At 40.8% G+C, this 144179-nt stretch overlaps 1 protein-coding gene across 1 annotated transcript; it reads right to left on the minus strand.

Moving 5' to 3' along the window:
• Positions 1 to 11296: 11296 nt before the first annotated feature.
• LOC142143128 (kyphoscoliosis peptidase-like) lies at positions 11297 to 102324 on the minus strand. The gene is made up of 11 exons (XM_075200841.1): positions 102279 to 102324; positions 37312 to 37365; positions 37078 to 37143; positions 34184 to 34237; positions 28046 to 28128; positions 26713 to 26821; positions 24697 to 24814; positions 16680 to 16868; positions 13853 to 14043; positions 12500 to 12879; positions 11297 to 11815 (listed from the first exon to the last, which is right to left on the minus strand). Exons 1-11 carry the CDS (start codon positions 102322 to 102324, stop codon positions 11297 to 11299), a joined length of 1809 nt encoding a protein of 602 aa, XP_075056942.1.
• Positions 102325 to 144179: the final 41855 nt, after the last annotated feature.

A 144179-nucleotide genomic window follows, 5' to 3' on the forward strand; every position in this document is an offset into this window, starting at 1 on the left:
TTACTGATAAAAAAAAAATATTCGTGCTCATGTGCAGAAAGCATCTGAGATACCTCCCTGGCATAATATGTGGAGATGTTTTGGCCCAGCCTTTGATCATATAAGTATTTTACAATAGACACAGAAAAGTATGGATACAACAAAATGGAGCTCAGTGGCCATTTTGATAGGCCTGTCACATTTGTTCAAGATGGTAGAGCTGTAGGCAATACATAAGAATAAAAATGATACGATTAAGATTGAAAAACCAACAGAGTTGCAATCCCATTAGATTCAATGTACCCAAAAGGGTTAAATGATTATAGAGAGCTCAATATGTTCTAGCTAGAAATAAATAAAAAAATAAAAATTGAAAAAAATAGAAAAAAATTAATAAGACATAATTTTATAACTCATGTTAACCAATATATGATGAAGGGTTGTATATATCTGTTTGAGAAATGTATTTGTTACTAGCAAATGCATCTGTGGTCTAGGGGAAAAAACAAGTATTAAAAATAAATTACTGCTAACATATTATGACAGCTTAATTTTATATATTTGAAAAATGTATTAGTTATAAACAAATGAACCTGTGGCTGGGGTGGCTAGTGAACTACATAGAGAACTGAAGGTTGTGAACTGGAATCCTGAACGATGGGAACTCACAAAAAAGAAGCAAGATTATTATTTTTTTGTGGAATTTTTATGTATATATTTTATGATTTATATTAAAGATTGAATTTTTAAACGTGGAAAATATAATTAGAATAATGAAATATTTTTTATCACAAATTCCACCACAAATCAAAATAAAAGTGTTTATTATGAATGAAAAGTTAATGATTATGTTTAATTGTATGATTCTGTAAAGAGTTAATTATGCTATCATTTGCTGATTGGGCAGAGTCCATTTAAAAGGAATTTCAAATCCTTGTGAAATTATATCTGAGGAAACCACACTGCAAATATAAGGACCATCATAACACTCTGGCACAAAAACAACTGGAAGTAGTCTGCAAATATCTAAACTGTGGAATTGACTAATCAGATTCTGAAGTTGCGAACAAAGACTAATGTGTGTGAGTACAAGAAACTGCAAAACCGGTTTCAAAGTGTGGTGAGAGATTGGAGGAGTGCTGCAGCTGGCGGGGAACCTAACCGCCATCATAGCCTGACAGTTCCCACCATCAATTTCTTCCCCGGGAAGCAAAATTCTTGATCCTGGGTACCAGAGGCAGTGCCGTAACTAGACATTTTAGTGCCCTGGGCGAGACAGGGCACCGGCGCCTCCCATCTAAGTGGGAGTATCAATAGTCGAGTGGGCGTGGTCAACCTACTGTGGGGGCATGGCTAGCGCTTTACAAGTTCTAAACCGCACTGAAACCCCAACCTCCCCATTCTTCACGGTCTGGCTTTGTAAGGATCTTTATGTAATAAGCCTCCATAGGATCAAAGTACTTTAAATGCAGCTGTCACATGCTAGCTGTATAAAAAATGAATTGTTTTTTTTAAATAAAACTCACTGAAACAAATTAAAACATAATTGTAACGGTACCATCTGTATCACACTGCCCCTTCATCCCACTGTGCCCTCCATCACAGTTTCTCCTTTATCACATCGTGCCATGGAGCCATCTTTATCACATTGTGCCCCCTTATCACCATCACACGAAATTATTATATATATATATATATATATATATATATATATATATATACACACACACATACAATATAAAGAGCCTCCTAGTGTCCGCCATACAATACAGAGAGCATTCCTGTGACCTCCATACTATACAGAGAGCATTCCTGTGACCTCCATACTATATGGAGAGCATTCCTGTGACCACCATACTATACAGAGAGCATTCCTGTAACGCCATGCTATACAGAGAGCATTCCTGTGACCTCCATACTATACAGAGAGCATTCCTATGACCTCCATACTATATGGAGAGCATTCCTATGACCGCCATACTATACGGAGAGCATTCCTGTGACCACCATACTATACAGAGAGCATTCCTGTAACGCCATGCTATACAGAGAGCATTCCTGTGACCGCCATACTATACAGAGAGCATTCCTGTAACGCCATGCTATACAGAGAGCATTCCTGTGACCTCCATACTATACAGAGAGCATTCCCGTGACCGCCATACCATACAGAGAGCATTCCTGTGACCTCCATACTATACAGAAAGCATTCCTGTGACCACCATACTATATGGAGAGCATTCCTATGACCGCCATACTATACGGAGAGCATTTCTGTGACCTCCATACCATACAGAGAGCATTCCTGTGACCACCATACTATACAGAGAGCATTCCTGTGACCACCATACTATACAGAGAGCATTCCTGTAACGCCATACTATACAGAGAGCATTCCTGTGACCGCCATACCATACAGAGAGCATTCCTGTGACCTCCATACTATACAGAGAGCATTCCCGTGACCGCCATACCATACAGAGAGCATTTCTGTGACCTCCATACTATACAGAGAGCATTCCTGTGACCTCCATACTATACAGAGAGCATTCCTGTGACCGCCATACCATACAGAGAGCATTCCTGTGACCACCATACTATACAGAGAGCATTCCTATGACCACCATACTATACAGAGAGCATTCCTATGACCACCATACTATACAGAGAGCATTCCTGTGACCTCCATACCATACAGAGAGCATTCCTGTGACCGCCATACTATACAGAGAGCATTCCTGTGATGGAGAGGGTGCAGAGGTTACAGCTGTATTTCGGGGGTCCAGGAGTCAGAATTGACAGGTGTCAGGGATCAGAAGGAAGGGAAACATATCTGGATAGAAACAGAGGGAACTGATATGCAGGGCAAGGAAAGGTCAATGATGGGGGCTCTGTACTGTACCAAGAGTTGGGAGGGGCACTGGAGTCATAGTTATCAGCAGCAGAGGTGAGAGTGTTGGTGGAACGCAGGGCTGTCAGGAGGAGTTGGGGATGCTGGGAGGGGCAGTCCTGGAAGCAGAGAGCTGCTAACACACAGCATGTGATATAACAGACCAGTGCTTAGGGAGAGAACAACTAATGGAGCCGACAGATCCCCCTCCCCCTCACTTACTTAAGGTCTGTTCTCAGCTCCCCGCAGTGTTGGCTCTTCTGCACTGACAGCATGGTGACATCATCAATGATGCTGCAGTGACAGGGAGCCGGCGTTTTTTTTTCATAGTCCTTTCATGGACCAGCCACCACACTAGCCCCTCCCCCCTCTCGCGGCACCGCCCCCCCAGACTCACGGGGGGGGGCGGGTGCCGCAAGTTGGGGGAGGGGCCACCTTTTTTTTTTTTTTTTTTACTATGTAACACAGAGGGGAAGGTAGCGGGTGGCTGCTGCGCCCCCTCGGGCTTGCACCCGGGGTGACGGCACTGCCCGCACCACCCTAGTTACGGCTCTGACCAGAGGTGAAATAATTCCCATACAAAGTGCAGACATAAGAGTGACTGTATTATTCTCCATATTTGCTTGTGTGTTTACTATCGTTTGGAGGCAGATGATGTACAGCTTAATATATTATTTATTTATGTTATCCCAGGTCACAGAATTGTGGCACAATCCTTAACCTTGCTGCCTCACAGCGCTGGGGTCATGAGTTTGTTTCCAACCAGGCCCATGTTTTGGTTTTAAAACCATCTTTTTGTTTTGGTTTGACCAAAAATCCTCGCATGTTTTGGTTTTGGTTTCAGTTTTGAGCTGTTGTTTTCCATACATTACAATTTATAGCAATAACTTTCATTTACAGTCCTTTATAGTCTATTCTCTAATGATCTCTTCACAACTGTCAAAACTTTCACCATCTAGGAACTGAATTACTTTTTCTTCAACCTCCGATACAGCTGAGGAATTGCTGTTCAGGAGAAATGGAATTGAGAAGGAATTTGGTAGCATGGACACATGACCTCAGATAAATCGCTAAATCCTGCTGCATTGATGGCGGAAATTGGATGCACACCAATGCTAACATAGGTCTTAAGGCTTTAGTAATCCATTGTGCAAAAGGATGCTGGTTGTCATACTTTGCACCACTTTCAAACACTTGTTTTACAGACTATTGTGTAAAACTATGCTTACTCTTCTTGGTTCACTTCTGTATTGATGTATCACCCCCAGCAGCAGCAGCTGTAGGATGCAAGGATGTCTCTTCTGAATCATGGATTGCATTAGGGGAGTCAGTTTGAATTGGAAAATTGAATGCTTGACTACATACTAATAATGAGGAGGTTGATGATGAAGGTGTTGACGGTGAGGATTGCATGAGGTGTCTATCCATTCAGCTGCTAGCTGAAGCTGGGCTGCTTGGTACTTTTCCACTTTTTGAAAAAGGAGTTCATTGAACTGTAAACTGTAAATGACATAAAAGGAAGGAGATGTCTAGATGATCAACGTCCCTACCTCTACTTATTTTGACATCACAAAGACTACAGATGCCTTGACAAATGTAGTCTGGGTTGGGATAAAGATATTTCCAAACATTAGAGGTGCTTTTTTTTGTCTTATACCCTGGCATGGCAGTGCAATTATCATGGGCGTGAGGTGGTGCCACTGGTGGCCACCTTACTTCAACAGAATTAACATCATCCTCCTCATATCCATGTTCAAGTACAACACATTCAATTTCATATCCACAATTATCCCCCTCATCCTCTTGCACATTTGCAAGTTCCAAAGCAGCATCTTTAGATTCTCTGTCTAAATCATCATTAATAATAATCCTCATATTTCCAAATGGCTGAGAAATTTGGGAAGGAGACTGCTCTATAATTACAGTGTCAGAATCTGAAACATCAGAGTCACATATAGCACTCATGGATACCCTTAGACTCTCTTTAGGATTCTGTGAGTGCCCAAGTTGTTCTTCAGCCTCACTGAGCATCACTGTTAGGTATTTTCATTGATTTGGATAAATCACCACATTCATCAGAATCTTACATCAAGATGAGCTGATGTTGACAAACCTTGCTTGGATTTTGAGTATTCGTTCTTACAATTTGTTCCGCATGACCTCTTTTACTAGTAGACATAAAAAGTACTGACAAATAGTGATAGGTCAACTGCGCTCCCTATGTGAGAGTTAAGGTTGCTTTCGGTCAGGGAAAGTGGTGGGGAGAGGATTTATTTCTTCCCAATTAGTAACAAGTAAATAAGACTTTCCCTAGGTGCAGATATTAGAGAGATATGTTGTGAGAATATGCAATATGTTTGAATTATGTATTCTTAAAATATAAACATTTATTGGTGTATCATCTCTTAGATGTTCAGGTTTAAAATCAGCATATATATATTACACAATTCTGGCCAGAAATATCTGTATATACATGAAGGACAAACATGCATTCATATGTCACATAGCATATATCAAGCAGAGTTGTGAGTCACTGGTAGGTATATCACACAGTGCTATGAGTCACTGGTATACTTCACTAATAAGTTAAACTGTGTTTACCACTGGAAGAGGTCCTCTTATTCTTAGGGACTGATAGATGGTTACTGATGTCCTGTAAATAAAGTGATAATTATCTCAAAAGAAAAGTTCCTCAGGGGAAAATGTAAATTGGCAGTATGCAGTCATATTCCTGAAAGAATAAGGTAGGTCACTTACAATTTGTAGCAGAATTTTCTCCTATATATAGTCCTTCTGCCGATCTTCTTCTTACCTCCCCTATAGTGTTCGAGGGCGATGTGTGCAGCTGTTTGATTGCCACTAGTTGACTGTGTATCTCTCTGCATGCTGAAACCACCTGGCTGGTTTAATTTTTTGGACACTATTATCTCCCTTGAAGAATCTATTTCATTTGGATTATCTATATATCACGGAACACGGAGGTGATTGTTTGTTTGTACTACATCACCTATGTACTAACATCATGTTGATATCGGAGGACATATCAGACCGGTCTGTATACATCTATTACTCCACTGTTGATTTGTCCCTGCATACATTATAGATTAGTCCTAAGAGGATTTGGCAGTAGGATATTAATTATCATCCACGGACATTTGTACCTGCTATATTTAAATCGCTCGGTCATCTGACAAATTTATCTTTGCATTACATCTTGTGTTAGTGCCTATGTCAGTGTTATTTATTGTGACGAATTTAATACATTTTTAAATTTATTATTAAAATGTTATTTGTGGTCAATTGCACTCTGCCGTAGTTTTACATTATTATTATTGTCTACGGTTGTGCTGAATTATTCTCTTGGTCTTTTACTTGTTTCTATAGAGAGTAGCAATTCTCCCATTTTTTTCTAGCTGCATTATGTGTATTTGTGATTAATTAGCACAGCGCAGGAATACCTCCCTTTTTCCTTTTGTTACTTAAACATATTGGAAGCCAAGTATTTGATTTACTTTCACTTTTACACTATGTTTATTGTAAAAATAAAGGTAAATGTCACAATAAATCTTGCAATCATGAGTCACTAACTCTTTGAAACCAAAAGAACCTCATTCAACCTGGAACAAAATCTCATGAACAGAGTGAAACAAACATAAAAGTTTTGCCTGGTATTCCCCTGATGATCTGATTGTTTATCCAGTATGAACTTCTGTTTCCAAATAACAACTGACACGTTTCAACAAATAGTCTTTTTCATGGCTGTCTGGTGTATACTTTGTATACTTGCTGGCCAAGTTTTTACACTATATATTTTCGACTTATAGAACTACAATCTATGCTCCCAAGCTAAGGGATATTTATGTATAAAAACAGGCAATGGGTTTGATTTGGGGCATGTGCAGAGTAAAATGTGAGTGTATGTAGAATTGTCTTTCTTTTTTGATGTATGTCATCTTGATGTAAGTCTCTGATGTATGTGGTGATTTATCCAAATCAATGAAAATATCTAACAGTGAGGCTCAGTGAGACTGAAGAACAACTTGGACACTCACAGAATCCTGAGGAGAGTCTAAGGGTATCCATAAGTGCTATATGTAAGTGTAATGTTTCAGATTTTGACACTGAAATTATAGAGCAGCCTCCTGCCCAAATTTCTCAGCCTTTTGGAAATATGAGGATTATTATTAATGATGATTTAGACAGAGAATCTGAGGATACTGCTTTGGAACTTGCAAATGTGCAAGAGGATGAGGGGGATAATTGTGGATATGAAATTGAATGTGTTGTACTTGAACATGGATATGAGGAGGATGATGTTAATTCTGTTGAAGTAAGGCAGCCACCAGTGGCACCACCTCACGCCCATGATAATTGCACTGTCATGCCAGGGTAAAAAAAAAATTGGATTTAATATATAAAGGTACAGGACATTGGAAATAATAAAAGCAAAACCATAAAATAAAATAACAGTTAAAAATTAAAGAATAAAGAAATAAAAATGCAGAAATATAACATTTACATAGCTCATGTGACAATTTTTCATAATATGAAGGGGGGTTATAAACATGTTCTCCTGTGTGGTCTCTCAGATGGGCAGTGTATATGTCAATATGGAGAGGATATCCCCCTGTGTGGGAATAGTAACGTGTTCAGAAAATAGTCCAAAATCTTTATCCTACCATATCTTTCCTCTGGCATATCACAGAGACATAATTCTTTATTCAATAGACAGATCATAACTTCCTGCACAATTGCATATCAAATATGATTGTATTGCGATATTAGTTGGTCTCATGCCAGAAGATACAGTGGGTGAAATAAGTATTGAACACATCGACATTTTTCTCAGTAAATATATATTTAATGTGGCTATTATAATGAAATTTACACCAAATGTCAGCAACAACCCTTGCAATCCACACATGCAATGAAATCAAACCATAGATGTCCATAAATTAAGTTTTGTAAAATTACACAGGGAAAAAGTATTGAACAAGCTTCCTGAAATGTATTTAATACTTTGTACAAAAGCCTTTGTTGGTAATGACAGCTTCAGGACGCCTCCTGTATGGAGAAACTAGTCGCATGCATTGTTCAGCTGTGATTCTGCCCCATTCTTCAACACAAATAGTCTTCAAATCTAGAAGGTTCCGTGGGCTTCTTCTATGAACTCTGATCATTAGTTCTTTCCATAGATTTTTAATTGGATTCAAGTCAGGCGATTAGCTGGGCCATTCTAGCAGCTTTATTTTCTTTCTCTGAAACCAATTGAGAGTGTCCTTAGCTGTGTGTTTGGGATCATTTTCTTGCCGAAATATCCACCCTTGTTTCATCTTCAGCATCCTGGTAGATGGCAGCAGATTTTTATCAAGAATGTCTCGGTACATTTTTCCATTCATCCTTCCTTCAATTACATGCAGCATGCCAGTACCGTGTGCAGAAAAACAGCCCCACGCCATGATGTTCCCAACTCTTAACTTCACTGTTGGTATGGTGTTTTTGGGGTGATGTGCAGTGCCATTTTTCCCTTAAACATGGGGTGTATTATGGCATCCAAAGAGTTCAATTTTGCTCTCATCTGACCACACTATATTCACCCAGTATTTCACAGGAGTCTTGCGTGGTGGTTGAGTGCATTACTTATTGTTTTCTTTGAAACAATTGTACCTGCTAATTCCAGATCTTTCTGAAGCTCTCCACAAGCGATCCTTGGTTCTTGGAAAACTCTTCTGAGAATTGTTTTCACTCCTCTGTCAGAAATCTTGCACAGTGTACCTGGTCGTGGCCGGTCTATGGTGAAATAATGTTCTTTCCACTTCTGGATTATGGTACCAACAGTGCTCACTGAAACATTCAGCAGTTTAGAGATTCTTGGGTAACCAATGCCATCAGTATATTTTGCAACAATAAGGTAGCAAAGGTCTTGAGAGAGGTCTTTGCTTTTACCCATCATGAGATGTTTCTTGTGTGACACCTTCGCAATGAGGCACCTTTTTATAGGCCATCAGTTGTGGCTGAACCAGCTGGCAGGATTGCTTTCTAATTACTGATAGATTTCATCTGATGTCTTGGCTTTCCATGCCTTTTTGCATCTCCCTTTATTCATGTGTTCAATACTTAAATTATGGACATCTATGGTTTGATCTCTTTGCATGTGTGGATTGTAAGGGTTGTTGCTGACATTTGGTGTAAATTTCATTACAATAGCCACATTAAATATATATTTACTGAGAAAAATGTTGATGTGCTCAATACTTATTTTGCCCGCTGTACATGAATATGGCAGTTCTCTGTACCATGGTTAGTTATAATTTGTCCACCTTATACATTTTCTGTCTCTGACTTTAAATTGCCACAAAGATTTCTCAAAACATGAAATATGAAATTGATTGTAATGAAGTTTTATATTTCTTAAATAAATGCATGAGGATAACAGCTACTTCTTTGAAGTTGTCTAGGATGTCCTTGTCTATCCAGCATATGGAATTCACTTAGTCACATCCTTTTGTTAGTTGCCAAACCTTTCCCTGCCAACATCCTCAGATTTTACAAACAAACTTGAATCTATAGTTATCACCTGGGACCCTGTGACTTGGGGTCAGCCTACTGAGGTGTGAAAATCCTTTCTTTCTACATCACACTTGCCCTGCTGTTCTTGTCTGCTGTAAGAAAAGAGGTCAGTTGAGTCAAGTTAACCTCTGACTATAATGCCGATGACAAATCATATTTTATTTTGATGCTGTCATTACAGTTATGTCATTGGTTAACAGTGGTCAAAGTGGGTTGGTATACAGTGATATGTCATACTGCCACTTCTCCTAATGCTTTCATTGTAAAACTATCAAATTCCATTCAATTAAAATTTTCCATACCACCACTTTTAATTTTCCGGATCGTCATTTTCAAATTTCCACTTAGACCACTGGGGTTAACCATATTAACTACAGTATTTTTGTTATGCTACTTTGTATTGCAAAGGGTCCTATTAACCATTGTATTCATAAATTTTGATTTTGTAAACTGGGCACTGCACTTATTCATTCTATTGAGAAGAATGACTTTGCCAGTGTCTCTAATAAAGTATAATAAACCAGACATTTAAAATAACATTTTAATATCTTGTACATCATTTATAATTTATTTAAAACTTTAATAAAAACAAACTCCTTATTAAGGTATATTGAGGTTCCTATCAGATTGAAAATGGTAAACAGCGTTTATATCTCCTTTTAAATGGAGTGTGTAGTTGGTCATTCCCAGGTTATAGACACACATCCAAGATGTTTCAATGATGGAAAAAATCCAGCTGGAAGAAACCAACGCGTTTCAGTTCCGTCGCATCTTTATCAAGGTAACTAGAGAAGATTTTGATGATTTAGCAGTGACATTTCACAATAAGGATTATTTTGGACCTTTTTTCTTTGGATGTTTTAGACTTATTTATTGCTTTATTTATTTTTTCATTCTCTGGTTTGTTTTACTTTATTATAGACACTGGCGCCGTCATTCTTTTCTCTATCTTGGTTAGTTTATACGTATTGAGTCCGGTGGGAGTGACAATGAAGTAGAGTGGGCTGCAATTGTCTTTTGGAGCGCTCTTGGTTTAGTTGTTTGATTGAGATACACTTACTCATTCTGTTTTTTTAAAATACAAAACAGAAGGATTGAGGGTATCACTTTTTACAAATGTATTTATCCAAACCATTATTTACTCTCATTGTTTAGTTTACTGTGATTCCATTTGGCTTGTTCACTGATATTTGTATATGATTTGTTCAGTGTATTTTAGTCCATTAAGCTCCTTTCATTTTCCTTGTTTCCTTCCTTTAACTTTCTTTCTTTTCTATTAACCCTTTGTATTTTTTAAACAAATAATAACACTGGATACAATTTTGTGTTTAAAAATATTTATTGTAACATTACCCTGAAAAGATAAATTGTAAATATAAGGTTGAAGCTTGAAGGTAAATTATTATTTGGCACTCAATCCAAAAAAAGGAAAAAACAATAGGGGAACGTTTGTAGATAACAGGAATAACAAATGACTGTTAAGACTATCCAAATAGTACAAACATGTAATAGTAAAATTTGAAACAGTGCTATAGAATATATTCTTTTTTTTAGCTTTATTCATATTTTATATTTCAAATCTTTATATAGTGCCATTGAGGATTAGTTGGTTTTGTTTTTCTCTGTGATTTTTTGTCTTTCCTTTTCTCTTGAAATATTGGTTTGGTTTTCAGTCAGTAATTGGCTTTGTCTATATCAGTCTATATACAATTTCCTAGTTTGTGTTCCAGCATGGAACACCTGCCAGCAATGAAAATGATTGTGATTAACCTCAAATAAAGGTCATATGCGTGTGTGTATATTTATATTTACATATATACATATATTTAGATCACAAGTAATGTTAAAACTTAACATCTAATTCTCCTCTATTTTATAATTTAAAATATAGTGCCAAGTGTTTGGTTCATTTATGTATTTGATCATGAGAGAGAGACTTTTTCTATCAACTGTGCTGCATGTTCCTTCCCAGTAGCCATTGTCAGCAAGAGTCAGTGGGGTGTAACTTTGCCCATCAACACACACTCCAATCACACCAGGGATATGTAGCCTGAAGGAAACATTGCTGTTCTTAGGTAGAACACCCTCCAGAGGCTGCACCAGGTCATAGTGTTTGGCCCAGTTGGAGTATGTTAATGGAAATACGGGCCACCTGACACTGGTGTTAGTACTAATAATGAGATAGTTACATAAATAGGTATATTCCTTACTATTTCCAGACTTAATAAAAACTTGTAAAACATAGGTTCCTGATTGTGGAAGTTGGACCTTTATTTCCACTTTGTCTTTGCTTTGTGCTTTGAAGATATGTCTGCGCTCCATCTCTTTTGTCATCTGTATTTCATCAGAGTGTAAGGTACAGTAAAGGTTGATGTCCTGCTTCAGTGCGAAACTGATAGAACAGCACCCGTCATCTGTATAAATAACAGGGTCATGGTGTGAGGGATGACTGAGACCAACCTTTTCTGTCTCTGCAGTTGGCCCAACAGGATTATGAAGGCTAGATGGAAAAGGGGGCCATTTTATGTTAGGATTAGAACATATTATTAAATAATTACAGATGTAGCCATTGTCATTTGCAAATATCAAAAGAACATAAGACCCAGCACGTGGGAGGCGAATGTTAAACTCTACCTTGTGCTTTTGCACACTCTGTATTACATGATTGGGAATAATCTGTGAGTCACCAGATTTCAAGTTGACAATAATATCTAGCATCCTATCTGTTCTAAAGCTAATAGTGCAGCAGCCATCCTCTGTATGAATAACTGGATCTGTGTGTGAAGGTTGCAGAAGCCCAGCTTTTTCTGTCTTCAGGGTTGGGCCAACTGGGTTGCAAAGGATAGATGGGAAAGGCAGCCATTTTACCTTAGGATTTGAGCATATTATTAAATAGTTACAGACATATTCATTGGGTTCTTCAAATATCAAAAGAACATAAGATCCAGCACGAGGGAGACGTACATTAAACAGTACCTTGTGCTTTTGCACACTTTGTAGTACATGGTTAGGCATGACTTCTATATCATCAGATATCAAGTTAACAATAATATTTACCACCCTGTCTGTTTTGAAGCTAATAGTGCAGCATCCATCATCTGTATGAATAACTGGATCTGGGTGTGAGGGATTTAGTAATCCAGCTTTCTGTGATAACCAACTTGGACCAACAGGGTTATTAAGGCATTTGGGTATCTTCATGCTAGTATCAACAAAACTGCAATTAACTCTATAATCCATAATAAGGTCATATTTTCCTTCAGATTCCTTCCTACGGGCATATATCTGTAGGACATGCTGCCCAGTCTGTTGAGGGTAAACATCAAGCATCATTCCATTGTCCAATAACCTTAGCACACCTGATGTGTCTTTTTCATCGAGATGAAAGGTGAATAGCAAGTTTTGGCAGCTTTCAATGACAATAGAGGCTTTTCCTTTCACTACAAATTTTAGAAAAGTGTTAGGTTATTAAAAATAATTAGACAAATAAGGTAACAGTTTATGAAATATTAAAAAATAGAAACAAAACATTACTTTCTACAGTAAGAGATCATAATACAGGATGAAGCTCATATTAGGCAATCATATCAAGGAAGATACCACACAAAATGGGTTTTCACTCCGAACCCAGCCTACAAAAATAGTTTTCCCTGGGACAGAAATCAAGCGGTTGTCCCTATCCTTGTATCCAATCAGGTTTAATGTACACTCATGTTGCCAACAGTTTCATCCCAGGTGAGTATTGCGCTGCTCGTATCGGACAGGGGTATGAACCATCAGACACAGGTAGCAACTAAATTAACCAACCTGGGCCAGAGAACTTGTCCTGTCTGAATATACAGGAAGTAGATGCAGATAGCAAAATAACCAAACATACTACCTTAGCTCTGGATCTGATGAAGGTAAAATATTTAGAGTCACAAGTTGAGGTCAGAATTGAAGAGAGCAAAATGGCAGAGGTCATAAGGCAAGGTCAACGGTTGGGCTGACTCCCCCCCCGCAAGAAACACAATGCCAGCACTTTACTGTGGTAAAGGTGAGGAGGCATCTCATGCGCACAATGTGGATCGGAGACAGGTAAGTTATATTGTAACAGTGAGGGGTCCCTACTTCTACTTTGACTTCTACTCAATGCGAAGTCTATTCTAGAAGAAAACACCTATTTTGGATGATTAAATATTTAGGTAGGTTCAACTTACAACTGATATTTATCTTCCTTAATGTATCCCAAGGTGACAGATCAGTGAACCAAACTATACCCTGGTGGTAGATCAATGCACCAAATTAGCAGCTGGGAGAGTTTCAATATTCTATAAAATTAAGATGTCAGTCGTTTAACATACAAATATAATCACCCACATCAGAGCAACAGGAGAGGGATACAGAGACTTCAAAAATGTTTTCATTTGTTACCTGTTTCAATAACAGCTGTTTCTGGCTGGTAGGAAACCATGCCTAGGGTGTAAAAGTCGCTTCTGACATACACACTCATTTCAAATTGCTGCTGAGATATACATGTTTCCAGTAATTGACATTCTGACTTTTCAGGAAAGTGATCCATTATGAAGAGAGCTGGGTGAGTGAGGAAGTAAAACTCACTGTACCTAGAAGAGACAAGAAGAAAACACTACTGAGCGCTAAATAAGGGTAACTTTAAATTAGAGAAAAACATTCACTAGTAGTCTAAACCACTATGTCTAACTGCACATCCACCTTCATTGTACAGAAATAGACACATCTTAATAGCACTACACAGATGCTGTATTAAATTCCAATCCTTCCTTATCATGCTCATTGCTATGCTCAAGGGTGGCCATGAATGAATCAGAGAGTGCTTCAGAGGCTGGTCAAATGACTTTCTTTCAAATAAGACCACCATTATCCCTGTGTCCTGGAGAACAGACAAGTGAAAACATCTAATAAAAGTAATCTTTAGTTTTTATCTAAGCAGAAAACATGGCTGCATAAGATCTTGAAACGCACATTATGCAGAACACCAACACTTTCTGAGCTATTGTACATCAGCCACAGGAACTCAGAATTTAAGTATACCTTCTGCCAGTATGTGTAGACAGTGTAAATGTTGAGTTCTTGTAACAATAAAGTGGATACTCCTTAAAATATTTACAACATCATATTACCCAAACCCATAACCATACTCCTGCAATCATGGTCAAAAGTTTTGAGAATGACACAAGTATTGCTTTTCACAAAGTTTGCTGCTTCCGTGTTTTTAGACCTTTTTGTCAGATGTTGCTATGGTATACTGAAGTAAAATTACAAACATTTCATAAGTGTCAAAGGCTTTTATTGAAAATTACATTAAGTTTATGCAAAGAGTCAATATTTGCAGTGTTGACCATTCTTATTGAAGAACACTGCAATTTGCCCTGGCATGCTGTCAAACAACTTCTGGGCCACATACTGACTGATGGCTGCCCATTCTTGCCTAATCAATGTTTGGAGTTCGTCAGAATTTGTGGGTTTTTGTTTGACACCAACCTCTTGAGGATAGACCACAAGTTCTCAATGGGATTAAGCTCTGGGGAGTTTCCTGGCCATGGAACCAAAATGTTGATGTTTTCATCCCTGAGCCGCTGAGTTATCACTTTTGCCTTATGGCAAGGTGCTCCATCATGCTGGAAAAGGCATTGCTCGTCACTAAACTGTTCTTGGATGGTTGGGAGAAGTTCCTCTTGGAGGATGTTTTGGTACCATTCTTTATTCATGGCTGTGTTCTTAGGCAAATTTGTGAGTGAGTCCACTCCCTTGGCTGAGAATCAACCCCACACATGAATGATCTCAGGATGTTTTACTGTTGGCATGACACATGACCAATGGTAGCGCTCACTTTTCCTTCTCCGGAGAAGCATTTTTCCAGATGCCCCAAACAATCTGAAAGGGGATTCATCAGAGAAAATGACTTTACCCCAGTCCTCAGCAGTCCAATCCCTGTACATTTTGCAGAATATCAGTCTGTCCCTGATGTTTTTCCTGGAGAGAAGTGGCTTCTTTGCTGGCCTTAACACCAGGCCATCCTCCAAAAGTCTTCACCTCACTGTGCGTGCAGATGCAGTCACACCTGCCTGTTGCCATTCCTGAGCAAGCTCTGCACTGGTGGTGACCCGATTCCGCAGCTGAAACATCTTTCACAACTATTGAACCTCTCTCCTTGAAGTTCTTGCTGATCCGATAAATGGTTGATTTAGGTGCAATCTTACTAGCAACAATATCCTTGCCTGTGAAGCCCCTTTTGCGCAAAGCAATGATGACTGCACGTGTTTCCTTGCAAGTAACCATGGCTAAGAGAGGAAGAACAATGATTTCAAGCACCACCCTCCTTTTAAAGCTTCCAGTCTGTTATTCTAACTCAATCAGCATGACAGAGTGATCTCCAGCATTGTCCTTGTCAACACACTCACCTGTGGTTACGAGAGAATCACTGACCTGATATCAGCTGATCCTTTTTGCGGCTGGGCTGAAATGCAGTGGAAATGTTGTTTTTGGGATAAAGTTCATTGTCATGGCAAAGAGGAACTTTGAAATTAATTGCAATTCCTCTGATCACTCGTCATAACATTCTGGAGTATATGCAAATTGCCATCATAAAAACTGAGGCAGCAGACTTTGTGAAAAGTAATATTTGTGTCATTCTCAATACTTTTGGCCATGACTAGGGATTTAAAGCGGTGATGGCAAAGTCGCAGTTTTCTGGCAAACTGCATAAATCGACATTTCATACATTTACCCCCAGGTCTGTTTAAAAAAGATTAAAACTCTCCCAGTCTATCCCACACACGGCCTTTTGCCTTACAAATTATTCCACCACCAATGTTTTTTCTGAAGAACTTACATTCTTATTCAGGAAGATTTCAGTTCTTCCTTTATCTAACCTAATCTCTCACAATTTACTATAATCAGAGTTATCAGAAATCAAATGATCTCCTCTGTTTCAATTATGTAACGTTCTATTGTACAATATCTACATATGTCATTTTGAAATGTTTTTCATCTTCAGCATTGTGGATTCATTTTCCATATTAAATCATACTTAATAGGTTTGATTCTCTGAGTTCTTACAAAATTACATCTTTTATATGTAATAATAACAATTAAAGAAAAGCATTAGATATAATTACCTATCATGATCATTTGAAGATTACCGATTCAGATCTATTTGTCTTGAGAAATGATGCTGTATATATTATTACCTATATTATGTAAAACATGCATTACTCACTGGAAGGTGAACGTGGTTACATTGTCATCACTTTGTCCAGCTCCCCATGTGCTGTCCAACAAGTGCCAGCTTCCCTCCAGATACACCATATTCCAGGCATGGTTTACTCCCCCTGTTATCTTCTGTCCTACTTTGTATCCTGCACCTTTGGAGTGGCCACTGACCTCCTTACATTGAACTCCGGCAAAACTATTTAAGAAAAAAATATCTCTCAAACAAATGTACAGTATATAGCTGGCAATCTGAAATTCTTATGATATAATCTACCAACAATTACAGTTTACATTTTTATTATTTATATATTGTTTTATAACAACTTACCTGACATCAGTAGCATATCTATAATGGATGCAGGGTGGGCAGTACACACAGACATATTGGCGAGGGCGGTTCCGCGCCTGTCTGTGACTCATGGATCTGCACTGCACCCATGAGGTGGGCTGTCATCACCTTTTATGTTCGTCCAGTAAAGACAGCCCACCTCATGGGTGCAGTGCCATGAGTCACAGACAGACACAGAGTTGCCGTAACTAATGGGTCCATAAAATAGGTCGTCATAAATCAATATATATATAATACAAATAGAAATTCACTTCCCTCCATCAGTTGTTTGTTTAACACACTAAAATTAACATATTCAAGGCTGCAGCAACAGTTGGAGCTTCCCTCTGACCCAGTAAGTACAAAGAAGGTCTTTCCTTATCACAAACATTATATTAAACATCTATTTTAGAGGCCACTGGCTAAAGTACTGTCTGCTTTTATTTTTATATAACTTGCAATATTACCACCATACTCAACTGGATTGCTCAATAAAATTTATACAAACCTAATAATTATGCTGACACAGAGAGAAATTAATCTGTCATTGAAATAGAATACTGCCTATTATTTCCTCTTCTGAAAGCTCCATCTAGGGGTCATAGTTGAAAACAGTTCCTATGCTCATCTCTCTTACTACTTGTAACTACCCCCTCTGGTGGACACCAGAAATAACTATTATTCTGTTACATAGAGCTCACCATGTACTCTGATTTCAAACTCTTTGCACTTCTGTTTGACATAAAGCCATCCTCTTTGACCAAACTGGAATCTACATTATTATAAAAATATTTAGTAGAACCTCATTACTCATCAAGAAAAGAGAAGTGCCTCCAAAACCAAAAAGGGTTTCTCACAGGAGATATCTAATACCTCACACACCAAGAAACCCAAAAGGCACATCTCTTCCCTCCACCTTTTCCTGAAACACCTCCAGAATCTTCTATAGAACTCAACGACTCACTAGCTACCAAAATAAACTTACAACCTTAGATGACCGTACTAAAAACTCATTCACCACCAAACTTCAAAAGTTGTCTGGGGCCCTCAGAAGTGATATTACTGAACTAGCAAGAAGAACAACAGCTGTGAAAAACAAAATGGGTTCCAACTCAAATTCCCAAATGAAGCAACACAAGAAATTGAATATCCGCAAAGGAACGTTACATTTTTAAGAGCCAAAATGCAGGGAATGAAAAAACAACCCTAGAATTTGGAACTCCAGATCAGGGACCAAAGTTTATCCAAGTAACCTTAAGTTATACCTTATTAGTCTATTTCAATTCATTGCTTCCAGCTTAATAGACCAACATTTTAAGATTAAACGGGCACATAGGACAGTTCGCCCAAATCCTATAGACTCAGAGCCTACTGAAGGCTGTATTGAGTGGCTTTCCTGAGCAGGGTGCCTGGTGCTCCCATTCCGCATAGCCCGACTAATCTGTTGGCATTCACTTCCACAAATGGGTTGCACCGACAACCATTCTCGGTTGCTGTAGAATCGGCAGTTCAAACAAACGGTAATTAGTTCAAACAAACAGTAATTAGTCCAGAAAGACATGCGTCTTCCACAGAGTAAAGAACCGTAACTGAAGACAGAAGTTGTATTGAACGTGTACTTGAAGCCAACTGGATATTATAAAGTTTCACTTTGCACTCCCAAACACTGAACCTAGCTGGTCTGTTACTTCTGTAATCTGACCAATACACTCTACCCCCTCTATAGGGTCAACAGCAGTGATCACTCCTCAATTTATTTGAGGTGCATTGATCACTATCCCTCCCTCTCTTTCCTAAACACTTGCCTTAACTCTCTTTCAACCCTGCTGAGTACTCTTTTCTAGAGACACACAGTTCTAGGCCTATCTATTGACCCGATCACCTCAACTGATTGTTCGAGTATTCCCTCCATGAATCAACCAATATCGTTCAAATTAAAATTGATTACTACCAAAGGCCTTAGCACCCCCAAAACAGGTCCCTCTAACACAAATCATTTAAGAAACAATCTACCCAATAAAAAATGGAGTGGCCATCATGAACCGTAAAATAGTGCCCTTCCAGGTGCCCAGGTGGGAAACATGATACCAGATTATCACATTAGGTGATGTCTAGTTCCTAACTCTGGTCAAGTAGGTTTCTTTACTATATTTTTTGCAGAATTCCATAAGTCACAAAAGATCATTTTTCCTGTGGGAGGTGATTTTAAGGCTATTCTTTCAGCTGACCTAGACAGATTGGACCCTAGGCATATGGCTGGGACTGTTTTATTTGACTCGTGGAGGGCAGCTAACCCAACATTAAAAGATTACACATTTTTTTGTATCCCCACATATCCGATTCATGATTATAACTTAACATGATTTTAGGGCATCATTTGACCTTGTGTATAACACAAGAATTTACTCATCACGGAGACTAAATTAAACTTTGCTAAATATCCCTAAATGTAAAGAACATATATGTTTCCAAATACAAAAATACTTTGACTTAAAGTTAACTCTGGATACTCCTCTCTCCACTGTATGTGAAGGCCCCAAATCAGTAATCGCAGGTGCAGCTATCAAAAGTCAAAGCTAGACTCTTTACTTTCTTGGTTACAACACTTTGAGCAGACACCTAAATATAATCACGGAACATATTTATAAACAAATTTTGAAACAAAGAGGAGAAATTCAATCAATCTTTGCAGAAAAAAACTAAAAAAACCCCTGATGGCTCAATAAGACTTTTTACAAAAAAGTAATAGCCGCACTGGCCATCATGGCCATTAGGAGCAAAAATGGAAATTGGAGCCATGACCAAGGAGTAATAAATCAATCTGTTTACCAATTTTATGACTCACCTTATAATATCCATAAAGATAGATCACCTCCTGACCTACAAACTGTTCTGCTATTCAGTAATATTTAGATGGATGCAAATTCCAAATTAAAAAAATTATACACTCGTAAAACTTAACACAGATATAAGAGAAGAGGAGATTATTGTTATCGTAGATTTGTAATGAGCCACAGTGCTCTGCAGTGCCATACAGTAGGGAAAACAGGACATACATAAAACAAGGATATGCAAGGTAGACAATGTAAATGCAGACATGAAAACAAAGGATAGGAAGGGTCTTGCTCATGAGAGAGCTTACATTCTAATTACTATCAAATAATTCTAATACAATCAAATACCAGAAGTCGGTGGAGGTGGAGTTGGCCTCCTCCTCTCCTCCATCTGTACTTTTCGTGTCATTCCACCTGAACCCTCCCTCTCCTTCTCCTCTTTTGAAGCTCACTCCATCCGCCTCTTCTACCCCATCCATCTCCGCGTCACTGTCATCTACCGCCCCCCTGGCCCCACCTCCCTCTTCCTTGACAACTTTGCTAGCTGGCTTCCTCACTACCTCTCCTCCGATCTCCCCTCGATCATTCTCGGTGACTTTAACATCCCCATCGACAACCCCACCTACCCTGCTTCCAGCAAACTGCTCACCCTCTCTTCCTCCCTTGGTCTCACCCAATGGACCTCCTCCTCTACCCACTGCCTTGGTCACTCCCTTGATCTTGTCTTCTCCTACCTATGTAATCTCTCCGACTTCTCCATCTCTCCCTTTCCTCTATCTGACCACCATCTCCTCTCCTTCTCTCTCTCCTCTTCTCCTGCTCCCCTCCCCCTGCCCAAACCTACTCTGTCCATACGCAACCTCAACGCTCTTGACCCTGCCTCTCTGTCCACCTCTCTCGATACCCTCCTTTCTCCCCTTTCCTCCCAGGCCTGCCCCAACCAGGCGGTCTCCCTCTACAATCACACCCTCACCTCCGCTCTGGACGCGGTCGCCCCTGCCCACTCCGTCCACCCCCGCTGCTCCAAACCCCAACCCTGGCACTCCAAATTTACCCGCTTCCTCCAAAAATGCTCTCGTTCCGCCGAACGTCACTGGAGAAAATCCCACTCCCTGGCTGACTTCCTCCACTTAAATTCATCCTTTCATCCTACAGCTCTGCCCTCTCACTCGCTAAACAATCATTCTTTAAATCCCTCATCTCTTCCCAGTCCTCTAACCCCCGCCGCCTCTTTGCCACCTTCAGCACTCTCCTGGCCCCCTTCCCCCCCTCCCTCCTCCCTGACTGCCTCTGATTTCGCCTCCTTCTTCTCCTCTAAAATCGAGGCCATCCGACTTGAAATCTCCTCCGCCACTCTCTCTTCCCCTCCACTCCTTCCGTCCAACCACCGGCGAGGAAGTCCACTCTCTCATTTCATCCTCCCCCCCCACTACCTGTCCCCTGGATCCCATCCCCTCCCACCTTCTTCGCTCCCTTTCCCCCACCACCTGCTCCCACCTCGCTCACTTCTTTAACCTCTCCCTCTCCACTGACATCTTCCCCTCCTCCTTCAAACATGCTCTCGTATCCCTCATTCTTAAGAAACCTAATCTCGACCCCACTTCTCTCTCGAACTATCGCCCCATATCTCTTCTCCCTTTTGCCTCCAAAATTCTCGAGAGGCTCGTCTGCAGCCGTCTCACCTCCTACCTTTCTGAATACTCCCTCCTTGATCCTCTCCAGTCTGCTTTCCGCCCCCTCCACTCCACTGAAACTGCCCTGGCTAAAGTCACCAATGACCTCCTCTCTGCAAAAGCCAGGGGCCACTTCTCCCTTCTTATCCTCCTTGACCTCTATGCAGCCTTTGACACTGTTGACCACCCCCTCCTCCTTCACACCCTCCAGTCTTTCGGCCTCTCCGGCCCAGTCCTGTCCTGGTTCACCTCTTACCTTACTCACCGTTCCTTCTCTGTCACCACCTCTGGGTCTCTCTCCCCCCCATCCACCCTTCCAGTCGGGGTCCCTCAGGGCTCTGTTCTGGGACCCTTACTCTTCTCTCTATACACCTCCTCCCTGGATGAACTCATCAGCTCCTTCGGCTTCAGCTACCACCTTTACGCTGACGACACTCAACTATACCTCTCCTCTCCTGAGCTCTCTCCCTCCCTCCTCTCTAGGGTGTCCGCCTGCCTCTCTGCCATCTCCTCCTGGATGTCCTCTCGATTCCTCAAACTTAACCTTGCCAAAACTGAGCTCATAGTTTTTCCTCCCTCTCATACCCCATCCCCTTCTGACCTCTCCATCACTGTCGACAACACCTCTATCTCCCCTGTCCCCCAACTTCGCTGCCTTGGTGTCATCCTCGACTCCTCTCTCTCCTTTGGCCCCCACATCCTCTCTCTTGCTAAATCCTGCCGCTTCCAGCTCCGCAACATCGCTCGCATCCGGCCCTTCCTCTCCCAAGATGCCACCAAATGCCTTATCCACTCTCTGATCATCTCCCGCCTGGACTACTGCAACCTCCTCCTCACTGGCCTCCCCCACTCTCATCTCGATCCCCTTCGATCCATCCTTAACGCTGCAGCTAGGCTTATTTTCCTCTCTCGCCGCTCCTCTTTTGTCTCCCCCCTCTACCTAGCCCTTCACTGGCTCCCATTCCCCTTCAGAATCCTCTTTAAGCTCCTCACGCTCACCTACAAGGCCCTCGCCAACTCCACTGCGCCCTACATCTCCACCCTCCTCTCTATTCATGCTCCATCCCGCCCATTCCGTTCTGCCTCTGACCGTCGCCTCTCTTCCCCCCTTATAACCTCCTCCCACGCGCGTATCCAAGACTTCGCCCACGCTGCCCCCCTCCACTGGAACAAGCTCCCTCCCTCCATCAGAACTTCCCCATATCTGTCCAGTTTCAAACGGGCCCTAAAAACCCACCTTTTTCTTAAAGCCTTTCTGTCTCCCACTTAACTTCCTACCTTATCTTCTGCCTCTGTCCCCCTACTCTCCCTCTCTCCCCTGCGTTTCTCTGTCTGTCCACCCATCCCCTTAGATTGTACGCTCCTCTAAGCAGGGCCATCTCTCCTCCTGTTTCCACCACTTCTAACTCTGCTCTCCAGCTACTTAGCCCTCCTCCTTGAGGGTCCTCCAACCCACGTCCACTCTCGCTCCCTCCTCCCCCCTGGGGGTCTCCCTGTCTTCCGCGCCCTCCTTCTTGGGCCCCGTCGTTTGCGGATCCTCCCTCCCCCTTCCCCGCCCTCTCTAGCTGTGCATTGAGCTTACTGAGTTGCTGTGTTTACTGTACTGTGCTGTCTCCCATTGTATTGTAATTTTGTTTGTCTCTGTACGGCGCTGCGGATGCCTTGTGGCGCCTTATAAATAAATATTAATAATAATTAATAAAAAGTCCTCCAAGGCCCTGGCCATGATCGCTTCACAATGTCTTACTACAAAACCTTTGCCCATACAGTATTAAATTTCACACTTGGCCACGACTTTCAACTATATTTGAGAGGAGAGAAACTCCAACCTGACTGCACCTGATTCCACTTTATTGTAACACTCAAGCTTAACAAAGACCCAACCAAATGTGCCAGCTATATGCCTATTTCCCTGCTGAGCACAGACATCAAGTTTTTTGCAAAGGTTTTGGCAAACAGGCTCAATATGTACCTACCTTATTTGATTGACCCAGATCAAGTTGGTTTGTTCGCACTAGACAGGGCCTTAATAATACCAGGGGAACTATAAACATTATTTGCTATAGTAACAAATTAAAACCCCCTTAGTTGTTCTGGCTCTTGACTCTATCTTATATGCCTTTGAATTCAATTTTCCTTCTATTTTTATTTTGTATAGTTGCAGATTACAGGTTCAAGTTGTCTGATCCCTTGGACAATATTTTTACATGACTTTTTAGTGTAATTAACTTATGTTACATACCATGTTCATAACTTCTGATTTGTGTTGAAATGTTTCCTATCCTCTGTCTACTACCTGCTGTGATAAATGAGGAGTTTAAAAAAATAGAAATCTCAGGACTATCATCCCAAGAAATTCTGGACAGTTGACAGGTATGTATGGCAGCCACCCAACAGTATATATAATATCACACAGTATTAGTTGATAGATCCCATTTTACTGTTGGAATCACGCATATGCCTTTCCCTAATTCAGATCTCTAATATGGTGAATATAATAGTGTTTAATTCTTTAGTTTAATCCTAATACTGGTTGCAGGACTACAGTGCACAGTCATGACGGTTAGCAAGATGGTGAGCATACTGTAGGACATTCAGCATGTTACTAAAGAAAAGCAGATGGCCAAAATACTGGGTGCGTCTATGCTAAATAGTGTAATGTTAGTGTGAAAGTACACATCAAAGTTTAACGTTTAATTAACATTAACTTATAAACCTGTATTGTAAATTTATAGTACTGTCAAAAAACCCAATCATACCGAATAAGCGAAGTGGCGCCATGCTGTTACAAATACACAGGAACCAGCGCAGGCTTAACAAATGTGTGCTTCTCTTCATCTTACTTTAGTGACATGTCATCCCATACACTTTGCTGTATATTTAATATATATGTACATTATACAATCCGCCACAGAGAAGAGGTTCTGCTGTCCTGTGCATTATGATGACTATAATGGTGTTGATATGAATGAATCTCATGGAGTGTATGAGAGATGGATATGATATAAAGGATATGATTTTAAAACACATTAGCAGCGCTCAATTATCTGTTAATCCTGTGCATTCGGTAAGAAGGTCCACCCACTAGTACCACATGACTCATTTTGAAAAAAGTTCTATGACGGAATACATAAGTGAAGGCAACACACTTCTAATTCTGATGGGAATGTCTCAAGCTATTTATGTTACCTGCACATACGCTGAAAGAATGAGGCATATCCACCACAGACTCCCTTTCTTGTACGGAGAATGACATCTGGGTCAGTAGATCTCAGAGCTTTATTTGTATATCCGTGAATATCGTACTCTGCATACAAATAAATATCCTAGAATTAAATCATGATCCTGGTGGCTATACATACGCATTTACTCTTTATGTACACAAATATATATAAAAATGTTCCAGTTATCTGTTACAATTGAAGATATCTGATATTATTTGGGTTCCATGTGGGATATATTTTTATTATAGACACCAATGTCACCTCATGTAGATTACTGCAGTGTTTACTGCATGAGACAATTCAGGTAATTTGCAATGACAAGCAATGCAGAAATGAGCCTCATTCTTTCATCATAAATATACTATTCCGGGATGGAAAAGTAGGGACAAAGTAGAGAAATAACATCAACGACATACAAAATGGACAACAATGGATACTGCACTGAGCTATGTTTCTCCTGCTCATCATCAATGATCCCCACTTACATTTATGGAGCTGCCCCATGAGATTATACACAATTTGAAATATATTCTGTTACGTTCATATTGTATTTTTAGACTTAGTAGCCCTTTAGTTCTGTAAAATAATAAGGAAATTCATGTCGTTCTTGCTATTGCTTTGTTTTTATCATACTTCATTTGTTCCAGTTTGGTTTTATTATTATGTTGTTATTATAATATATAAAATCATGTTATTAATTGAATAATACACCACTATATTTATTAACAATGTCATTACTCTAGTATTTATTATTATCCGTTGTGTTCGTGAAAAAGCAGTATATAAAAGCACTTGCTTGCCCTGACAGTGCCACTAGGCCTCTATACACAGCTAGGGCTGTTCCTTATCATATAAGCAAACTGGGCACATACCTGGGGTAACACTGTTCATGTGGCAGCATAGACATAGCTTTAGTAATTTTCTCCTTTTTTTTTTACCTACTAGGGCTTTACCAGACAGGTTTCTTAGTAGAAATAAAGGATACAGTGGCATGAGAAAGTAGAGTGTATTCACTTGCATTATAAATATAGCCCTGTATAAAACCCTGTCTTAAGTGAATTTCATACTTACCAACCCCATAACATAATTTAGGAACACTTTGCTGTTAGACAGTTAAATCAGTTGTTTGCTGAACACTTTATATAGACAGAGAACATCTACGAGAAGCAGCCAATGTGCATCGCAAAACTTCTTGATCAATGTGCACATCTGTACTTCCACACACATAGAAGGTTAACCTAAGTGTGCGGAGAGGCAGAGATATCTCCATAGGCTCACTGTGGAAAAGTCATACCAAGACCGACCTCCGACCTCATTCAATAAAGTAAATATTTCCATTTGAGAAAAATGCTGCTTGGTTTAGCCTCATTTTTTACTTAAACTAATCATGAGAGTGACTAGACATCAGGACAGTTCCCATTCTAGCGGCATGTATATAAAGCAGACCCTATTTTGGTGGTAAATATACAAAGCAGACACCATTCTACAAGTGTACAAAGCAAACTATGTCCTGGTGACAAATTGAAAAGTATACATAGCGTGGCTAAGGTCCTATGGACTCCATTATATAGGTAAGCTAGCGCCATCTTGAGATGGCCTTAGTGTATTGAGCTTTGCTTTTCACTGCTTGTAAAATTGGATGACATTGCAGTCCCCATAGAATTCTATGGGGACTGCAGTGACCAATATTGAATAGGTTAAAGCAGGAGAAATCTCTGCTTGATAAATTAAAAGAAGAGCTGTGATGGCTATTCTCTGTTTTTTCCATATTTTTGGGTCATCGCAAGCTTAGTAAATAGACCAGTAAGTGTTTTCAAATACTTAAATACATGTTCTGTGTCATATTAATAATCCAATGTTTCAGCCTATAAAGCCTCCATCAGTGTTCAGCTGAAATGTTGTAAATCAAATATAGCTCACTAGTTTTAATAAAAACGATTTTTTTCTACCTTGTCATTCCACAATATTATAATAGACCTACCTATGTGATAGCATATCCATATCCAGATAACTCTTGTTTTCTCCAAGTCAGTGTTAGCATCATGTATAAGTTCCTTCACTAACTGTTCTAGTGTCCCTTTGGTCTCATGCTGTTACGGAGCATAAAAAGAAGTAAAATCACACAGATAATATGGGCAGCACGGTGGCTAAGTGGTTATCACTTCTACCTCACAGCGCTGGGGTCATGAGTTCAATTCCCGACCATGGCCTTATCTGTGTGGAGTTTGTATGTTCTCCCCGTGTTTACATGGGTTTCCTCCAGGTGCTCCGGTTTCCTCCCACACTCCAAAAGACATACTAGTAGGTTAATTGGCTGCTATAAAAACTTGACCTTAGTCTCTCTCTGTCTGTGTGTGTGTATATTAGGGAATTTAGACTGTAAGCTCCAATGGGGCAGGGACTGATGTGAGTGAGTTCTCTGTACAGCACTGGTGAATCAGTGGTGCTTTATAAATAAATGGTGATGATGATTTTTTACCTTTCATGATTTCAACTTTTTGTGTTTACAGGACAATTGAATGTATTTTTCAGCTTATGTACACCCCCGACCTCAAAATGTCAGTCTTTTACAAAGGCAGGGCCCTTTGCATTATCTATTATGTGTCCATGGCTCTCTCCCAATCCTTTCTCTTACCTTTTCCGTGTTATTTGTTTTTTCCTCTCCCCGTCCTCTCTAGTTTTCTCTTTTCTCACCCCTCCTTTCTCTCTCACCCTGGTTCTGTCCCCTCTTCCTCCTCACCATCCTTTTCTGATTCTCTCTCTGGCTCTCTCTGGATCTTCTGTCCAGCCCTCTTTGGTGCTCTCTCCCCCCCTACTCTCTGGTTCTCTCTCCTCTGCCTACACTGCTGCTTCCCACTTCCTCAAGTTCTCTTTCCTCTATCCCTCCCCCTTGAGCAGCTCTTTTACCTTAATGACTCTTCTCTTCTGAAAATCAGAACCGCGGCTTCCCTTCAAACATTGTGTAGGAATGACAGATTGATGCTTAAAGAGAAAGACATGGCTCTGCATTTCTTTTTATTATAGTAGGTCCGTGGTGTTACCAAAATCAAAGGCGGAACTAGCGAGCTGTGGGCCCCGGTGCAGGGAAGAGGAGAGGAGGGAACCGGGTCCCCCAAACCTCTGCATCTGCCATGCAGCCGGCCCCATTATCTCTATGGGGCACGGTGCATCGCACATGCTACACGAATGGTAGTTCCGCCACTGACCAAAATACCAGAGGTGCATCCCCCAAAAGCTGGCCCTGCTCCTAGTATAATTAGCTAAGAGTGATTTCTCATCACCACAATTCTAGACTAAGGATGGTCACTTTGTACCTTTGAAGCAAAATCATCCAATTTCTCAAACTTCTTTAGGTTGATCGTTAGAGATTTCATATTAGATCTGTCCCAGGGATAATCTATGCATTAAGAAGATATAGTAATTTAATTACTGAAAACATCATGATAAAATCAAGCAATAATATTTATCATGTATAAGTAGTAAACTTCATGTTACAGGTGTGTGCAATTTGAAAACTGGATATACGTTTGCCAGTGCCAGACTAAGGGCTAAATTTAGTTGAAAATAATCATGAGTCTATTCTTACTGCTGGACTGGTTTTAGTACATCTCACAGTTTACTTAAGACTGATTCAATAAAATACATGCATCAGTTTTACCCCAACAAATGTCAGAATCAATCTTTCAATCAGGGAAGAGAAATAGTATTGTAATCGAAAGTATTGGAAGAGAGAAGGAAATTCACAATTTACCACCTATTCTGTAGTGTTAAATATAATGTTTAAAAAACAAGTGGGAATTTATAAAAGTGAAATATACAGAGTAAGAAGTATCCAGCATGTGGAATCTGTACTATACGCAGGTTTTCTGTGCGAAGGGTCGGGGTGCCTTTGCTAAAAAAGGGTCACTGTGCAAAAGGGGGATTTCCATTGGCCAGTATATTTCACAGGTTTAGGATGCGGCTGCATTATACATTAGGAAGTACAGGGTGTGAATGTGATTGAAGATTAGTAAACTAATCTTTTTTAAAAAAATTCTTACAGATATTTAATATAAACAGTCTGGTGAGAGTTTTCCTTAAGTTATTCTTACTTTTATTTTAGCTTCTTCATTAAATTCTAGTCCAGAATTTTAAGGTGTAAATGTATCATGCTCCAATTCTGCAGGTTGACGATATTCAGTGAGTTTGACTGCTAAGTTTAAAATCGCAAAGCCTTTAAGGTCAAAACGCGCCCAATATCGGCGAGTTGCAGAAATTGGAGCATAGTACATGTACCCCTTAGACTTTAACTTGCTCTGAATATTAGAGTATCTGATGTTGTTTTTGTTGCATTACTGTCCAAGTTTTAATACTTGGCTTTACACACTAACTTGAAAGTGATAATGATGATGAAGTTATTTTATCTTAATAATTAATATAGTGCATTTTTCCTAATTAATTATTTTTATTTATTTAACACATTTTTGTACTAAAAAGAGAAACACTGCAGATATTGTGTAACATACTGGTTTAAAATGATCTAATGAATATATTATAGAGAACTGGGTTTTCTAGATTTCGTGTTATATAGTGTGAACCTTAAGGAATGTCGCCTAATATATTCTATCAGAACAAAAATGGTCTGTATACAATTTTCCAATATATTATAAAAATCACTCTAAAAGTACCATGTGAAAAGACCACAAGAAAAACTTGGGGTGGTCCCCAGGCGCCTGGGGACCACCCCAAGTTTTTCTTGTGGTCTTTTCACAGTTCAACCAGGGAGGAGGGGTCCCCCCCGTTTACATTGTCCCCATTTTGGCAGCCATCACCGATATCAACTGGTGTTTGCGCAGATATATAATATTTTTCTATACGACTACCCTAAAAGTACCAAGCTACCTCAGAGAAATAATAATCAAGGCCAGTGGCTGGCTCCCATTGCTAATGAGAATTAGGTGATTACAATAATGCACATACAAATAAGGAAGTGTGCTCTTACAGAATTTTGCAGCAGTTTTGAATTTTTGCTTCTTTGTCCCCTGTAAGACATTTTTATTGCTCTCATTGTGATCTGAAACTGAGATAACATTGTCAGGTTAATTATAACTCATATATTCATGCACCAATCTAGGCAGTCACTTCACATGATTCTGTATGTGATTTAGTTCTTTTATCATCTCTTATATGATCTTGAAGTCCAAGTTTATTTTTTTACTTTTATATTCTTGTACACCTTTTTCTGTGTCAATCTCCACTCTATGGCTCTCTATGGATCCATGCTGCACATTCATTACACATAAAATGAATACACTAATTCAACCCTTTAAAATTCTCACTAATATGCAAGTAGGCCATTACAGTAAGGATACAACATTTTTTTTCATAATAAATACTTTGCAAAGGACCCAAAAGAAATGTGTCCTCATTTGATGCAAATAGGCCCTGATTATTTGGGGTAGTAGACTTATGGGTAATGTCAGCACTTTGAGCTACTGCCTTAGAGAGTGGGATTTTAGAATATGACTCATGCGAGTGCTGAAACAAGAATTTCTAACTTTCCGAGCAAGTGTGAGACACAACATCACAGAAACCCATATTAAAATATGGCGGAGGGCCCAGTGAAACCCATCCACTGTCCCGATGCCCCTCCTCTGATCTTTCAAGTAGGTAATGGGGCCAGTACATGGACAGTGGGGTCCCTTTTCAGTGTTTTTATGTATTTTCTTATTTGCAGCAGTTCAGACATAAAATTGTGTTTATTTATTAACTGAAAATGAGTTTCCTTGTGGTTTTAACATACTATTTAGAAGTTGTATATAAGTATAATCTCCCTTTATAAGTTAGAGAATTTTGCACTTATATTTTGTATGGTAAACTCATGCTCTGGATGTGGGAATTTTTTTACATTGGCAGCAAATCTATTTAGGAGCTATCTATGAGGTATTAAGCTCTGAGGGCACTGTTTTTTTATCCACCAAACCGATGTCTCTGTATCTTATTAGGCAGCTCAGACAGGATGTCACAAGGAGGTCGGGCTCTAACATTGCCATTAATAGTGATGGTGGTAGTGAAGTCAGGCATGGGAGATATGGAACCAAATCACTAGGACTGTCGTCACCTGGAGCTGCTTCCTGTCATCACAGTGAGGGTCATGCAAATTTACAAAATCAGTGTTGTTAGCTTAAAGGAAAGTGCACTTCAGTGGAGACAAGTACAACATACTTACTTGCATATTTCTTGCCCATACAAAACAGGTAATATAATATAATTGTGCCATTATTGACAATAAAAAATAAAAGAAAGCTCATCTTTCAAAAGGTACTCTCTCATTATGCTGATTCTCCCATGATGGAGGGTTTGGTGGAAACTAATTTAAAGTGCAGTCTGAACATCAAGGCTATACTGCCTCTAGTAACTGAGCAGAGTGGGTTTAATAGCTACTCTGCATATACCCTACAAGGCCTCTTATTTTGCTAGTTAGAGCCCTGTACTGGTCTCTGCTTGTATCCTGCACTGCGCGCGGCACTAGCTGTGGATATGTGCCTTATGCATTTGATCTGCGAAAAGACTGGTGTAATAATTGGTGTAAGCACTGCGTTGTGACATAAGCCTAATCAGTATGGGAGCAATGCCGTTCAATATGGGGACAATGCTTTATGGTGTTTTTTGGCAGGGATCTTTTGATGAGCATTTAAAACAAATGGTCTGAAGATTATATATACATTCCTAGGATTAATGATTAAGTTAAAAATTGGCATTATGAGATAATAAATGTGACGAGAAAAAGGCACCAAAACAGGGGAGCGGGAGTCAGAGTCTGTGAGGAGAAATCTGAAAGAGAATAGGAAAGTGACAGAGGAGCTGAGAGATGGAGACACCAAGTGTCACGGTTTGGTACACTGGATTCTTGGATCTGCCCAATCTTTGCCCTACTTCCAGCAGGGCGCAGAGTCTAACGGACGGATGGTATTCGCCAGTGATCACCGCAAGGTGATTAGGACTTAGCGGTGTCCGTCTGCAGGTCGCGGTCCCCACCAGGAGTGTCAGGCGAGATCGTAGGGGAGTAGATAGTACGATGTTAAATAGAGGCACAATGAAAGTGGGTGGAATGTAAGCTCTTTAGTCAAGTAGCAGGGTGAAGACAGATACAGAATGAACAATACAACTAGCGGGTAAATGGAGGCTAATGTAGCTTTAGCAATACAGCCTGTAGTGTCGTGGCACAAAAGATAGAAGCAGCGTGAACAGTCCAGCCAGCAGGGTCACAGGACCAAGTGTAGCTTGAGCGATACAGCCTGTAATATAATGACACAATGAAGATAGTTGCAGCACAAACAGTCCAGCTAGCAGAGTAACGGAGACAAGTGCAGCTTAGGCGTTTGGGCCCGTAGTGTAGCAGCACAGTGAAGACAGGTGCAGCGGGAACATTCCAGCTAAAAAGGTAACAGAGACAGGTGCAGCTTGAGCAGTATAGCCCGTAGTACAGCAACACAGCGGAGACAGGTGCAGTGTGAACGGTCCAGCCAGCAAGGTAACAGAGACAAGTGCAGCTTGAGCAGTATAGCCCGTAGTACAGCAACACAACGGAGACAGGTGCAGCGTCAATGGCCCAGCCAGCAAGGTAACGAGGACAAGGAAGCGCTGAGGATCCAAGTAAACATATAGAAGACAGACAGAGTCTAATCAGGCAGGTAACTTGATGAACAGGCACTGAGGAGAAGGGCGAAGTGCTTTTTCAAGTTTGTAGCCAGAACAGAGAACCAATGGGAAACATACAGAGGACACAAAGGCTTAGGGTCTGTGCATGCACAGAGCCAAAGCCAGGACGCCAGCAGCTGAAGTATACTTCAATGGGGAACAGGTGAGCGTCTTGGTCCTCGGTTGTGGAAGCCGAATGAGCGCCGTGTGACACCAAGTCTGTAGAATTAGTATTTCCTTAATCACAACATTTAGACTGGGTTCTTCATTTTGTTTGTTTAAGCTTTAGGTCTCACTATCGGAACTGTATACTTTCCCGAAGCCCCTTGGTGGCAGCAAGGAAGGAATGTGTAAAGTTCAACAGAATACTAGAGCTTCTAGTACCACAAAATGTAAGCCTCTCAAACTGATATGTTGCTCTACAGTCTATTACTGTTACAGTTCTCAGGAGTTTTCTACCAGTGTTAGCGCTGGCCTTCCTAAGGCGCGGAGTCTAAAGAACCCCCTTGTCTTCACCAGGAACCGCCGCAAGGCGGGATGGATTTTGCTGCCGGAGGTCCGCAGGTCACGGCCCTTAGGTTAGCCCACTGACACGTGATAGGTGACAGATGGTTGGTAAGAGATCCGGCAGAATAAAGGAGAATAGACTCTGTAGAGGTAGTGTAGTACAGCATAGAGGAGCAGGATCGGTTAGCTGAAGAAACACAGCAATTACATAAGAATCCAAGCCTTATACAGTGGAACTCCATGTCGGATACACTGTGGACACACCACACTCAGGGGAGTCGCAGGGTCGGATACAAAGGTGAACAGGCAGCAGCGTAGTCAATAAGGATTGCAGAGTCAGATACACAGTTGCACAGGCAGCAGAGTAGTCAATAAGGATAGCCGAGTCAGATACACAGGTGAACAGGCAGCAGCATAATCAATAAGGATAGCCGGGTCAGATACACAGTTGCACAGGCAGCATAGGTTAAACAAGCCAAGGCCATACACAGGGAAACACCTGAAACAGCACAGCACAACAGCACAACTTGTTGCTCTAAATAGGCTGCAGTGTCCAGGTGAGCTTTATATAGTTTGCAGATAGTATATGCCGACTCCCAGCCACGGTCATATGACCGCCCAAACTAGGAAGTGATGAGCTGTACACAGAGGCAGGGAAATCAGCAGCACAGGAGCAAGTAAGTTTGTGACAATTACCAGACCTACAATTGCTGTCTCGTGGCACCATTGAAGAATTCAGAGCTTTGAGGTAACCTGGAGATCATGTTCCCTGCACCTAAAGACTCTCATTAGAAAACATTTTAAAAATATTACATAGTGACTGAAGTCCACTTTCTTCTACATTCCACCACTTCCAGCAGAATTCCATCTAACACCCTGAGAACTGTAGCAGACACCTACACCATTTCATTGCAACATCTGAAGCCCCAGGCAAGGATAGAGGGCCAAGGGTTTGGATGTGCTAGACTTATTATTTACCAACATGACCGACAGGGTTATATACCAAAACCTAGTGATAGTACATCTGCTCATATGGCCATTGTGAGGCTAAAATTACATTAATGTTTATCCCATTAGTGTGCAAAATGGAAATTCAATTCATATATAACACATACCTCTGCATTGGTGATTGTGTACTACTGCGGTTAGTAAATTACCTTGTAAGTATCTAAGTTACAGGAAACTGAAAGTTATTATTTAAAAGACATAATAATTGTAATAATATAAGGGGGGCCGTAAAGAGTCACTAGCGCCTGTTTGCTCACCATCATCTCGGTTACGCTTCCCCTGGTTGCTTTCCTCATCATCAGTCTGAAAGCCTTGAAAAAACAGATATACAGGAACATGTGAGAAGAAGAGCACATCGTGCTGTGGTTTGCCCACACCACATTGGGTGTGGTTGATTCATCAAACCCAGTTGAAGGGCTGAGACAGAAAAGTTGCACCAATGCCGGCTACATTGGTCTGTCAGAGTCAATAATGAAAAGTGCAGTCCTTGATTACCATCCCCCCACATACACTGTGTACCCCACAGTATGCTTAGTGTCCCCATAGTATAAGTACGACACACAGTGCCCCATAGCACCCTGCAGTTTCAAAGTGCCCCCATAGTACCACACAGTACACACATAGAACCCCACAGTATGCACAGTGCCCCATAGTACACTACAGTTATACACGGTTCCCACATGATCCTGGCTCCATATCAGTATCAGCAGTACAACACGTGGGAGGAGACATCTCTCACCATCCTACTTCCAACTGCAGTGGATGCATTGCTTTTGGGTTTAGGCCAAGTATACATAGTGCTGCGAAGAACTGAGTGAGCAGTATACAGCTTTACCTATGACACTCCATCCCAGGGCAGGACCAGACACCCAGGGGTACACTTCGCACTGCACAGGTCTGCTCCAATGCTGGAAATTGACAGGACTGGGAGGTCTAGGGGGATGGCAAGCCCAGGACTGACCCATCTTCCTCTCCCCCCACCTGTCTCCCTTGTAAGTTCCTTTCCCACTAGAACAACCTATATACCCTACCATTACAAACACTAGGGTTAATTTCATCAGAAGCCAATTAATCTACCATGATTTTGAAGTGTTGGAGAAACCCATGCAAACTTGGTGGGAACCCTTTGCAAATATAAATAAGGTTTATTGCTGTTTTCTTATTTTAACCTGAATATTGCAACAAAGTAAATTCCTCAGATATACCCCCACCTTTTTCAACATACTGCTAATGCATCAATGTCATTTTATCACAACTTTTTTTTGCCTGCTCTGACTCTCATTGGAGTATTGGGGAATGTAGTTTAAGGTATAATGTAAAAGGAATATCTGGGAATAAAGGAAACTTAGAAAAAAAACTGTTGTCCATTCCAAAAGTAAGCCCTACGGAGAACAAATGCAACAACATTTCTAATTAAGATAAATTTGGCTAATCAAGTTACCCTTCATTGAAACAAGGAGTTCACGTCATGAGAGGTACAATGGGTTTAGAGGAGCCTCCTTTGAAGCATTGATCCTTGACCGTTTTTTCACAGATAAAAGTAGCATTAGATTACAATTGGTGAGGTAACCAATGGGCCACTTAAAGGGGCAGATTCAAGTCCCTAAATATCCGTGCAAGATGCGTCTGGAATGGCCGCAATACACCTCGCATGGATATTTTTTGACAGAAGTAACACTGATTTTTACATGCGCCCCAAAGAGGTGTGAGCAACACTCAGGGGTAAATGTATCATACTCTGATTTGTACAAGGCGCCGGAAATGTGTTGTTGACAGCTAAAATTTAAAGCGGCGCTGCCTTGTAAAGGGAAACTTCTTGGGTACATTGCGGACAACTGAATCTGCCCAAAAGGTTACTGTACATAGTCACTTTGTAAGTAGAATGCCTGCTCTGTTTGTCATTGAAGGATTGGGGAATCATGGAAAATAGTTTCCATTCCGAGGATTTTAAATTATTTTAATTTGTTGTTATTTTTTTCCCTTTGGCTACTGATTTTTTTTTATTTGAAATGGCTGCTAGTCACCATCGAAAAATTACATTACAGTATTGGGAAGGTTCAAAAGGCAGTTGCTGAAGAACCCCAACAAGAATTTTCCTTCAATTACACTGAAAACAGTTCCGACCAGGGGCAGGCTGGGCTGGGGGGCAGGGTGGCATTTGCCCCCCCCGGGCCAGTCCCATAGTGGGCTACCTTGGGCTGGGTCACTAGGCCACCTGGATCTTTTTCCTTTAAAATGTTCCTAATAAGCTGCTGAGTTGAGTCTTGCCCCCTGGGCTAAAATTTGCCAGCCCTCCCCTGGTTCCAACTCTTCTTCTATAGCAAAAATAACCAGTAATTTCAGGTACAGTAAACAGCAAACAGAACTAAAAGAGGACAATCAATAATTTTGATCCTTTATAAATAGGTCCTTTAGTTTGCTACTGATATAAAACCTGCCTAATGTTTAAACGGTTATAGCAATCTTTCCAGCTAAACCTTTTTATCTGGTCTGAATCCTTTAAACTAAGTATTACAAAATGGCAAATGGGAAAAACTTGGACTGTTCTGGAGAAATAAGATTATACAGTTGACTTAAGATTATTATGTTTTAAATGGTAGCATATATTTTATATTATTGCTTCCCAAAAATAACCATATTACTCACAAATTTATTTTTCAAGATATAAATTGATAAACAAAAATGGTTATATTAATGCCATTGTTGTGTGGAAATAAAATAAGAAACAATAAGAAACATTAGATACAATCAATGAAAAAAGGTAATTCACTACATAGTATCACATAAATATACTGGACAACAAGACCAACAAACAAACACAAGCTGGAGGCACAATTGAAAATACCTAAAAAAAATCAATAGATGATAAATGATCAAGTAAGTATCACTGACACTAACAGATGATAACTGCGATGCTATGGTAATATTGAGTCAGATTTTCCTTATTTGTCCTTATGTAAATATTGATCATCTTTCTAATATGAACACTTGCTGTACTGTATTTTTTTAAATCATGTTATACATGGGATTGTGGCCTTCTATCACCAGCTTGCATATAATAAATGTTTGAATCTTAAATTTCCACCAATAAAGTTTAGTGAGTCATTTAATACTACATTGTCATTTTATTTCAGATGATTTTTTTTCATACCTTTGTTCCTGAATGATAATTTAATGCTTTTGTCTTTGACATTGTTCTCTGCACCATCTCTGTGATCTGATAGAGGAATTACATTACAGAGACATTACATTATTACATTAGTATCATTACAGCTGTCATCATACTAGTAATGATCTTATTCTCACTTCACGCGGAGCATGTCTATGTACATATTACTCTACCAGTCTAGCTTCACAGTGACAGTTACTATTTCTATTCACTCACCAGCGCCCTGATTACTTCCCTCTAGATCTTTTGCCTCTTTTTCATCTTTAAGGCCTGAAAATACATTACACAAGGCAGAGATGGTTGATTTTGGTTGATCATCCAATTTTGGATAGTATTAACAATATTAAGTAATAATAGATGTTTTTACAATTAGAAACAAACTAACATAGCAAGATGCACATATACAGTATATGGTTCTAATCAGAAGAATGCAGTTGGCCCTACAGAAAAATTTAGGAATATCAGGTAATATTAGGCACTTAGAAATAAACTGTTGTTCATTCCAAAGCTAAACCCTATGGAAAAAAATGCAGCGACAATGGATTTTCAAAATGTAGAAAAATATATGAGGGTGAGATAACAGTCAAGAGTGGATTGGCTCTTTATGTAAGTACTTGTATCTCCACCGGCAAGGAGAAATTAGTTATTTTGGTTAAAGCTTAAACAGCTACACCTGGGCTGAGAATGGTACTTATTAAGGGCCTGGGTCAGATTAAATTGTTGTCAGGTTAGGTTACAGTTTTAGCTTTAAATTTGGCTAATCAAGTTACCCTTCATAAGAAAGAGGAAACTCTTCCCATTAAAACAAAGAGTTTACATCATGAGAGGTACGAGGGGCTTAGAGGAGCCTCATTTGAAGCATTGATCTTTGACTGTTTTTTTCACTGGTAAAAATAGCATTAGATCAGAATTGGTGAGGTAACAATGGGCCGCTCAAGGGGATACTGTACAACGTCACTGTGCAAGAAGAATGCTCAGGTATGATCACATGTATTATTTTCTCATTGCTTTAGCCCTTGCATCTCACACTTCATAACCCTTATCTAAGCATTGTCTTATTCAGTAAGCATAGCTCACTGTAATGTCCCAATGACATTGTTTCTGGTTATCATACTGGACTTAATAACTGAAGAAAAATGTGTCATGTGGCCGAACATTTATACACATGAAGTAAGAAGAGAGTTGTTCTTGCCCCAGTAATTGGTACCATTGTCCTCTCTCCATCAGCCAATGACAACAGAATATAGTTCCTATTTGTATATACTTTCTTCACAGTTATCCTCCAGTGCAGGTCTGTATCCATTCCTAGAGTATATTAGGGGTAGCTATTTACTACACAAAAGTTGAAAGAAATCAAATTGTGCAACTAATAGATTTCAGCACCTCAACAAAACAGTTCAGGGTTCTTATAGAGCAACTGCCAAGTTCTAATACACAAATTAAGTGCAAAAAGCAATATAGAGTAGAGGACTGTAGTACTCACACAGGTAGTAGGCACACAGGTAGAAAGGCAGGAGCGGAAAACAAAAAAATCCAAGTAATATCTTCTGCCATAGCTTCAGATGGTGATGTAGTGCCATGATATATGTAAGCAGAATGAAGTAACTTCCTGGTTTAATATTGTATTAGCTACAAGAACTTTAAACTGTGATGCAAACTTATACCTGCAGATAAAAATTCTAGATATGATAATCTAATACACCATATAAACACTATACTAAAGGAGCCACTTGGGTGTTAATGTATGACCTTTGGTCAAGCTAATTACTTCCTACTAGACTTTATTACATTTTACAATGGAATGAATAATAATCTTAACACATGATAAAGCTTTCATTTACCGCCACACTGCTTACTTTTTTAGCAATGGAAGCAAAATAGTTTAACTATTTTGATTGGATATGATATAACAAATGAACAACAAATATTGTTTCATTCCCTGCAATTCATAACATTATATTTTGTTACTTTCACACTCATATTTCTTTACTCTGTATTTGGAATCATCTTTGATTTTAGCTTACATTTACATTTAAAAAAGTATAGCACACTTTTCAATAGCTTGGAATCACATTTAAAGAGCATAGCAGACCCCTCCTGTTAAGTGTATTCATTTATATACTCCAAGTATTTTGCAATTTGCAAAAGCTGGAACATCTCCACAAATTCATTGAAATATAGTGCAAGATGTTCTTACAAAGTTCACTCTACCACTTGTCAAGCTGACTTGCAACAATTATTTCACAATACAAACCCCTACAATTTACTCATGTAGCCCTGTTCCTCCGGGTACTACCCTGAATCTAGAGGGGAGGGGGGTGTTATACCTCACAAATAGACTCACCTCAACTTTTCCTGGTTTTCTTCTCGACACAATGACTGCATCCAAATCAGTTTTGCTCTTCAAGTTTTAGGCCAATGCAGTGTCCACCAGAGGTTGATTCGGGAAACTCCTATCTGACTGCCTAAAAACCACTTACAGGAACACACACACACTCACAGGTAAAGGACATAAGCCAATTGGCATGTTTATTAATATACAATACGAGAGTATGCTATGATGTATACCAACCTACCAAACAGGTGGCCATAAAACACTGTGGCCTAGTGGTTAGCACTTCTGCCTTACAGCACTGGGGTCATGAGTTCAATTCCCAACCATGGCCTTATCTGTGTGGAGTTTGTATGTTCTCCCTGTGTTTGCGTGGGTTTCCTCCGGGTGCTCCGGTTTCCTCCCACACTCCAAAAACATACTGCTAGGTTAATTGGCTGCTATCAAAAATTGACCCTAGTCTCTCCCTCTCTGTCTGTCTGTGTCTGTGTGTGAGTGTGTGTCTATATTAGGGAATTTAGACTGCAAGCTCCAATGGGGCAGGGACTGATGTGAATGAGTTCTCTGTACAGCGCTGCGGAATTAGTGGCGCTATATAAATAAATGATGATGATGATGATGATGATGATTCTGAGCAGATACCCTTAGACTCTCCTCAGGACTCTATGAGTGCCCAAGTTGTTGACAATGATGATGATGATGATTTAGACTTAGAAACCTAGGATGCTGCTCTGGAACTTGAAAATGTGCAAGAGGATGAGGGAGATAATTGTGGATTTGAAAGTTTATGTGTTGTACTTGAACAAGATAATGAGGATGATGATTGTGTTGAAGTAAGGCTGCTACCAGTGGTACCACCCCATGCCCATGATAATCGTATTGTCATGCCAGGGCATAAGACCAAAAAAAGAGCCTCTTGTGTTTGGACATAATTTTATCCCAACCTAGACAAGATTTGTCAAGGCATCTGTAGCCTTTGTGATGCCAAATAAGTATATGTAAGTAGATGTAGGGACATTGATCATCTAAGCACCTCCTCCCTTTTACATAATTTGCAAGGAGTTCAATCACGTCATTTTTCAAAAGATGGAAAACTGTATAGTAGCAATCAGTCCAGCCTCAGCTGAATGGATAGACACCTCATGCAATCCTCACCGTCAACAGCTTCATCATCCCCTTCCTCATTATTAGTATGTAATCCAGCATCCAATTTTCAAATTCAAACTGACTTCCCTAATACAATCCATGATTCCCAATAGGCATCCTTGTGCTCTTCAGCTACTGCTGCTGTGGGTGATACATCTATACAGAAGGGAACCAAGAAGAGTAAGCATCGTTTTACACAACTGTCTGAGAAGCAAGCGTTTGAAAAAGATACCAAGTATGACAGACAGCATCCTGTTGCAAAGTGGATCACTAAAGCCATAACAGCTATGTTAGCATTGGATATGTGTCCAACTTCTGCCATCAATGCATCAGGTTTTAGCCGTTTAGTTGAGGTCATGTGTCCATGCTACCAAATCCCATCTCAATTCATTTCTCCCAAACAGCAAATTCCTCAGCTGTACCTGGAGGTTAAAGACAAAGTTATTCAGTCTCTAGTAAATGTCATTGTACCGACTATCCATTTAACTACGGTTATGAGGACAAGCGGTACTGGTCAAATACCGATAGTGAACTTATAGTTGCCCAGGCTACTTGTTATTTGGTTTATTTCATATTTTGACATACTCTATACTTTTCAGTATCAATAATATGAGAGAGATGAAATGTTGATAGGAAAATATAAGTAAGATAATATATTGTAATGTATGAATGTATATTTTACCCCTCCTAGTCAAAAGATTTAATTCTTGGGGATATATTTACTAAACTGTGGGTTTGAAAAAGTGGAGATGTTGCCTATAGCAACCAATCAGATTCTAGCTTTTATTTATTTATTGCATTCTACAAAATGATAGCTAGAATCTGATTGGTTGCTATAGGCAACGTCTCCTCTTTTTCAAACCCGCCGTTTAGTAAATCTAGCCCTTGGTCTTCTGTCCATTCAGTAGGTGGCGCAGGAAGATCATTTATTTACTATTGTTTATTGCCACCATATTATGCAGAGCTGTACAGAGAATTAGTGTAAATCACAATAGTCCCTGCCACATTGGAGCGTACAGTCTACATTCCCTAACACACACACTAGTTTCCATAAACAACATATCGTTGAAGCCCCCTTTCCACTGCACCATCGCCCTCCAATATTAAAACTTAAAGACTGTAAATAAAATAAAGACTCGTAAATAAATTGGCAAATAGGTCACAGTCTATCAAAGTAAATTGATGACGGAGAAAGCAAACTGCGAGACAGCTACAACGACTGAATACTGAACCAAATGAGTGGATGGCAAAATGGCACTGAATCCACTAACCAAGGATAAAATCCCTTGCTTAATGGTCGGCACTAAATCTGGCATCAGAGTGACTACAGTAGAACCCCCACTAGGCTCACATTGACCTGCCACACAAAACAGGTCAAGGGGTCCCACACACAAAAGAATCAAGAGCCATCTTTGCCTCAAAGGGGGCAGTGATCTGCAGCCAATCATTGAGAGCACTGTATGTATTGGTCATTGATCACAGTGCATTCCCACCAGCCTGTGCCTGCTTTGTGTCAGGGAACAACAACCGGTAAATCACGACACCCACATGTACAACTAAACAACTTGCAAGATCCCCAAGGTCGGAGGAAGGCATTTTGCACAGACTAAATGAGGCAGAACCACAACCAAATAAGTTTTATATGTTTAACCAGGACACTCCCCCACCAGATACCATTGGGTGTCAGGAGCCTACAGAAAAAACTTAACCCTTGCAGGCAAGTGTTTTATGCACATGAGCACAAACTAATGTGTCTAAGTGCATTTGGATCTAGTGTCTCTCTTGACATTATAGTCAGCAACTAATTAACCTACCTGTATGTTTTTGAGGTGTGAGAGGAAACTAAAGAACTCTGAGGAAATACAGGGAGAACATACAAACTCCACACAGATAGGGCCCTGGTTAGAAACAAACTCATGACCCCAGTGCTGTGAGGCAGCAATGCTAACCATTGTGCCACAGAGCTGTATTTATACTCAGTGACCTGGGACAGGATAAATAAATCATATATTAAACTGTACAGTTTCTATCCAGACAAACTTTATTGAATTGTGACACTATTTTAGCAACAATGGGTTTCATTTAGAGTTGGGCGTTAATTCTTGTGGCATGAATATATGCATTTCTTTATTGCACATTCAACAAATATGTGTCCTTATCTGGACTTGTGTGTATTATATACTTGCATCCCCTTACATCTGGAGAAGAGGAACAGTGGACAGCAATTGTAAGTTGATTATAGTAAGGGCAGTTAATGTAAGTGTAGCACACCTCCTGACCTCCTGGAGATGTTAGACGTGTACACATCCCCAAAAGCACTTCTTAGAAGACTTTTTTTGTGTGTACTGGAGAGCTGACGCAAAGAAACATTATGATATATCTATTAGAGATGAGCCGTTCGGACTCGGAGAAATCCGACAGACCCAAGATTTGGGGTTCCGATAGATACGAAACACGACTCGATTCTTCACAACAAAATTGGGTCTGAAAATGAAGCAAAACATAATTTGAAGGAAAATATCGAACTAAAACGCTTGTAATACAGGAAATGCGTCATTGCAGTGGTGGAACTACTATTGGTGCAGCCGGTGCGGTGCACTGGGGGCCATGGACATAATGGGGCCCACTGCATGGGGAACTAGCGAACTGTGGGCCTCAGTTCCCTCCTCCCCAATTCCCTGCAGCGGGGCCCACAGCTCGCTAGTTCCGCCTCTGCATCATTGCACCTCCCTTTAATATCCCAAGCTGGAACGCATACCGCCAGAGTGTGCATTTGATAGTGAAGGTGCGTTGTTGAACCTCCTTGGTACATGCCTTAGCTACTCATGGGGAATACACACATGCTAGACAGGTGTCCCAATGGCTCACCTAGGAATCGCTTTGTTTGGTTATAGTGAACACCTATTTGTGTACTTCCAGTTTAATGGTTCCAGTGTGGAATGCATAGTGTTTGGCGTGCCTCATAGAGAATACAAGGGAGCCACTGCCTCATATAATTTGCAATGAAATGCAGACTATCACCTTTTCATAAATCAGGAGCTACAGCTGAAGACAGTCTTAAATGACACAAGAAGTCAGGTAACTACATATGGTTTTATTTTGTTTCTTTTTATAAGAAAAAATGTCTGAGTACAAAATAAACAAAATGAATACAAAGCTACATAGAACACATGAAAGGCATATGAAAAAATATATCATCTGACATAATACCTTAGAGTATGTAGTTAGACAATGACCATATCAGAACATTTGCAAAATGTGTTATTTTAATATCTGTCTTTTCTGTTGTCCTATGTCATTGTCTTGACAAAGGTCCAAATGTAGGACCAAAATGACGACTAAAATCTGAGATTTGGAATTGAATTAAAAGAAAATGAAAGCAGAAATGGTGATTGAATGTTTTAGTAAACTGTCATGTATTTTTGCGGTTACTCTGTCACTAATTTTAGCCAGCCAGCTCGCTGCAGACTATGGGCAAAATTAGTGAAAATTTGGACAGTTGTAAAGAGATCATTAGAAAATAGACTGAAAATGACTGTAAATGAATGTTAATGCTAAAAATAGCAATATAGGAGCAAGCCAGCTCAAATCACATCATTTTTCACAATTATTTATTCAATCTAGATCCAAAACTAAAACCTATAATGTTTTTGAGCCAAAACCTGTAACAAAACTAAAATATGTGGTCTGTGCTTATCTTTAATATCTATTCACATTACCTATTTGTCATTTGCATTAGGACTACTGCAGGTGATAAGGTAAGGTTGTCATTTAATTTTTAAAGAGATAAACAATGAATGTGGAAACATTTGTGTTTAAATACATGCGACATTCACCTTTATTAATAACTGTCAAGTTACTATTCTCTCTTGTGTATATGACACTTCATTACATTATAATATTCAGTATAAAGATGGTAATGCGACTTTAGCGTTTACTAACACTTTCAAGCCCCAGACATATGTAAACACAATTGTTCATCTGACTACACCTGCTGCAAATACTACTGTTTTTGAGTTGTTTGCATCATAAGATACATGTAACTTAAAGGTAAATATGTAAGTACTAGAGATGCTCAGGCTCGGTTTCCAGAGAACCGAACACACCCGAACTTAGCAGATCTGTGTATTCTCCTCAGGATATGTCATTTCTGATAAAGCCACCAATATTGTGAAAGCATTACAGCTGGGTGAATTCCATCACATTCACTGGTTTGCTCACACAATAAACTTGGTGGTGCACGGCTTTTTAAAAAATGACAGGGACGTGCAGGAGATGCTGTCTGTGGCCAATAAAATATCTGGACATTTCCGGCATTCGCAAATAGCATGTAGGAGATTGCAACAGTTACAAGAGCAATTTAATTTGCCCTGCCACCAACTGAAGCAAGAGGTGGTGACAAGGTGGAATTCCACCCTGTATATGCTTCTGCGGATGGAGTAACAGCGAAAAGCCATCCACGCTTACTCCACAAGCTATGACATTGGGAAAGGAGGGGGGATGTATTTTACTCAAGCGCAGTGGAGATTACTTTCCGTGTTGTGCGCGGTTTCTGAAACCATTCGAAGTAGTCACCTGTGAAGTGAGTTCAGACACTGCTAGCTTGAGTCAAGTGATTAGACTTTTGGAAAAGCAGCTTGAGAAACTGAACGAGGAGATTAAACAAAGCAATTACGCTAAGTATGTCGGACTTGTAGATCAAGTACTTTATTCGCTTCGCCAGGATCCAAGAGTTATCAAAATCTTGAAATCGGATCACTAAATTTTGGTGACTGTGCTTGATCCTCGGTTTAACAGCTATGTCTTCTCTTTGTTTCCCACTGACTCAGATCTGAAGAGATGCAAGGAACTCCTGGTGAGCAAGATGACAGCTCAAGTGTTACGTGACAGGACGGCGACTCCTTCTTCAGTTTCTCACTCAACTGTTGATAGGAAAAAAATTAGCTTTCCCAATAGACCCAGGGATGATGCAGATGACTCAGTACAACATTTTGACATCTGGTCTGGTCTAAAATAATTGACGAAAAAACGTAATACCTTTGCCGTAACTCCACCTGATCCTACTATCAACATCCAAAGGATGGTGGAGGATTATTTTCACGACACCATAGAAATAGACACATCAGACTATCCCTCTACATACTGGGAGGAAAAAAAGGGAAATTGGAGACTCATGTACCAACTCGTTGTGCACTGCCTAAGCTGCCCACCCTCCAGTGTGTACTCGAAAAGAGTTTTCAGCACAGTCGGGAACCTCGTCAGTGATCTGCGTAGGAGCCTACTTTCTCAAAATGTGAAAAAGATGATGTTCATAAAAATGAACTTCAGTTTCCATGAGGAAGACCTTTCCCGCCAATTACATGAAAATACTGAGACTTCTGTAATGGTGGATTCCAGCGGTGATGAATTAATAATGTGTGAGGATGATGTACAAACTGATGAGGGTGAGGATGAGGCTGAGGATGATGACAACAACATCTTTCCACAGTAGAGTTCATTAACAGCACTGTTACCTTGGGTGCCTTAAGCCCATTGTTAGCTTGTTTTATGGGGGTCCAAACAAACCAAGCACATTAGCCTCAAAAGTGGCGCTCCTTGCCGCTGAAGTGCTTGGTTTGCTATGGTGTGCATGTCCTTTTTAAGATCTAACATAAGGGAGGGCCCAAGGACAATTCCATCTTGCACCATTTTTCCTTTCAGCTACCGCTGTGTGCCAATGTTACCTACATGTGTTATATATAAAATCTTAGACACCCATTGATGATGCAGATAACTCAGCACAACATTTTGACATCAGGGGTTAAATGTATCAAGCTGAGAGTTTTCCGGCGGGTTTGAAAAACCAATCAGATTCTAGCTACCATTTATTTAGTGCATTCTACAAAATGACAGCTAGAATCTGATTGGTTGCTACAGGCGACATCCCCACTTTTCAAACCCGCCGGAAAACTCTCAGCTTGATACATTTACCCCCTGGTCTTGTCTACTGTAAAATAATTGACCAGAATTAGTGACACCTCTGTGTAACTCCACCTTATCCTACTATCAACTATCAACATCCAAAGAATGGTTGAGGATTATTTAAAAAATTTTTGAATGGTATAAAGACAACAGTTTTATTAACAAAGAACAACGTTTCTTGCATAAGTAATGTAAACATGGTGTCTAAATAGACGTGTATATGTATTACCTTCCATATTGCTGCTGCTTCATCAGTATTGCACAAAGTGTTTCTAATCCGCACTTTACATCAAAGGTACCTAACTATATTATAATTTTCTGTGAATTGGGGCTGATTCGCAGCTCAGTGATGAACTTGCTTTTTGCTGTGAATTACAATGGCTCTTTTTAGTGCATTGGCTGGCACTCTGGATTAGTCTGGGTCTAATAAAAGCAGGCAACCCAAGGGGGGGGGGGGGGGGGGCAATGCTCGTGACCATATATTAGCTGTAGAAATACCACAGTTATCCAAGGAACGGGAGGAGCGTTCAAATGAATCATAACTGATTTCATGATTCAAGGACAATTCCATCTTGCACCACTTTTCTTTACTGATACTGCTGGGTGGCAATGTGTCCTAGATGTGCTATGAACTGCCGTGTGTTTAAGTCATTGCTCTGTCGCTAAGCATCCAGCCAGGTTGCTGCAGTCTTTGTTTGAAAGTGTAAGAAAATAATATTGTGACCTGTGAGGTGGTCAAAATTGACTGCAAATTACATGAAATTAGTGTTATTGAGGTCAATAATAATGTAGGGGAAAAAAGCAAAATTATGTGATTTTAGCAAAAAAAATAAAGATTTTAGAACAAAATAGGGATCCAAAACCAAAACCAAAACACGAAGTTAATCCAGATCCAAAACCAAAACCAGAACCAGAACATGGGGGTCAATGAACATCTCTAATAAGTACACTTTATTTGCAACAAAAAAATGACACCTAATGATTTGTGCTCAATCGTAAATGATATCAACTCTGAAAGAAGACCATTTTTTTACAGTGCTACAAATTCAGTGTTGTAACAATTATTTTGTAACACAATATCTAAATGATAGAATAATAATCCGGAGAAAATAACTGCAGCATCTTTTATGCCTGGTGACAATTTTCAAATAATTTCCACGGCAAAAATGCTGTTTTCAGTTTAATAAGTGAAACTATGTTTTATGCAACTAAGAAAACAGACAACCCCTTGTCCTCAAGTTTAATCAAATTAACCTAACATATTAACATCCCTATGCCCCCCCTTCAGCATTGTGTCCTGGGAGGTCGCCTATCTCGCACACCCCTAGTTATGGCTCTGCTAAGAGTGGGTAAGCTGTGAAGTCAGTATAACAAATTGAGTTAAAGCCCTCTGCCAGTGCTATTGCTGAGCTGTTTACAAAAACAAATATGTATTAGCGATCGAGTCTGTTCACAATCCACCAAAACAGCCAGCGGGGAGTGAAAGGAATCTCTTATTTAAGGTATAACTTCACCCAAAACTGAGACAGAAACAAAACAGAAAACCCTGCAGCCGGCACAAATGTAAAAGGTATTGCAAGTCAGACCAGAAGGTATATTTAATAAACTGCGGGTTTGAAAAAGTGGAGATGTTGCCTATAGCAACCAATCAGTTTCTGGTTATCATTTATTTAGTACATTCTACAAAATGACAGCTAGAATCTGATTGGTTGCTATAGGCAACATCTCCACTTTTTCAAACCCACAGTTTAGTAAATATACCCCAAGGAGTTTAGGATCAGAAACAAAAATAGGTACAATTTTACAAGGATCAGGTTGCAAGAATAAACCACCACTGGATAGGTGTAGCTTTAAATTAATAATAGTCATGTCACATTTCCATTCTTGCAATGCACTATGCCATTTTCAGGTAATATACTGCATAGTTTTGACAAGTTTTCAATTCTCAATTTCTTTTTTAAATGCAGTACCGTATTCAACCAGCAGATGTCATTGCTGGATTTCCCATGGATACTCTACAAAAATCATATAAAAAATTAATTAATTCATAAACTTCAATTTCCGGTAAAAAAAAAAACTAACTTGATAAAATGATAATAAATTAATAAAATGGACGGTTTTCCCCCCAATTCTTCTGTTTATTTATATTAAAAAAGTTCCTTAAATTTGTCTTGTGTGTTTTTTTTTAAAACAAACAAATAATGAAAATGTTGTCGAAGTCAGCAAATTGGATAAAGTCATTTCAATTAATATCAAGCAAACTTGATTGTCTTAGTCTGAAATTATGCGTAGAGCACGCTACGGCGTGGAAGGGTGTATCCAGCTGCAACATGTGGCAATAACAGTTTTTACACTTTTGTATACATTCGCACAAACACACACATTTGTAAATAGTAAACATTAATCGTAGTCGCAACACATAGTTATTTATGTCGAAATATAGTAGTGTTTATGTGTAATATCATAAGTTATATGCAAATTAGTGATACATATGGTTCCGGTTAAAGGAAATGTGTCATGTCTGATATCATATTAATCCCCTTTACATCAGCAGCTGTTCGGTGCATTCGGCGAAGAGATCGCACATTGCATACTCTAGTTATTGATGTTAAGGAATAAACCTTTAATATGATGCTGACTATAAAATGCTAACAGACTAGTTGTAACTGGAGTCTTGGCGGGAAGAAAGGAGCACATCCCCTGGAGAGATGACCTCCACCTTTGGATTCTTTAGTTTGAACTAGTCTATGATCTGCAACCCCCTGGACCTTCCTGAAGCCTGGACCAATAGAAGCAAGCCATATCATCTGCATTGTTTTACTGTATTTCTGTTTGCATATAAGCAGTAGCTTTCATCTAGTGTTCAGTCACATTGACCACAGACTTCAGACCTGAATGACTGTTCACTGGATCCAGAGCGCCTGCGATAAGTAACGGCTGTACTTATTATCATTTCGCTTGAATTGTTCTGCTACTTTTTGAAAATAAATATTTGTGCGTTGGAAACACAAATCGAGAGTCGACAATCGTTATTGGATAGCGTCAAAACGTGCATAACAATGTGTATTCATGTTCATTTGTACCAAAATGAAGGGAAATTTTGACTAAAAAAATAATATATAATATGCATTTGTCCTGTACTGGAGAATATCTCACAGACATGTTTAAACATAAGAAGGTTTGTGATGAGGGTAGCAGGGCTAAAGTAATTATGACATCATCCCCTGTTACTGTAGTAAACGAGGTACAGTTTGTGTGGGGGAGAAACGTTTTCTTTCCACACACACTATTATGGGCTCAAAGTCATTGTGCCATTATCAAATTATCAGATACAGCCACAATATTGCCATAAATCATTACATTTTGCAGACAATAAAGTAGCGTGGGTTCACCATGATTTCACTATTACCAGCACTAGGCTTTGCCTGCTGGTGGCACTATAGCTGGGAATCCAGCCGCATGGGGTTCCCCTGCCATAATGACAACCAACCCCAGAACTGTCAGCACCAGCCTGCATTCCCTAGGGAGATGTGGCTCTCCAAACCCCACCTAGGGGTACTCACCCCTGTGCTGAAAACACTATGGCCATTCCCACACCCCTGGGCAGTGTGTGGGGGGTAATATTAATAGTATAATGCATCAAAGTATTTTGTCTCTGTGCACTACAGGTCCAAGCATGACCAGGCCGCCATTAAGTGTCTGGTCATGTAGGGGCGTGTAGTACTATAAGCACAAGCAAACCCATGGCTGGAAGTCCATGCTTGGACCTGTAGTGTCCCAAAGAAACATATAAATAAAAGACAGACAACAGTGTAAACATGATTTTTAATGCCATAAATACACCCCTACACACCCATTGACCATGTTTATTGGTCACCTACATCGAGGGTCTGTCATCTGTAATACATTGCGTGATTCAAATAAAACCAAAATCCTGGTAGATGATGCAAAACAGCTCCTAAGAGCTCCACAGCAAAGCATCAATGGACCTATTTATAAAACGCAGGCAATACAAATGCCTAGCGCACTCATAGGCACGTGAGCCGTGTAGGCAGTATCGGAACACAGTCTTCCGCAGTCAGATGCAGTGGTACGCCACGCCAGCTTTTACAATGCGCAAATGGCTTTACTGCCGATTTCATCTATTACCGTACCTTGAGATCCAGACCTTGATGAATTCGGGAGTGCGCAATGTCAAATTGCATGCATATAATACTGAACTCGGGTTGCGCTCAGAATCAAGTCCTGGCTGCCATTAAATGCTTGACATGATGATGCTTTCTGAACTAAAAGTGTCTTCCAGAGTATGCTGGTGCTTGAAGATCATGCACTGGCAGACTGGGTCTGTTGTAACATGTAGTTTCACAAAACTATTTAATAAAAAATAAATATAAGCTTTAAAACTATTGTATTTAAAATAAAGAGCATGTCTGCCTTATTACCCTTGTCATAATACCGTTGTTGGACCCATAACAGAGATTTAGCAAGTTCCTTTTATATTTTATTTGATTTAGTTGGCCATTGAGAGATAACATTTTAATGTAGGTACATTTTTTGGGAAACCATTGGTGTTGAGCAGTAAAGATTGAAATTTGTTTTTCTAGGTTCGTTCAGCCCTTTTCTGAGTGACAGCTAGGTTAATAAACACTATATGGAGAGTAGCTGTATGAGCTTCCCATAAAATAGCCTGCAAGATTATCAGGGATGTATTGTTTGTTTTATAATCATCAATCACTTGAGTAATTTCAGGAATGTGCTCCAGTTTAAGTAAAAGCTTGTCATTGAGATGCCAGCTAGAGTGATCAGAGAAGAGGTGGGGAAAGGACAATTTCAGTTTCACCGCTGCATGATCAGTCCAGGACACGTGGAAAATCTGCATGGTTAATTGGATAACAAGAAAATAGTCAATACAAGAGCGGAGGTTGTGTGGGGCCAAATAATGAGTATAGGCTTTGGCTTTTGGATAAGACATACGCCAAGCACCATAAAGATTATGCAGCTGCAGTTGCATTAGTTTAACTGTGTAAGAAATGAGCCTAATAGTAAGCCTGCTGCACATTAGGGGCATATACAGAGGTGAGGGTGATAGGCGTCTGCTAAATTAGTAAATCTACCATGGTTCACCATTGCAAAAATATAACATTTGAAAAAGATTAAAAAATTCTCCCTCTCTCAGTGCCCTCATCGTATAAAACAGGAAGAAAGTTTGCAAGTCTACCCGAGGGTCACTAAATAGCTAACCGAGCTCCAAGTAAGAAATACTATTAAAAAGCCTGTAAAGAACAAGTCATTTCGAAAAACATATAAACAAATATCATAGTGACTGTCTAAAGTGTCTCAAACTTACACTGTACAGTTACAGATCATTGGTAGGTCCTGGAGAAGAATACAAGCGTAGTTGATCATTCCTTTCATCACTCTGCAGCTGGAGCTTGAGGTCTTGGCTGAGTCGAAGAGGCAAATTGAATCACCGCTGGAATTTCTTGGATTATTTCAAAGCATTTAAAGAGGTCAAAGCCTTGCTCCAGGGATTTAATGGAATGGCTACTTCCATCTTTTGTTACAATTAATTGAAAGGGGAAGCTCTATTTATATTTAATGGAGTGGTTTCTCAAGGCCTTCATTACATTTATCATGTTTGGCCGTCTCTTGAGTGTAGTTGGAACGAAGTCTTGGTAAAGTTGGAAGTGTGAGCCAACATAAGCCATACCTGGCCAAGGCCATTATTTTTTTCCTTCATTTTAAACTAATGGAAGCAGATGATAAGCTACGAGGCTGATCGAAGTCTGGTTATGAACAGTGTGCCCTGTGTGCCCTTTCTAATTGTAGCATATCTTTAGGCAGATCAGGTAGCATTTGGAGAAAAAGCCTGTCCAGATATTCGGGTAGGGTATCACTCATGACAGTATCTGGAACATTTTTAATGCAGATATTATTTTGTCTATTGCGATTATCAAGGTCTTCCAGATGATTTTTGAAGGATTAAAATTCAGACCGTAGATCTGTGAGATCCTTGTCGGTGGTATTTTGATGATGGCGAATTTCAACCAGTTCTTTTTTCATGGCGTCTGTACGTGAGTCTAGTGCTGTGAGTTCAGATCTGAATTCAGATGCAGTTCAGAGGCATGTTATGAGCTGTATGTGGGGAGACCATGGAGCGGTGAGTGATCGTTGAGTGATCGTTGCTGTGGACCAGTACACCTGATCAGGTAATTAGTAGCTTAGTTGAAGGCTGTGAGGGAGCTGAGCATATCCCCTTAGTGTCGCTTGAGTGAGGGCTGATGACAGAGCACCAAGCAGAAACTCTGCTGGCTCAACCAACAGTGATAGCGTTGAGGCCGCGATCCCTCGAGGCGGGGGGCAGTTCCCAAGCAGGGTCGGAGGGCAGAACTTCTGTTAGCGGGGGAAAGGGAGCAGCGTAGTCGATTGCAGGGTAGCCAGATGCAAGCCCCAAGAACTCTGGATGAGCACTTGTAGTAGTGTGACGTCCTCAGGCAGTAGGAGGACAGGCTGCAATCCTCCACCAACAGTCCAAACTAGGGCAGCGGCGGGGAAAAGAGTCTGAAGATCGTAATTAGGTAGGCCAGCAGTTGGGGGTAAATTAGTCGGGTAGGAACTGCAATGGAGCAGGATTGCTGCAGAATTAGTGGCGCTATATAAATAAATGATAATGATGATGGCGATTGATCAGAGCAAGTGCAGAGTTTACAATAGAGACTCCTTACACCGATAGTGTCCAGGTCATGCACCCTTCTGTATTTCTAACAACAAAGAGTGACTGGATATCTGAACCTGATAGCATATTATTATACTCTACCTAGGTTATCTATGTTGTGTGCTACTACCATAATCTTATTCGTTACTTCAAGTTGATTGTTTTCTGTGAACATCGCCCCACGCTCCCTCCCAAAACTCAGATGTACGTCCTTTTTATTTGTTCAAATTGTTATTTCAAATTTCTTAAAAACAAATAAAAAGTTTTTTTTTTGTTTTTGTTTTTTAAATAAAACAAAAGCACCTTCATAGCACAAAAGCCCTATATACTGGCACCTCATGACTATTGGTAAAAAAATATAGTCCTTTTGTACTGGAAAAGATATTCTGCTGTCACAAACTAACCGGACTATAGCCCTATAAATGATCCCTCTCCACAACATGAACATGATTTTAATATCTTGTTTCATAGGCAGCAATCACATTTTGTCATACAAGGAGAATAAGTGTGCCTTGCCAGCATTTTGCTAGAAACGGCCTGTTCCACCCAGCTTTTCCCATCAGAAGATGCTAAATTTTGCACCAAACTCAAACGGCTAAAGGTACAAAGGTGGCTTTTTTGGGCATACGCCAGCCTCTCGCATGCTCAGAAAATGACCAAGAATATCCACCAATGTCCCCTCTGCTTACCCCTCCACATGTTTTACATGGCACTGCTTAAATACTTAAGTACCGTAGTTAAAGGGAGTACAGTTGCTATGGGTCACTCTTATTAGACGTAGCTGCACTCTCTGCAACCATGGTTCTTCTGTCTTTTGCTACCCCTTCCCCCCCACCAACAAGCAGGATATTTCTCTGTGCCTGTGATCTGAAGAGCAATCTAGACAAGCAAGGGGACAGTGGCGCACGCAGGGGGGGTTTCTGGTTCTCCAGAAACCCCTCCCCTCCGCGAACCAACGGTACTGTACAGCAGCCGCGGCGCTGTCAATGAAGCGTCCGCGGCAGTGCTGTATTGTAGTATAATACAGCACTGCCGCGGATGTTGCTTGACAGCGCCGCGGCTGCTGTAGAATTCATACTCACCGAAATGGAGCTGCTTCTGGGGGGGGGGGGCAGAAACCGACCCTTCTAAATCCTGCGTTCGCCCCTGGGAGATATGTAGAATACTTCTGGACATGTGACATATTCAGCTTTACAGATGATCTGCTAATAGTGCTGTGTATGTTATCCTCTGCATTTTAATTGTCCTTCATTTTCTGCTATAGCCAACTAAAAGATTTCTCACAATCATCTGTCTAGAAACATTTGCTCTATTCAGCTCCCATTGGTAAAAAATGTTGAAAGCAGGCATTCATCAGAACAGCTGAGGCATTGATGACATATCTGCACCATGTACCAACACTGAAACAATGCATCCACATTCATATTGCTATTGTGTAGGCAACATGTATCTCAGCATTTATTTATATATGTGTGAATGGTGAAAGCCTGGAAGGTAGGATGTGCATGCATTAAATCAGGTTCACCGTTTGAGCGGCTTCATTAGGAAATTCCTTGTAAGTTACATAGCCTGAGTAATTTGAATTCTGATGTTTGCTTTAGGACATTATCAAAACTATTATAATGTTTCTTCTTGGGGTTCTTTGCAAGTGGGAACGGAAATTCCTGTAATATTAGATAACACTCCTAGCTCAGAGTACTTCTCATATGATGGGGCCTCAGTAAAAGGTCTTTATATTTATATTTTAGATGACAAGATCCCAGAATCTTGCTGAAATAAATAGAGCACTGTGGTTAGCATTGTGGCATGGTGGCACAATAGTTAGCAATGCTCTCAGACCTGGGATCATGAGTTCGAGTAAGACAAGGTTGCAATATCTGTGTGAAGTTTGTATGTTCTCTCTGTATTTGTGTTGGTTTTACCCATATGCTCTGGTTTCCTCCCACAGCCCAAAAACATACTGATAGGTTAAATGGCTTCTGACAAAATGGACCCTAGCCTATGTGTATATGTGTTAGACAATTAGTATGTAATCTCCAATGAGACAGGGACTGATGTGAACGACTACACAGTGCTTTACAGTGCTGTATAATATAATTGGTGCAATGTAAATAAACAATAATAATAATAACGGCTGAGGAATATTATATGTACAAAATGGTTTTGTGGTGCTGGTTTGTGTGTGTGTAGTGTGTGTCAGAAGCACTGGGAAATTGGCAAATGAAAGGTATTTGTGCCCCAGGCTGTCTGTCTTATATGCTTTTAAACCTCAGGGAGATTGCTGGTGTTTGGGAAAAGCTTCCAAAAGAGTATGTACAAAAACTGGTAAGGGTCCCTGGGGTGTAAATGGAGAGAAAAGGGTGGGCTCCATTTACAAGACCCAGTCTGAGTCTTTTGTTCTGCTAGTCTGCCAGCAGACTGATTAGTGGCTACACCTGTGAGGTGTTTTAGATCAGTCTAAGTCTCTTAGATCTGGGGAGAAGGTTGGATGCCTCCTGAGAAACATTGCAAATGGTGACCAATTAGCTCTATAATATGTATTTGTGTGGGGGACACAAGGTCCTTCACAGGAGATAGGGTATTCCTGTGTGTAAAGCTAGTGCCAGACAGGCCAGGTGCTTATTTTGACGTTTTCTTTGATTTATCTGTTTAATAAAACTGGTTGAGACCACCTGTACCAAAACCTTGGATTTGTGTGGCTTCTCTGTTGCTGTACATTACCATCTACACCAAGAGATGGCACCTGTTCCCCTAACCCAGATACAAGTGGTAGAGGTAACAAATTACTTTTTTATTAACTTATTCTAGTGATTTTAACTCTTAATTTCTGTTCTTATCATCATCATCTTTATATAGCGCCACAGAATCTGCAGCGGCCCGCAATCAACAAAAAATAAACTGAAAAATATACAGAAAAGTAAGGGACAATAGAGACAATAGAATTAGTAAAAATCATTGCAAGAGACTATATTGAAAGCAACTACATAAGAAGACACAACTAGAATATTATGAAACATTACAAAGAGGATGAGAGGATTTGTAAGAGTTAACACTTGTGAGAGGTAACACTAAAAGGATTAGGGTAGAAAATGGAGACAATAGAGGTGAAGAGAAATGGGCAGGTGGAGCATGAGTAGCGGATTGTCTTAGGATGGGGCCAAGTACGCAGGTGTAAAAAGGTGAGTTTTGAGGGAGCGTTTGAAACATTCGATGATGGGAGCAATCTGATTGGCTGGGGCAGGGAATTTCAAATGTGGGGAACAGCATAGACAAATTCCTAAAGCAAGGAGTGTGAGGTGGTGACAGATAATAAGGAGAGATGAAGGTCATTGACAGAATGTATTGGGACGACTGGGGGAGTATTTCTTGACAGGTTGGAGTTGTAGGAAGGGGAGACATTAAAGAGTGCTCTGTGAGTGAGGGTAAGCAGCTTGAATTTTACTCTGGAGGGAATTTGAAACCAATGGAGGGTTTTACAGAGAAGCAAATTGAAAAAGAATCTGTTAAGAAATATAGTGATCACTGCTGCATGCCAGATCAGATGCCAGCAACCTTTCTCTGTCAGGCAACAGCGGATTTTTACCCTGATGAACCAAGTATATGGTGATCACCACCACATGCCAGATCTGATACCAGTTTCCATTCCCTGTCAGATGACAGTGGATTGTGCTCTCATGTGTTTGATGATTTGATGATCACATCTACAACCGGCATCCTTTCCCTGTCAATCAGCGGTAGAGTGTGTCCTGTTGTGTTTGGTTATGTGTTTAGTGTTCTCCACGGCATGTATGACCTGTTACCAGCATTTCTCTTTATTCAGTGGCCATGTATGTACTAAGTCTCATGTATGTGCAGGATGTCAGCTGCTACTCTCTGGACTAGCTGCCTAACAACAAGAGCAGCATCCTCTCCTCCCATGCAGTCAGCGCCTCATTGATTCAGCTGCTTGCTATGTAAATAGCAACCAGCATCTCTTCAGGTGTCACTCTGCCGGCGTCAGCTGGGCAATTAATTGCTCCACTCATGCAGCTAATCATTCTGCAATATGTCATTGGTTCTGCTGACTTTATAAACCCCTTCCTGTTACCATACCAATGCCGGTGATAGTGCCTACACACCTAGTGTACCTTGTATCTTGAACTGTTCTGTTCTCATTGTTTGACCCAGATTGTTTAAAGGATTCTCTGTATTCTCCTGCACTTGACTTGTTAAACTGATCTGCATATATATCTCTACCTGCCCTGACCACTGGCTTGTTTAAAGGAGCTGTTGTATTCTCCAGCTCCTGACCTTGGCTTTTTAAATGGATTTGCATATATATATATCTACCTGTCCTGACCCCTGGCTTGTTAAGGGAACTGCTGTCCTCTACTGCTCCTGACATTGGCTTGTCTATTACTCTGCATTAACACTCATCAGTCTGATTCTCAGTTTACTCTGCTGTTACCATCTAGGTTGCTCACTACCTCCTAACATGTTCGGTTCACTCCACTGGGCAGTAATGAGATCAACAACTACAACTACCCGAGCTTAAGTCCTGAGGGCAACTGAGTACTGTGGAATTTTCTTATCTTCCTCCAGTTCTGGTTAAATACTGTGCAACGTATATAGTTCCTCGGAAAGGGGGTGTAACGAAGCGAGTGTGATAACACCGTAACCTTCCCGTTTCTTGTTTCTCACATAATGTGGATTATAGTCAGTACTTTTTATAGCTCTTGCTTTTGTTGCCCAGCTAAACAGACTACAACTGCATTGTCTAATTACATGTGAATAAGGGGACATTGTAGCTCATTGTAAATATGTAAATTGTGTATTGTATATTGATGATATTGCAGTGAGGTTGTTATTCATTGTTTTTAAAGTGGAGGCAAGTGGGCTATGGGTAAAGATCAGGTGCTGTCCAGGAGACAGTTCAGGGGGCTGGAGCTGCATTCATCCCCCCCTCCTTCCTCTACAGGAAGCATGGAACAGCTGGGGACAAAGTAGTGTAAGGGGTTAATTTTAGGAGGAGCTGACTGTGACCCTATCTTTGAAAGTGGGGAAAGCCAATTAGTATCCATTGTTCTCCACAGGACTAGTCCAGACATTTTGTCTGCGTTCCAGCAGGAGGCTCCTTTGGAAGCACAGCTCCTCTCCACTCCCACCTCCAACCCCCTGATCCAGGACCTACAATGTTTAAAGATAGAGAGACCCAGGTTTTTGCCGAAGGAGGGGAAACACTGTGAAAATTTGATCCTAGATATAAGGAGCCACTCCAGGGTGAGAGGTGGTGTTCATTCTGGGATTTCATTCATGGAAAGTGCAAGTTCTGGTTTTTGAGTTGTCGTACTCTACCAGTGTGTACATATGCAGCTGAGAGAGATCTATGGGTCATCAAGTCTAGACAGCCAGGTGACTGTAACCCCGTATGCTAGTGGGGTAAGGGACAGATGATGTGGTAAACCTGCCTGGCATTTATTTACTGTGTATACATAATAATCTAGTGATTGCTTTTATTACAATAAATGTATTGTTTTACTTTCTAACTGCATTTGCCTGAGTGACTATACGAATCCTAGAAGGTACTGGGTAGACTTCCCTGGCATAGTGAGACATCCGTGGGTGGCCAGCCAGCGTGAAGTGGGTAGCAATGGGCCAGATAAACACGGTATCTTCACAGGGGGCTACTTAATGTGAACAACTCGCAAAGTGATTCTAGCAGTTGAAGATCACATGTCATATTGACCTTAACAGGAAATTGGGAGAGGAAGATTAGCTCTGATACAGAATTCAGCACAGATTTCAGGGGAAAAGACATTTGTGAGGTAAGCCAGAGAGGAGAAGATTGGAATAATCAAGATGGGAGATGACATGAGCATGAATGATAAAACATTTTATGACTGTTCTTTTGTTTTAGCTGAAGCTGATAAAAGGTAATTCTTGTGTTATGCCTTGTGCTGTTGGTGTTCCACATTCTGTCATTCCATTATGTGAGTGTTGGTAAATAAGCTAAATAAATTATAATGAAATCCTAAATGGTGACATAACATGAGAGACAGATTTACTTTACATGATTTCCAGTGCTCTGAAGGACGAGTACTAAGCCAATTCCAACTTCCAGGAGTTTTAAAGAATTTTCTTAACAGGCTCTACAATAACAATCTTGTAAATTATAAAATATATAACATCAATTAGAAATTTAAGAGCTTTAAACAGAACTGTCTATAACAATGATATGATTGACTGAATGATTTCAGTCTAATTTTTCTGGTGACACAGTCATTTAAATAACCATATTCTTAGTTGATTACAGAGCAGTCCTTGTATAATATGGACACATACAGCTGAAACAGCTTTACTGATAAGGGAAAGGTTGCACTATATTGCCTCCCTATAACAAGTTAACATCAGACAAACACACGTTAATAAGGGGAGTGGAATAGCTTGCTATTACCAATGTTAATAACTCACAATCGCCACCTAGACTAGGAGTCAACTCCTTCTAGGTTCCGTTGCAGAACTGATGGTGTGAGTGGTAAGGTGAGTCACACATAAAGAAACAGATGCCTACAAAAGTTTGAAGTTGAACTGTGGGCACAACTATGTGGCATAATACAAATTGGGGGTACTAGGGTGTTGCATAATAGTAACTATAGACACTACTGTTGGCATAATTTGAATTGGCAACACTACTGTGGCATACTATGTAATGGTGGGCCCTAGTGTGTGGCATAATATGAATTGGGGCACTACTGTGTGGCATAATATGAATTTGGAGTACTACCGTGTGGCATAATTTGAACGTTTATTTGTTGGTCCCATTACTAATAATAAATATATAAATATATATATATATATATATATATATATATATATATAGTGAGAAAGATGGATATTTGTCCCACCTCTCCTGCATAGGGACAGGAGAGATCCTAAAGAGTCTGTAGGAAAAGGCTGCTGAAAGGGATACACACATGTACAGTAGTGCACCTAGGTTAAAGGTACACAGGTGAAAGACATACGTGTGACAAAGTATATTGTGTGATTTAACTTACATGGTGGAAGCAGTGTGTGTGTGTGTGGAAAAAATAAAACCAAGCTGCAGCGCCACCTACTGGGCGGAGTTATACACTGACCTACTGAATTCTTAGTGTGTGTGGAAAAAAAAATTCATAAAGGGCTGAAATTTGGTATACTAAGATGTTTTTAATTTGTTAATTTAATTTGTTAATTGTTAAAAGTGTTTATAAAGATTTAAAAAATATATATATATATATTTCTTGAAGGAGAAGTGACAGTTGGGAGTGGTTGGTGGTTGCCGGGGGTGACAGTGGGGAGTGGTTGGTGGTTGCCGGGGGTGACAGAGTGAGAGGAGTGTGATACTCAGGACCGCTGAGAGAGATCCCTGTGTCTGGATAGACATCTGGATAGATGTGGCGATGAAAATGAAGGATGAGGTGATGGAGAAGAATGATGAGGTGGTGACATGTGGACAAAACCACGTTAAAAAAGGGCGCTTACGTCGGGAAGTAACGCTCTTCCCCTGAGGAGGCCTGGGCTATGGTCCAAATGCATGACAAGAACCTTTTTAACACCTTAAGTAGCTTGATTTGACTAGAATGCATGAGTATCATGCATGGGTTAACTTGTATATTATATTTGAATACTTTTGAGTTGTTTAGTATACTGAAATTAGCTCAATTGAACTTCAGCTAAACACACCAGTATGATCACACAAGTTTAGGGAAACTATTGTTTACTCTCAGTGAGCAGGGCTTCAGTGAAGAGTAGCAACAGATTTCTATCTTTAAACTAACTGGCTTAGCTACTCGCAAGTTATTTATATTTACCTACTTCTGTCTGCCCTCTAGTGGAAACACAAATATATTAACCAACTCATATAAACTGCTTAAACAATTAGGAAAATACTTTTATATGAGATATATGAGCACAAAAAATAAACTGTCATGGTTAGGTTACACATGGATACCATTAGAATGTATGTGGAGCTACTACAGTATACATTTTAAAGATGACTACCCATTTATTTCACAAGTGTGTCAATGCCTATTAAACATGTGTTTTTTTTACTGGATGTCCACATGTAAGCGTGTTTGCTGTGGGCCACAATGCACTGTAACCAATCAGAGTATTAGAGCAGTCAGTTAGCATTTACCTTCTAGATGTTTTAAGGAACACAAATGAGGATGGACTCTGTAAACATCACTTGTATCTTCCCTACCTTCTCAGGTCATCATTTGAACCTCTATATGAACCTCATTTTTTAGTTCCTCTATATGATAAAACTCACAGACTTGGCCATTGAGATCACAGCACTCTATTAGTGCAAATAGCTGTCATCTGTATACCTTTGTTGTTCCATTTATTACTTTAATTATGTACCATTCCTCTTATAACCGATAATAACTCTTGTATAACCTGTGATCACCAGCCGTAATACTAAGCAGCTTTTGCATCCATAAATCACACAACGTTATAACAATTTTAGTAACATTACTGAAATAACACGTTAAGTCTAATCTGGAACGTCTTAAGATAGAAACATAGAATTTGATAGCAGAAAAGAATATCATCATCATCTATTTATAAAGCGCCGCTAATTCCGCAGCACTCTACAGAGAACTCACTTACATCGGCCCCTGCCCCATAAGAGCTTACAGTCTAAACTCCTTAACACACACACAGACCGCATGAGACTTAGAAGTTGGTGAATTGAGCAAGTGTTCCGTTTGTTTCAAAAGAAAAAGTCCCAGTCTATTCACTCTTTATTTGATGTCAGTTATAACCGTATAAATAGTGCTTTCAATTTGTTTTTGTGCTTAGTGATGTCAAAACTACATTATTCATTACAAATACTTATGCAGTAAGCATATTAACCAACACCCTACTAAATTTCTAAATTATTTTGGCACCCAATAAAATAATGCCTAGCGATGAGCAATACAATATATAATAATACTTTCTGCCACCCTTAGATACTTTTTCCATATCGCTAATTGCCATTATATCCTTCATTGTTCTAAACCGGAATGAATAAAATATAGAACTGGAAATAATTCAGCCCTATTTCAGCCCATGTTTAAATATTTATAACAAAGTGAATAATGAATTATTAATGAAATATACAATGATAAAACCAATGGAGTGCACAGTGCAGACCTGGGTCTGAGCCTTTGTGGTTTTTCCACAAATCCAAGCCCATGTGCAAAATGTAGTTGTTTTTCTGTTTCTGGTGTTAAATCTATTTCCAAATCTCAGTTAATTCATAGTATAATATTTATATGTATTGCAAAAAATGTTTATTAACAAAGACTTTTTATAGAAAAGTATAAAATCACAGATAATCTAACAGATTTACATTATAAATATCCTATTCTTACTTTCAAAATTTATTTTTAAGTAATTTTTTTCGTTTGAACTAGAAATTAAATTTAAGGTCAATTCATGAAAATAACCCTATATCACAAATAATTTAACAAACTGAACCTGAGGAGATTCCCTCTTTTCAATCTATTAATGCCTACAATCAGTCCTTAATGTCCAACCGCGTTCCTTAATACCCAACCCTTATCCATAAACCCAAGCACTATCTCAATACATAGGAGATCAAATAAATGTAGCCTAAACAAACTTGGTGACCAAATGGACAGTTCCTGGATGTATGTAGTTATGCCAATACATTCAAATAACCAACATTTCAGGTTAGTGTAAAGATACTCAGCTCATCTAGTGGAATTTTACATTTTTCTGGATTTTTGTTTACCTTTGTGGTTAGATTTACACAGTATCTCCTTCTAGACAAGCAGGGGTGCTGAGAAGGGAGGGGTTACAAATCACCAGGACCCAGGCCTGTCTGGAGGCCCTGGCCGGCCTGTGTATTGGGCCGAGTCACCAACATGTTGTGGTCATCTCCCCTTCACCGGCATTGGAAGGGGCCCCAAGAAGTTGCTGTACTGAGGCACGAAATTCTTCTTGGTGTCCCTCTATAAAAGTACATTTGTTATGCCTCCCAGCAGAGATCCTAACTAATAACTACAGAACTGGGTTGAGAATTTAACAGGGGTTCTAAGAGAGGGGCACCTACCAATGTACTAGTTTGTCTTCAGGAGGCTTTGCCAAAGGTTGAAGGGCCGCAATGCCGGAGTATGCGCATGCGCAGTGAAACTCCTTTTAGGTTTCATTGTTCATTCACAGCTCCCCCATACCCCGATGCTTATTCCGATCCCTGCTCTGTTCAGAGTGGCGATTCAGATGGTAAGGTTGCAAGCATCCGCGTTGAAAAAATAATTTTGCGCCGGTGAGCTGGCGGGATGCCCCGGTAACATCTGCACCCTCCTACTGCTCGTACTGGGCTTGCCATATTCTGCCGGCCCTGAGTGGGAGTTTCCATTTACACATAATCCAGAATGGACATTTATATACATCTATAACAGGAGATATCTATTTTGTAATGGACATTTGTAAATGCAACCTAGGGTTCTAATAAGATAACCATGAGCTGTCAATTTGTCATTGTACACAGTAATTAATCAAGTCACATTGGGACTGTCTGTATTGCATGTGGCACTTTCGTGCTATTTAAACTTCAAAGAATGTCGGCTGTAAACATTGCAAGCTATATTGGGAGGACAAAAGCGCTATAAACCAACACAAAAAGAGCTTATGCCTTCAAAAAAATCAAATTTCAACCACTAGAACAACAGATCCTTATCCTGAAATAGATTCACATGAACCGACCTACAAAGGTACAATTAAATTCCAATATACTGACCTCAACAAGGTAAGCCCCCTCCTCTCTTTACTCTCCCCTGCCCTTCCCTCTCTTCCCTTCACAGAAACATACACCCAACAAGGTCAAGAAGATCCTCACTAAAATTCAAAGAAGTTTCAAGAGGACCACCAGCCTAAATGACTCATCCTACAGAAAACTGCAAGCACCTAACACCGAGACTTGAAAACATCCACCAACATCTAGAGAAAGTCCAAATCAAGACGTACAGCACAAGAACATCCAGGACATACAGCCGCCATCTTTCAGAACATCAAGGCAATAGACAATAGCAACACATTATCTAAGGTAAGCAGGTGTGCATCCAGGTAAGCCCACACCCTTACCCCCTGCTCTCTCTGCTACAAGCACAATACACCCACACCTCCATAAGCACTACACCACGTAAACCTCCAACCAATCTGAGCTCACAGGACCAGGAACACCTGAACCCTCCGTCAGGCAGCGAACAACCACTACAGTCTTTCCACTCACAAGCATAGAAAAACCCTCTCTCCCATAGAAATGAGCTGCCCTGCCAAAGTGCAGCTAGTAGGCGCAATATGCATCCCATTACAAGTATAAGAAGAGACCCAAGTATGTTTGCATGGGAAAACACTGTATGCCCCTCTGCACAGCAAGAAACACCCCTAACAATGTGTCCTCTCCACCCCATTTCATTTCAATTATCTGTACATAACAACATGATTTTAGCAAATTCCACTGTTTTGCTCCTCTAACCTCTGTTTCTTTGTGCAACCTGTAGTGTGGGACCATTGCACTGATCTTGCACTGCACTTGGCTATAATGTACATTGAACATGACCTCCACTATTTATACAGATATTGTTTACACTTATTAACATTACTTCTGTGTTTTAAAAGTATTACTATAATTTTTGTTTCATAAAGTAATTTGTTTTCTCCTTTTGTAGTTTGCAAACTAACTATAAAGATACTGTATGTCATTTATATATCTTTGTGATGAACTCATAGGCATGCTTCAGTCTACAGGTTCTGTAAGCTCTCATGTGCTTTATCTTTGTCCTTAGAGACATGGAGTACTGCAAATGTTTACACAACTGACTCCTTTCACTTAGATATAGAATACAAAGTTAATGGCAGATCTCTGAGATGCTGCACTTACTGAGGATCACACTTTATCCCTTATAAATCCACCAATTCAGTCTTAGAAAATGTCAGACTGGTAGAAACCGGGGTTGTTGGAATGAACAACTGGATATTCTCGGCTGTGTAGATTCATTTATTACTCTTGTCATGTCCCCGTGCCAGCTCTGCTAAGGAGATATAAAAGAAAGAACTGACTACAGGGTTCCTTATAATAAACAGCCTTTTGCTCATCTTCCCCTTTTAAGGGCAGTCATTAGTCGCAGAAAGACACAACAGCTCAGAGGCTGGAGAGGCACTGGAGATTGGAAGCAGGTGGGGGTGTTTCTGCTGACAGGAAACTGATAGATCTTGACCTATGCTTCTGCCATCTGGAATGAAGATATCAGGTCATGCGTTCTGCTGTGAGAGAACAGTAACTGAGCCTGGAGGAAAGTCACACTTTCTGGTCTGTCATCTGTGCGGGGGCAGGAAGAGATGAGGGTTGTGTATGTGGATCACTAAGGTGTTAATCCTCATGTCAGCAACATGAGACCACATGGATGGGAACCGTTTACCTGACCTCAGCAGTTGGACTCAGAAGAGAAAAGCTCTGATGATGAGTCTCTGAGAGATGATCTGATTAATTAGGTTTTCTACTGCTAAAAAATCAACCCAAAGACCTCCCGATCGAGCTCAAACTGCAATGGCCTTAAGGTTAACTTGCAATTCAGTTTTATGGGGTCTCTGCTAGTTTTGTTAAGAATCTCTCAGAATTTTGCCAGTGTCTGGACAGAGTATATCTGAACTGTGGAGAGTCACCAACTGGACGTGGAATAGGGACATCTTTCAACCATAATCCATTTTAGCTGCATTTCCAATAAGATGTGAAAGGGGCAAAAAAAATCACCATGGTTACTGCTATTGGCTGATATAAGAATATAATGAACAGAGCTGTTCCACAACTTAACACCTATAACATAAGTCAAGGCAAACGATCTGTCTTTCATATTACGCTTTTTTCTGATTCAGAGGTGCATCATGATCAGAAATATTTTGACGCATTTCTAGAATATTTTATATACAGCACCTGTCTAACATACAATTTACAACACAATTTATCACTTTAACACTTTTTCTTCAACAAAGATAGCTTATATATGAATATTATTACATTATATACTGTATATACTGTACATACATCCATGGTGTTATAAAATTAAATGAAAATTCATTTTCATAAAAATAAGGATTTATGAATAAAATCTAAGATGTGTAGGCTTGCACACTTAAAAGGCAAATGTGAACATTGCACTTTGTGTGTGACCTTTTGCGATCCTGATGAAGCAGTATTACAAATTGCAAAACTAATTAGGTTGGATAGATTCATTTCACTTTCAAACTGACTTTCACCATACTAGTGAAATGAATGCAGGTGTTAGCAGTACTGATCAACGATGATCCTCTCCAACTGGTTCTAGCTGGCAAATTACTGGGTAAACATGTTGATAATACCGGCTACATAAGAGTCTGTTTAGTATGTTAGTGAGACTATTGCTCTTATAATTTATGAAAATAAACTGTTTTTAACTTATTGCACTATTTATGATTTACAGTCTTCTAATTTTATTATTATATATATATAAAATCCCAGAGAGTTTGCAGGGCAGCCTGTAGACAGGGTTAAATGACCACTTAGGGGTATATTTTCTAAACTGCGGGTTTGAAAAAGTGGAGATGTTGCCTATAGCAACCAATCAAAGTCTAGATGTCATTTTGTAGAATGAATTAAATAAATGAAAGGTAGAATCTGATTGGTTGCTATAGGCAACAACTCCACTTTTTCAAACCAGCAGTTTAGTAAATATTCCCCTTAGTCGTGTGTGTGTGTGTGTGTGTGTGTGTGTGTGTGTGTGTGTGTGTGTGTGTCTAAAAGGATTGTGGGATCTGGTGGGCGGGGTTTCTCATGCTGGACAATAATCAGGGACTGTGGGCTGAAATAGTGTGTCAGGAAGCCATGAATTATTTATGTTTGTGATGTGCTGTTCTATGCTGCAAATAAAACAACTACTGCTTAAGAAGCCTGAAGAATGGAGTCTTTATTTGGTTATTTCCACCTTATACAGTGCTTTTTTTGTAAGAAAAAAGGTGCCGGAACTCACATCACGTAGTCAATCACTGTACACACACCCACATACTTCACTTGTCGCTGCCCGCAGTAAGCACTCAGTGCGTGACCACGCGACCAATCACAAGCTGAGCAGCGCCACAAGCCGAGCAGTGCCATCACAACCAGCTTAAACGATGTACGCATGCATCGGACTCGACACACAAGCAACCCGCATGCACCGTTTTAATGATTTTGCTGCCGACCTCCTACGCCCGACAGGGCAATTCAAGTTCACGTGGACCAAACATCAAATGTTCAAAAGTTACTTTTAAAACTTGGAAAACCTGTTGAAAAAAGGTGCCGGAACTCAGTTCCGGGAGTTCTGTGACAAAAAAAGCACTGACCATATATATATATATATATATATATATATTTTTTATATATATATATATATATATATATATATATATATATATGATACATTTACTTTACTTTGGGAATGTTGTGCTGTCCAATTGGAATTATTTCCTTTATGTCTTTTCTAACTTGTTTTTAAATGTTGCTAATATTACCAACTGCCTTATCTGAATATTTGAAATATTAGGAAAAATATAAGGGTGGATTTCATCTTTATATCTTTAGTCAGAGAATATATATATATATATATATATATATATATAGATGCAATGAATAAGTTGGTGTACCTCTACATACAATTTCTTTCACCATGTAAGAGAAAACCTTTTCACCATATACTTCTACATAAGACATACATTAATATAGTTAGAAAAGAACTCCACAGAAGTGTAACAAAAAATCATATTATCCATTCAATGATAATAAAATGTTAATAATAATTATAATAATAATAATAATGATAATAACATTTACAATTTGCTATTTTTGATTATTAACCTTTCTGCTGTATTTTGTTGGAGTAATAGGCATTTAATCCACAAATGATGCTAATATATGCATAACATCCTGAAAATAATATATGCGTAAATAAGCTAGTTATTATATTTGGTAAGTTCTGATGTTATAACTTCAGTCTTCATTGGGGAAACTTGTGTAGTATATGGAATAATGCACTCCATGCTGTAATTCAGCGCTTCGCTTTGCATGCGTTGGCTCCCACGCAATCTGCCCCCACCTCCAGATCCGTAGTACCCGCACCCCCTCAGTAATGGCTGTAGTTCTGCTATTGCCCCCACCACCACCCTGATCCCCCATTCCTATTCTCTACAACTACAATTTACAAATTGGCAAGTAGTCTAGGGTATAACTACTGTATAGTATATGAGGTCTGAAATAGGGATTGAAGTAGAAAACTCACAAGATGCATAGATTTACAGTTGTCATTTGAAATAAGTTATTTTTTTTTTTTTTTTATTTTTTATTTTTTTTTAGTGGTAGTTGTCTTTCAAACTAATTTCAACTGTATTTCGTTTCTTCTTCCTACTGCCTGTACTGAAATAAGGATCCTGTCAGTATTGGAAGCCTTTACCCCCCTGTGTGGTTTACAATGTTCTGTAGTGTCATATCATAGGTGAAAAACCATTAACAGATCATGAAATGCAGTCAAATATTTATTGAAACTTTGTCAAAATTATCAGCCAGCTTTAACCTGATATACGATTGGGCACCCATTTTAAAGTCATTACATTTCTTAAAAGTGTCAGTCTGGGATTTTTAGTTTTGTAATATAAAATAAAATAAACATTTTTTACTGTGACACAAAGGAAAGTACCAATGCTAACGTCCTGTACTGACATTTGCACTATTCATGACTGATCACAAGGACAAAAAAATGACATGTTAGATAAAAAATGGGGAAAGATCTTATAATAAAACAATAGTTTAATCAGCATAGAGACCATATGGTTTCCAGTTGGTGAAGCATTTCATCCGTACTTTTGTACATAGGATATAGAACAGGAAGGCAAAAAAAGATAATTATCCTTTAATTGTGTAAAATATAAAGCAAGAACTACATATTGGGCCTGGTTCATTAAGGAAAATAAAGCAAAAAAATTTGTAACTTTGAACCTTAACAAAACCATGTTTCAATGCAAGGGGTGCAAATTAGTTTATTATTTTGCATACAAGTTAAATGGTGGCTGTTTTTTCATGTAGCAAACAAATACTTGATTTATTTTTACACTGACATTAAAAGTTGATCTAGGACATGCCTTACCCCAACTATAAATCTGTCCTCACAATTTAAATTTACTTCCCCTGCAATACAACATGGATTTGCCAAGGTTCAAATATACTCATTTTTTTTGCTTTACTTTCCGTAATGAATCAGACCCATTGTGTTCACCTTATGTATCTGTCATTTGCAATTTAAACAGTCTGCACCAATGTGTGTGATATTTCTATTTAAATTCAAAAAACGGGTCAATTTTAGAAAAAATTGGGTCATGGCCAGACAGCATGGTGACGTCCATTACTTAACGCTGGTCCAGCAGCTAAATGTAATTTCACAAGCCTCATTGACAGCCTTATTACACAGCTTGACTGAAAGCCACTTGGACATACCACATTGCCAGCTACATTATACAGAGTGCATTACACAAACTACCCATTGCATAGACACCCATGTTTTATTATATTTTATTATATTTAGTTCATACTTGCCAACTCTCGGAAACAAGTTTCCGGGAGAGGGGGCGTGACTGGAGGGCGGGAGGGGGCGGGACGAGGCCAAACTTGTCATTTTGGTCCCGCCCCCCACGAAAACTTAATTTACGTTGCGGGGGCGGGGCCAAAATGACCCGATTGGCCTCCTCCCGCCCCCTCCCGCCCTCCAAAATGGCGTCAATCACCGAGAATCGCTTCAAATGACGCGATTCTCGGTGAAATCCAGGATGCGGGAGAAATGCCAACGAGCCCGGGAGCCCGAGAGACTGAACCGAATTTCTGGAGTCTCCCGGACATTCCGGGAGAGTTGGCAAGTATGATTTAGTTATCGATGCAGTTGGAGAGGAGGTGCATTGCTAAATTAAAACACTGCTGCAGCTCATACCTGGACATTTCCCTCAGTGTCTTACAAAGTCTGCCTTCCTGTATTTATTGAACCAGAGCTGACTGCATATGCCTGGACAGCAGCTTCCTGGCTCAGCTATGGCTCACTAATACACTGTCTGATACCGTACCTAGCATAATGTGCTGAGTGATGCCTGATGCCAAGTATAGAAATGAAGAGCTGGTGCCAAGTATAATATGCATAGCTATATCCAGTGCCAAGTCTAAAATGCACAGCCATATCTTGTAGCAAGTATAGTTACTTACTGACCTTTGTTTCTCTCTCCCGTCAGCTTCCTCCACCTGGGACTCAGTGCAGGCAGTGATGAATAGTAAAAACTAAACCAACAAGAGCTCCAAAAAACAAATGCAGCCTACTCTACCTCTAAGTCATACCAACAAAACCTAAAAATACAATAATACAGCAAAAGATAAGGAGAGTGCCAGGGCTAATGTCTTTAAAACATAAAAATAACAATACCAAAGATAAAGTCCAGGACAAAGTAAATCTGAAAAATTCCTTCTTATCTGGATTTGTGATTGTATATTATACAGTTACTTCTTTGATAATCTTTCCAATGTAGTTGTGTATAAACCAGTTCTCAAAGAAATAAAACAATTAGAAAAATAATTCAAAAACATATCACATACAAGTGCAACACATGTTTAATCGTGAAAAAAGTGATAACACTACTGTGTCTGCTAACTCATGCAGTGATGAGTAAATCAACATAGAATGCTACTTACACTTTTATACCACTTTGGATGCAACCTCAAAGGCAAACAAAATATGTGCAATAGTATAATACTGTTAAGTTGTAGAGGTCAAATAATGATTAATGATTTATACTCACATAGATATTAAAATCTATCAACTTGTGAATAGTAAAACTTTTGTGAAACTCTCTTCAGATCCTGGGAATGAAGTAACACTCCAGTAGCCTGCAACAGATAAATGATATGGAACAGCATGTAGATTTTATCTCATAATCACTCTGGTGATTGTAGACTTTTCCCAGCTGGATTTCTTCTCGCTATTTGGAATATTCTGATGTTTCAGTCCAGGTTTCTGGGTTTTCTGAACAACTACACATCTTTATGAGATAAGATCTACATGCTGTGCCCAATCATTTAAGCAAAGAGAATAGGAGCAAGTGGAATAGAAGTGGGCATAGGATGGGATTAGGGATGAGCGCACTCGGATTTATGAAATCCGAGCCCACCCGAACGCTGCCGATCCGAGTCGGATCCAAGACAGATCCGGGTATTGGCGCCAAATTCAAATCTGAAACTGAGGCTCTGACTCATAATCCCGTTGTCGGATCTCGCGATACTCGGATCCTATAAATTCCCCGCTAGTCGCCGCCATCTTCACTCGGGCATTGATCAGGGTAGAGGGAGGGTGTGTTAGGTGGTCCTCTGTCCTGGTAGATCTCGTGCTGTGCTGTTTAGTTCTGTGCTGTGCTGTGCTGTGCTGTACTGTACTGTGCTGTGCTGTGCTGTGCTGTGCTGTGTTCTGCAGTATCAGTCCAGTGGTGCTGTGTGCTGTGCTCTGTCCTTCTGAGGTCAGTGGTGCTGCTGGGTCCAGTGCTGTGTCCTGTTCAGTCCAGTGGTGCTGTGTCCTGTGCTCTGTGCTTCTAAGGGCATAGTTATTTCCCCAATATTCCCCTGTGTTTAAAAAAATAAAAAAAAGTTATTTAAAAAAATACCAAAAACTAATTTAATTTTTTTTAATTACCACAAAATTTGCACAACCAATCCTGCAGTATAAGCCCATTGGTACTGCAATATTACCAAGTTCACACATTCAGCAGTAAAAGTCCAGTGGTACTGCAATATTACAAAGTTTACACATTCTGCAGTATCAGTCCAGTGGAGCTGTGTCCTGTGCTCTGTCCTGCTGAGTTCCGTAGTGCTGCTGGGTCCTGTGCCGTGTCCTGTTCAGTCCAGTGGTGCTGTGTCCTGTGCTCTGTGCTTCTAAGGGCATAGTTATTTCCCCATTATTCCCAAGTTTTTAAAAAATAAAAAAAAGTAAAAAATAATAAAAAATTTAAAAAAAAAATATATATATAATAATTATAACCAAATTTGCAAAACCAATCCAGCAGTATAAGTCCATTGGTACTGCAATATTACAAAGTTCACACATTCTGCAGTATCAGTCCAGTGGTGCTGTGTCCTGTGCTCTGTCCTGCTGAGTTCCGTAGTGCTGCTGGGTCCTGTGCCGTGTCCTGTTCAGTCCAGTGGTGCTGTGTCCTGTGCTCTGTGCTTCTAAGGGCATAGTTATTTCCCCATTATTCCAAAGTTTTTAAAAAATAAAAAAAAAGTAAAAAAAAATAAAAAATTCAAAAAAAAAAAAATATATAATAATTATAACCAAATTTGCAAAACCAATCCAGCAGTATAAGTCCATTGGTACTGCAATATTACCAAGTTCACACATTCTGCAGTATCTTGTGCTACATATAATGGAGACCAAAAATTTGGAGGATAAAGTAGGGAAAGATCAAGACCCACTTCCTCCTAATGCTGAAGCTGCTGCCACTAGTCATGACATAGACGATGAAATGCCATCAACGTCGTCTTCCAAGCCCGATGCCCAATCTCGTAGTACCGGGCATGTAAAATCCAAAAAGCCCAAGTTAAGAAAAAGTAGCAAAAAGAGAAACTTAAAATCATCTGAGGAGAAACGTAAAGTTGCCAATATGCCATTTACGACACGGAGTGGCAAGGAACGGCTTAGGCCCTGGCCCGTGTTCATGACTAGTGGTTCAGCTTCACCCACGGATCTTAGCCCTCCTCCTCCTCCCCCCCCTACAAAAAATTGAAGAGAGTTATGCTGTCAGCAACAAAACAGCAAACAACTCTGCCTTCTAAAGAGAAATTATCACAAATCCACAAGGCGAGTCCAAGGATGTTGGTGGTTGTCAAGCCTGACCTTCCCATCACTGTACGGGAAGAGGTGGCTCGGGAGGAGGCTATTGATGATGTAGCTGGCGCTGTGGAGGAACTTGATGATGAGGATGGTGATGTGGTTATTGTAAATGAGGCACCAGGGGGGGAAACAGCTGATGTCCATGGGATGAAAAAGCCCATCGTCATGCCTGGTCAGAAGACCAAAAAATGCACCTCTTCGGTCTGGAGTTATTTTTATCCAAATCCAGACAACCAATGTATGGCCATATGTAGCTTATGTAAAGCTCAAATAAGCAGGGGTAAGGATCTTGCCCACCTAGGAACATCCTCCCTTATACATCACCTGAATAACCTTCATAGTTCAGTGGTTAGTTCAGGAACTGGGGCTAGGACCCTCATCGGTACAGGGACACCTAAATCCCGTGGTCCAGTTGGATACACACCAGCAACACCCTCCTCGTCAACTTCCTCCACAATCTCCATCAGATTCAGTCCTGCAGCCCAAGTCAGCAGCCAGACTGAGTCCTCCTCAATACGGGATTCATCCGAGGAATCCTGCAGCGGTACGCCTACTACTGCCACTGCTGCTGTTGCTGCTGTTGCTGCTGTTAGTCGGTCATCTTCCCAGAGGGGAAGTCGTAAGACCGCTAAGTCTTTCACAAAACAATTGACCGTCCAACAGTCGTTTGCCATGACCACAAAATACGATAGTAGTCACCCTATTGCAAAGTGTATAACTGCGGCTGTAACTGCAATGTTGGTGTTAGACGTGCGCCCGGTGTCCGCCATCAGTGGAGTGGGATTTAGAGGGTTGATGGAGGTATTGTGTCCCCGGTACCAAATCCCGTCGAGATTCCACTTCACTAGGCAGGCGATACCAAAAATGTACAGAGAAGTACGATCAAGTGTCCTCAGTGCTCTAAAAAATGCGGTTGTACCCACTGTCCACTTAACCACGGACATGTGGACAAGTGGTTCTGGGCAAACGAAGGACTATATGACTGTGACAGCCCACTGGGTAGATGCATCCCCTTCCGCAGCAACAGCAACAGCTGCATCAGTAGCAGCAACTACAAAATGGCGGCTCGTGCAAAGGCAGGCAACATTGTGTATTACAGGCTTTAATAAGAGGCACAACGCTGACAACATATTAGAGAAAATGAGGGAAATTATCTCCCAGTGGCTTACCCCACTTAGACTCTCATGGGGATTTGTGGTGTCAGACAATGCCAGTAACATTGTGCGGGCATTAAATATGGGCAATTTCCAGCACGTCCCATGTTTTGCCCACACCATTAATTTGGTGGTGCAGCATTACCTCAAGAGTGACAGGGGTGTGCAGGAGATGCTTGCGGTGGCGCGCAAAATTGCTGGACACTTTCGGCATTCAGCCAGTGCCTACCGCAGACTAGAGGCACATCAAAAAAGCATGAACCTGCCCTGCCATCACCTCAAACAAGAGGTTGTGACGCGCTGGAACTCCACCCTCTATATGCTGCAGAGGATGGAGGAGCAGCAAAAGGCCATTCAGGCCTACACAGCCACCTACGACATAAGCAAAGGAGTGGGGATGCGCCTCAGTCAAGCGCAGTGGAGACTGATTTCCGTGTTGTGCAAGGTTCTGCAGCCATTTGAACTTGCCACACGAGAAGTCAGTTCCGACACTGCCAGCTTGAGTCAGGTCATTCCCCTGATCAGGCTGTTGCAGAAGCAGCTGGAGAAAGTGAGGGAGGAGCTGGTAAGCCATTGCGATTACACCAAGCATGTAGCTCTTGTGGATGTAGCCCTTCGTACGCTTTGCCAGGATCCTAGGGTGGTCACTCTTTTAAAGTCAGAGGAATACATTCTGGCCACCGTGCTCGATCCTCGGTTTAAAGCGTATGTTGTGTCTCTGTTTCCGGCGGACACAAGTCTACAGCGGTGCAAAGACCTGCTAGTCAGGAGATTGTCCTCTGAAGAGGACCGTGACATGCCAACAGCTCCACCCTCATTTTCTTCCACATCTATGGCTGCGAGGAAAAAGCTCAGTTTTCCCAAAAGAGGCACTGGCGGGGATGCTGATAACATCTGGTCCGGACTGAAGGACCTGCCAACCATTGCAGACATGTCTACTGTCGCTGCATTGGATGCTGTCACAATAGAAAAAATTGTGGATGATTACTTTGCTGACACCATCCAAGTAGACATGTCAGACAGTCCATATTGTTACTGGCAGGAAAAAAAGGCAGTTTGGAAGCCCCTGTACAAACTGGCTCTATTTTACCTGAGTTGTCCCCCCTCCAGTGTGTACTCGGAAAGAGTTTTTAGTGCAGCGGGGAACCTGGTCAGTGAGCGGCGAAGGAGGTTGCTTCCTCAGAACGTTGAAAAAATGATGTTTATAAAAATGAATAATCAATTCCTCAATGAAGTACAGCACTGCCCTCCAGATAGTACAGAGGGACCTGTGGTTGTGGAGTCCAGCGGGGACGAATTGATAATGTGTGATGAGGAGGAAGTACACACTGTAGGGGGAGAGGAATCAGAGGTTGAGGATGAGGACGACATCTTGCCTCAGTAGAGCCTGTTTAGTCTGTACAGGGAGAGATGAATAGCTTTTTTGGTGTGGGGGCCCAAACAAACCAATCATTTCAGCCAAAGTTGTTTGGTAGGCCCTGTCGCTGAAATGATTGGTTTGTTAAAGTGTGCATGTCCTATTTAAACAACATAAGGGTGGGTGTGAGGGCCCAAGGACAATTCCATCTTGGACCTTTTTTTTTTGCATTATATGACCAATCAACAGTCGTTTGCCATGTTCAAAAAGTAAAACCAAATTTAAAAAAATACAAGAAATTAAACCAAAAGTAAAATGCCGTGTCATAATTTAAAACAAGAGGTATTGACGTGCTCTAAAACTACTGTATTGTTGTTTATATTTTATAAACACTACACTTGAAAGCTTGATTCTTTCAATAAAAAAGTAACTGTCCATTGCACGAATATTTGCAACAGGGACAATTTTAGGGTTAAGAAAGTCAACTAATAACACTTCGCCGCTGTCTGTCTTTATAAACACTACACTTGGAAGTTGGAGGAGGTATTGTGGCCCCGGCACCAAATTTACTACCGGGGCCACTCCACTGTGCAGTCCATATTTAGGTGTATCAGATATTAAACAACGGTGACAGTTGATGCCCAATTTTTTAATTATATTGTGGCCTCGGTACCAAATTGTGTACCGGGGCCACCCCACTATGCAGTCCAGATACTTGTTTGGTGTAATTCTGACACGTGGAGGGTTTTTTAATTATATTGTGGCCTCGGTACCAAATTTTATACCGGGGCCACCACACTACGCAGTCCAGATACTTGTTTGGTGGAATTCAGACCAGTTGAGGGTTTTATTATTATATTGTGTGGACCACTCTATCTATACCACACTACAACTCTATACCACTCTATTTCATACTTTAATTCTATTTCATACTTTAATTCTATTTAATACTTTAATTCTATTTCATACTTTAATTCTATTTCATACTTTAATTCTATGACTAATTACCATAAAGAGGAACAAAATAAACCAATTTTACCAAAAGTATAATATGACTTAGACTTACAAACACTACACTTGAAAGATCGTGCCTTTAAATGAAAAAGTCAGTCTTCATTGCACGACTATGTGCAACAGGGACAGTTTTTTGGGTTTACAAAGTCAACGAATAACACTTCGACCCTGTCTGTCTTTAACATACTTGATGGGATCTCAATGACGAATTGTCTGTACCATGTTTGGAGGAGGTATAATGGCCCCGGTACCAAATTGGGTACCGGGGCCACCACACTACGCAGTCCATACCCTTTTTTGGTGGAATTCTGACACGTGGAGGGTTTTTTAATTATATTGTGGCCTCGGTACCAAATTGTGTACCGGGGCCACCACACTACGCAGTCAAGATAGATAGATGCGTATCATAGATAAAGTTCATTCAGTGGTGTGGGGCAAATTGAAAAATATTCAAAATGCACTGACATTATCAAAAACAAGAGGTTGTCACACGCTAAAACTCCAACATGTATATGATGGAGAGGATGGAGGAGCAGCCGTATGTGTAGTGTAATGCAGACCTGTTGAAGGTTTTTTATATATTTTATTGTGGTGCCCAGTGCCCACTCCTCTAGGCAGTCCAGGTACATTTATTGGTGCGAATCATAAAAGTTCAGGGTTTTTAATAGATATTGTGGTGACCCACTCCTCTACGCAGTCCAGGTACATTTATTGGTGCGAATCATAAAAGTTCAGGGTTTTTAATATATCTTGTGGTGACCCACTCCTCTACGCAGTCCAGGTACATTTATTGGTGCGAATCATAAAAGTTCAGGGTTTTTAATATATATTGTGGTGACCCACTCCTCTACGCAGTCCAGGTACATTTATTGGTGCGATTCATAAAAGTTCAGGGTTTTTAATATATTGTGGTGACCCACTCCTCTACGCAGTCCAGGTACATTTATTGGTGCGATTCATAAAAGTTCAGGGTTTTTAAGATATATTGTGGTGACCCACTCCTCTACGCAGTCCAGGTACATTTATTGGTGCGATTCATAAAAGTTCAGGGTTTTTAATATATCTTGTGGTGACCCACTCCTCTACGCAGTCCAGGTACATTTATTGGTGCGAATCATAAAAGTTCAGGGTTTTTAATATATCTTGTGGTGACCCACTCCTATACGCAGTCCAGGTACATTTATTGGTGCGATTCATAAAAGTTCAGGGTTTTTAATAGATATTGTGGTGACCCACTCCTCTACGCAGTCCAGGTACATTTATTGGTGCGAATCATAAAAGTTCAGGGTTTTTAATATATCTTGTGGTGACCCACTCCTATACGCAGTCCAGGTACATTTATTGGTGCGATTCATAAAAGTTCAGGGTTTTTAATAGATATTGTGGTGACCCACTCCTCTACGCAGTCCAGGTACATTTATTGGTGCGAATCATAAAAGTTCAGGGTTTTTAATATATCTTGTGGTGACCCACTCCTCTACGCAGTCCAGGTACATTTATTGGTGCGAATCATAAAAGTTCAGGGTTTTTAATATATCTTGTGGTGACCCACTCATCTACGCAGTCCAGGTACATTTATTGGTGCGAATCATAAAAGTTCAGGGTTTTTAATATATATTGTGGTGACCCACTCCTCTACGCAGTCCAGGTACATTTATTGGTGCGATTCATAAAAGTTCAGGGTTTTTAATATATTGTGGTGACCCACTCCTCTACGCAGTCCAGGTACATTTATTGGTGCGATTCATAAAAGTTCAGGGTTTTTAAGATATATTGTGGTGACCCACTCCTCTACGCAGTCCAGGTACATTTATTGGTGCGATTCATAAAAGTTCAGGGTTTTTAATATATCTTGTGGTGACCCACTCCTCTACGCAGTCCAGGTACATTTATTGGTGCGAATCATAAAAGTTCAGGGTTTTTAATATATCTTGTGGTGACCCACTCCTATACGCAGTCCAGGTACATTTATTGGTGCGATTCATAAAAGTTCAGGGTTTTTAATAGATATTGTGGTGACCCACTCCTCTACGCAGTCCAGGTACATTTATTGGTGCGAATCATAAAAGTTCAGGGTTTTTAATATATCTTGTGGTGACCCACTCCTATACGCAGTCCAGGTACATTTATTGGTGCGATTCATAAAAGTTCAGGGTTTTTAATAGATATTGTGGTGACCCACTCCTCTACGCAGTCCAGGTACATTTATTGGTGCGAATCATAAAAGTTCAGGGTTTTTAATATATCTTGTGGTGACCCACTCCTCTACGCAGTCCAGGTACATTTATTGGTGCGAATCATAAAAGTTCAGGGTTTTTAATATATATTGTGGTGACCCACTCCTCTACGCAGTCCAGAAAGATACCTTGTTGCAACGTTTTGGACTAATAACTATATTGTGAGGTGTTCAGAATACACTGTAAATTAGTGGAAATGCTTGTTATTGAATGTTATTGAGGTTAATAATAGCCTAGGAGTGAAAATAAGCCCAAAAACTTGATTTTTAAACTTTTTATGTTTTTTTCCAAAAAAATCCGAATCCAAAACCTTAAATCCGAACCGAGACCTTTCGTCAAGTGTTTTGCGAGACAAATCCGAACCCCAAAAATAACGAAAATCCGGATCCAAAACACAAAACACGAGACCTCAAAAGTCGCCGGTGCACATCCCTAGATGGGATCAGGTAGAACATGCAGAGAAAGAGAGCGCTTTAAGGTTGAAAGTCTGTTAAGGAGGGGGTAGGGTGTTCCATAAGTGGGGAGCAGTATAGAAGAAATCTTTGAGCTAATAGTGAGAGGTGGTAACCAGGGCAAGGAAAGATGTAGGTCAGATGCAGATTGCAGAGGCCGAGAGGAAGTGTATCTGATGACATGGTTAGAAATGTTTAAAGGGAAGGAGTTGGTGACGGTGAAAAGCTTGAACTGAATTCTAGAGGGAATGGGAAGAAAGAACAGGGAATGAGAAAGGGGCATATTCTGGCAATGTTTCAAAGGAGAATAATCAAAACTCCTGTTCCTTTCCAAACTTCTCAAATGGCTAGTTTATAGCCATTTATCACACTCACTGTTCACTCTCACCTTGACACTTTACAATGGAACTTCAGGCTTCTCCACTCCACAGAGACTGTCCTCACCACTGTGACAAATGATGTAATCTTGGCTAAGTGGAAGGGTTACTTCTCTCTGCTCTTGGTCTTTGAACTTTCTGCTGATTTTGGCATTGTTGACCCCCCTCTCCTTCTTTACACCCATCACTCCATTGGCCTTCGTGGCACTAGCATTTCCTGGCTTCCCTCCTACCTCTCTGATCACTCCTTTAGTATCTTTCCTTAGACACATGCTCCTCTCTTCTTCCTCTATCTATCAGTTTCCCTCAATGTTCTATTCTTGGCCCAAAGCTTCTCTCCCTTTAAAACTCCTGACTTGGTCAACTCATTCGCTCCTTCATCCTCCAGTGTCACCTATATGCCAGTGATACTGTAATCTACCTTTCCTCTGCTGACCTCTTTCCTTCTCTCCTCTTGTGTCCCACTGCCTCTTTGATATCTGCACTTGGATGGCTGAAGGCTCCCTCAAACTCAACAATATCCAAAATTGAGCCTGTCATTTTTCCACTGCCCAATATTACATCCCCTCTATCTGTTTCTCTCAAAGTTGATAGTGTGACTCTCACACCTGTTACCCATGCACAATGTCTAGACTCTGCCCTCAACTTCACTCCCCACATCCATTCCCTTGCACAATCCTGTCACCTTCCCAATGTTGCCAAGATTCACACTTTTCTCTCCCTGGATGTCACAAAGATCATAGTCCACACTCTTGTCATCTCCTGCCTTGATTATTGCAATCTCCATCTCTCTGTTCTTCACGAGATGTGACAATGCATCATCCCTCCAGTATGATGCGGTGTCGCATCTAATCTTCCTATCTCGGCTTCCCTCTTCCATTGTGCCTCTCTGCAAAACCCTCCATTGTCTCACCGTTCAATCCAGAATAGAATTCATGCTGCTTACCCTCACCTATAAAGACCTCTTTAACACCTCCCCGCCTACATCTCTGACCTTGTCAAGAAATACTACCATACATGCCCACTCCATTCTGCATATGACCTTCATCTCTCCTCTTCTCGTATCATCACCTCACACTCCCACCTGCAGATCTTCACATATGCTGCTCCCCACCTTTGGAACTCCCTGCTCCACTTGACCAGACTTGCCCCCAACTTCCAATTTTTTCAAGTGATCATCTCTTAATGTTTGCCTACTAAGTCCCAACCTAAAACAATGCATTCCTCATGCTTCACCTGCCCATTCCATGTTTCCTACCACTACCATTGTCTCAGTCTGTTTCCCCCCACTCCTCTAAAATGTTTGCTCTTACAAGCAGGGACCTCTCTACAGCTTCTCTCCTGTCCTTACCTACTTGTCCTCTTGTAAACATTTTCTTTATTTTAAGTTGTGTCTTCTCCTATTGTTTGTTCTCTTGTTCCAATATGATTATAAATATCCATGTGCATTGCCAGTGTGTTTACAGTGGAAAGGGTTGGATGGCGAAAATTAGATTTTGAGACACTACTGACCAGGGATTCCTCCTTGAAGATATTTTAGGCACTGAGGAGCCAATTTTTTAAAAGGCGAAAAGATCTTTAATAAATTAATAGGGCTTTTTCATGTTTGAAAGTGTTATTGGCAGCCATAAGGCTGCTATTACCCCCTGACTAAATTAAATACAAATTAAATGCCTTTTTAATTTGTACTTGTACTCTCCACCTACTTGTCGGTAAACCCCATCTACTTTGCGTTGAACCTGCTTACAGTTGTTTTGGTCCTGCCTATATGAGGCCACTTTCAGAATGATATCTTGGGCCACTTTAAGCCCCCAATCCGCCCCTGGGAATGTTTTATGTGTTTTATACTTAAAGTATAGTATGCTGTCCTCATTCCTTCAGTGTCTTGCATCAATCTGTATTGGGGAAATAGAGAATAGGCAGTGTACAGAAGAATATATCTTATATATAGATCACGGTGGCTAAGTGGTTAGCACTTCTGCCTCACAGCGCTGGGGTCATGAGTTCAATTCCCAACCATGGTCTTATCTGTGTGGAGTTTGTATGTTCTCCCCGTGTTTATGTGGGTTTCCTCCGGGTGCTCCTGTTTCCTCCCACACTCCAAAAACATACTAGTAGGTTAATTGGCTGCTATCAAAATTGACCCTAGTCTGTCTGTCTGTGTGTGTGTATGTTAGGGAATTTAGACTGTAAGCTCCAATGGGGCAGGGACTGATGTGAATGAGTTTTCTATACAGCGCTGCGGAATCAGTGGCGCTATATAAATAAATGGTGATGATGATGATGATATGATGAAGTAATCAGTTGTTAGTTTCCACATTAGTTAGTTAATAATATGGTACACCCATTAACTGCAATACGTTTGTATTTCATTAGAATTTACCACATTCCATTTTTTATCTATTCTATACAAAGAGAATTACCAGGCCCACATCATAGTCATCTGTCCACATAAACATCAATTATCCACTTTTGACCTCATCTTGGAGATTTAAGATTCTTCGAGTGACAAGCACAAGCATAGTGGGTTCCACGTGGCTTAGTTATTCATGACTTGATTGTGATATCTTAAATGCATGTTTTGGTAGTTCAAGAGCTGTGTATTTTACATGGAAGCTTTGCTGTTCATCATTTCTATGTACACAAAATGTGCTTTTTGGAAACAATACCTGCATGTAAGTCTCCTAAAAATCCCACCCATCATTGTCTTAGACATTAGAGCTACCAAATTTATAGGTGAAACCAATAATGGTATTGACAACTTGTGATTATAGTTCAAGATATTAGTCACAGCATATTTGTGACCATCAATTAAAACATTTCCTATTTAGAACACAATTGTAGATTGTTTATTGACAAACCATTTTTTACATTCCAAAATATCAAACTTTTTTTTAATATGATTAATCCAGTTGTATCTAAATATTATCTATTATTTCTTTGATAATGAACAGCACAGTTCTCAATAGGATTGAGGTCTGGGCTCTTGCTGAGCCATTTCAAGACTTTGATCTTCCTTTTCTGAAGTCATTACACAGTTGCGTTGGTTGTGTACTTTGAATTGTTATCATGTTGGAAGGTAAAATTCCTCTTCATCTTCAGTGTTCTGACAGAGGCCAGCAGGTTTGGGTCAAAATATCCAGTAGGATGCAACCAAGAAAACTACAAGAAAATCCTACAGGAGCAACTGATCATAATTTAGGGTTAACCACAATCAATTTGATTGCTGGCATGTCTATGTTAGTTACATTTAAACATGATCTTGAATGTAATTGGCTAACTCTGAACACAGCTACAGCCCCTTTATAAAAGGATGTGCACACTTTGCAACCAGGGTGTTGTAGGTTTTGTATTTCACTTTTTTTTCCTGAAAAAAAAAAAGCCTGTTGGCTTTTCACTTGAATTGTGTTGGTTGCAAGGTCACAATAAAGTTGAAAAAAGGTCTGACATCATTTGTGTTGATTTCAGGCTTTACATCACAAACACCTGATGTGATCAGTACAAGTACCACAAAGCACTTTTGAATAAATTAACCATAGTTGCCTACTCTCCTGGAATGTCCGGGAGACTCCCCAATTTTTGTGAGTTCTCCCGGACTCCCGAGAGAGCAGGCAAAAATCCCGGATCCAGTTGTCTCTGTCGTTGAAAATGGGTGAGGGCGGGGCTAAACGTGCCGCCATGGCCCCGCCCCCTGCTGTGATAGGCCAAAATTGCATACAATTGACAGGGACGGAGCCTAACGGTGCACCACACGTGGCCACGCCCCTTTGACAGACCCCCTCCCCGACAGCTGCCTTCAAAAGTGGGTAAGTATGAAATTAACTGATGTCACTGAGGGGCGGGAGGTTTACAATGGATTCACTAACAGCTGATTCAGGGAGAGATTAAACTCTCAATTGAGAGCAGTGCCTCGGCTAATATTACTACAGGGTGCCCCTCCCATGTCCCTAAAACACTAACCAGCCCCCCTGTGGCTAAAAAATGTGGGTAACTTCTTCAGCTCAGAGATGAAAATCCCTTAGCCAGAGACTCAGCCATGGTTGTGCTCTCAAGTGAAGCCAGTCTGAGTACACCCAGCACAAACCTCTAACTGACATGTGCAACGTTATGAAATCCCCTATCTTTAAAATGGGGCATATTTTACCAAATTGTAAAAAAACTACAACTTTCTCAAAATTGTAAACCCTCAAAGGCACTCCTCAGCCCTAATAGCTTTCTTATAAAACAAACCCCAAGTCTTTAGACCTCCTGTACACTGAGTTATGCTCTCCCAAAAAAACCAGAAAAACTGTGACTTTTGCAGAACAGGAAGTGGAAAAAAAACGGCGAGAATTTGAATTTTAGATTATTCCTAATTTGTCATTTTTTATTCTTTCTTTCTGAAATTTGGCATGCGGCACCTATGGATGGTTCTTCACTCGCTTGCCAAATTTCAGTGTAATAGCTTTAATACTTGTTAAAATGTAGCCCCTCAAACATCATGCCCCCCCTCTCACAGATTTCTAATGGCAGAATGTCATTTATTAGATGCAACCTTAATATAAGGGCCCTTATAATATATATATATATATATATATATATATATATATATATACACACATATATTTATATACATATATACCTACTTTTTATATTATTAGTTCATTGTTATTGGTGGCATGCGGGCGGCAGTTGGAGATGGCTGAACAGTAGATCAGCTCTGGGGCCTTCATCCCACATAATCATTTTCCCACAAAGTAAAGGCAAACGGGTTATCACACTAAGGACAAGGTTCTTTAGAAGATCTTCTGAATACATCTCAGTTCAACTGCTGGACCTAATGAGAATAACTGTCATTGCTGTCAACTGCCATTGGTGTTACCGTCTCCTTTCCTCCTCTGCAGATCTCAACTGTCTCCTTGATGACAGCAGCTGGCATCAAACATGAAGAACAACTGCCCTGGCTCTATATCCAGTGACACTAAAGAAGAGCACCAGGCTGTATACAATTACTCTAAACGGATAGATGGATGCTCAGTTATGATGAATGGTGGAGGTCAGTTATGATGAATGGTAAAGGTCAGTTATGATAAAGGGTGAAGCTCAGTTATGATAAATGCTAAAGGTCAGTTATGATACAAGATAAAGCTCAGTTATGACGAATGGTGAAGGTCAGTTATGATGAATGGTGAAGGTCAGTTATGATAAATGATGAAGGTCAGTTATGATGAAAGATGAAGGTCAGTTATGATAAATGGTGAAGGTCAGTTATGATGAATGGTGAAGGTCAGTTATGATGAATGGTGAAGGTCAGTTATGATGAATTGTGAAGGTCAGTTATGATAAATGATGAAGCTCAGCTATGATGAATGGAGAAGCTCCGTTATGATGAATGGTGAAGGTCAGTTATGATGAATGATGAAGGTCAGTTATGATGAATGGAGAAGCTCCGTTATGATGAATGGTGAAGGTCAGTTATGATAAATGATGAAGGTCAGTTATGATGAAAGATGAAGGTCAGTTATGATGAATGGTGAAGGTCATGTTATGATGAATTGTGAAGGTCAGTTATGATAAATGATGAAGGTCAGTTATGATGAAAGATGAAGGTCAGTTATGATGAATGGTGAAGGTCAGTTATGATGAATTGTGAAGGTCAGTTATGATAAATGATGAAGGTCAGTTATGATGAAAGATGAAGGTCAGTTATGATAAATGGTGAAGGTCAGTTATGATGAATGGTGAAGGTCAGTTATGATGAATTGTGAAGGTCAGTTATGATAAATGATGAAGCTCAGCTATGATGAATGGAGAAGCTCCATTATGATGAATGCTGAAGGTCAGTTATGAGAAATGATGAAGGTCAGTTATGATGAATGGTGAAGGTCAGTTATGGTAAATGATGAAGGTCAGTTATGATGAATAGGGAAGCTCAGTTATGATGAATGGAGAAGGTCAGTAATGATAAATGGTGAAGGTTAGTTATGAGAAATGATGAAGGTCAGTTATGATGAATGATGAAGGTCAGTTATGATGAATGGTGAAGGTCAGTTATGGTAAATGATGAAGGTCAGTTATGATGAATAGGGAAGCTCAGTTATGATGAATGGAGAAGCTCCGTTATGATGAATGGTGAAGGTCAGTTATGATGAAAGATGAAGATCAGTAATGATGAATGGTGAAGGTTAGTTATGATAAATGGTGAAGGTTAGTTATGATAAATGATGAAGGTTAGTTATGATAAATGGTGAAGGTTAATTATGATAAATGATGAAGGTTAGTTATGATAAATGGTGAAGGTCAGTTATGATAAATGATGAAGGTCAGTTATGATGAATGGTGAAGGTCAGTTATGATGAATGGTGAAGGTTAGTTATGATAAATGATTAAGGTCAGTTATGATGAATGATGAAGGTCAGTTATGATAAATGATGAAGGTCAGTTATGATGAATGGTGAAGATCAGTTATGATGAATGGTGAAGGTCAGTTATGATAAATGTGGAAGGTCAGTTATGATGAATGATGAAGTTCAGTTGTAATGAATGCTGAAGGTCAGTTATGAGAAATGATGAAGGTCAGTTATGATGAAAGATGAAGATCAGTAATGATGAATGGTGAAGGTTAGTTATGATAAATGGTGAAGGTTAGTTATGATAAATGATGAAGGTTAGTTATGATAAATGGTGAAGGTTAATTATGATAAATGATGAAGGTTAGTTATGATAAATGGTGAAGGTCAGTTATGATAAATGATGAAGGTCAGTTATGATGAATGGTGAAGGTCAGTTATGATGAATGGTGAAGGTTAGTTATGATAAATGATTAAGGTCAGTTATGATGAATGATGAAGGTCAGTTATGATAAATGATGAAGGTCAGTTATGATGAATGGTGAAGATCAGTTATGATGAATGGTGAAGGTCAGTTATGATAAATGTGGAAGGTCAGTTATGATGAATGATGAAGTTCAGTTGTAATGAATGCTGAAGGTCAGTTATGATAAATGATGAAGGTCAGTTATGAGAAATGATGAAGCTCAGTTAAATAGGTCAGGAATCTTCTGGCTATCATTGTTCTTGTACCCCTGTTCCTTCTTTTGACTTTTGAAAGGAAATATTGTCTTTTCATCTACAGAGTAGCCCACTGTACACTGATCGGCCGAAGCTTATAAGAGGAAGTTAATTTTCTCTGTCTCATTGTTCTGTGTTGTCTATTTGTTTCAGTTACAATTTCTTCATCTTCATATACATTATGTAAATATCTATTAGTTTACCTTGCTGGGAATGTTTTTTTTAAATCTGTATTTATTTGTATGTGTTTATTTCCATTTCAATTATATGCCTAGCTATTTATACATTATGTTTATAGCTATGTTATATGGAAATTAACAGCTTTGACTAGGCTGATCATGTGACTGGCTTACATCATAAATAGCTATTATGATGTCACTCAGCCTGGGTATTAAAGTTAGTGCTTGGCACAGAATAGACAGTTATTAGCTGCCTGTGAGTGTGCACTGTGTATATTTAGTGTGTATGTCAGTGACTCCCTCTGCTAGATTTCATATTGAATAGTCTAAGGTAAGCTTATTTTTAACTTTAAAAAATGTTAAGTTTATTGGAAAAGTTTTAGGTGCGGGCTAATGTTAGGGAGAGGCAAAGGCAAGAGATAAAGTTTTTACATTGAAATTAAAATGTTTGGCTACTTTCTTTTTATACTTTGCTATTATTATAATTACTTTATTCAGAATATCCTGAAATCTTCTTTGTTGAGGTAGCCATACACACTGCAATGTTGCCGTTCAATTAAAGCATTTTAAATACGATTAGTCCGCTATTGCAAAACTCATAGGAGTGTGCTTTTAGATGTATTTTTATTAATCTGCATTTAGAAGGTCTGTGAATGTATTTGAGTTACCAACTAGCCAGTAAAAGTGAAACTGGACTAAATTTATTAAAGGGGTGATTTTTAGTGAGGTTATAAAAAGTCACACATCACCAGTGATTTACTGGTTCAAACCGCTGCATTACCTATACGGCTCTTTGATGTTAAACATCTAGCCATGTGTGGCTGTGTCAAACACACCAGAAAAAAGCACAAGAAAGTCTAGGTGGCTTAAATAGAGGCACCATTGTCTTATGACTTGGGTGCAATCATTATTTATTGATTAAGGGGGCAAAATTAATTTAAAGTCACTAATGGGGTCAAATAAAAATTTTCATTATATCAAGTGGGCCATTTATTGTTCTTTATACTAAGGGGGGGGGGCAATACTATTTGATTGCAATCAGGAGTAATAATTATTCATGATTGGAAAAAAACTTTTTATTTTATGATGGAGGTACCATTAACAGTGCACATGTGAGGCACTACAAGTGCCATGGGAAACACATACACATATACATTCATTTTCCTATATATATATGTGTGTGTGTGTGTGTGTGTGTCACATCTTTAAAAAGCAAGGACAAAACAATGATTTTCACAAATCCCAATCAGATCCACCTAGGCACACCCAAATTTCCACAAAAGCTAGGCTCAAAATCAGGACTTTAAGGAGCTATACAATTTTTCAGCATATTTATAAACTGTGTGCCAGTAGTCATGTTGCTTGCTCTGCGAGATAAAGTGAGATATCATCCTTGTATACAGCACCTGCTAGCAGTCCTGATTTTCCCAGATCAGTCCCAGGTTTATAGCAGTGCGGAGATTGCTAGCAAAATTCTCATGATGCCATACCTCCCAACATTGAAGCAATAAAGAGCAGGACAAAATATGACCTTGCACCTTATCTGCACAGTCACACCTATATTTGGGAGAAGCCATTCCCCCCAACTCACATAGTACCACTCTTCTTACGAGTGTTGACAATCATGACTGGCCTGCTGAAATCACGATCATAGGGAGGTATGTTTTTTTTTTGATAGACAAGGACATGATTTGGACATATCATAGAATTCTTTCGGTGGATAAGGGCATGGTCTAATGTTTCTTGATTTCCAGTCTGGAATGTTGAGAGGTAAACTAATAGAAACCTCTTGCTAGGGTAGGTAACATTATCAATTGAGAGTGCTACGCTCTCTCCCCAAAACACACAAACAGCTCCAGTTAACCCTCCTAAACCCTGTTACCAATTCAGCCATTATCATCGCTGCAGATCCCCTAGAGAGCCCCCACTATTTACACTATCCTGCTTCATGTCCATGTAGCAAGACGTCACAGAGCATGCTCCTATTCCTATTCGCCGCAACTTGTTCATGCTGAAGTTCCAGTCGCCGCAACCTGCATATGTTTTTTTAACTTTCTAAGCCACCTGTGCCCCCGAGAAGAGGTACCGAGGGCATTTGGAGGATAGAGCCTCTTCTTGGGGCTGTGAATATCTACCCCCGTCTTGCGGAGGTTTTGTTCGCCACCACCTGACCGTCCTGAAGTTCTCCTAGCCGACTCCTATCCATGCTGCAGTTCTATTCCCCACCTTCTGTATGTACCGAAGTGCAGCCCGAAGTCTCACTAACACTGTCACTATCATCTGTCCGTAAAGAGGCTAAAGCTCCACATCCTGTATGTGCTGATTTTTCAATCTCTGACTTCTATCTGCGCTGGTGTTCTTCTTCTCATTTTCTTCCATAAGAATGTTCATGTAGCCTCATACTGCCTGTGCAGAGGTTCTGTTGCCCCAGCTGCACTGTTATTCAGGAAAGAGGTGAAGAATATAGGAAGAAGGAGAAAGAGGATGGAGAGGTAAGATAGAAGAAGAATGAGTATATAGTATGTACTGATTCTTAATGTGTATAGAATTCTCTCTGTACTGTAGAACTATGACTATTGTAGGGCAGATTATAATGCAAATAGTATAATACCTGCTTTAATTTACTTGCAATACATTTTGCATGGCGCATTCATGGGATTTTGTTGTTTACTTCAAATGGAATAAGCTGCTTTTAAATTGTTGATATTATCATTTAAAAGTAATCACAGCTATAATTAAAGGTACATATTGTTCTAAGTTTGATTGCTTCTCCTACCCCCAAGAAAAGGTAAAAAGGGCATTGGGAGGGTGGAACCTCTTCTTGGGGGTAGGGTCTTCCCATGGATTCCACCAGGGCCGGACTGGCCATCTGGCACTTCTGGCAAATGCCAGAAGGGCCGATGGCCAGATGGGCCGGTCTGCATGTCCGCCGAGCAGCAACACTCTGCGCGCTGCTCGGCGGACGGAGAATCAGTGACAGCCGCCTATGTGAGCAATCACATGGGACGGCACCTGTCACGTGGTGCTGTCAGCAGTATCTACTAAATAATTTTTAGCACTCCTCAGTGCTTTTGGGGTGTCCTCCCTAATTGTGCATTAATATTTCTGGCTGTCAAAAGTCATATCTGTCAGCAGTATCTACTAAATAATTTTTAGCACTCCTCAGTGCTTTTGGGGTGTCCTCCCTAATTGTGCATTAATATTTCTGGCTGTCAAAAGTCATATCTGTCAGCAGTATCTACCAAATAATTTTTAGCACTCCCCAGTGGTTTGCGCTCAGAATGGATTCAAAGCAGTCCACATATGATCTGAATGAGCAACCAGGTTCTGTCACCAGTCCTGATGTTAGTGTTCCCAGTACGTCATCTGGCCAAGGCGATGTCAAACAACAGAGTGTTTTCAAATTAGTGCAAAAAACAAAAACCCAAAAAAAATTTACTGTATTGAAGCGAAAAAGAAGTGTAACTGAGCAAAAGTTAAGTGACGATAAAAAAAAAATTGCAAGCATGCCATTCTACACACGCAGTGGCAAAGAGAGAATGAGGCCTTCACCTTTGGCTATTAGTGGCAGATCCCAAAAAGTTACCCAGCCTACAATTGGTGCACAACTACTGTTACGCGTCAAAGCCGAGCTGCAAGATAACAGTGAGGCATTACAGGAGAATATTTGCTCTGATTCACAAATGACAACAATCCCTGTGGAGAGTCCATCCAACAGTGGGATGTCTAATCGTGAGCATTCTGCTGATGTGTGCCTTAATAGCCCGAGTGTAGCCGGTGATACCCAAATTGAGGATGCCACTTTGGAAATAGAAGAGGATGAGGGGGAGATTTGTGTAGGCGACGAGGGCGCTAATGAGGATGTTGATGAGGATGAGGTTGTTTGTGTAAGTCCTGCACCAGTGGCAGCAGTTCTGGCACGTGACAAGAAAAAGGCCATTGTCATGCCTGGGCATAAAACAAAAAAATCCACTTCTTATGTGTGGAATTATTTCTACCCAAATCCAGACAACAATTGTATAGCCATTTGTAGTGTATGTCAAGCCACAGTCAGTCGAGGGAGGGACCTTAACCATCTTGGAACCTCGTCTATGTTACGCCATTTAACGAGAGTTCATGGCAAAGTGTTGGGAAAAGCTGAAAGTTCTTCCCAAAAGAATACAAGCACTCCCTCATCAGCTAAGACCCTCCGCTCACCGACATACCGACGGCTACAAAATACACCCACCACACCATCCTCATCAATATCCTCAGTAGCGCTCGGAGTTAGCCCGGCATCCCACTTAAGGCTGGATGACTCAGGCACTATTATTGATTCCTCTGAAGAAAGCGTTAGTCCTGCTGCTGCTGTTGCTGCTGCTGGGGGTGAATCGTCATCCCAGAGGCAGGTTAATAAAATGAGCAGTCCTACATTTCAGCAATTAACTGTGAAACAATCATTTGCGAGGGAAGCAAATATGACAGCAGTCACCCAGTCGCCAAGCGAATCACAGACGCCATGGCTGCAATGTTAGTGTTAGATCTGCGTCCAATCTCCACAATAAACGCAGCTGGTTTTCACAGTTAATTGAGGTTTTGTGTCCGCGTTACAGAATTCCATTGCGACACCATTTCTCCCGTAAAGCTATTCCACAACTATACCAAAAAGTGTGTAAAAATGTAGAGATTGCGCTGAAAAATGCCATTCTGCCCACTGTTCACTTAACCACAGATATGTGGACAAGTGGAAGTGGCCAAACCAAAGACTATATGACTGTGACAGCCCACTGGGTTGGTCATTCACCTTCACCAGCAGGAACAGCAGCAGCATGTACACCACTACGTAACATTTGTCACAGGCAGGCCACTCTTTGTATCACCGGCTTCACTAACAGGCATACAGCTGACAATTTGTTACGCAAACTGAAAGATGTGATTGATGTATGGCTTATACCACTCGGACTCTCCCCAGGGTATGTCATTTCAGATAACGCCAACAATATAGTGCGAGCATTGCAGCTGGGTGATTTCCAACATATTCCCTGTTTTGCTCACACCATCAACTTGGTGGTGCAGAGCTTCCTACGAAATAACCGTGAGGTGCAGGAGATGCTTTCGGTGGCCCGTAAAATTTCAAGCCATTTCAGGCATTCAGCCACAGCATGTAGGAGATTACAGCAGCTCCAAGAGCAGTTTAACTTGCCCTGCCACCAACTTAAGCAAGAGGTGGTAACTCGGTGGAATTCCACCCTGTACATGCTTCAGAGGATGGAGGAACAGCGCAAAGCCATCCAAGCATATTGCACAAGCCATGACATTGGGAAAGGAGGGGGGATGTATTTCACTCTTGTACAGTGAGGAATCCTTTCAGTGCTGTGCAAGGTGCTGAAACCATTTGAAGTTGTGACGTGTGAGGTGAGTGCAGACTCTGCTAGTTTGAGCCAAGTCATTCCTTTAATTAGACTATTGGAAAAGCAGCTTGAGAAAATGAAATAAATATATATAAAAATAAAATAAACATCAATAAAAATTAAAACATTATATCCTTAATCTGTTCATTAAAAATGATAATAAATACTAAGTTTATACTTGATAATCAATATGATCTATGGTATCAATCACAAGATTAGATACACATATAGGGTTATATTCAGTAATCATTATATAATATAAATTGCAAGTTTAAATAAATATATGGACATATAGTACATCAGTCATAACTACAAATGGGGCTTACACTAAAATACATCTGATATATTAAAGGGTGACTACCCCTATCACTTTACAATAATGAGTTAATTTCGAAGTCGATGTTCATCCCCCTAGGGGCTAAAGTCTTCAACTTGAACATCCGCTTCATTTCCTCTTTGTTCAACTTCTTGATGGAATCGCCCCCCCCCCTCCAATCTGACTTAATTTGAGTTAATGCCATGAATTTTAAACCAATGGGGTTTCCTCCATGGTGTTCTGCAAAATGCTGTGATACACTATGCAGCATATTCAATTTCTTAATATTCCGAATATGTTCACCAATACGGATTTTTAATTTTCGTATGGTTTGACCCACATATTGGGTATGACATGGACATTCAAGTAAATAGACTACACTTTTACTGCTACAGGTAAGATGTTGTTTCACTTTAAATTGTTCTAATGTTTGGTTGGATTGAAATACACTAACAGGTTTATTGGATCTAAAACCTAAACATTTACAATTAGTACATGTACCACAGTAATAAAAACCCCCTTTTTGGGAAAAATCTGTAAGCCAATTCTTTGGTTCTGATGTTCCAGGTATATAGCTATGTGTAATTTTCAAAGCCAAATTAGGTGCTCTACGAAACACCAATCTCGGTTTGAGGGGTAAGATAGTATGAAGTTGTTCATCCTTCAATAACACATGCCAGTGTCGATTGAGGATCTTCCTCAATTGTGGAACCGATCTTGAATATTGGGTTATAAACAAAGGTTCTTGGAATTGTTGTGTATCCTGGTTATTATCTAATTTAGGCTCATATTGAAGCAAAACAGAACGATCTATATCTCTATTGGTCTCATAAGCTCTTGTCACTAAATCAGAATCATACTTTTTCTCGAGAAATTTATCCCGCAACTGTATACTTTGTTCATTATATACATCAAGATCCGTACAGTTCCTTCGGATTCTACAGAACTGACCCTGGGGAATATTTGTTAACCAATTATAGTGATGGTGACTTGTGGCCAAGATGTATCCGTTTACATCTACTGGTTTATTAAATGTTTTGGTTTTCAAGAGATTCCCTTCTACGTATATCTCTAGATCTAAATATTCTACTTTATTTTGACTACAAGTATGGGTGAAAACAAGGTTATTCTGATTATGATTTATATATTCTAAGAATTCATCCAATTGCGTGCATGTTCCTTTCCAAACTATGAGGACGTCATCTATATACCGCCTCCAGAGCACCAGGCTTGCCCCGAATCTGTGGGAGGACCAGATGTATTCCTCCTCCCACTTACTCATAAACAAATTAGCATAACTCGGAGCAAACCTGATGCCCATTGCTGTGCCTCGTGTCTGGAGGTAGTATGTCCCCTCATACCACAAGTAATTATGGTGTAATATAAACACCATGCAGTCTAAAATAAAATCAATTTGAGTCTGTGGCAAACTGCCTATATTTTCAAGAAAATATCTCGAGCTTGTTAATCCCTGTTGATGATCTATTACCGTATATAGGTTGGTGACATCACAGGTCACCAACCAATATTCCTCTTTCCATTCCAAACCATCTAGTATGTTAATTATCTTGGTAGTATCCTGAACATAAGATTGCTGAATTTTTACAAGATCTTGTAAAAATTGGATGTCAAAGAGCCAATCCCCGAAACGATTGGTCTTCCTGGGGGTTGGTCAACACTCTTATGAACCTTCGGTAGATAATATATGACCGGCTTCCTCGGATATGGTGTCTCTAGATACTTGAACTCTTTCTGAGTTAATATGCCGTTATCTAACCCTGATTTTAAATGGCGAATAAGTAACCCATGATATTCTAGTGTTGGATCAGTGGGTAAATGTAAGTATGTCCCAGTATCATTCAATATTCTGGACATTTCTATTTTGTAATCATCCGTGTTTAATATCAGCAAACCACCGCCTTTATCGGCGGGCTTGATGATAATGTTGGTATTATTCTGCAGTCCAAATAATGCTTCTCTTTCAGATTTAGTTAAATTGTCTTGATGTCTGGATGGTTTACTATCTATCTGTTCCAGATCATCTATGACTAGTTTCTCAAAAGTCCCTATGAGGTTTCCCTTTATATAACTGGGATTAAAAGTAGATGGTAATTTTAAATTAGTATGTGTATACTGATCCAGCGTTCGTGATTCAGGTATTCTTGTGTTCACAAAATATTTCTTTAGGGACAATTTGCGTGTGAATCTATGTAAGTCTAAATATACTTCAAATTTATTCATTTTGCTAGTTGGAGCAAATTTTATTCCCTTATTGAGGAGTGCAATTTCTGGTTGGGATAAGTTATGTGAACTGAGATTAAATATCCCCATAGGTTTAATGCCTACCATCAATGGGTTTTGATTTTCTTTGGCGTTTCTACATTTTTGGCCCCCTCTTTTTCCTCGTCTAATTGACTTAATTTGCGTTTTAATGCTGGAGGGTCCAAACTCTGGGTGGGAATTTGTTCCAAAAAACTCCCTCCCATGTTGTTAGAGGTGGTAGGTTCTCCATTGATCTGTAAGGGATTATCTACTGATATTTCCACATCAGGTTCTACTATGTTCAATTCAGGATGGTAAGTTTGTGTACTAACCAATTCCTCTGTCTGGTTTATATCTTTCCTTTCTTTTAGTCCTATATTTTCTACCTGAAATGTCCCCTCATCTAAACTTAAATGGCCTTTTGTTTCTTCTAAGGGATGATCAATTGTTACTTTGGATCTATCATGATTGGTCAATGATTTACAGTGGGATTCTTGCCATCCTAATTGGAAGGACTCATAAACTAGTTGTTCATATTCCTCATTATCCGTGTTACTCTCATATACCGAGAATATGGACGCATCTAATAACGACACTGAATGAGAGTCGTCCTCCATTTCTCCTACATCCTTTAATTTAATTCTCTTTGCATGTAGCAATTTCATATATTCTTGGTAGGTATACCCCAATTCAATATATCGTGGGGTTCTCTGGGTGGTAATTTTTTATTGTTGATGTCGGATTTTCCGTTCATGGTCAACAGTGATTGGTTCTGAACACAATGGTTATCATCAGATGCATTACGGATTTAATTCTTTGCCCAACTAGCCTGAACTGCTGACCAGCAAGCTAAGCCAAACAAATGTGTGTAATTAATATGGAAGGAAAATGGGTAAAGGCTGTGCTAGAGTCTGTTAGTATGGTTACACTTGTAAAAGTCGAGTTGGTTAACCCTTTAAAGCATCAAGGGAAAACTACTGGGTAACCAAGGTGAGGTCTTTTTCAACTTGTGAATTACTTTTTCAAGTATACCATACCTACATACGGTTTCCTTTTTCTAGTCCACAGGATTTAATTGGCATAAAAAAAATTAACGCTCTTCCAACATCAATATACTAAAAGTAAAATATTTAAATCATACATTATATATAAATAAAATAGGGAACACTGAATGATGTCTCAACAAAATTGATCCGAAGAAAACAATCAAACATGGCCAAAAGCATTGGCCAATCTTGCATCACAGCTGTTTCTTGGACCCAGAAACAGCTGCAAAGGAATAAGATCTACAAGCTCTGGTAGGCATGTAGAGTATCTGAATTTGGTCTAAGACAACATATCTGTACATTTTGATGTTACTTTTTGCTTGTAGTTGTTTTATTATATCAAGAGAATGTTTTTAGAGGTAATGCACTATATGCCTCTTTCTCTTCCTTATAAAATGTACGCATGAGAATTGAAGTTACGTATTGGACTTCTGCATATGAGTGAAGAATCATGTGTTTTGAATGATACGTTCATTCAAAAATCTAATGCCTTTAGATTGTATATTTAGAACTAGCAAATTATTACACAAAACAGTATAATTCCTACTTGGCGCCCCATCCCTATTGATATTTACTACTGATTTGCATCTGTTTCACTGCTAATTCCCAGACCACCCGGCCCTCAACGCGCCAATCTTAACTACTTGGGGGCAGTGCATTCCCACCACCATGGATGAGACCCCAGTAAGAATGTCCTATCTTACAGTGACCGAGCTTCAGGCAACAACAAGGACTTCTGAGACTCAATGTCCTGAGACTTCAGTCACCTCTTCCTGCTCGTGCTGAGGTTCTTCTCAATGCCTCCTGCACATACTGAGGTTCTCATTAGCATCTCATATCTGTGCTGAGGTTTCACTTGCCATCGCCACTCTGTTTTGCTGTTCCGGTCACAGACTTCATTCTTTGCTTGGGTTCAAATCGTTACTTTGTGTCCGTGCTGAAGTTTCGGCCATCACCTCATGCCCTGTCACCACCTCCTGTCCATTCCTTATCAGGTTCTCGCCACTGCCTTCTGTCCGTACTGAAGTTCTGGTCACTTTCTCCTGTCCTTGCTGAAGCTCCGTGCACCAACTCTTGACTATGGTCAGGTTCTGCTTTCCACCTCTTATCCGCATTAAGGTTCTGGTCACTGTCTCCTGTCCATGTCGAGGTTCTGGTTGCCACCTTCTGTCCACATTGTGGATCCGTTTTTCACCTAATGTTCATGCTGAGATACTGGTTGCCACCTCCATCTAGTTCGTATCTTCCAGTTTCCACTTCCTGTCCATGATGTGATCCCTTTCACCAACTCCTTTCCATGCTGAGATTATGGTTGCTGTCTCCTGTCCATGCTGATGCTTGCTGTTCAGCTTGCCACTTTCTGTCTGTGTTGATGTTCCAGTCACAACCTCCTGTTCATGCTGAGGTTCCTCTCTCCACCCCTCCACAATGTAAGATATTATGGAAAACAGTAGAATACCTGTTCTATCTTACATGCAATACATTTTGCATGTTGCATAGAAGGGATCATTTTGGTTTATTTCGACTAGAAAAAGCATCTGTTGATTGTTGATGTTAATCTTTACACAAAATCATAGTTATATTTTAAAAATGTGTGTATTTTTATTGTTAAATGCCACCCCTACTCCCAAGTTAGAGGTGCAGAGGGCATTGGGGTAGTGGAAACTTTTCTTACGGGTTGGCCATTCCCACCACCATGGATGCGTCATCATAAAATCTTGGGTGCAGGAGGCAGGCAATGGCAATGTGATCTGTGTTTTATGCTGCTAGGGAGAATTTGGACACCAGTAAGTAAGCTACGTATGTCCAAATGGCAGGACTTCACACAGCAGGAAAGGGCATACTCAGATGGAGGCGTTTACGAGTGTGATAATGACAGCCAGCAGAGGAAAGTAAATCTTCCAATTTAGTATAGTTTATATACTCTAAAGTTGACAGGTTACATTGTACTTTAAAACCCTTTATGATAGCATTTGTTGAATTATGGATTCTAGTGTTAGTTAATAACACTAGTTAATAGTTAGTTAGATAGTTAATCACAGTTAAATAAAAGTATAAGTATTTTTTTTATCTTTGTAAGACACCCCAGCTGCCAAGAAGAGGTACAGATCACAATGGAACCTCTTCTTGGGGGTAATGGCATGTCCACCACTAAGGCTCTGACACTCTACATGTTTGAGAACAGGTAGGCAGAGACAATGTAATTTATTTTTTTGCTTTATACTGCTGGGTGGAATGTGATACTCATACAACAGCAAGTACTTTTCAGATTCAATATGCTAAGGCAACAGTTGGCTTCTCCTGTCCTTGCTGAGGCTTCTGTCATCGTCTCCTGTCTGTGTTGAGGTTTCAGTTGCCGTCTCATGTCCATTCTGAGGTTTCGGTCCCTGCCCTCTGTCCTTTCTGAGGATCTGTTCACCAATTCCTGTCCACACTGAAGTGTGTCACCTTCTATCCATACCAAGGTTCTGGTCACCATGTGCACTCTGTGCTGAAGTTCTGCTAGCTGACTCCTGTCCGTACTTAGGTTCCTATCGTCACCTCCTGCATGCACTGTGGTTCAGTTTGTCAACTCCTGTCTGTAAGGTGTTTCAGTCCCCTGTTTGAGCTGATTTTCTGGTTGCCACCTCCTATCCATGCTTAAGTTCCTCTGGCCTCTTCTTCTCCATAATGAGGCTCCACCCGCCGCCTCCTGTCCATGCTAAAGTTCCACTTGCTGTCTCCTCTCTGTGTTGAGATCCATGTCGTCATCTCCTATCCGTACTGAAGATCCAGTTGCCACCTTCAGTCCATATTTAGGTTTTGGTTCCCGCCTCCTGTCCATGCTGAAGATACAATAACCACCTCCTGTCTGTTTCGGCAGTCAACGTCTATACATGCTGAAGTTCCAGTTGCAGCCTTCTATCTGTGCTGATATTCAAGTTTCCACATCCTGTCTGTGCTGAGAATCTGCTCTCTGTTTCCTATCCATACATTGGGCAGCACAGTGGCTTAGTGGTTAGCACTTCTGCCTCACAGCACTTGGTTCATGAGTTTAATTCCCAACCATGGCATTATCTGTATGGAGTTTTTATATTCTCCCCATGTTTGCGTGGGTTTCCTCTGGGTGCTTCGGTTTCCTCCCACACTCCAAAAACATACTAGTAGGTTAATTGGCTGCTATCAAATTGACCTTAGTATTTGTGTGTGTGTGTGTGTGTGTGTGTGTGTGTGTGTGTGTGTTAGGGAATTTAGACTGTAAGCTCCAATGGGGCAGGGACCAATGTGAGTTCTCTGTACAGCGCTGCAAAATTAGTGGTGCTTTATAAATAGCTGACAATGACACTGAGTTTCTGATTGCTGCCTCCTGTCCATGCTGAGCTTTTGCTTGCCATCTCCTGATCGTGCTGAGGTTTCGCTAGCCGTCTCATGTCCATTCTCAGGTTCCGTTTACCACCCCCTGTCTGAGCTGAGTTCCAGTTGTCATCCCTCTGTTCATGCTGAGGTTCCAATCACCGCCACCTGTCTGTGCTGAGGATCTGGTCGCTGCCTCCTGTCCATACTGACGTTCCAGTTGTTGCCTCCTATCAGTGCTGAGTTTTTCGTTTGCCGTCTCCATTTAGGTTCTAAGCTTCAGTGAGGGGCACAGCGGAGGGGTTTGTGAGGGGCACAGTGGGTGTTGAGGACAAATGATTAAAGAAGGAGCAGGTATAGATATGATAAGAGGCCTAAGGAAAGACAGAAAAACCCAAAAAGGGGGAGCAAGGGACCCACAATATAGAGGCAGAAACGTACACATGAGGGCAAAGGCTGGGGACGGGGGGGTCTTGGGGCAGAGAGAGACAGATGGAGAGAGCAGTACAGATACAAAATTATAGACACACAAAGAGGGGGAAAGACACAGGCAAACACACAAAGACTAGACAAAGATACACACACATGGGGGGAGAAAGGTGTACATACAAAATTGAAGATAGAGAGGCAAACACAAAGGGGAGATAGAGATATTGGGTGATGGAGATATAACCAGTTGGGGGCTGAATGGTGGGTAATGCAGAAAGGGGAACAATAAACATGGGGGATGCAGCCATATGCTGCCTCTATATAGGAATAAGCAGCATGTGACAAGTTGTGAAACAAAAAGACAATTGTTGTCAGCGCTTATCCTTAACCTTGCATATCTGTCTGTATCTAGCAAATTGAAAACATGCGTATTAGTTCATATGTTGATCAAAACATTTCAGTGGAGGACCTGCATATAATGAAGTGCCCTTGACGCTGGGATGCAGGCGTAAATATCTTGATCTTGATCACAAGCAAAGGCCGTAAAGATGAGAGCCTTTGGATGACAAAGCCTAGACAGAGAGGCATGAATATCAGACTGAGACCTTTTGAAGGGGTGAGTGTGATTGGCACATTGTTGATCTGGCATCTGAGGAAATCGTAACCTACGATGAAACATGTCAGGAGTTTAGTAACCATTCATCATTGAACTTCCATTTCTACAATTCAACGTACGGACCCATCAGAAGAATTATTAGTATTATTTCACGCTCCAGCTTGCCCTCTTGCAGGGTGTCAGACTTTTGATATCTGTCGGCTGAGAGAGACATACACACTGTACTCCGTGCTTGGAGAACCACATTTCTTACACCTGCGGCTGACGGAGACACAGTGTCTGGAACCCCTTTGCTTTTGTGGTTACCACGTATTTGGATGACAGCGCCTATCGGATACTATTCAGACCCAATATACAAGACACTGTTCCGGGAGTTCCACTGATTTTGTGGTTACCATTTATCTGGATGACAGCGCTCATTTGATTCTACACAGGCCCGATACATAAGGTACTTTCAGCTTCACAAGGTCTTTTAGCACTACCAGAGGATATGCAGATTTGAATATCTCAGTGTCTACAGCTGGAAATTTGGCAAGTTTTCAATATATATTTATTACATTGATATCGGAACTATATTTTGACACTGCTTTCTTTGTGAACCAGTTGGGACTTCCAGAAATATATTGTGGGCCAAGGTTCATTTTATGCAGAATTTGCATTTGTTTTTCATCTGTTAATTACACCTTGAAATATCTTCCATTTTCTGGACATATCACGTTGCTTATTTTATTGGATATAAGCTCCCAGGTAGTATGTAACTCTACAGTTACACACAATTTGCTGCTGAGCATCCAATTTATGCATGTTTCTCCTAAAGCACTTAATATGGATGTTTAGATTCTTGAACAGTGTGCAGTTGTTCATTAGTCAACAGCTGATTTAGTTACATTGTGTATCATCGCCTTTTTTCCGCTGGGTCCATTTATTACATTTACATCCTATCGATTATGTTGTAATTTAGTGGTATACATTGGCTTGAGATATTAACTACATATGTGTTTTTTATGTTGAATGTGTTTATTTTTAATAAAGTGTAAAATATTTTTTTTATAATTCATGAACTGATCTTTCTCCTGGTTATTGAGTTTCCAGCGCTGGTTATTTTTTGGGTGATTGGCTGGAAGCCACATGTGATGTGAGAGAAGTCCCTGTGTAGACCCCCTCTCATACTGTGAGGAGGGGGTCACTGTGGTGGAGGTGTTTGGCAACTGAATTTATGTCCATTGCAACCGTTATGATATGTGCAGGAGTGGCTGATGCAACTTTTATGGGCTCTTGCAATGTGAGGTCACCAAGACTTCCTAAAGCTAAGTACACACTACAGGGTTTCCGTCCAATAATCGTCTCAACCAGCCAACATATGACCGCTCATTCAAAAGTCGGGTCAGTGTGTGTAGTGACACGATGGTCGAAAGTCTGCCCAAATGGACGATTGTTGCCTCATTTGGTTGGTCGTACTGTTAAATATTTTCATTCCAATCTCGTTTCCGTTGTGTAGTGTGTATAAACTTCCGACCGATCCACGACAATCCTCCGATACTTCCTCGACCTGGGGGCGTGTGTATGTAAATTTGTGATGTCTGTACCAGTCCCACGTGGTGCAGTATGAGCATTTAGTTGTCTACACATGTTCACTGAAATACCTTCGTGTCTAACTTCTTTCATATCTTTTTCTTTTTCAATTTTTTCTTGTTTGATAACAGGTGTTACATCAGTGGTATCAGTGGTATCTAAACAGGCCTTCTCACCGTTAATTCTTCGTTCTGACAAACAAAAAATCTATGTTACAAATTAGGCGTTTGCATCGCTTCGTGTGAAACTTGAATGAAATAAAGTCCTTCAAACAGGTACACTACATGTGCTACTCACCTTTTTTAATGTCGTAGTCGTCCTTGTCCAGTACTTTGATCATCATCTCCACCTCTCTTGGGCTCATTGGATTTGCTCTTTGGTCTTCTTGAGTATCTCCATCCCCCACCTTAACTTTTTTTAAAAATTTTGGCCCTTCCAGCACCATCTCTGACTCTGTCTCCGTCTCCATAGCTGCAACCACCACTGACACCTTCTCCTCACCCGAAACCCCCACTGACACCTTCTCCTCACCCACAACCCCCACAGACACCTCCTCCTCACCCACAACCCCCACTGACACCTCCTCCTCAACCGCAACACCCACCGACACCTTCTCCTCACCCGAAACCCCCACTGACACCTTCTCCTCAACCGCAACACCCACTGACACTTTCTCCTCACCCGCAACCCCCACTGACACCTTCTCCTCACCCGCAACCCCCACTGACACCTTCTCCTCAACCGCAACCCCCACTGACACTTTCTCCTCACTTTCCATCGTCTCACGCTCCTCGGCGCCAGACAGATTCCTCTTTCATTTTATACACTCAGACATGGGCGTTCGTTTCTGCTGTGGACCAATCAGCGATGATGCCTGCAGAGAATAGAGCATTCCATTACATACAAAGGGATTTTATTATTAGGGAATATTCATTGCATTGCACTTTACAAGTTAAATGTTTTTTCAAAATGTTATGTATGGTAATAAACTTCTATTTTATAGGAATGAATGAAGAGACAGTGTTGCCTTCTCTTTTTATACAGCTTTGGGTGTTAACTATAGTGAAAGCTATGCCCCTTTATGCTAATGTCTTTGGTATATCGTTACATGCCCCGCAAATGATGCTTCAGTGTGTACGAAATTAAAATTATTGGTCACGACAACATGACTGTAAAAAGTCGCTAAAGGGACATCCTCTCTTCCCTTTATCGTCTTAAACAAGGCTAGTGTGTATGCAGTCCATGGACCGAGCGATCGGACCATCGATCGCATGTAAAATCGAACGGCATAAAAAGTTGGTGGAAAATTCTGTAGTGTGTACCCAGCTTTAGAAATACCTTTGATAGCCAAATATTAAGTACCAGATATGCAAACAATGTGCACTTGTGAGAGCCCAAGTGAAAGGGCATAGAGTATATATCAGTTGTATCAGCAGAATTGCTTTATGATACATAATTCTGATAGATCTTGATTGTTTGATATGGAGAGATGTGAGAGAGACTTTAGCTATTTCATATTGTGACAAACCCTGTCTACAGTATATAATTGTGCAATATTGAACATATTTTATTAATGGAACGTGTATATTCTAGAAGTTCCGTCCGGAACATTTGTTGTACATTTAACTGAATTTGTATATAAATAAACAGCAGAACTATTTTATTTCATAACACACACCATTGTCATTTTAATATAATTACCAGTGGAGCGCCGGGACTATACATTTCACAATTAACTCTAGCGCCGCCAGCCTAGTGCTGGAAGTAGTAAATCGGGGGGACATAAAGCATGGGGTCCTCCTGATTTTAATACAACCAGCACAAGTCTTTCCCAGCTGGGCTGGTGGCATTATAGCAGGGGAACCCACAGCGTGGGGTCTCCCTGCCCTAATGACACAGCCCTAGGCTGGAGAGCAGTGGCCTGGATTCCCTATGGAGATGACGTCCACAAAAAATTGCTGGCCCCCTCTCAAGGGGTACACAGCCCCCTTGCTTGGCTGTATTAACCCTTAAAAGCAGGTGTGGAAGTGTTAACTCTTAGCTAACAGAGCGCAGAATGTGCACAAATGATTAGTTAATTTGCAAAGTTCTATTGACTTTAAACAGTAAATGGTGGCAGCTATAGCTGTTTATGGATGTGACTGCCTGTGGTGCGGAAGGATCCAGTTATATCTGTAGCCTAGGGGATCAGCGAGTGTAAAGCTGAGGTCGTGAAAATCCGTGTGGCCCCTTACAGTAGCTACCAAGTCACAAGTAAGCTGAGTGTGGTTTGTGAAAGGTTAAAGTTAGCGATTAGTACTTTCTTGACAAATTAGAGGAGATAAATCAATAGATTAGAACTCAGGAGAATCTGTGCCCTGATTCTTGTTGTAAAATTTTATGCTGCACACAGGTAGAGCATACAGAAATTAATTTTCTTTATGTCTTGATGGAGAAGCAGCAACCAATAGCTGGGCAAGAATCAATGTCCTGGGAGGTAATGTAGTAAAGATTGCAAGCAGAATTTTAGGATTTATTATGAGGCGATTCTTAGGAAGTTCCCATGTATTATTCCCTTCAAAGGAGCATGATAGCTCATCTGCCATATGATTGTTGGTGCCAAGTTGAAAAGTGATCTGCAGATCAAACCCTGAAAAGAAAAAAGACTTTCTGGCTTGAAGACAATTGAGGAATTGAGCAGTACAGAGTTATACTAGATTTTTAGGATGTATATGTTATGACTAATGGCTCGTTTAGATGAGCTACTAGAACCAGACTGGTAGAGATCTTCACCTATAACATCCACTTTTCCCATAGAACTGGTTTGTTTTTGGTACTCAGATGACCCCAGGACTTAGCTCTATAGTTTAGTAGCTTATCAGAAACTAACTGTAGTGCAAGATGGAGGAAACCCGAAAACTGGAAGAGGGTATCAGTGACAGGAAGAAGGTTGTGGGTCTGTTGCAGGCAAAAATACAGAAAAACAGGCCAAAAGGTCAGGACAGGCTGCAAACATGAAAAATCAAGATACAGGGGCACAGGAGTTCTAGCGAGGTCCAAGGAAAAAGTCAAAAGTCACAACGGGAGATCAGATCAGAAATAACAGGATATTCACAGTAACAGGGAAGCAGGTCAGCACTTTCTACAGCACAAGAACGATATAACCGGCAGGGAGGCTAAGCCCTCCCTGCCTTAAATACATTGGTGGTCCAGTCAGGAGGAAGGACGCACAGGTTCATAATCAGCCTCAGAAGGCTGTTTAATTAATTAGACATGCGTCTGGATGCCCAACATGCGTGGGACATGGCGCTGTCAGAAGAGAGCGTTCTGGCTGTGGCCCTGATAACAGCCGGGATGGAGGGGAAGTGAAGTCCCGGCAGGGACGCAGCCGGAGAGAGATTAGTGAGTCGATGTGACTCTGGGGCGTCGTCACAGCTCATGACAGTATAAACAATGACTGGGTAGCAAGAACCATTGAGCAGATTATGCCATTCTTCCAAAACCAGTTTCGTGGGCAACAGTTCTTTGTCACTGATGGAATAATATTTCTCTGCTGGAAAGAATTTCTGAGAATAAACTAAAAGTTTCCCAGTAAAGGAGCACTGTATGCTGCCTACTCCCAGAGATGAGGAGTCAACTTAAAGGAACGCAGTGCAGTGTCAGGTTACTTGAGGACTGGTGCAAATGTAATGACTCGCTTCAAGCAGATGAAAGCTTCAGAAGCCTCAATGGACCAATCTTTGGTATTTGCAAATCCAAGTAAAAGTTGAATAGTTTGGAGACTGAAGGGACGAGGCCACTTGAGAGTTTCCAGAACCTTTTCTGGGTCTATTTGTAGTCCTGAACCAGAAATTATATAGCCAAGGAATGGAATATTGTCCTGTTCAAAAATGAACCACTTGAATGGAATTGTTAGGAATTTTGCTGCCATCGATGGCAGTAAGTAAAATAGGAATTTCCGTGGTATCACAGGAAGACACATCTTGTTTATCAAACCGGAAGAAGTAAAATTCTGAGCGGAGTCCAAGAGAGAAGGCCCCTCTGTTCTAGAGATGAGCGGGCTCAGATATCTGAAATCACCCGAACGTTGCGGATCCGAGCCGGATCCGAGACAGATCCGGGTATTCCCACCAATTGCAAAACTGAAACCGAGGCTCTGATAATCCCGCTGTCGGATCTCGCGATACTCGTATTCTATAAATTCCCCGCTAGCCGCCGCCATCTTCACTCGGGTATAGATCAGGGTAGAGGGAGGTTGTGTTAGGTGGTCCTCTGTCCTGCTATATCTCGTACTGTGCTGTGCTGTGCTGTTCAGTTCTGTGCTGTGCTGTGTTCTGCTCAGTCCAGTGGTGCTGTGTCCTGTGCTTTGTCCTTCTGAGTTCAGTGGTGCTGCTGGGTCCTGTGCTGTGTCCTGTTCAGTCCAGTGGTGCTGTGTCCTGTGCTCTGTCCTTCTAAGGGCATTGTTATTTCCCCATTATTCCCAAGTTATAAAAAATTTAAAAAAAAGTTATAAAAAAAATAAAAAACAAATAATTATAAAAAAAAGAAATTAAAAAAAAATATCCAAAAACAATCCTGCAGTATAAGTCCAGTGGTACTGCAATATTACAAAGTTCACTGATTCTGCAGTATAAGTCCATTGGTACTGCTATATTACAAAGTTCACTGATTCAGCAGTATAAGTCCAGTGGTACTGCTATATTACAAAGTTCACTGATTCTGCAGTATAAGTCCATTGGTACTGCTATATTACAAAGTTCACTGATTCAGCAGTATAAGTACAGTGGTACTGCTATATTACAAAGTTCACTGATTCAGCAGTATAAGTCCAGTGGTACTGCAATATTACAAAGTTCACTGATTCAGCAGTATAAGTCCAGTGGTACTGCTATATTACAAAGTTCACTGATTCAGCAGTATAAGTCCAGTGGTACTGCAATATTACAAAGTTCACTGATTCTGCAGTATAAGTCCATTGGTAATGCTATATTACAGAGTTCACTGATTCAGCAGTATAAGTCCATTGGTACTGCAATATTACAAAGTTCACTGATTCTGCAGTATAAGTCCAATGGTACTGCTATATTACAAAGTTCACTGATTCAGCAGTATAAGTCCAGTGGTACTGCAATATTACAAAGTTCACTGATTCAGCAGTAAAAGTCCAGTTGTACTGCTATGTTACTGGCAGGAAAAAAAGGCAGTTTGGAAGCCCCTGTACAAACTGGCTCTATTTTATCTGAGTTGTCCCCCCTCCAGTGTGTACTCGGAAAGAGTTTTTAGTGCAGCGGGGAACCTGGTCAGTGAGCGGCGAAGGAGGTTGCTTCCTCAGAACGTTGAAAAAATGATGTTCATAAAAATGAATTATCAATTCCTCAATCAAGTACAGCACTGCCCTCCAGAGGGACCTGTGGTTGTGGAGTCCAGCGGTGACGAATTGATAATGTGTGAGGAGGAGGAAGTACACACTGTAGGGGGAGAAGAATCAGAGGTTGAGGATGAGGATGACATCTTGCCTCAGTAGAGCCTGTTTAGTTTGTACAGGGAGAGATTAATAGCTTTTTTGGTGTGGGGGCCCAAACAAACCAATCATTTCAGCCACAGTTGTTTGGTAGGCCCTGTCTCTGAAATGATTGGTTTGTTAAAATGTGCATGTCCTATTTCAACAACATAAGGGTAGGTGGGAGGGCCCAAGGACAATTCCATCTTGCAACTCTTTTTTTGCCATTATGTGACCATTCAACAGTCGTTTGCCATGAGCACAAAGTAAAACAAAATTAAAACAAATTCAACAAATTAAACCAAAAGTAAAATGCCCTGTCATAATCAAAAACAAGAGGTATTGACGTGCTTGAACTACTGTAATGTTTATAACTTATAAACACTACACTTGAAAGCTTGAGCCTTTAAATGAAAAAGTCACTCTTCATTGCACGAATATTTGCAACAGGGACAGTTTTTTTGTTAACAAAGTCAACAAATAACACTTCGACCCTGTCTGTCTTTCACATACTTGATGGGATCTCAATGATGAATGCTCTGTACCATGGTCGTCTAAAACAAGAGGTATTGACGTGCTTGAACTACTGTAGTGTTTATAACTTATAAACACTACACTTGAAAGCTTGAGCCTTTAAATGAAAAAGTCACTCTTCATTGCACGAATATTTGCAACAGGGACAATTTTTTGGTTAACAAAGTCAATAAATAACACTTCGACGCTGTCTGTCTTTCACATACTTGATAGGATCTCAATGATGAATGCTCTGTACCATGGTCGTCTAAAACAAGAGTTATTGACGTGCTATAACTACTGTAGTTTTTATAAATTATAAACACTACACTTGAAAGTTGGAGGAGGTATTGTGGCCCCGGTACCAAATTGGGTACAGGGGCCACTCTACTATGCAGTCCAGATAGAGGCGTATCAGATATTAAACAACGTTGACTGTTGCTGCCAAATCATAAATTAATGAAAATGACCTGTCATCGTCAAAAACAAGAGGTATTGACACGCTCGAACTACACCCTGTATATGCTGCAGAGGATGTAGGAGCAGGCAGCTGTGCAGTGGAATTCAGACCATTTGAAGGCGGAGGTATTGTGGCCCCGGTACCAAATTGTGTACCGGGACCACTCCACTATGCAGTCCAGAAAGCTACCTCGGTGAAACGTTTTGGACTAAAAACAATATTGTGAGGTGTGAGGTGTTCAGAATAGATTGAGAATTAGTGGAAATGATTGTTATTGAATGTTATTGAGGTTAATAATAGCGTAGGAGTGAAAATAAACCAAAAAACTTGATTTTAACACTTTTTATGTTTTTTTGAAAATAAATCCGAATCCAAAACCTTAAATCCGAACCAAAACCTTTCGTCAGGTGTTTTGCGAAACAAATTTGAACCCAAAACCTCAAGCAAATCCGAATCCAAAACACAAAACACGAGACACCAAAAGTGGCCGGTGCACATCCCTACTCTGTTCATAGGTGTTGTCAGCTTTACAAATGGAGACTCACCTACAGACAATGCCTTGAATTTGGCAGTTGAGCTTATCCCAATATAACTGTATTGTGCACAAAATTCCCCTATTTATGTATATGTTGACACATAGTGATTTATATATTGTTTGTTTTAGAGCACCAAACTATCTTTTGCTTTCACAATTTAAATATTAGACAGCACCAGGTCCCATGGTCTTAGCATGTGAAATTGTTACCTTTTTTTATGTAGGGCTGACAGGCCTGGACTATTTCTAATTTTTAAAGTAAATTTTCACACCAAGTAATTCACCAGATTAACTTTCGGTGACAAAGCTGGAAAAATTAAATGGACTTTTACATCCCTTTTACATAATACTTGCCTACCTGACATTCATTTTGACTACAGCAGGAATAAAAATTACCATTTGATTCTTGAAATGAAAAGAAACCGATGTTTATATTTAATTTAATTGGTATTTGCGTTTTGTATTTGTGTTCAAATGTAATTATATGTTATGTGGAGCATGCAAATTTTGCATTTATTATTAATTTTTATTATTGTTTATATGACAATTCATTATACTATTCTGTACAAATAGGGTAACATGACTCTACATGAGCCCCCAATGTCCGCTGAAGACACAATTTACGTCATTACAACACATTCCCGCCCACTTCGCTGGCAGTTGAGCTGCCTTTAGCCTGCTTACTATGGAGTCTGGGAGGTCTCCCAATAATCAGGGCATTATCTGGACATTCCGGAAGAGTAGCCGTCTATATTTACAAGTGCAGCTATGTAATCATTCATTTAGTTTTAGAGATACTAAGGATTTCATAGCAAAGTATGGAAACATACAATATATATCAGATGTTAGAGCTTTTCAGAAATAGGACACAGATACACAGTTAATAATCATATCAATGTTACCACCATTTATATATACACAAGTCCCCAAAGCTCACAGCTTTGGCAGTGTAGGCATGTGCAAATAGTAGTATATAAACACTACTTAGTTTGCCTGACTGTATAGATCCAGTTTTTTTATCTGCACAGTTTTACAGTGGATTTACAAGTGCTAGCGAGGTGTGTGTATATATATAGAGATAGAGATAAACCCCATGTAGCTGTGCTCAGTGCCCATAGAGTGTAATCCTTTTACTTAACGTTCCTAAGGTCTAGTTACAGCTTCATTCCTGCCCTCCTCCTCTGTAGATTTCTCTTTATGGAAGTTTGGCAGTTCAGCAGGAAATGTTTTGGCTAGAAGATCAGATTCATTACAGAGCTAGTGCAGAGGTCAAGCTCTGTCCTGAATTACTAGGATGACCCTTTTTGTGTGCAAACATGGTGAAATGTTTGCAAATATTGGTAGGGGTGGAATTTTTGCTAAGTCTGTAGATAGGAAGCTGCCAGCTTTTCTTAGGATGTTGTGTAAACCTACCTCTAGACTATTTCTGTCCCTGCAGCTAGCCGCACCAGTCTATCAGAGAAGGGGTTAACGTCGGGTATCCAATCTGTCCTTAGAACCTCAACTGGAATTAGCTGTTAATACAATTAGGGACCTCTGCAGAACAGGATCAGTATTGTGCTTTTGCATTAAAATCAAGCAAACAGATTGCAGAACTTTTGAGGTTGCTGGTGACTTTTTTTTACGTTATTAGCTCCTCCCTTTTCTAGTGTACATAATAATAAATGGCTTAACATAAATTATCAGATGGACAGCCACTATTATGGCTCACTTAAAGGATTACCATGATTAGTGCCACACATTCTACAGCTACATTTCATAATTTTATATGATGACCAGACCACTCTCTTCATAAAATGTGTAGATATTTTCCCATGTGTTTTGTAAATACAATTTTCCAAGCCATTGGAACATATAGGTATACATGGTACATAGTTATCTTCTACAGAGCTTGAAGCCAAACTATTTTTTTATTTTTTTTCCCAAAATCTGTTTTACAGTTGCATTTTCAGTAACATGCTGGTATCCTCACTGCTGCAAGCAGAGGCTTTATATATGTTTATGTAACAACATTTTCCCTGTTTTCATTGACTAAACATGCTACACTAGCTCACTTAAGCTGGGTACACACCACAGGGTTTTTGTCCAATAATCGGCTCAACCAGCCGACATACGACCTCTCGTTCGAAAGTCGGGTCAGTGTCTGTAGTGACACGATGGTCTAAAGTCTGCCCAAATGGACGATTGTTGCCTCATCTGGTTGGTCGTATCGTTCAATATTTTCGTTCCAATCTCTTTACCGTTGTGTAGTGTATATAAATTTCCGATCAATCCACGACAATCCTCTGATACTTCCTCGACCTGGGAGGCGTGTGTATGTAAATTGGTGATGCCTGTACCAGTCCCACGTGGTGCGGTATCCGCACATCACTGACTTGTGTTTTGTATACATGTATATTGCACCTGTCTGGTTGCAGACCATTACACTTGTGTAAAGCACGTTTGTTATTACCCTTTGCATCTATATTGGGAACCTATTCATATTTACCCTTTATAAACTTATACCTTTATAAACTATTAAACTTAAAGTCATATTAACCTTTCTTAACTAATATTTGAAAAATACCCAGACTAAACCACACAGTGATAATGCAACAGTTTTATTGCAGGAAAAAGTACAATTTTTTTTATTGCAGAATATGACAAGTGAAAAAAATAGTATTACACCTTAAAGGTGCTAGTGGTTTGTGGCAGAACAGTTCCAAACAGCACACACATTTCAACAAAATTTTTCTCAAGGTTTTTAATTTTTTTCTTGACGTCGCTTGGGTTTATATTCCCTTTGATTTCTTTACCTACGAAACAAGGAAATAAAAAATGTTTATCATTAAACTTCTATATATCTGTAATCTATATCCAACACCAGAAATACTCTCATTTGCTCACCTTGCACACTGCTCGAGATCAATTTATGTCGTGGTCCCTCTGGCACAATCGCAATAATAGCGGCCTTAACCTCCATATATTCTGGAAAACAGGCTCCATTTTGGTTATTATAACGGTACAGGTATGTGCCCAAAGCATTTAGTTGTCTACACATGTTCACTGAAATACCTTCATGTATAACTTCTTTCATATCTTTGCATTCAACATCAATTTGTTCTTGTTTGATAACAGGTGTTACATTAATGGTATCAGTGAGATCTAAACAGGCCTTCTCACTGTTAATTCTTCGTTCTGACTAAAAAAACATCAGGTGTTTGCATTGCTACGTGTGAAACTAGCATGAAATACATAAAGTCCTTCAAACAGGTACACTATACGTCCTACTCACTTTTTTTAATGTCGTAGTCGTACTGGTCCAGTACTTTGACCATCATCTCCACCTCAGCTTTGGCTCATTGGCTTTGCTCTTTGTTCTTCTTGAGCATCTCCATTCCCCACCTTAACTTTTTCAACAGTTTTTGGCCCTTCCAGCACCATCTCTGACTCTGTCTTCGTCTCCATAGCTGCAACCCCCACTGACACTTTCTCCTTACCCGCCATCTTCTCACGTTCCTTGGCGCCAGACAGGCTCCTCTGCATTTTTATACACTCAGACATGGGCGTTCGTTTCTGCTGTGGGCCAATCAGCGATGATGCCCGCAGAGAATGGAGCATTGTGGTTGATGCCTATTCATGTATAATAACCTCGTGTATGGAGATTTTGGGCTATAACTTTAACCCGTACAGGACCATTAAATACAAAGGTATTTTATTATTAGGGAATAATTATTGCATTGCACTTTACAAGTTAAATGTTTTTCTAAATTTTATGTATGGTAATAAACTTCTATTTTATAGGAATGAATGAAGAGACAGTGTGGTCTTCTCTTTTTTTGCGGTTTTGGGTGTTAGCTACAGTGAAAGCTCTGCCCCTTTATGCTAATGTCTTTGCTATATCGTTACATGCCCACAAATGTTGCTTCAGTGTGTACGAAATTAAAATCATTGCTTACGACAACATGGCTTTGAAAAGTTGCTAACGGGATGGCCGCTCTTCCCTTTATCGTCTAAAACAAGGCTAGTGTGTATGGACCGAGCGATCGGACCATCGATCGGATGTAAAATCGATCAGCATAAAAAGTTGGTGGAAAATTCTGTAGTATGTGCCCATTTTTAGGTTTCAGACTTTTGAGGTATTCCCTTGTCATTTTAGTCGTCAGGTCAAGCCTGGTTGTAAATCTGCTGACTCTTTTCCCTGCCTTACATGTTGCAAATTATTTAAAAATATTTATATACCTACAGGATGCCAATTGTAAATAATGCATTTTGTCTACATAGCCAATTACCGTATATACTCGTGTATAAGCCGAGTTTTTCAGCATACTTTTGTATGCTGAAAAAGGGCACTCGGCTTATACACGGGTGAACTTACCTGGTGTCCGGTCCCTGGCTGTCAACTTCTGCATATGCGTTCCAACAACAGGAAGTTCGGCATTTGGAACGCAAACTTGCGTTCCAAATGCCGAACTTCCTGTTGTTGGAACGCATATGCGTTCCACTGCCGGGTAGGTAACAAAAAATCTCACCCTATGTCCGCTTCCACCTGTAGTCAGGAATAACGGCATAGCGGCATCTTTTGGACACTGCCTTCTCCATTCATCTGTCTTGATCTCAGCAGCGGCAGCTCACTATACTGATGTTCCCTCCCGGCGGCTGACAGACAGGCAGATAATGCAGTTCGGCTGCGCTGATTGTGTTAAAACAATCAGAGCGGCCGGACAGGATTCTCTGCCTGTCTGTCAGCCGTGGGGAGGGAACATCAGTATAGTGAGCTGCCGCTGCTGAGATCAAGACAGATGAATGGAGAAGGCAGTGTCCAAAAGATGCCGCTATGCCGTTATTCCTGACTACAGGTGGAAGCGGACATAGGTTTGGAGACACTAGATATTGCTATCATAGAACAACTGTATGCTGCTAAGATATTCTATAAAAACGCATCATATGCACAGTATGCATTGAAAGTCTCTCTCTCTCTCTCTCTCTCTCTCTCTCTCTCTCTCTCTCTCTCTCTCTCTCTCTCTCCCCCTTTATTTAAGTTAGTTTGTACCCAATGATTTTATAATCATTTATGAATGTTCCTTGTCATCTAGCTAGAAATGATTTCATAGATTGAACCTATCATTTTCATTTAGGTTTTTAATTTAGCGCTCTTTTCCACCCTAGGCTTATACTCGAGTCAATAAGTTTTCCCAGTTTTATGTAGTAAAATTAGGTGCCTCGGCTTATATTCGGGTCGACTTATACTCGAGTATATACGGTATATGAATAAAACATATTGTGGTAGGTAACACAGTTCATTTCATATACTCTGGTAGATAATTTTGGTAATTGGTAAAACAAAATAAAATATAACCATATGTCAGGAAAATGTAATATAAACATAAAAATATTAAAATAAGCATAAGCAACAAAAACAAATTTATAGTCACAAAATCAGGTTTATCAAGCTACTGTCATAATGAAAAATAGTATAACATGTTTTTGCAAAATTATCACTTTTACAGCCAGAAAATATCAAACAAGTGGGATACCACAGAATAGGGCTAAAGCACATTTTATAACTAAATAAAATATTGATTTAACATAAAATAATTGTTTCTCTACAAAATAAGTTATATCCACAAATTTTAACTACCTGAAAAAAGTTGTTTGCAAAATGCTGATCAGAGGCATACAGAATCAGATTTTTTCTATAAATCATATAATCATAATCATTTTCAACCAATACATGATTAAATGAGATCTCCAGGCAAATTAATAGATTAACTCCCCCTTACCTCTTTCACACACCTCCAAAGATCATTTATTTCTTTCATATGTTTATTTATAACTATTATTTTTATTTACACTTTTAGGAGGCTATATATAATAAAAATAAGGACATTATATATATCACAGGGAAAACTGTAAACATAAAAAGAGGTTTTGCCATCCTCTGTCTCGCCACTGTGTCTCTCTCCCCATGGATTAATATTTTTAAACAGTAATGTCAAAGAGCCCTCCAGAGAATCAGATCAAGTCAAGAGCTGCCAAATATCCCACGCAAAATAGAACAGAGGTATGTGTCTTACATTATATATAGGAGTTTATAAACTACCACAAGTCTATTTATTTTTTTATATCTATTTGACCACTTGGCAGCTGATAGTATTTGTATTTTTAAGCAGTTTTTTTTATATATTTTATAGGTTTACATTATAGTTTGATATGGAAAACACCTTCTATTTGTTTCCAGCATTACACTGCTACTAGTCAGCCCCATCAATATGCTCCATGTCTTTCACCACTTCACATCCCTAGAAACTTAGAGAAGATGAAGAGGAACAGAATTAACATAGGGCCTGATTCATTAAGGGACTTAGGCAAGAAATTGAGTAAGTTTTCTTACTTAAGTTTTCTAGACAAAACCATGTTGCAAAGCAAGGGGTGCAAATGAGTTTATTATTTTGCACATAAGGTAAATACTGGCTGTTTTTTCATGGGAGCAAACAGTAATAAAACAATACTGGGTATTACATACAGAGAGGTAAGAGGCCCCTGCTCGCAAGCTTACAATCTATGGGACAATGGTTTGATACACAAAAGTAAGTGCTGCATCATATTGAATATTTGTCCAGCTAGAATACAAAGGTTATAAAGTAGTTTGTTGGATTTATGTTCAGTCACACAACTATGTTGATCAGAGGATTGTTGTCTTGTGTTAGCTGTGTAGAGGGTAGTAATAGGGTAACCTAGGGAGATTAAGAGGGTGGTTGAGGAATATTACAAACTTGTCTGAAGAGGTGGGTTTTCAGAGAACACTTGAAGGTTGGAAGACTAGAGGAAAGTCTTATTGCGCGAGGGAGTGAATTCCACAAGTGGGTGTAGCCCAAAAAAGTCCCTTGCATCCCTTTCACCTGTGGCTGGCCTTTATAAGACTGCCTCATCCTGCAAACTGGGCGAGTTCTTCTATTGTGTTAACTGCTGCTAATTCTTCTGTGTATGGATAATGATTGACTTCCCGGTACAGCCTCCTGCTTGTCCTTCTGTTTGCATTAGAGCTTATATCCCTGACCCTGGCTTTGCTTTGACTTCGCACCTGCTTTCTCCCTGGCATTGTTGTGGACCGTCTGAATTTTGACCCCTGGCTTGTTTGACCCTCAGTTATCTGTGACTGCAAACGGTTACACCTTCACTGTCCCAGCCTCCAGCTGGAGACAGTGAAGAACCAGGAGAACCGCCGTGTTCTCCTGCTTGATGACCGTTACACCTCTACTGATCCAATCTCCTAGTTGTCAGCGTACCTGGATCTCTGTACTCCTGTCTGCAGACTGTTACAACACCTGTGTTCCAGCTCCTGTGCCTGCAGTCTATTACATCTCCAGCTATCCAGTACCTGTAACTGCAGACCATTCCTGTTTAACTTGGACAGTCAGTTATTCTCTGTCTGCTGATCATCCCACCTGTCTGGATCCTGTAAGCCTCAGCTCTGTCTAGGAATCCTGCCATCTGCCATCCAGGACCTGTATTATTTGCTGTTTTCATTTGCCTCACCTCAGTCCAATCTGTATGTTCCGTGCTTAATAAACCACTTTGCTTCATGTTATGTTACTCTCCGTGGTATTCTTGCTAGGAATCCTGACAGTATAAACTGGTTCTAAAAATTGAGCCTGGTGTTGCAAGCCTTCTGTCTTGTTAAGGGATTTCTAGCTGGTTGGTTTGAACACTCTGAACAATCCTGAAAACCATGTCTGAAAACGCACAATTTCAAATGCTGCAAATTGTCATCCTACAACTTCGTTCACAAACAACACATATATCTCCTTTACTACTTGAATTGCTTAAAAAGGTTCCTGTATCGGTCTTGTGTGGTTGCTACCTCAATACCAGTTCTAGTGCAACAAATTATTTTACCAGTGGAATCATGCAGACCCCAGTACATCCTCCAGAGAGTTGGCTTGGTCATACGTAGAGATGAGCGCACTCGGATTTCTGAAATCCGAGCCCACCCGAACGTTGCGGATCCAAGTTGGATCCGAGACAGATCCGGGTATTCCCGCCAATTGCCAAAATGAAACCGAGGCTCTGAGTCATAATCCCGCTGTCGGATCTCGCAATACTCGGATCCTATAAATTCCCCGCTAGTCGCCGCCATCTTCACTCGGGCATTGATCAGGCTAGAGGGAGGGTGTGTTAGGTGGTCCTCTGTCCTGCGATATCTTGTGCTGTTCAGTTCTGTGCTGTGCTGTGCTGTGCTCTGTGTTCTGCTCAGTCCAGTGGTGCTGTGTCCTGTGCTCTGTCCTTCTGAGTTCAGTGGTGCTGCTGGGTCCTGTGCTGTGTCCTGTTCAGTCCAGTGGTGCTGTGTCCTGTGCTCTGTCCTTCTGAGTTCAGTGGTGCTGCTGCGTCCTGTGCTGTGTCCTGTTCAGTCCAGTGGTGCTGTGTCCTGTGCTCTGTCCTTCTAAGTGCATTGTTATTTCCCCATTAGTCCCAAATTATAAAAAAATTCAAAAAAAGATATAAAAAAAATAACAAAAAAAGTCATTATAAAAAAAAAAAATATCCCAAAACAATCCTGCAGTATAAGTCCATTTGTACTGCTATATTACAAAGTTCACTCATTCTGCAGTATAAGTCCATTGGTACTGCAATATTACAAAGTTCACTCATTCTGCAGTATAAGTCCAGTGGTACTGCAATATTACAAAGTTCACTCATTCTGCAGTATAAGTCCATTGTTGTTACTGCCATATTACAAATTTCACTGATTCTGCAGTATAAGTCCAGTGGTACTGCTATATTACAAAGTTCACTCATTCTGCAGTATAAGTCCAGTGGTACTGCTATATTACAAAGTTGACTCATTCTGCAGTATAAGTCCATTGGTACTGCAATATTACAAAGTTCACTCATTCTGCAGTATAAGTCCAGTGGTACTGCAATATTACAAAGTTCACTCATTCTGCAGTATAAGTCCAGTGGTACTGCAATATTACAAAATTCACTCATTCTGCAGTATAAGTCCATTGGTACTGCAATATTACAAAGTTCACTCATTCTGCAGTATAAGTCCATTGGTACTGCTATATTACAAAGTTCACTCATTCTGCAGTATAAGTCCAGAATGACTGCTATATTACAAAGTTGACTCATTCTGCAGTATAAGTCCAGTGGTACTGCAATATTACAAAGTTGACTCATTCTGCAGTATAAGTCCAGTGGTACTGCAATATTACAAAGTTCACTCATTCTGCAGTATAAGTCCAGTGGTACTGCAATATTACAAAGTTCACTCATTCTGCAGTATAAGTCCAGTGGTACTGCTATATTACAAAGTTCACTCATTCTGCAGTATAAGTCCAGTGGTACTGCTATATTACAAAGTTGACTAATTCTGCAGTATAAGTCCATTGGTACTGCAATATTACAAAGTTCACTCATTCTGCAGTATAAGTCCAGTGGTACTGCACTATTACAAAGTTCACTCATTCTGCAGTATAAGTCCAGTGGTACTGCAATATTACAAAATTCACTCATTCTGCAGTATAAGTCCATTGGTACTGAAATATTACAAAGTTCACTCATTCTGCAGTATAAGTCCAGTGGTACTGCTATATTACAAAGTTCACTCATTCTGCAGTATAAGTCCAGTGGTAATGCTGTATAACTCCAGTCCAGTGGTACTCTTCTGTGCCGCATATAATTTTTAAAGGCTTTGCCGAGTGTGTGTGGCTTCGGGGTACATTCTCTTGTGCTACATGTAATGCAGAAGAAAAATTTGGAGGATAAAGTAGGGAAAGATCAAGACCCACTTCCTCCTAATGCTGAAGCTGCTGCCACTAGTCATGACATAGACGATGAAATGCCATCAACGTCGTCTGGCAAGCCCGATGCCCAATCTCCTAGTACAGGGCATGTAAAATCCAAAAAGCCCAAGTTCAGTAAAAGTAGCAAAAAGAGAAACTTAAAATCATCTGAGGAGAAACGTAAAGTTGCCAATATGCCATTTACGACACGCAGTGGCAAGGAACGGATTAGGCCCTGGCCCGTGTTCATGACTAGTGGTTCAGCTTCACCCAAGGAACTAAGCCCTCCTTCCCCCCCTACAAAAAATTTAAGAGAGTTATGCTGTCAGCAACAACACAGCAAACAACTCTGCCTTCTAAAGAGAAATTATCACAAATCCCCAAGGCGAGTCCAAGGGTGTTGGTGGTTGCGAAGCCTGACCTTCCCATCACTGTACGGGAAGTAGGGATGTACACCGGCCACTTTTGGTGTCTCGTGTTTTGTGTTTTGGATTCGGATTTGCTTGAGGTTTTAGGTTCGGATTTGTTTCGCAAAACACCTGACGAAAGGTTTTGGTTCGGATTTAAGGTTTTGGATTCGGATTTATTTTGAAAAAAACATAAAAAGTGTTAAAATCAAGTTTTTTGGTTTATTTTCACTCCTACGCTATTATTAACCTCAATAACAATCATTTCCACTAATTCCTAGTCTATTCTGCAGAATCAGTGAACTTTGTAATATTGCTGTACCACTGGACTTATACTGCAGGATTGTTTTTGGATATTTTTTTTTAATTTCTTTTTTTTATAATTATTTTTTTTATAACTTTTTTTGGACTGAGCACAGCACAGCACAGCACAGCACGAGATATAGCAGGACAGAGGACCACCTAACACAACCTCCCTCTACCCTGATCAATGCCCAAGTGAAGATGGCGGCGGCTAGCGGGGAATTTATAGAATACGAGTATCGTGAGATCCGACAGCGGGATTATGACTCAGAGCCTCGGTTTCAGATTTGCAATTGGTGGAAATACCCGGATCTGTCTCGGATCCGGCTCGGATCGGCAACGTTCGGGTGGGCTCGGATTTCAGATATCCGAGCCCGCTCATCTCTAACGCGAAGAGGTGGCTCCTTCCACCATTTGCAGCACGCCCTCTGCATATGCTGGAAGGATCACCCACAGTCCAGTTACAGATTTGGCTAATGAAGGTGTGAATGTTGTACAACAGGAGGAGGATATTGATGTAGCTGGCGCTGAGGAGGATGTTAATGATTATGATGCAGACAGATACCAAATTGCCTTTCTCAATTTCGATTTATATTCTAGATTATATAACGGCTGAATCGTTTTCTATTTTACTCCTAGTGGAGAGGGGATCTGATGCAGACAGATACCAAACTGCCTTTGTCCATTTCTTTGTATATTTGAAGTTCTAGTTCTACAGTCTATGCAGGCTGCTTTTTTTATATTCAACTGCAAGTGTAGGGCGGGGGGGGGGGGGGCATAGATAGCCACCAAAGTAACGTGGTCCATTTAATTTCACTTTCTAGCTCCACAGTCTGTGCAGCCTGCTTTTTTTATCTTCAAAGTATTTACAAGCCTTGCAATCTAAATTAACAAGAGGTAGTGACGTGCTAGAACTCCACCCTCTATATGCTGCAGAGGATGGAGGAGCATCAAAAGGCCATTCAAGCCTACACAGCCACCTACGACATAGGAAAAGGAGTGGGGATGCGCCTGGAGAATGATTTCCGTGTTGTGCAAGGTTCTGCAGCCATTTGAACTTGCCACACGAGAAGTCAGTTCCGACACTGCCAGCTTGAGTCAGGTGATTCCCCTGATCAGGCTTTTGCAGAAGCAGCTGGAGAAAGTGAGGGAGGAGCTGGTACACCATTGCGATTCCACCAAGCATGTAGCTCTTGTGGAAGAAGCCCTTCGTACGCTTTGCCAGGATCCGAGGGTGGTCAGTCTTTTAAAGTCAGAGGAATACATTCTGGCCACCGTTCTCGATCCTCGGTTTAAAGCGTATGTTGTGTCTCTGTTTCCGGCGGACACAAGTCTACAGCGATGCAAAGACCTGCTGGTGAGGAGATTGTCCTCTGAAGAGGACCGTGACATGCCACCAGCTCCACCTTCATTTTCATCACTGTTTGTGCAGTTCCAAAAAAGAGGAACTGCCATTTCTATTGCTACCTTCTTTCTTTCTGTATTTCCTGTGTCCTGTGGTCTGTTCTGCTAAGGGCATTGTCATTTCCAAGTTATCCAAAAGTTCTAAAAAAACAAATTAAAATTTATAAAAAAAATTCTAAAAAATTAATTTAAAAAAAAATAATAAAAAATTTTCCAAAAATAATTGGAAAAAAAATTTACAAAATTTTAAAAAATCTAGCTTGTACTGCTATTTAAAAGTCTAACTACGATCATTCACTGTTGCTGTACCCAAAAAAAATAGGTACAGTCCAGTGGTACTCTCCTGTGCCGCAGATAATTTGTAAAAGCTTTGCCGAGTGTGTGTAGTTATGTATCACAGGTTTTAAGAAGAGGCACAACACTGACAACCTGTTAGAGAAACTGAGGGAAATAATCTCTCTGTGGCTCACCCCACTTAGACTCTCCTGGGGATTCGAATAACTGCCATTTCTAGTACTACCTTCTTTCTTTCTCTATTTAAAAGAAACTAAATAACTGCCATTTCTAGTACTACATTCTTTCTTTCTATATTTAAAAAAAAAAAATAACTGCCATTTCTAGTACTACCTTCTTTCTTTCTATATTTAAAGCAAAAAAACCCTGTCATTTATATTACTACGTTAATTGTTTGTGCAGTCACAAAAAAGAGGAACTGCGCCCTTAACTGCTATATTGGTTTTAGACATCCATCCGGTGTCCGCCATCTGTTCCCTGGAATTCAGCCCAGTTGAGGGTTTTTTTATTATATTGTGGCCCCGTTACCCAATTGGGTACCGGGGCCACTCAACTACGCAGTCCAGATACTTGTTTGGTGGAATTCAGAACAATTGGTTTTTTTTATTATATTGTGGGGACTACTCCACAACGCAGTCCAGATACTTTTTTGGTGGAATTCAGACCAGTTGAGGGTTTTTTTATTATATTGTGGGGACCACTCCACTACGCAGTCCAGATACTTTTTTGGTGGAATTCAGACCAGTTGAGGGTTTTTTTTATTATATTGTGGGGACCACTCCACTACGCAGTCCAGATACTTGTTTGGTGTAATTCAGACCAGTTGAGGGATTTTTTATTATATTGTGGGGACCACTCCACTACGCAGTCCAGATACTTGTTTGGTGGAATTCAGATCAGTTGAGGGATTTTTTATTATATTGTGGGGACCACTCCACTATGCAGTCCAGATACTTGTTTGGTGGAATTGAGACCAGTTGAGGGTGATATATTGTGGCCCTGGTACCAAATTGGGTACCGGGACCACTCCACTATGCAGTCCAGAAAGCTACCTCAGTGAAATGTTTTGGACTAAAAACAATATTGTGAGGTGTAAAGGTGTTCAGAATAGACTGGAAATTAGTGGAAATGATTGTTATTGAATGTTATTGAGGTTAATAATAGCGTAGGAGTGAAAATAAGCCCAAAAACTTGATTTTGGAACTTTTTATGCTTTTTTTAAAATAAATCAACCAAAACCTTTCGACAGGTATTTTGCGAAACAAATCCGAACCCAAAACATCAAGCAAATCCGAACCCAAAACATAAAACACGAGACACCAAAAGTGGCCGGTGCACATCCCTAGTCATAAGGACTTGCGACAAAACAGGTTTGATAATACCTTAACCAGCCTGTCCCTTGTTTCTCACAAAATGTAGAGTATAACAAGTTTACTTTTTATAGCCCAGTTTTTGTTCCCCAACTCACCAGTGTACAACTGCAGTGTCTAATTACATGTGGATAAGGGGACATTGTAGCTTATTGTAAATATGAATATTGTTTATTGTATATTTTTGATATTCCAGTAAAGCTGTTATTCATTGTTCTTAAAGTGAAGCCATGTGTGTTATGGGAAATGATCAGGTTCCTGGATACAGGTGAGGGGGCTGTAGCTACATTCATTCTCCCCACCTTTCTCTACAGGAAGCATGGAACAGCTGGGGATATCACAAAGTAGTGTAAGGGATTAATTTCAGGAGGGGCTGAGTGTGACGCCAAATCTGAAGCTGGGGAAGGCTAATTAGTATCCACATGACTGGTCCAGACAGGGGAACTACTGTGGAATTACAGCTCATCTCCACTCCTCCTCCAACCCCCTACTCCAGCACCCAGCAATGTTCAAGAAGGAGAGCGCCAGGGGTTTGCCCAAAAAGGGAAAAGCAGTGTGGAAATTTGACCCTGGATATAAGGAGTCACTCGTGGAGAGGAGCAAGATTGTTTCTGAGGATTTCCTGGAAGGTGCAGGGTAGCTGGTGTTGAGTTTTCGTTCTCTACCAATGACCTACATCTGCAGCTGAGATAAATTCTTGGGTTTTGGATTCTGCAAAGCAGGACAGCCAGGTGACTGTAACTCCTTAAGCTAGTGGGGTAAGGGACAGATGATGTGGTAAACCTGCCTGGCATTTATTTACTGTGTGCATATAATATTCTAGTGATTGTTTTTATTACAATCCATGTATTGTTTTACTTTCTAACTGCATTTGCCGGAATGACTATAGGAACTTTAGAAGGTACTGGGTAGGCTTCACTGGCACCCCTGGGTGGCCAGCTAGTGTGAAGTAAAATTGAGCCAGATAAACACCAGGATTCTCACAGGACTCTAATGGCACAGCACCTGTGCTAGTGCCTGTAGCATCTACCTTTGATGATTCCAACCTGGCAAGCCATCCATGTCCTTCTTTGTCTGAGGAGCAACGCACACATAGAATGGTTAGCCATCTATGTCTCTACTGTGCCAGTCCAGCACACTTCCTGATGCAATGTCCGCTGCAAAGACCCAAGTCTTCTATTGTTTATTCCAAGGGTTCTCTGGACTCAGGAGACAAATTCAACTTGACTCCAGAGAGGGTTCTGTCCCTCTAGCCTGCTCCAGAGAGGGTCCTGTCTTTCTAGCCTGTTCCAGAAAGGGCTCTATCCCTCCTGTCTATACCAGAGAGGGCTCTGTCCCTCCAGCCTGCTCCACAGGGGGCTCCATGCTGCTCCAGAGGGGGCCGCATCCCTTCAGCCTCCTACAGAGGGGGCCCTGTGTTTATCTGCTTCTTTCATTTGCCTCACCTCAGTCCATTTTGTATATTCTGTGTTTAATAAACCACTTTGCTTCATTTTGCGTTACTCTCCGTGGCATTCTTGCTAGGAATCCTGATAAGTCATTCAACAGTAGACGAAGGAGGAATCTTATACTGTGTTCCCAGTACCTTTAAGCTGGAGTGCCTTCTGAGGGTCCTATTGATTGCACTGCATGTCATGGCTCAAAAGGTATAGGATCACAACGCAGTAGTAGAAGGACTCAAGTAAGAGCAAGAAGTGATATGGTAGTAGAGGGTAGAGGAGTAGTAGAGGGAAGGAGCGTTGTAGGCTAAATTAACCCTTCCACAGAGTGGTTAGATGTGCAGTTTATGGGTGATACCATAGCTATGGCAGGTGATTTAATGGCAGCATTCACAGTTGCTTTGAAAAGAGGGTGGCAAGGATTGCATTGGCAAAGCTGAGCTTTATCCCCTATGATTTCATGGAGTTTGGCAGCAGTTGCATGGTAAGGGGCAGGTTTAGTGATACTAGCATTGTGGCAGGTACTTGAGAGAGATAAGGGTCAAGAACCAAAGAGGAAAGTTGCAAGACATAATTACAAGGAGGCTTAAGTATGCATGGATCAACCATTGGGCTTGCACAAGGCTATGGGCATAAAAGTGAGGATTTGAAAAGGGGAATACATAGAGATTGTTCCATTGATGCCAGTGTTTAAGGACCTGGTAACAAAATCGGATAGAAAAAGTGATAGTAGAGGGTGAAGAGTAAGCTAAGAATGAAGTGCTAAATTCATGTCATTGGCTAGCTGTCATGATCTAGGGTCTGGAGGAACCCGTATGGTCTGGTTGAGTTGATGCTACCCTCCAAGAGGCACAGGGTTTAACGAAGAGGGAGGTATTCACCCAGAACCCCCGCAAGGGAGTTTGGACTTTGCGGCACCCTAACCACAGGTTGCAGTTCTCAAGGAGGGTAACGAGAGACTGAGAGGAGAACCAAGTCACAGGAGTAAGATGGTTGCTGATAGGAGTAATAATGAGGAATATAATCTGCAGGTAGATGAGGCACAGAGGTCCTGCGGAGCTAGAAGGCCCCTAGGGTCAGGATCATGAGGAACTGCGATGGTCTGCAGGTAGATACCGAACAGAAGCACCGATGTGCAGGAGATGGAGACTGGTAGAAACACCCTGCAGCAGAGGGATGCTTTAACACCAGAGAGCTGAGAACAGGTATTGGTGGTAACGTTCTGCAGCAGGATAGTGCTGACACACTGGAGAGCTGGGAGCAGGTCTAGGTGATAACACTCTGCAGTGAGATGATGCTGTAACACTGGAGAACTGGACGCTGGTGAAGGTGGTAATATTCTGCAGCAGGATAATGCTATAACACTGGAGAGCTGAAAACAGATAAAGGTGGTAATACTCTGCAGCAGGATAATACTGTACCACTGAAGAGCTGTGAACAGGTATTGGTGATAGTACTCAGCAGCAGCAGAAGAACAGGAGCCAGACTGGAACACATCTAGACAGTAGAGGAGACCTGAAGATCTGGCACTCAGATAAGGAGACAGGTGCTTTAAATAGACAAGACTGACAGGCAATCAATCAATCAGGTGAATGGAAGGAGTTTTGAAAAGGGCTGGTTTTGCACATGCGCAGTTCAGACAGGCAAGAAGGCGCCCGTCAGCGCAAGTCACGGGGAGCTGCTGAGAGAGGAGAGTGGCAGTCAGAGGTAGGTGGACCCCAACCGGGTGGTCAGCGGATCCTGTGCCTGACACAAGAACCCTAAGGAATGTTCAGCATTATTTAAGTGTATACATACCATTTGGAAAGCATATAGTGATTAAGGGGGACTGGCATACTGGAATATTGAATACTGGCGGTATTATGACGAAGCATTTAGGCAGAGGAAGGTGCTACACCCAACTATGCCATGGGGTTGTAAAACTATGTATCCGCCTCCTTAGTTAGATTTGATGCCAGGAAAGCATTGATATTCCTTTCCATCACCGGCAGATGACTTACATGGCACCAGACAAATGGTCACAGGTAAAGATGTCTGCTGGCCATAGGATCAGTTTAAGAGATGGACAGGGTGCCTTTACAGGCATGAGTCCTCAACCTGTGGTTCCCAGTTATCCAACAGCTGTAAGAGAAATAAGACAGCAAAGGGAAAAAGGCAGACCAGAGGATTTAAAGTGGTTCGGAAAGAGGGGTCGGGTGAGGTTGCGCTTCCAGATATAGGATGCAGCCACAAAAATGAACCTAAAGGTATGCGAAGGGAATCCCTGCCCTCCCAAAATGGAACTGGAATATAAATAGGTTCTGGGCGCTAGGTATTCTTAAAAATAGAAATTTTTTGTAGTATAAACAATAACGTAGCACGTTCCGGCCGGAACCGAAATAGTAAATGTTATTCCAAATTGCAGAATACAAATATACACAGATACGTAACAGGAAATGAGTACACATATACAATAACAAATGAAATGATTCAGAAATATGTTGTACTCGTATCGGGATAAGATATCTCGAGGTCCGATTGAAAGAAAAAGTCTATCCCGCTATATATATGCTGTAAACTCCATATATTGGTGTAGCAGGGAATTGGAGGTAATGTTGTTATTAGGTAGAGCTACGGCTTTATCTTGTAAAAGTTCCAATAGTCGTAAAGTCAAAATATGAAATAGGTAGTCATTTGAAATGTAAGTCACTTTATGAACTCTCTACGTATTACATATTTGGACTTTACGACTATTGGAATAGGCAATATTGGCCGTTAATAGGCAATTCAGATATAGATGCAGCATTTTGGTTGCTTTCAATACATCCTGGGTTGTAAGTTTGAATGGCACTGCTTTGTGGATAGATGCCTTCCCATGGATTGCACTATATCCTATAAGTTAATTAAAGCATTTAATTCAGTCTTAGAATGGATAAGTCAGGTAATAAAGGCGTATGACACTAGTTAGAAGATTGTCTGTTTGCATGCCCTGTAGGTTTATCGATTTGTGGCACGTTTCCAAGATATTGCTAATGATTTCAGGATTCCACTAGCACCAGATAAATTGGTGGATCCAACACCAGTGCTGACATTCTTGGCCACAGAAATTTATACAGTACAACAGCTGGTTCGATTACCAGACCAGAACCTGCAGAACTTGAAGGGGCTCAACTACTCCATCCTGGCTGTCAAGAATGCACGTTTAGGCACAGGCAGTTGCTGTTGGGCCATAAAGCATTTGCAGGTAGAATTATGCCAATGTGAGTATTTAGCAGGCACTTATTCGCAGCAGTAAACTGGAAGTAGGAATGTGAAGTAAGGAAAAATATGCCGTTCTGAGCTAGAGCTATTTACTGATACAGCAGGCAGTGTTGGAATTTGAGCAGATTTTGTGAAAAAATGGCTTGTGGAGCAGTGGCCACTAAACTGGGTAAGAGCTGGCTGGATGCTAGTACCAGTGGAGCTTTGGGTTGGTGAGCTATGGAACAAGCAAGTTGTATTCAGATCTGATAACGAGGCAGTGGTAGAGGTTTAAACACACTCTCAGCTAAATTACATCTAATGGTGGAATTATTATGGGCATTAGTGTTGATAAATTTAAAGCAGACCATTTAGGTGAGAGACAGGCACATTTCAGGGGTTAATTATGAAATAGCAATTGTGTTATACAAGTTTAATTTTTCCAACTTTCACATCTTGGCTCCGCAGGCAGATGCCCTATTCACTTTGGGAGTTAGCAGGAGAGAGCTGTAAATTTTTAACCCGAGGGGTATGACTCGACTCAGCAGCCTACTAGGAACATTTTAAAGGAAAAAAATGCAGGTGGCCCAGTAACCCAGCCCAAGGTAGCCCACTATGGGACTGGCCTGGGGGGTGGTCACTAACTACCAGGGGCAGGCTGTGACAGGATGGACCGCCTATGCCACCCTGTCTGTTGCTGCTGGGAACCGGCTGGGCTTACTTCGCCACCGTTCCTTTTCGTTATCCCAAATGCACCCTCTTGACGCAGTAGGAGGGGCTTACAAATGCTGCCACCACTGGACTCCTTACCGGCATCCAGTACCGGGGTTTATTTGGGTAACTGATGCTGCGAGTGTACCCTGTTAATGGCATACCTGGGCTGGTACTCCCGACCTCTTACTATGGATCAGGGGTGCTGTGGATGGATCCCCCCTGGCCTATCACACTGACCAGAGCTGCAAGGTAGCAGGCAGAACAGTGGTACCGGAAAAGCTGGATGCAACCTCAGAAACAGCCGGAGAACAGATTAGATTTAGGGTCTAGTCTGCAGATTACAGAATTCAGCAATATTGAAGATGCTTTGAAGCAGGTCTTTGAAGCAAGTGATGTTTATTTACTCTCACACTGGTTGAAGGTACCAGTGATCAGGTCAGATGAAACAAGAAGAACATTTCAGTGTACAAGACAATGCTTTTTATACTGATTTTGACACAGGCTATTTTTAGAATCAGGATGCAATGTGCTTACACAAACATGGATTTGCATGCATTGCAAAGCCACCAATATTTATACTAATCTATTAAATTCTAGAGATGCTGTGGTGTCCTGCATCTGGTTTTTAGATGCAGAGAATCTAGGAGCCAGTCTGTCAGGTGCTGTCTCCGCGCTCTCCACAGGTGCCGGAGATGGGCACCTTCTCTCCGCAATCCACGTCCTGTTGCCTAGCAGCAGAACTCTATCTCTACTCACCTGTCTGCAGCCAGCATGTCTAAACCGCCTAAATCTCCCTAACCCAATCAGGAGGCACCTTAGAGTACTTAAAGCAGCCTCAGACACATGTCTAGTGCCAGAGTATTGGTTCTACCCTTCTCCAGCATTTAGTTTGCATTCCTGTTGCTGAACTCCTGTGTATAGACTCCTTGGCTTGTTTGACCTCTCTTCCGAATTTCCCTTGTACTTCGTTGCCCGCACTGGTATTGACCTTTGGACCGTCCCTGACTACTCTTGCCCACTCTCTGTGGTACCTCGCTTCCTTGGTTTCTGCACATCGCACGCAGCCAAGCCCAAACCTCCTTGCGGGGGACCCTGGTGAACACCGGTGGTGTGTTAGACTCCGCGCCTCTCAGGTTAGTAGCGCTAATACCAGTCGGTTATATTCTCTGTATAAAAGTGTGGCAGAATACTCTGGCTATGAGCGGACCGGACAAACCTTCGGCCTACAACTTATTACTTCACCTGGGTCAGAGAGTGGAACGACAAGAATCCAACCAGGCACAATTATTGCAATGCATTCAGGGAGTCATCTCCCATCTGGACTCCTTACAAGCATCGCCACCTATCACTTCCTCGGCCGCCACATCCTCTGCTGCATCAGATCCTACCGTCCCTGCTAGGGGTGCTACCATCAGAGGCCTCCGTCTTTCTCCTCCCGAGAAATACGATGGCGATCCTCTGAAATGCCGTGGCTTCCTCAACCAGTGCTCTATTCAATTCGAATTGGCTCCGGAGAATTTCTCGTCAGAAAGAGCTAAAGTGGCCTATTTGATTTCGCTCCTCTCAGGGCAAGCATTGGCCTGGGCTACCCCTCTCTGGGAACGGGATGACCCTTTACTGCAAAATTATGTGGTCTATATTGAAAGATTCTGCAAAGTATTTGATGAACCCGGAAGAATCTCTTCGGCCGCCTCCGGTCTCCTAGGATTACGCCAAGGCTCTCTTACAGCTGGACAATATGCGGTGCAATTTCGGATCCTTGCAGCTGAACTCCAATGGAACGATGAAGCTCTCATCGCTACCTTTTGGCAAGGTCTTAATGAGCGTATCAAGGATGATTTAGCTTCTCGTGATCTTCCTTCCAATCTGGATGACCTCATATCCCTGTGTATTAAGGTGGACATCCGCCACAGGGAATGTGCTCTCGAACGGGACTGCACTCGCCGGCTGTTTCCTCGTCTAGCACCCAACTTTATTCCTCCTACTCCACCTGCAGAAGAACCTATGCAGATCGCCCATTCTCGTCTGTCCCCAGAGGAACGTGAAAGACGTATGAAAAACCGCCTATGTTTGTATTGCGGTGAACCAGGACATCTTCTCTCCATTTGTCCCAAGAGGCCGGGAAACACCACCTCCTAGGTGATAATAGGGAGGCCAACCTAGGACCCCAGTCCCTTTCTCCCTACCTTCGGAAGGAGTCAGAGTTTTTGATGCCAGTCACCTTGGTTTTCCCTAATGGCCCATTTACTACCTGGGCCTTTGTGGATTCGGGGTCCGCAGGAAACTTCATCTCTTACAAACTTCTGACCGAACTTCTGACCGAGCCTACAACCTAATCAGAATTCGCAGAGGAGACGAGTGGAAAACCGCATTTAATACCAGAGACGGCCACTATGAATACCTGGTGATGCCGTTTGGGCTCAGTAATGCCCCAGCGGTCTTTCAGGACTTTGTGAACTAAATATTTAGGGATTTGCTCTACCAATCAGTGGTTATTTATTTGGATGATATCCTAATCTTTTCCCAAGACCTGTCTACTCATCTCATGCATGTCAAAGAGGTGTTTTCTCGTTTACGTGCTAATCTCCTATTCTGCAAGCTCGAGAATTATCTCTTTAATTGCTCTCAAGTACCCTTCGTAGGATATATTGTATCAGGCTCCGGCTTTCAGATGGATCCAAGCAAATTGGAGGCTATTCATAATTGGCCTCAACCTTCCGGTCTCAAGGCTACCCAGCGTTTTATTGGCTTTACGAATTATTATCGCCAAATCATTAAGGGGTTTTCTACGTTAATCTTTCCTATTACTCTCCTCACTCGGATGGGCGGCCAATCCAAGTCTTGGCCCCCAGAGGCTGTACGAGCATTTTTAGCCATTAAGGAGGCCTTCTTGTCTGCACCCGTCTTATCTCAACCCGATCAAAATAAACCATTTTTTCCTAGAGGTGGACACATCCTCTGTTGGGATTGGAGCAATACTGTCCCAAAAGAATTCTGTAGGCCTTCCTGTTCCTTTCAGGTTTTCTCTCCAAAAGATTTTCGGCCAGTGAAGCCAACTACGGGATTGGGGACAAGGAACTTATCACCATCAAGACCGCCCTGGAGGAATGGCGCTATCTGTTGTAGGGGGCGCGCTTTCTCATCACAGTGTATACAGATCATAAAAATCTCACCTACTTGCAGTCTGCACAATGTCTGAACCCTCGACAGGCCCGCTGGTCGCTATTTTTTAACAGATTCCAGCTGATACTAACTTTCCGGCCCGGTACCAAGAATCTACGTGCTGACACATTATCTCGATCTTTTGACTTCTCCGATGTCTCATCATCTATGGTTGCCAAACCTATCCTCAATCCTTCCACAATTGTAGCCTTGACCAATTCCTCTTTCAAGACTCCTCCTCCTGGTCGTTCTTTTGTACAGGAACATCTACGCATTAAACTCCTAAGATGGGTTCATAACGCCAAATTCGCTGGTCATGCTGAAGTTAAGAAGACAGTTGCTCTTCTATCTCGCCTTTATTGGTGGCACTCATTGCCCTCGGATGTCCTGAAATTCATCCACGCTTGTGAGGTCTGTGCCCAACACAAGAACCCGAGGAGACCCCCTGCCAATCTTCTCCATCCTCTGCCCATTCCGGACCCTCCATGGCTTAGTATCAGCATGGATTTCATTACAGACCTTCCTCCCAGTCATGGCTTTAACACCATCTGGGTGGTGGTTGACCGCTTTTTAAAATTAGCCCACTTCATTCCCCTCAAGGGATTACCCTCTGCCTCCCAGCTGGCTCTCCTGTTCATCCGAGAGATTTTTCGCCTTCAAGGCTGCCCGAGGGACATCATTTCTGATTGTGGAGTCCAATTTGTCTCCCAATTCTGGAGATCCTTTTGCAAACAGTTTGGGATCAGCCTAAAATTCTCCTCCGGGTACCACCCGCAAACTAATGGGCAGACTGAACGGACCAATCAGGACCTGGAGGCATTTCTGAGGTGCTACTGTTCGGATCAACAGTCATCCTGGAGTGAACTTTTACCCTGGGCAGAGTTTACCCATAATAACCACCAACACGAGTCCACGGGTAACTCTCCCTTCTTTACCATCTACGGGACATCCCATTCTCCCCACCTTCTCTGATCTTTTGGATTCCTCTGTACCTGCTGCGCAGAATATGGTACACAATTTTTCTCAAATTTGGTCCCAAGTACGTTCCAGATTACTACAAGCTTCTGACCGTTACAAACACTTTTCAGATCGGCATAGAAGGAATCTCCCTGTACTTCGGGTAGGAGACTGGTTAGCTACCCGCAACCTTAGACTCAAGGTTCCTACTATGAAATTAGCTCCACGCTATATTGGACCCTTTTCCATCTCTCATGTGATCAACCCTGTCACCTACAGACTTCATCTACCAGCTTCCCTGCGGATTCATAATACCTTCCATATATCTCTGCTTAAACCACTCATTCTCAACGAATTCTCCAGCAAAACCTCTCCACCTCCTCCTGTCAAGACTATTCGTGGTGAAGAATTTCTGGTAGAACGCATTCTGGAATCTCGTATCTCTAGAGGAAAATGCCAATTTCTCATCCATTGGAAGGGCTACGGCCCAAAGGAGAGATCTTGGGTCTATGAAGAGGATATTCATGCTCCACGTCTGTTGCCAAGATATCTGCAGGATTCCTGCACCACCCATAAGAAAGAAGGGGAGGATACTGTCAGGTGCCGTCTCCGCGCTCTCCACAGGCGCCGGAGATGGGCACCTTCTCTCCGCAATCCACGTTCTGTTGCCTAGCAGCAGAACTCTATCTCTACTCACCTGTCTGCAGCCAGCATGTCTAAACCGCCTAAATCTCCCTAACCCAATCAGGAGGCACCTTAGAGTACTTAAAGCAGCCTCTGACACATGTCTAATGCCAGAGTATTGGTTCTACCCTGCTCCAGTATTTAGTTTGCATTCCTGTTCCTGAACTCCTGTGTATAGACTCCTTGGCTTGTTTGACCTCTCTTCCGGATTTCCCTTGTACTTCGCTGCCCACACTGGTATTGACCTTTGGACCGTCCCTGACTACTCTTGCCTACTCTCTGTGGTACCTCGCTTCCTTGGTTTCGATTCGGCCTGTCTGACTACCCTATTCACTGCACTGGTGACTTCCTGGGAGAACCGCTACCTGCACATCGCACGCAGCCAAGCCCAAACCTCCTTGCGGGGGTCCCTGGTGAACACCGGTGGTGTGTTAGACTCCGCGCCTCTCAGGTTAGTAGCGCTAATACCAGTCGGTGATATTCTCTGTATAAAAGTGTGACACAGTCTTAATTAAAAGTCCCAATGTTGGACCTTCACACATCAAAAGTTCTAATTAGGATGGGGCCCCTCTTCAGACAGTCCAGAATACACATTCCCAAAGAAAGGTACAAATCCCAAACAAGCCACTTCCCCACATCACAACACACAAAAGATTTCCATCCACAAAGGCTTATTGTATCAGATATATACCTTAAGAAATAATGCATCTCCTCTAGCAAGGTTAAATGAGAAACAAATTTCTTCCCCTGGTCTCAGAAATGAAAGATTTCCCTTACCAAAATATACACAATATCAAAAATAAGTGCATGTGCAATTATATAAATAAGCGCCGTGAGCTAGTTCCTTTAAATAAATTGATGCCAGAAGTTATTTATCAGTAATCCAGTCACAATGGCTTTTGGATTATCTGACATGGTATATGTGGCCTGAGGACAAATGGTCCCTCCCCAAACAGTTAAAAATGGCTGGGGCCATATTCTCTTCATTGTTTGATGTCATGTTTACTATTCAATGAGTGATTATTGATTGAAGCAAAGATAGAGCCCCTGTCTGAACTAGAACTAGTAATCTATAATATAACAAATTTTGTTTAGATATGTCAATTATTTCAGGAAGCCAATTAAGAAACAAATATTCCTTTGCTGGTAATTTAGAAATTGTAAATGACAGCCTGAGTTCCTCCACCATCCATGTTATATAATAAAAAAGACTTTGATATATCCAGGAACCTGCAGGTTAATGTTATTGCAGTTTATCAAAACTGGTTGGGATATAACAGAGACCTATAGTACCATTTTCTTATACTACAAAATTGATTATGCGGCACAAAATAATTTCACTTCATTTAACATAAAATCCCAATTGTGTTGCAGTAAACTTTATGCTAATATACAAAATTGTTTTTGTGAAAAAAAATTACTTTTTAGATTTATTTTGTAACACATAGTCGATTCTGTAATATAAAATAACCTTATTTAGAGTGATTTTGAACATAAGTCCATATGCAACTTGTAAAAATATGACTTGCTTAAAATTTGTCCCATTGAACATGCACACAATTTCCGCATGTGTTTTAGCTGAGCGTATCTTTTAAATGCAGTTACTTGCGGATTGTGAGTGTTTACATGTACGTTGAGTACAGTAGTAGCATGGAGATGTTAATCAACCACACCCTTTATATGACTTTGACACACATATCTTTAAGATATGCCTTTTAGGAGGTGTGTTTTTATGCATTCCATAGGCCTTGTGAAAGTTTTCAAGTTGATGATGATGATAACAGATGCATTCTTGTGCCGGGTCTACTTATACAGTGACATGTATTTTATGATGCATGCAACTCACAATCAGGTCCAAAAGGTTCATTTTCGGACACTTGATTATCGTTTGTGTTACACACATAGAAGAAATCTATTTTGTTACATTACATTTGTTTTATATTAGAAAATGCATGTCCAGTAAATGTATTCTTAAAAACATTATTTGTAATGCAGATTTATTTTGTAGCAAAAATCAATTATGCACTAGTTTATATTTAATTATGAAGAGAAATTAGTATGACACAAATACCTCATCCACATACCCCATACATATACTGCATAATAAAGCAACCGAAACAGGTTAAATCTTCTCTCCACCAGTGTGCAGAACAATTGGAGGTACCATCACTTTTGATTATATTTTTAATCACACATGAGTAATCTGCTTCTATCTACTGAGCTCTTTGCTCCTTGTGTGCATGAGAAGTAATATATGGTGTTGCCGTATCTGCTGCCTCCTTGGTGGCAGCCCCTGCTGCCGACCTTAGTGTGATGTTATTGCATTAGATATGCTTAATGTTTGTAGACACTCCCTGATATGTTTAAGCTTGAATCTTTAGTGATGGTCCCTAAGACCATGGGGAATGCTGGGAAGTGGGTGTGGGGCAGTGTGCAATGTACCCGGAGTCTGCAAATGGCTGAATAAAGAGCTCAGCAGTGCCCACCCATGCTTCAGTGTCCCGATGAACTGATTTACAAGTATATTAACAAAACATGGTGTCAGAAGAAGTTTTAACTGGACTGCTAGAGCTCAGAGTGTGAAAGGATCCTGCAGAAGTCTGTAAAGCTGTGACACGCAGTGTCTGAATATCTGCCTTGTGCTCTGGTCACATCAAACAGTGAGTAACTATGGATAGGCTGTCTCCTCCAGCAGGCATGCTCATGTCTGGCAACTTGTCTGAAAACTGGAAGAGATTTAAACAAAGGTTTAATATATATCTTGCTGCATGTGGAGATGATGCAATGGAGGATAAAACAAAGTCATCCATCTTCCTCCTTGTGATAGGAGAGGATGTGCTGGACATTTATAACAGTTTTCAGTTTGCTGAAGGGCAGAATGTGGTGCTATCTTCTATAATACAAAAGTTTGAAGTTTACTTTGTGCCAAGGAAAAATGTGACATATGAAAGATATAAGTTTTTCACCTGTGATCAGAAGTCTGGAGAAGGATTTGATCAGTATGTTACAGAACTGCAATCACTCAGCAAAACCTGTGAATTTGGTGATTTAAAGGACTCACTGATTAGAGATCGTATTGTCTGTGGAATACCTGATAATGGACTCAGAGAAAGATTGCTGAAAGAGCAAGACCTACCGTGTTTCCCCGATAACTAGCCCTACCCCGATAATAAGCCCTACCCCCGGTTTTTGTTAATAGTCCAAAATAAGCCCTACCCCGTAAATAAACCCTACCTTAATCCCGATTTATAATGGTCCCTGCACGTCAAAACATGGCCCCAACTCCGCCTCCCTGCATGAAATGGATGCCGCTGTGGCATCCAATCACAGCTGCAGCCAGCGCTCACGCACCCTCCCACCTGCGTGCCAGCGTCATCGGTAGCAGCGCCGCGGAGGAGAGAACAGAAAAGAAGGAGAGAGAAAAAGGAAAGAAACGGTAAGTAAAGTAAAAAAAAGACTGAGGGGGCATGATAAGGAAAAAAAGCAGCACTGAGGGGGCATAACAGTCATCATTTTATTTCTTACCCTGTCTGTTTTGACCCCCAGACATGAGTGCAAAAAGGAAGAGCTATACCATTGCGTATAAGAAAGCAATTGTGGAGGACTCACAAGGCAAGAATCTTTCAGCTTTCTGTAAAGAAAAGATGTTGGATCTCAGAATGGTTCGAAAATGGCGAGCGGAGTACAATAAGCTCACTCAACAGGTGGATGAGGGAAAAGCTAAGAAGCGCAGGTCTGGATCAGGTCGGCAACCCTTATATCCTGAGTTGGAAGACATCATTGGTGAATGGATTGCTGACAGGAGAGCAAAGGCGTTGGTTGTACGCAGGGCTGATATTCAAGCATTTGCCCTTGCAATGGCACCACAGTTTGAAATGGTCCCAGAAGGATTCAAAGCATCACAACACTGGTTGGACGGTTTCCTTCAGCGATATGAACTGTCTCTAAGAAGATCAACAACACTGTTTAAGCTGGAAGATGTTGAAGTTATTAAACGTGCACTTGCATTCAAATCCTTTGTTGATGGGATCGACTTTTCAAAATACCAAACCTGCAATATGATTGCTATGGATGAAACTGCAGTGTTTATGGGTCAAGGATCTCAAACGACAGTTAATCACAGGGGTGCCACGTCAATCTACATGCCCACCACTGGCTACGAAAGTGCACGGGTTACCTGTGTTTTGGCAATTCGTCTGGATGGAAAGAAAGCCACACCTCTAATCATCAGTAAGGGCAAGAAAGATAAGATTGAACGTGTTTCAGGCATTTACGTTTTTGAAACCGAAAAAGCCTGGTGCACACAAGCAGTTATAAGGAAGTGGCTGGATTTAATGCTGCCACGTGTTTTGCGAGGTGACCAAAGAGGTCTGATCGTCTGGGATTCAGCCAGCACTCACCGCGCTAAAGACATGAAGATCTTCCTTGCAGAGAGAAGAATAGATCAAGTAATGATTCCCGCAGGAATGACTGCCTATCTTCAGACCCTTGATATTGCAATAAACAAGCCTTTCAAGGACCATTTGCACATGGAAGTCAATGACTACATTGAAAATAGAATGGAAAGAAATCAGCGTGGAAACTTTGTGAAGCCCCGTCTGCAAGAGGTCGTGACTTGGGTGAAGAAGTCATGGGATAAAATTACTGACAGCTGTGTCGCCAATGCACTACGAGCAGGCTACCTGGACAAGACATGCTCATTTACGGAGAGCTATATTGCTGGACATGACAGATTGGGTCCACTTCTTCTGCAGGAAATGGAGGCGCAAGAAATCCAGGCCGGAATTCGGGGTATGGACACTTATGATGATGTTGTTGAAGAAGATGACATGACCATTTTTGAATAATGGTAGGATTTTTTGTTCACATTTACCTGTTTCTTGAAAATGCTTTAAACGTTAATTAAAATAAGACCTACCCCGAAAATAAGCCCTATGCTGTTTTTTTGACCCAAAAAAAAAATAAGACAGTGTCTTATTATCGGGGAAACACGGTAACACTAGACAAGGCAATGACTATGTGCAGATTTGCAGAAATGACCAGACTGCAAGCCAAACAGTTACACAAGGAATCTGATACTACTGTACATGTGGTGAAGAAAACAGAGCCAAGCAAACCACCATTCTCTAAAATGAAGCAGTCTAAAATGCAATCTAATAGGAAAATCTGCAGTAGATGTGGAAATACTCACAATCCTAAAATGTGCCCTGCTTATGGTAAAACCTGCATGGAAGCTTTGGGTGTGATACAGAAAGTTGATGAGCCTACTGAATGGGTGAGCTCCTTAGTAATTGTTGAAAAGAAAAATGGACAACTCAGAATATGTCTGGATCCAAGAGATTTAAATAAGGCTATTAAAAGAGAACATATCAAACTACCAACCAGAGATGAAATCATGTCACAATTTGCGGGAGCAAAATGGTTCAGTAAATTGGATGCATCTTCAGGATTCTGGCAAATGAAGCTAGATGAAGCCAGCTCAATGCTGTGTACATTTAATACCCCAGAAGGTCGATACAGATTCCTTCGACTACCATATGGGATATTGTCTGCTCCAGAAGTATATCACAAAAGGATACACATGATTTTTGAACACATTCCAGGTGTTGAAACAATGATGGATGACATTATTGTCTGGGGATCTACAAAAGAAGAACATGATTCTAGACTGAGACAAGTAATGGAACTTATCAAGAAGGTGAATCTAAAGCTGAACAAGGACAAATGTGAATTTGGTGTGAAAACACTTACCTTTATGGGTGACGTGGTCTCGGAGGAAGGTGTGAAGCCTGACCCGAGGAAAATATCAGCCATAATAAACATGGAACGTCCTAACAACAAAGACGACGTGAATGATTACTTACTTAGGAAAGTTTATTTCTCAACTCTCCGAACAAACAGCACCTCTAAGATGGTTGTTGGACAAAAATAATGAGTGGATGTGGTCACATGAACAAGAAGAAAGTTGGCAAAACTTGAAACGGACCATCACAGAGCAACCGGTACTAAGATTCTTTGATCCTACAAAAAGAATAAGAATTTCAGCAGATGCCTCGCAATTTGGCCTAGGCTCAGTGTTGTTACAAGAACATGAGGATACATGGCAACCGGTAATCTATGCATCAAGAGCATTGACAAGTGCTGAAACAAGATATGCTCAGATAGAAAAAGAACTTCTAGAAATCACATATGCATGTGAGCGATTTCATCAATTTGTGTATGGTCAAGCGTTTACAGTGGAAACTGACCACAAGCCATTGGTAGCTATCATGGCTAAATCGTTACATGACTGTCCCATGAGAATTCAACGAATGCTTACAAGACTACAGAAATATGATGTCCAATTGCTGTACTGTCCTGGTAAATACATGTACATTGCTGACACACTTTCCCGTGCTGTGAACAAAAGTGAAGGTTCCGAAAGTCTGATGGATAAAGAGATAGACGCATATGTTAATTTGATTGTAGCTTCTCTACCTGTGTCTCTTGCAAGACAAGAACAGATAAGAAAAGAAACAGAGACAGACATCACAATGAAAGTGTTACAAGACATCATTCTGAAAGGATGGCCAGCAGAAAAAAATGCGTGCCCACTGTCTATTCATGATTATTGGATGTACCGCACTGACCTTACGGTTGTCAATGGTATTATTTACAAAGGCAATAGAATTGTTATACCTGCACGACTAAGAAAAATTATGCTGTGCAAGATACATGAAGGCCACTTAGGAGAAGAGAAATGTAAACGGAGGGCACGTGAAGTGATGTATTGGCCAAGAATGAACCAGGACATAGCACAGACAACAGCTACATGTGAACTGTGTCTTATATACAGACCAAAGCCACAAGTTGAGCCGCTGAGTCCTCATGCAGTGCCAGAGAGACCATACCAGAAGGTAGGCGCAGATTTGTTTGATTGTATTGGAAAAACGCACATTGTCGTGACTGATTATTATTCTAATTACCCTGAGGTGCAGACTCTACCTACAACTACTAGTAAAGCCGTAATCAGTTGCATGAAGTCAATCTTTGTAAGGCATGGTGTTCCTATGGAAGTGTTCACTGACAATGGACCTCAGTTTTCCAGCGCTGAATTTAGACAATTTGCTGAAGAGTGGGAATTTGTCCATACAACATCGAGTCCCCACTATCCACAGTCAAATGGGTTGGTGGAAAGTTCAGTAAAAACTGTAAAGAGTCTAATGAAAAAAGCACAAGACGGCAAAGAAGATTTCTACAAAAGTCTTTTAATCTACCGCAGTACACCTTTACAGAATGGACTCTCTCCTGCACAAATGCTGATGGGAAGGAGGATTAGAGCAAATCTTCCGATAAGTGATGAACTGCTTAATACGCATAACTCAGCATTGGTGAGACTGAGTAAGGTACGTCAACAGGAGAAACAGAAACTGTACCATGATAGGCGAGCAAAAAGCTTATCTGATCTAAGATCAGGTGACCAGGTCCGTCTCCGAGATCATGAGAAAGGCATTTGGATGCAGAAAGGTATTGTGCAAGCACAAGTAGCACCAAGATCTTATATTGTACGTACAGATCGTGGAACAGAAGTAAGAAGAAATCGGGTCGATTTAAGATCTCAACCCAACCATAGTGATGGCAACACGACTGAAGAATACCCTTCATCTGACATGTATGATGGACTTGATAATGGTGAACAAACCATGATGGAAGAAAGGTCCAACATGGTTGACGAAACACTTTGTGTGAAAGACCCATAAGAGAATTACGCAGACCTGAGAGACTCATTGAAACGTGTTAGATGATGTTCTTAATGTTATATCGTTGAATTGTTATACTGAAGGATACAGGGCTTATCTTTAAAGAAAAGAAGATGTGATGTTATTGCATTAGATATGCTTAATGTTTGTAGACACTCCCTGATATGTTTAAGCTTGAATCTTTAGTGATGGTCCCTAAGACCATGGGGAATGCTGGGAAGTGGGTGTGGGGCAGTGTGCAATGTACCCGGAGTCTGCAAATGGCTGAATAAAGAGCTCAGCAGTGCCCATCCATGCTTCAGTGTCCTGATGAACTGATTTACAAGTATATTAACAAAACACTTAGGGAACGGATGCCTTGGCTCTGTGTCCACTGCAGAGAATGATACTGGAGGGCCCGCACAACATAAAGGCGACAAACTTCTTTAAAACCAGATGAAGGAATATTTTCAGTAGAGATAAAGGGTGGAGGACAGTAGTGGTTGCCAGCAGCTGACTGTTATGGGATTTCCACATTGACTAGTTCAGGTTTCATGTCTGCAGCTCATACTGTCTCTCCGCAGGGTTCCAAGCATTATACACCATAGAATTCAAGCCGCCAATGTCTACTTTACTATTGGCAGTTGATAAAGCTGATGCGTATCTAAAGCTACACTCACTTTCCCCACCAGCAGCTGTAATTAGTACTCAGCTACCTTATCTATCAGATATCCTCCACACTTCTTACATTGTAAGCTCATTTGGTTTCATGTAAGTTTATTGATCGCCTCAATCTACCATGCTCTGTAATATGTTGGCGCTTTACAAATAAAAGGTAAGAACAATACCCCACATCAGTACCATGTTTCATAGGACAGCCCCATCTTAAAGCAAAAGGTACATGATCTGTGAAATTTGGGATGTGGCCAAGGTAGACTGAGCCATGGCCAGGAAGATTGGACATAGCCTGACAGATTGGGGCTAGTCAAGTAGGATAACATTTTTAAATAGGGATGTTGGGAAGTATACACAAGTAAACTCTATTTTTATGATCAAAGAGCTGTTATAAGACAATGTACTGAAACTTTTGTGTCAGCAACCTGTATGCAGAAGGCATTTAAAACAAGATCAGTCTGCAAATTACAAATCTTAAAGAGACACCCTCCAATTTTTAAGTTCCCTTCCAAGAACAGCACCAATTCATTATACTGCAATCAAATACTAATTATCTAAGATGACATTGAGCAGTGTAACTATAACAGATAGAGAGGCTCAAAAGATTTAAAAAAAAATAGAATCTCAGGATAGCGATAACAGATTAAAATAATTTTTAAAATTATAAGAATTCCTACCGCTAAATGACAAAGAACAAAATGCTGCTCGCAAGAGCTTAAAAGTACTCTGTTACAGCCATTTATGTGGTCTAATACTGCTGCATATTCCTACCTAATGTATATTGGTATTGATGGGGTAGCTCAGTGATGTCACTGGTTCTTTGAAAATGGAAGGCCTGCATTTGCATAAGTGCACCTGGATCTCAACCAAGGCCAATGGGTTTTAGAAGCAAGATGGCAGTGTTAGTGAAATGGCAGAAGTGTAATGACAGTGTTTGACAGCTCGCCGGACGCAGCAGCAGAGAGAGGACAGCGTCCCGGCTGTTGCTCAGGCAACCGGGACGGACGTGACGTCCCGGTCATGGAGAGGGCCTGTACGTAGACAGGCTGGGGACAGTGAGTCATGGCGGCCAGGGAAACCGCTGCTGCTCGTAACAGTACCCCACTTGAGGAAGGGTCGAAGCACCACGACATCCTGGTTTTCCGGGAAATTTTCTAAAGAATTCCTTTATGAGCTTATCGGCATGGAGGCACCCAGGATCATTCCTCCGGGCCGTAACCTTTCCAATGTACCGAAAAATTAATCTGTCCTTGAACTTTCTTGGAATCAAAAAAATTTTCCACAATGAATTCTTGATCCCCATTCACAATGACAGGGGAGGTCTGTGTGATCTATGCTAATTGGACTTGCTAGGGGCAACAACTTTTTTCAAGAGAGAACAATGGAATGTGTTCGGAAATTTTAAAGATGGAGGCAACTTAAGTCGGAAGGCCCCAGGATTGATCTTGATAATAGTAAATAGTCCAATGAACCTGGGTCCTAGTTTCCTACAAGGTTGCTTGAGATTGGTGTTCCGGGTGGAGAGCTAAACTTTATCACCAACCCTGAAGAAGCAGGCTCTACGATGATAATCCGACAAGGACTTGGATCTGAAGGAGGTCTGCAGCAAAGCGGAGTGGACTTTCTTCCAGATAACTCTGAGCCCTGAGGCAATAGTAAAGCTCCGTAAACGCCAGCAGATGTTATAGAAGAGAGAGAATTCGCCCTTGGATGGAAACCAAGGTTGCAGAAAAATGGAGAGATGCGGGTTGAAGAATGACAAGAATTGTTATAGACAAATTCAGCCCATGGGAGTAGAGACAGCCTCGGACTGGCCTGCCGGACAGCCGGGCTAACCACCAATAGGCCCCGCCGCGGTTAAGCTCCGCCCCCTCTGTTGTTAGAGCGGAGCTTACAAAACAGGTGACAAGTGACCCCAGAACAACACTGCGACGGCGGCGGGGAGACTACACACTACCGCGCAGGTGCCCCGGCAAAAAGGCCAAGGCAAAGGGAAAGTGGTTTCGCGCAAAGTGCAGAAGGCGACATCCCAGCACCTTGTGCGTTCCCGGGCACCCCCGGCTAGGGCAGCATTGAGGGCACATAGTACCACGAACTTCAAGTGACCGGCCTCTTGGCCAGAGGAGCAGGTGACGGCCCATCGTCTACAGGTGGCACCTTTACTAGGATGGTGATACTGTGCACAATGTTGCTGTCTTCTGTAGAGATAATCATCGGTTTCCCTGCCAAAAAAAAATTGTTTGTTCCCGGAGACACAAGGAGACAAATTAACCTGACCCAGGTCACAAACTGGTGACACTGAAAGAAGCGGACACAAATCTCCAGCAACCCTCTCAACGTCATTGTTATATGGGCAGCACAGGTAACAGTATTATTCCTCTTAAAACTGAAAAACACAAAGCTCGAGGGTCCAGCCCGGAAACTTATAGCTTCTAGTAGATCTATGTAGTCCTATAGAGGGGGTGGGAAATTGGTATGGGTAAGAGCTCTGTCCTAAGAGAGGGAATACTGTTGGGCTACTAGGTCTGTTACTGTGCCAGTATTTGTTGCAATGGTTCTGATGTGTGACTTTTGGCTATAATATGTACCTTTTGATATATGGTTGTGTTCCTCACCCACTATGTACCCCCCTACCCCATTTTGATTTATTGTCCTTCCCTTCCTCCCATTTTTATTTTTGTACCCCTTCAAAAATTCTTCAAAACTAATAAAAACTTTCTAAGATAAAAGCTGAAAAACACAGTTTTTATGGTGGAATTAAATACATTAAACATAAAGGCAAGGTGTTGCTGCCATCCATGCGGTCCTCTCTCCTGCCAGCAGTGTGTGGGCGATTCACACGCTGTCTGCATGAAAAGCCCACTGCAATCCAGCGATGCTCTCTTAGCTGTCCATCAATATCATGTTGCTGACAGGAGCAAGGACAGCCCCCCCCCTTGATGGAATAGGGAGGTCCCCGAATGGGGAGAATTGCTGGAACACAGGTTTTTATTTATGTTTAACTTATTTAAGTTCCACACAAAACAGTTTTCAGTGTTGGTGTTAATTAACCTTTAACAGATGAGCTACCCAATCTCTACGATCATAAGGAGGCACAT

The sequence above is a fragment of the Mixophyes fleayi genome, chromosome 3, assembly GCF_038048845.1.
Source record: "Mixophyes fleayi isolate aMixFle1 chromosome 3, aMixFle1.hap1, whole genome shotgun sequence".
NCBI lineage: Eukaryota > Metazoa > Chordata > Amphibia > Anura > Limnodynastidae > Mixophyes > Mixophyes fleayi.

Coding starts and splice junctions, on each gene's coding strand:
- LOC142143128 (XM_075200841.1), bottom strand. CDS start 102,324: ATGATGATCAAAGTACTGGACAAGGACGACTACGACATTAAAAAAG. Junction 28,129..34,183: donor GAAGCGTAACCGAGATGATG/GTGAGCAAACAG, acceptor CTTAATGCATAG/ATTATCCCTGGGACAGATCT. Junction 26,822..28,045: donor TGGATGATTTTGCTTCAAAG/GTACAAAGTGAC, acceptor GCTCCGTAACAG/CATGAGACCAAAGGGACACT.